The sequence below is a fragment of the Chlorocebus sabaeus genome, chromosome 17, assembly GCF_047675955.1.
Source record: "Chlorocebus sabaeus isolate Y175 chromosome 17, mChlSab1.0.hap1, whole genome shotgun sequence".
Lineage (NCBI taxonomy): Eukaryota > Metazoa > Chordata > Mammalia > Primates > Cercopithecidae > Chlorocebus > Chlorocebus sabaeus.
The window spans coordinates 10,476,021-10,597,736 of NC_132920.1; the positions used below are offsets into that span (position 1 = coordinate 10,476,021).

The following is a 121,716-nucleotide window of genomic DNA, read 5'->3' on the forward strand; positions in this document are numbered from 1 at the left end:
GGTGCATTTGAGCAGAACACACATCTAAATCTGTTAGGGTTACCCTGGGGCAGAGACTATAAGATTTCCTACCAATAACTAAACGTAAGGATGGAACCTTAAACACAGGGGTCTGTGAGGGAATCCAAAACTTCCCCTCTGGTTAAAGCAGCCTCTAAGGGGGCAAAATGGAGGGCAGTCTTAGGAAAACACCCAAATAATTATCCTGAGGTCTATCTTGGAGTGTCCTCGTGAAAAACCCAATCACACCCAGAGCAGTTACCTTTCTGAGGAGTTTCTTCTTATAACATTCCTGGAGTGGAAATTGATCAACTCAAAGCCCTCCAGGATTCTGGAGGCAGGGGATGAGCTGGTGTCAGATAGCACCTGGTATCCAGCAGTTTAAGAAATCAGACTCCAGACAGGCTCTCCGTAGTTCTGTCTCTGAGACTCTCAGGGCAGGCCTTGGGGGTGGGACTGAAAGCAAACAGACCTTCCCTCTTTCACATTCCAGCCTTTGTTATTCCACTTAAAACACTAGGGTTAAACTGCGTTTATCTTAAACAGGCTTACTGTGTTCACTGCTGGACGCCTCTGGGCAACCTTATCCTCCTGGGAACAAGAGAGGTAGGTGGAGGTCAGCGTGCAGGGAAACTGGTGGAGGGAGGAAACTGTAGGGAGCTGGTCTTCCCGGGTTACCTCTGTTAAATCGCTGACAGCAGTTTAAGGTCCAATAGACTGGTACTTACATGGGCTGCACGGATGTTTTATATTTCCAGAACCTAGCACAATGCCGGGCATAAAGTAAGTACACCAAAAAATGTTGAATGAGTCATTTGGTCATGAGATTTCTGTTTCCAAAGGTTTTTTTTCAAATAATAGCATGTTTGTATGTTGTTTCATTACGTGATGGGCCTACTGGGCACTAGGATTTTCCATCTGTCTCTTTAAATCATTAGTATCCTTCTATATCTCAGTTACAACTTTTAACTTTGTAGGAAAGGACAACGCTGACTTCAGACTTCATGGTTTATGTTTCTCCGTTCCCTTCAGGCAAGGGAAAATGTTTCCAGAATTTGACAAGGTACTTGGCACTGTCTGGCATTTAATTTTTTTTTTTTTTTTTTTTTTTTTTTTTGAGACATGGTCTCACTCTGTCACCCAGGCAAGGGTACGGTGGTGCAATCTCGGCTTACTGCAACCCCCACCTCCTGGGTCCTGCCTCAGCCTCCTGACTAGCGGGACTACAGGCAAGCGCCACCAATCCCAGCTAATTTTTGTATCTTTAGTAGAGACAGGGTTTCATCATGTTGGCCAGGCTGGTCTCAAACTCCTGACTCCATGTGATCCACCTGCCTCGGCCTCCTAAAGTGCTGGGATTACAGGCGTGAGCCACCGTACCCAGCCTGAAATGTATTTTATTTAAATCGTTCTTTTGAAACATTCCTGTGAGGTATGAACCTCATTTGATAATAGGTGAAATTGAAAATGAAGCTCTGGGCCATGTAGAAAAGTAGTAGATCCATATTGCCATTCTATGAAAACCTATCTTCTGATATTAAAGACAGGTCTACTAAGTAAATTCAGGTTTTTGCCAAACTCAAAGCTACTTGTCTGTTTTCCTTGTTTTTAAATGTAGGCCTTTGAGAGTCGTCCCTTGTAAAGAGAGTCTTTCCGCACCTGGTAGCAGATTGGCCAAATAGAGGGTAGTTACCTGTAGGCTGTGGTTTTCCAGAAGAAATGGGGAGACTGTAATCCCAGGTCCTGGGGACCCTGTAGCGTAACGGATTTGTTTCTTTGCACTCTGTTCTGATTGCACAGCATATTGCAATCACTGGAAGAAGGGAGGCTACATTCTTTCATGTAATTATTCTTAGTGATCAGAAGCTTGAGGTCTCCCTTGTGGAGGTATTCTACCTATGGCAGTGATTTTTGGTTCCTGTAACTTCAAAATCCTATCAAGGACTTTCTGAGCGATAGAGGGCGGGAGGGTAAGAGCAAAACTCCACAAAGGTGAAAACAACAAATAAAGCCCGGGGCACCGAGATGGGGCTGCTGTTCTAGCTTCTCATAATATCCAACTTAGAGAAAACACTCAGTCCTCAACTCCGGGGTAACATTCTGCAACAGTAAAATTATACACTCAATCCTCAACTCCAGGGTAACTTTCTGCAACAGTAAGATTAGACTGCTAAAATGTATGAGGTTCTCTGGCTTCTTTGGAAAGCCTGGAGTTGTCAGATATCTTTTCGTGTGCAAAGGCAGGTGGAAAGTACCTTTAAGGCCTGGACTCTGCCTAGTAACTGAGCTGCTATTTAACTGTCCTCAGCCTTGCATTGCCTCAAAGTTATTTAATTGACTGAGATTGAAAAGACCAGCTTTCGGCCAGGCGCGGTGTAGCTCCTGACTGTAATCCCAGCACTTTGGGAGGCCGAGTCAGGTGGATCACCTGAGATCAGGAGTTCGAGACCAGCCTACCAGCATGGTGAAACCCCTGTCTCTACTAAAGAGAAAATACAAAAATTAGCCAGGTGTGGTGGTGCATGCCTGCAATCCCAGCTGCTCAGGAGGCTGAGGCAGGAGAATTGCTTAAGCCCGGGAGGCGGAGGCTTCAGTGAGCCTAGATGGTATCATTACACTCCAGACTGGGAAACAAGAGCGAAATCTGTCTCAAAAGAAAAAAAAAAAAAAGGACCAGCTCTCTCTTATATTTTCCTATTACATTTTTATCCCAACTATTTTTTGTTAAACGATCATAACCCACTTCATTTCCCCCTCGTAGCCTCTTCTTCCCCACAGCTTTCCATCCAGGTGTGGAATTCGCTCTGACTTCTCTACAAGCCCCGAGCTGAGCACATTAGGTGCCCTACCTCCAGAATCCTCCCAGCATGACCTGGAGATTGCTGTTGTCTTGACTTTAGACTTGAAAAACCAAGGCTGGGCGCCTTGGCTCAGGCCTGTCATCCCAGCACTTTGGGAGGCTGAGGCGGGCGAATCACGAGGTCGGCATATCGAGACTGTCCTGGCTAACACGGTGAAACACTGTCTCTACTAAAAATACAAAAACATTAGCCGGGCGTGGTGGTGGGCGCCTGTAGTCCCAGCTTCCTCGGGAGGCTGAGGCAGGAGAATGGAGTGAACCCGGGAGGCGGAGCTTGCAGTGAGCCAAGATTGCACCACTGCACTCCAGCCTGGGTGAAAGTGCGAGACCCTGTCAGAAAGAAAGAAAGAAAGAAAAGAAAGAAAAGAAAGAAAGAAAGACAGACTAAGACTAAGAGGCGTGGTGATCTAGCTAGGAAGGAAGCCACAGTTGGGAGTTGGAGGCTCTAAGCAACTGCAGAGTCCCTTCCAGCCTGTGAGATCCACGCTGGATCTCGGTTTGTTTTTTGAACAAATGGTTGTTGTTTTCTCAAATTCACTCCAAGAGGAAGCTGTGATTATAAATAAAATGACTTATTCAAGGGTTCCAAGCCTGTCAAGAGTGGCCTTGTTCCACGGAGACTTTCTGACACATAATCCAGGGCTTTTTTTGGGAACAGAGTTTCGCTCTTGTTGCCTGGGCTGGAGTGCAAAGGCAAGATCTCGGCTCATCGCAACCTTCACCTCCCAGGTTCAAGCGATTCTCCTGCCTCAGCCTCCCGAGTAGCTGGAATTGCAGGCATGAAGCACCACGCCCGGCTCATTTTGTGTTTTTAGTAGAGACGGGGTTTCTCCATGTTAGTCACGCTGGTCTTGAACTCAATCCAGGGCTCTTTTTAACCATACTATTTAAGTCCTGTTGCTTGAAGCCTGTGGTTATAACCTGTGCTTAAAAAGAAATAGTGATGAGGATAAAACAGGGTACCGAACTTGTCAATAGAAAACACATAAATAAGAAAGAGGAGGCAGACAGGAGGACAGGAAAAGGTTGTCTTTTTGAAAAAGGACAAAATGATACAAAAATTAGACAGGCATGCTGGCGCACACCTGTAATCCCAGCTACTCAGGAGAGTGAGGCAGGAGAATGGCATGAATCCGGGAGACGGAGCTTGCAGTGAGCCGAGATCATGCCACTGCACTCCAGCCTGGGCGACAGAGTAAGACTCCATCTCAAGAAAAAAACAAAACAAAACAAAAAAAACAACCAGTTTATTCCAAGCTGTTCTTCCTCTGAGACCGCATCAGGCTTTCATAAACATTGAGAAAGTTTCCACTGGCCCCTCCGTTTCTAATTTGGGCACACAGATGATGTCATGGTAAAATGAACATGTGAAAAACGCTTTGGGCGTCATATGGTCCATGAATAATTAAGGTGAGGATGATGGGATTCTTGTCTGTGGAAAGGAACCCCTTTTTTTCTGCTTCTCTTTCTACAATCAGTTATTGAGATTAAACTCTAAATGCAGTATCTTAGTGCAATAAAAATTAGTTTATATCCTGGAGTGAGAATTTATAAGAGTATGTGTTATGGAGAAATAAGCAATTAGAGATTGAACATAATATACACCCTGCCAGTTATTGAGTAACCAAGCTACAAGTCTTTGCTGGTTCCCCATTTATTCCAAACTCTCTATCCCACCTGATCAGTGCCTCCAACGTAGAATTTGGGAGTATTAATTTTGATCTGAAGTTCAAGCTGGGATGAACAATCTCTACTCTTTTTGGTCACTCCCTGTTTACCATTTCCTCGCATTATATCACACAAATGCAAGAGTCTAGAGCCCAGGATTGAGGAGAGTGATTAGTGATAGATTGTACAAGGGCATCGGGAAAGCTGGAGGGTCAGGAAGACCAGCGTGTCCCATATGCCTACCAAAAAGAAATGCACCAGCTAGCACTGGGTTGGTGAAAAAGGAAATAGATTCATATTAATTATTTTTTAAAGGTCTAGCATTGTCAAAGATACTATTTTACATAATCATAAATGCTCCAGAGCTCAAAATCAAGGGACCCTCATAGCATTTCAGGTAAGGTACAAGTAAAGATGTATGAACTTTGCTTGTACTTGCAGCAGAGCACAAAATACAAGTGTTCGTTACCTTGCAACTAAATCAAGTGAGTTGTAAATTCGAAGAGCAGGAAAATGATTCAAGATGCTTCTATGCCTGCAATGTCTGGAGGGATAGAACTAGGCCAAGAGTGAGGTGAGAGTCAAAGAAAGAAAGACCTGATGTAATTGTCTGGATAAATTGGGAGAAAACATGGTAAAACTTACGTGACTAGTTTAGGTAAGCATCATTCAGCATTGACATTTTCATTTAATCATTCCTATAGTCAATTTCATTTGATATGGACAGGGTCTAAAGAGACATTAAAAGTCAACTAAAAATTAGAGAAATTTTAGTCATTTCAGAAAAGATTGATTTTGTATGCGTACTGTATTGAAGAAGTGATTTGTTCAAACGAATTCTGGATAGATGCATGAAAGATAGTTAAGAAAATAGATATTTGGGTTGATTAAATTCTATTTTGGGGGCCCTATGGGCACGACTGGGTGTTCCTGAGTCACGCTGTAGAATCTGATTCCAGAAGCAACTGAAAACTGACTCACTGAGTTCTAGAGAATTTTCCCTGTGTCCTTTCTTGTCATCATTTCCTGTGTTCCTGACGCTGTGAAATGGGGTTAGCCGCCGTCTCAATGTGTTCGGTGTTAGCTGGGATAGCGGAAAAACCAACAAGAATAACTCCAGATTCTAAAGTAGTGATTGTGAAGATAATACCCGAGGCACACCAGGAAGCACTATGGAAAATGTTATGGTATAATAGTACGTGCAAAATGCAGGATTTAAGCTTGCATCTTCCTGCATTCTTTTTTTAATTAGAGATGGGGCCTGGCTGTGTTGCTTAGGCTGGTCTCAAACTCCTGGCCTCAAGAGCTCCTCCTGCCTTGGCCTCCCAAAAGTGCTGAGATTACAGGTGTGAGCCACTCCACCCAACCTCTCCTGTGTTCTTGATAAAATAAAAATGTGTATGTCCTGTAGGCAAGAGGTAAATGAAAGTACAGGACATGGAAACACTGTGTTTAGAAACTATCTAAAATATCATGTTGTCTTTGTGATTAAGAAAATTAGCTGGGTGCAGTGGCTCACAGCTGTCATCCTAAAGCTTTGGGAGGCTGAGGTAGGGGGATAGCTTGAGGAGTTCAAGACCAGCCTGGGCAACACAGTAAGACCCCCACCTCTTTGAAAGAGTAAATTAATTAATTAATTAAATTTAATAAAAATCAGAAGATATATTAGAAAAATTAGGTATGTTGACTGCACCACATTCTTAGGTATAAATGTATGTCTCCGACGAATCAGTATTACCTGGAATTTCTCACTAATGTGATCAGGGAAACAGGGACATGGAAACTTGAGCATTCAATCAATAAATGGTTGATTGATGGCTGGGCAGGTGGCTCACGCCTGTAATCCCAGCACTTTGGGAGGCTGAGGCGGGTGGATCACCTGAGGTCAGGAGTTTGAGACCAGCCTGCCCAAAAATGGTGAAACCCTGTCTCTACTAAAAATACAAAAATTAGCTGGGCATGGTGGCAGGTGTCTGTAATCCCAGCTACCTGGGAGGCTGAGGCAGGAGAATCGCTTGAACCTGGGAGGCGGAGGTTGCAGTGAACCAAGATCGCGCCATTGCGCTCCAGCCTGGGCAACGAGAATGAAGCTCTGTTTCAAAAAATAAATAAATAAAATAAAATAAAATAAAAAGTTGATTGTCTACTACATACAGACAATGCTAGGAGCTAGAAACATGAGGAATACCTGAGCTCGGCGTGAATGGAACATGCTTTCACACCGGGTGCAGCTGACGACCACATCACACAAAACTCATCGCTGCTGTTTTATTTATTTATTTTTTATTTATTTTTTTTTTTTGAGACGGAGTCTCGCTCTGTCGCCCAGGCTGGAGTGCAGTGGCTGGATCTCAGCTCACTGCAAGCTCTGCCTTCCGGGTTTACGCCATTCTCCTGCCTCAGTCTCCCCAGTAGCTGGGACTACAGGCGCCGGCCACCACGCCCTAATTTTTTGTATTTTTTAGTAGAGACGGGGTTTCACCGTGTTAGCCAGGATGGTCTCGATCTCCTGACCTCGTGATCCGCCCGTCTCGGCCTCCCAAAGTGCTGGGGTTACAGGCTTGAGCCACCGCGCCCTGCCTCGCTGCTGTTTTAGATGTATAATCTGATTGGCATGGGCTCACAGAGAAGGGAGTAAGGGAAGAGTAAGAAGATTTCAAAGGAGAGGTGGTAATTGTGTCATTTACTAGAAGTATGAATGTGGGGTGAGGGGTACGTGTGTACGCATGTGTGTGTGCGTGTGTGTGTGAATGGGCTTCTTGTTTACTCTGGTACAATTTCGCTGCTTATTTACCACCCCAATCTGTTCCTGGACACGGTGATGGACTCTGTATATGTTATCTCATTTTATTCTCACAATTGATCTATGGTGGTAAAATTATTCTCATTTTTTACACCTCCTTTAAAGCATTTGTAAATCTGGACGTAAGAGCCTCTCTCCTAAAGTTCAGGAACATTCAAAACTGAGATGCTCTTCTCTCCTTCCTCTAAGCATCAGGGTTCTCTGTCTGCATCCTACGTGGACCAGGGCAAAATAAACTTGAAATTCACTGATGTTAGCCTCTATGCAATTTTGGGTGCTGATGGGCTGCTAGTTATTTTGTTGTTTTAAAAAAGAAGTTAGCCTTTATTCATCAAAGTGCCACAGTCACTTTGTGCAGTAAGTTAAGTGGTAAGGTAAGCTTGCTAATTAATGTGCCTTTTAAAGGACTTTACCCAGCAGCAGACAAAATTGAGCCCTGGAAAGAATTTAGCCCAATAGCCAGTCATATACTATGCCGTATAGCATACCCAGCCAATGGGGAGAACGAGGTGTGGCTGTGGAAAAAGACAGGGTTAAGGAATTTTTTTAAAGCACTACATATTTATTGACAGAATATAACTCCAGGCAGTATTCACATGCTTTAAACTGAAGCTCTTAACTTGGCAGCGCAGTTTAAGCAAACAAACTCAGGCTGTTGAACACAATGATTAACAGGAAGCAGGGGAGGGGACACAGTTACTAGACTCTGGCCGGGAGAAGAGGCTGAGGTTAAGGTCTTAGAGCCGATGACTTGCAGAATGGTCACCTCATCCACTTGCGATTTCACGGTGGGAACAGGTGGACTACCCGGAATCAGAACCTCTCTGAGGACATTTGTTTTTGTGTAGACACAGGTTGCAGGTTAGCGGGAGAACAGGCAAGCCAAATGCAAAGGAGCCACTTCAGAAATGTGTCAAAGAAAAGTGAAAATGCAGCCTAGTGGTAAATGAAGAGGGGAAGAAGAAAGAAAAAGGACTAGAACTGTGAACTGAAGGGACCGGGAACAGCCAGACCAGAGCTTCAGCCATCAAGAGGATGATTTCGGAACATGGAGAAAATGTAAGTTAAATAGATCTACACTCTGATCCTATCTTAAGAGAGAGATCTTTTACTCATTTCCTGGTTGTGAATGATGGGCTCTTGGAAGCACTGTCTTTTTAGCGTGTCTCTTATTTCTGCCCTCATTTTTGTATTTGTTTACAATACTGAGTTATGGGAGAATAAACGTTTTCTGAGGGCAGCGCTCTCCAATGCTTCACTGTTAGCAGAAGCCTGTCATCAGATTTTTGAGGGGAAAGTTTTTTACCCAACAGAAAATGCATTGAAAACTACCCTTGATGAAGCTACCTGCTATGAGTACATGGTTCGAAGCCACTACGTAACAGAAACACTCTCCGAAGAAGAGGCTGGGTTCCCTTTAGCTTACACAGTGACAATCCACAAAGACTTTGGCACTTTTGAGAGGCTCTTCAGGGCGATTTATATGCCCCAGAATGTGTACTGTGTGCACCTGGATCAGAAGGCGACGGATGCCTTTAAAGGTGCAGTGAAAAGGTTACTTGGCTGCTTCCCAAATGCTTTTCTGGCTTCCAAGAAGGAGTCAGTCGTCTATGGGGGGATCTCCAGGCTCCAGGCTGACCTGAATTGCCTGGAAGACCTTGTGGCCTCTGAGGTTCCCTGGAAGTATGTCATCAACACCTGCGGGCAAGACTTTCCCCTGAAAACCAACAGGGAAATAGTTCAGCATCTGAAGAGATTCAAAGGGAGAAATATCACCCCAGGGGTGCTGCCTCCTGACCACGCTGTTGGACGGACTAAATATGTCCACCAAGAACTGTTAGACCACAAAAATTCCTATGTGATTAAAACAACAAAATTAAAAACTCCTCCTCCTCATGACATGGTGATTTACTTTGGCACGGCTTACGTAGCTCTCACAAGGGACTTTGCTAACTTTGTCCTCCAAGACCAGCTCGCACTTGACTTACTCTCCTGGTCCAAGGACACCTACAGCCCCGACGAACATTTCTGGGTAACACTCAACAGGATTCCCGGTACGTACGTCTCTTAACTTTTATTTTTACGAAAAACACTGCATGGTCAATACTGAATAAATTGCTTTGAAAAGAATGGAAAAAATGGAACAAACTTCTTTACAGTTCTAAATGTCAAATTAAAAAAAAGGCTTTCATCTGTAAAATGGTAAAATGGAGATGTGTTATATCCCCACATATATTCACCCACTCTTGTGAACCGCTCTGTTCACAGGACGAAAGATTGAAGGAACACTGTCCATATAAATAAAAATGTGGCCGAGCACGGTGGCTCAAGCCTGTAATCCCAGCACTTTGGGAGGCGGAGGCAGGTGGATCACTTGAGGTCAGGAGTTTGAGAGCAGCCTGACCAACATGGTGAAACCTTGTATCTATTAAGAATACTAAAAAAATTAGCCAGGCGTGGTGGTGCATGCCTGTAATCCCAGCTACTGGAGAGGCTGAGACAGGAGAATCGCTTGAACCCAAGAGGCAGAGGTTGCAGTGAGCCAAGATTGTGCCACTGCACTTCAGCCTAGGTGACAGATCGAGACTCTGTCTCTAAATAAATAAATAAATACATAAAGAAATAAACCTTATTCTCCTTTAAGCATAATGCATTTAAAATCAGGAATAAGTATTATAAATGAAATTTGAATGACAATTTGAACATTTCAATAATATTTTTGTCTCTGTTGAAGCTCCCATCCTTTCGAAATGGGAGCAAGATACAACTTTTAATTTTTTTATTTGCAAGCTCTTTTCTGGTCTTGAATCAAAAATTTAAAGCATGGCCAGGCATAGTGACTCACGCCTGTAATCCCAGTGCTTTGGAAGGCTGAGGCAGGAGGATCTCTTGAAGCCAGGAGTTTGAGACCAGCCTGGGCAACATAGTGAGACATTGTCTCTATTTTTTTTCAAGAAGTTAAAAAAAAACAAAACCTTAATGCACCTTAAAGATTTCTAGGCTGGGCGCGGAGGCTCACACCAGTAATCCCAGCACTTTGGGAGGCTGAGGCAGGTGGATCACAAGGTCAGGAGTTAGAGACCAGATTGGCCAACATGGTGAAACTCCATATCTACTACAAATACCAAAAATTAGCCAGGCGTGGTGGTGCGTGCCTGTAATCCCAGCTTCTCAGGAGGCTGAGGCAGTAGAATCGCTTGAACCTGGGAGGTGGAGGTTTCAGTGAGCCGAGATCACGTCATTGCACTCCAGCCTGGGTGACAGAGGGATTTCTAGACCAGTGCCTCCATTTTATAGATGAAGAAACTTCAATGTGATTACACGATGTGCCCAGATCCCACAGCTAGTAAGTAAGCATATGCACCAATTATAAGCCAAGTCTCCTAAGCCTGATGTTCTTTTTAGGTTGACTTTCAATTAGGTCTCGATTGTTGCTAAATCAACTCCATCTCTCCTTTGGTCCAAGTTCCAAATGATTTTTGAACAATCTCAAGTTGTTCACAGTGAACCAATTTAGTTCTGCTAGTTCAATTCAAAATAAGAATTCATATTCGCAGTTCAAAGGAAAAAGTAACTGGAATCCATATGAAGATCACAGTCATGGTTTCTTTGGATTGCTGGTTCAACCCCGGATGCACATTATGATCAGCTGGGGCTTCTAAAAATAACTAAGCCAGGGCCTGTTTCCCTCTCTGGGGCAAGACCTAACTATTGATATTTGTATAGCTTCTGAGTGATTCTCATGGACAGCCAGGAGTGCAAGCCATTGCAGGTGCTTGTTTTAGATATTGGCATACAAAGCTTCACAGGCTTAGAATTCTCTTTAAATCTGTGATTTTCTTAGAGCCAGAAGGGGAAGTGTCGTGATCAAAAGAAATTACGGCTCAGGAAAGTCATGGGGAAAGCACAGAGCTGTTTAAATAGAATTGTAGTGTCCAGAGTAAGGGAAGTGAAAGCCCCACTTCTCTCCCACGTGCTTGGAGAAGGATGTAGACTCTTCAGGTCTGGCCACCCTACTGTACTGGGAGACATTGACACAGCAGTTCCCAAGAGAGCAGTCAGGGAGGTAAAAAGGCCAATCCCCCTGCCCCCCTTTTTTTTTTAAGAGAAGACTGAGACAAAGAAACAGGATAATTGATTTGAAAAAGACTTGAAGAGGGATCGGTGTCTTCGCTTAATTAAAAGATTTGCTCAGGAAAGAGAAATTAGGCCAACTCTGTCGTTTTGAAAGTAGAGTCTAGGGCCAGCAGGTGGGAGATGAGAACACGTGGAGCTGGGAATAGAACAGGCAGCTTCCTCAGTGGTGAGCAAAGCCAAGGGAAGCAGGGCTGGGGAAGTGCTGCCCAGGACAGCTCAACGATTGGACTGGATGGTCTCCGAGTCCCTTCCCACCCTCAGAGTCCGTGATCCTCATCAGCGAACTGAACAGAAACTTAAGGGAAACCCCCCTGACTTCTCAACTCAAGGTATCTATTGGAGCTGGATTTTTACGGACCGTGTTAGCAGTAACAGATTGGCAAAGCAATAGAAAACAAATGCACCAATTAATGTTTTTCAGAAACTTACGAAAGTTAGCCCCTGAAATCATTTCTGTGTTATGTATGTGGAGGATCACTGCCTGAGAACCCTGACCAGCCGTATCAACTCTTTCATTTTTGGAATTTTTCTTTCTTCTTCTTTTTTTTTTTTTTGCATCTCACTCTATCATCCAGGCTGGAGTGCAGTGGCACAATCACGGCTCACGGCCTCAACCTCCCAAAGTGGCGGGATTACAGGCGTGAGCCACAGCACCCAGCCCATGCTGGTCTTTACCTCCCAGGCTCAAGCCTTGCAAGAGGCTGGGACTACAGGCCCGGGCCCCCATGCCTGGCTAATTTTAACTTTTGTAGAGATGCTGTGTTGCCAGCGCTGGTCTTGAACTCCTGGGCTCAAGCGATTCTCCTGCCTCAGCCTTGTGAGCCACCATATCGGGCAAGCCTTGCCATCTCTTTCACCACCTGAGGCAGGGCTGAATGTAAGAGGTTAGGGAATTAGAAACCTAAGGGGTTGTCTTGTTTAATTATTACTCCTACTATGTGGCGATCTGAGCCATTGTCCATTGTTAGGGTCCTTCTGGTTGATGTGTATGCATTGCAGTTTCGTGGGGGTTTTTTTTGTTTTTTTTTTGGCAGGGGATGCAAGGGACATTCTGTTATTGTTCCAACTGATTATAGTGATTGAGGGATTATGATTAGGATTCTCCAAAGTAATTAGTCCAGGCCAGGCGTTGTGGCTCACCCCTGTAATCCCAGCACTTTGGGAGGCCGAGCCGGGTGGATCACCTGAAGTCAGGAGTTCAAGACCAACTTGGCCAACATGGTGAAACCCCGTCTCTACTAAAAATACAAAAATTAGCCTGGCGTGGTGGCACGTGCCTGTAATCCCAGCTACTCAGGAGGCTGAAGCAGGAGAATCGCTTCAACCTGGGAGGCGGAGGTTGCAGTGAGCCAAGATCACGCCACTGCACTCCAGCCTGGGTGACACAGTGAGACTCCATCTTAAAAACAGAAATTAAAAAAATAAAGTAACTAGTCCAGAAAAACATTTCACAGCTGAAGTGGTCTCATGGGAAGGGAGAACAGCACTGCCCAACAGGAATGCTACAATGGGAGCCATAGATCTAACATCAAATTTTAGATCTTCCAGGAGCCACATTAAAAGAAGTAAAAAGAAGCAAATGATATGAATTTAAAGAATGTATTTTATGCCGGGTGTGGTGGCTCACACCTGTAATCCCAGCACTTTGGGGAGCCGAGGCGGGCAGATCACTTGAGGTCAGAAGTTTGAGACCAGCCTGGCCGACAAGGTGAAACCCCAGTTCTACTAAAAATACAAAAAATTAGCCAGGCGTGGTAGCTTGTGCCTGTAACGTGAGCTATTCGGGAGGCTGAAGCAGGAGAATTGCTTCAGCGATTTAGGGAACCGGGAGGCAGAGGTTGTGGTGAGTCAAAATCATGCCACAGTACTTCAGCCTGGGCGACAGAGCAAGACTCTGTCTCAAAAAGAAAAAAGAGTGTATTTTATTTAACTCAATTTGAAATATCACTTCTGCATGTGGCCTGTGGCTGTGACCACAGGCAGGGGAGGTGGACCTTGCATCCTCATTGCTGGTACAGTAGTCAGGCTCTGCTGCCCTAGCGGCACTGAGATGTTGGCCATCCTCATGTCGCAGAGTCTCCACCTCTGCTGGTCTTGCTTTGCCTGCTTCTTTTACTTTATTTGAAATTCTTGCCTGTGCTTCAGCGCCTCCCCTGGTTTATGGGCTCCTCCACCCTGTGGCTTCTACTTCCTATGTCTTCCCCTGGTATCTGCCTGACTCCATGCTGCTCTTTTTTTTTTTTTTTTTTTCAAGATGGAGTCTCAAGCTTTGCTTGGGCAACACAGAGACCTTGTCTCTACAAAAAAATAAAAAAATAGCCAGGCATGGTGGCATGAACCTGCAGTCTCAGCTACTGGAGAAGCTGAAGCAGGAGGATTACTTGAGCCCATGAGGTTGAGGGTAGAGTGAGCTGCAATAACACCACTACACTCAGACTGGTCAACGGAGTGAGACTCTGTCTCAAAACATGGATAAATAAATAAGCAAGCAAAGCAAAACATGGGGCCGGGCACAGTGGCTCACGCCTGCAATTCCAGCACTTTGGGAATCTGAGGCAGGGGGATCTCCTGAGGTCAGAAGTTCGAGGCCAGTCTGGCCAACATGGTGAAACCCCGTCTCTACTAAAAATGCAAAAATTAACCAGGTGTGGTGGTGCACACTTGTAATCCCAGCTACTCAGGAGGCTGAGGCAGGAGAATAGCTTGAACCTGGGAGGCGGAGGTTGCAATAAGCCGAGATTGTGCCACTGTACTCTAGCCTGGGGGACAGAGGGAGACTCCGTCTCAGAAACACAAACAAACAAAAACATGGTCCATCTCCTGTACCTAAGAGGTCCCTTAAGAAGCAGCAGGTCCTCTGGAGGCCTCTCAGAGGATAAGACTCTCTGCATGGCCTGCTCAGGTGAAGGTGCTCATGAGTAGAACAGTGTTACAGAAAGTGAGTTCACATATGGCTTTAAAGATGTCCAAGAAGCCTCACTAGCTGTTGTGAAATTAGGGCTTCCTGCCCTCCTTTTTTTCCTCTCCCCATTTCCGTCTTTTACCCTTAATCTGGTCCACAACAAGATGGCATGCCTTTTAGTTTCTTGTCTGATTCAGCTGTGGATGATTTCCATTTATAAGCTCAAGATGCAAATTCATCCACCTCCCACTTTCCTCCCGAGTTGGATCCTCTGGGTTGGATGGCTCTGCTTGTGATAGGGACATTCAGTGAGTTTATTCCATTGGTCATGTGTGCCTTGGATTTTACACATTTCAAAACTGACCAGTGATTTCTGTTTCACTTGCTACGAAGCAATATATTGCATATAACTCCATGGGAGTTTATTTCAAACTCACATTAAAATAGGAATGAATGCAAAAACAGCCTTTCCTGGGAGCAGGCTTTGCTGGGGGTGGGAGGAAGAAGGAGTGCCAAGGTGTCCAAAGGGGAAGGAATAGAGAAAGGAAGATACCTGGCAGGTGATTGAGGGCCCGGAAGACAGACCCTCCCTGCTTCCAATTTGTTTTTCCCCTAGAGCCAGCCTGTGGACCGGCCCTGTTGATATTCCATGGCAGACATCTTCCCCTGAACCCTAAATGTGAGTGGCTCATTGTATTTCTATTTGCTGTAGAGCCCATACTGGCCTGACTCTTTGTCACTGTTTGAGGCTGGTATATCCTGTTAGCCCCTCTATATGTAAAAATGCAGTGCTGAGGTTCTAGGTGCCAAGACCTTGAGAGATGCAACTTTGGGAGCAGAGAAGGGCAGATCCGAATCAAGGTGGTCTTGGGAACTCATCCTTTATCCCCAGGGATGTGGCTGGGGTCTTAGGACTTGCGTGCAGAGGAAATTGCTATTCCCCAAACCAATCGTGCGCACAGAACTTCTGAGATGCTGGGCGAATGGATAGACTTGAAGGGGAGGAAAATGTGGGGATTTTTACTATTAGTTCTGCTTAAGCAATCTTTGTTTTTTATATCTGCCAGAAATACCGATTTTTGTCAACTTCTAGAAAAGGAAATCAGAGAGTTGGGACACCTGTGAGTTCTTTCTTTCTTTCTTTTTTTTTTTTTTTTGAGATGGAGTCTCGCTCTGTCACCCAGGCTGGAGTGCAGTGGCATGATCTCAGCTCACTGCAACCTCCACTTCCTGAGTTCAAGTGATTCTCCTGCCTCAGCCTCCCGAGTAGCTGGGACTACAACCTCTGCTTCTCGGGTTCAAGCGATTCTATTACCTCAGCCTCCTGAGTAGCTGGGACTACAGGTGCCCACCACCACACCTGGCTAATTTTTGCCTTTTTAGTAGAGATGACGGGGTTTCACCATATTGGCCAGGCTGGTCTCGAATTCCTGACCTCGTGATCCGCCCACCTCGGCCTCCCAAAGTGCTGGGATTACAGGTGTGAGCCACCATGCCTGGCCACCTGTAAGCTCTTCTCAGGGAAACACGGTTTCTTAGGAAGGTGGTAAATGGCCTGACAGACTTCATTTTTTAAATAGGTAGATGATCAAGAAAACAATGGCATTAGTTTTATCACTTCCCTAGAATAAGAAAGGAAGAGTTTAACCTGCAAGTGATCTGATCTTTGTCTACCCTCTTCACTGATCACTGAGTTTGTTCTTTGGGCATTCTGTAGCTCACACTCTTATCTTTATTTTCTTCTTCCTCCTTGCCAGCTCATTGCAAGTTGAAAATACCATAAATCAAAAATGCATTTAATGGCCACGTGGGGTGGCTCATGCCTGTAATCCCAGCACTTTGGGCGGCTGAGGCAGGCAGATCACCTGACGTCAGGAGTTCGAGACCAGCCTGGCCAACATGGTGAAACCCCGTCTCTACTAAAAAGGCAAAAATTAGCCGGGCATGGTGGCAGGCACCTGTAATCCCAGCTACTTGGGAGGCTGAGGCAGGAGAATAGCTTGAACCTCGGAGGTGGAGGTTGCAGTGAGCTGAGATCACACCATTGCATTCTAGCCTGAGCAACAAGAGCGAGACTCCATCTAAAAAAAAATATATATATATATATATATGTATGTATGTATAAGTTGAACTCATGTAAATCAGGGACTCTCTTTATTCTTTCCTGAATTCATACCCATGACACCTTAAATATAAACACTGATAGATCTGATGGTATCTATGTTTTGTTCTGGAATAACAGGTTTAGTTGCTGAAAGTCATAAAGTGACACAGCACAACTGAGAACTGCTAATGATTTTCACATTTTATTGAGTTTATAAAAAGATTGTAATTTCCCCAGATCAGAAAATGCCCCAATATGTAGTTTAATGGATTTATATGCATTTTATATATCCATCTATATTACCATCGAAAATGGCTTCCATAATAATGTTAATGTATATGAATAGTTTTGCTTTGCCAATTACACCATCTTCTGGGATCTCAGAGGAATAATCAGAGATGTGACCCTGTTTTAATATTCTGTTGCTCCTTCAGGTAGCAATTTCCTTTTTAAAACCAAAAAATAGTGTTTCTTCCTATGGGGACCTATCTTAATTTTATACTGAGGAAGCTAAAAGTAGATTGATGAGAAAGAAAAAATTAAGGGTTGGGCCCAGCTGGAGTATAGTCAGATGACATCAATTAGAATGCATTTAAGATTTAAGTGGACTGGTAAATGGGTTGGAAAAATAGTCTAAAGATTTGTTTACTCTCTATTAGAGTTAGAAGGCAGCTCACACTCACTGGTGGGGTTTAGAAACAAACAGGCCTGAATTTAAAGCGTGTCTCTACTGCTCACCACCTCTCTTTTTTTTTTTTTTTTTTGAGATGGAGTTTCGCCCTTGTTGCCTAGGCTGGAGTGCAATGGCGTGATCTCGGCTCACTGCAACCTCTGCCTTCCAAGTTCAAGTGATTCTCCTGCTTCAGCCTCCCGAGTAGCTGGGATTACAGGCATGCGCCACCACGCCTGGCTAATTTTTTGCCTTTTTAGTAAAGACGGTGTTTCTCCATGTTGGTCAGGCTGGTCTCGAATCCTAACTTCAGGTGATCTGCCCACCTCAGCCTCCCAGAATGCTGGGATTACAGGCATGAGCCACTGCGCCCTGGCCCTCATCTCTCTTTAATTTTAACTCATTTCACTGAGCCTGAGTCTTCATCTATATCCTGGGGATAAAATATCTCTTTGTAGGACTGTTGAAGGATCAGAAAGTATGCAAACTATACCTGGCACATCATAGAAACTCATTAAATTTAGAGACAACAGATGAACTTCTCAGGTGTTGATTTTTGAGGTTTTAATGTTACTATTCTAAAAATTCTATGTGCAACTAAAACAAAAAACAAAACCCACTTACATTTGGTTTTGAAAGTGTAAGGTCTAATTTTTTGTTAGAAATCAGGTATGTGAGGAGGGGCGTGATGGTTTATGCCTGTAATCCCAACACTGGGAGGCCAAGGCAGGAGGATCAGAGGATTGCTTGAGACCAGCCTGGGCAACATAGTGAAATTCCATCTCTACAAAAAATATAAAAGTTAGCTGGGTTTGGAGGCGCATGCCTGTAATCCCAGCTATTTGGGAGGCTGAGGCAGGAGGATCACTTGAGCATGGGAGGTTGAGGCTGCAGTGAGGGGTGGTTATGACATTGCACTCCAGTCTTGGTGACAGAGTGAGACCCCATCTCAAAAAAAAAGAAAAGAAAAGAAAAGAAAAAGAAGGAAGGAAGGAAGGAAGGAAAGAAAGAAAAAGAAAGAAGAAAGAAAGAAAAAAAGAAAGAAAGAAAGAAAAAGAAAGAAACAAAGAAAGAGAAAGAAAGAAAGAAAGAAAGAAAGAAAGAAAGAAAGAAAGAAAGAAAGAAAGAAAGAAAGAAAGAAAGAAAGAAAGAAAAGGAAGAAGGAAAAAGAAGGAAGGTAGGGAGGGAAAGAGGGAGGGAGGGACGGGAATAAATTAGGTATGTGGCTGCAGAGGTTCCCTTGGGTATAATTCTTCTTAGCAATATCACCTGTCTGTAGTCTTGTACCGGGAAGCAGCATTCTGTGACTAAAGCCTCCTACCTCGCCAGGCTTCTCACTTTAGACTGGTTTGAAGCCAATGGCCTCCACAACCTTGTTCATGCTGTCTTTTTGTTCTGGAATACTCATTATCTTTTTTTTTTTTTTTTTTTTTTTTTTTTGAGACAGAGTCTCCTTCTGTCGCCCAGGCTGGAGTGCAGTGGCGTGATCTTGGTTCACTGCAAGCTCTGCCTCCTGGGTTCACGCCATTCTCCTGCCTCAGCTTCCCGAGTAGCTGGGACTACAGGCGCCCGCCACCACGCCCAGATAATTTTTTGTATTTTTGGTAGAGACGGGGTTTCGCTGTGTTAGCCAGGATAGTCTCGATCTCCTGACCTCATGATCCACCCGCCTCGGCCTCCCAAAGTGCTGGAATTACAGGCCTGAGCCACCGCGCCTGGCCTTGGAATACTCTTTATCTTTGCTGCTCATTCTCATCTCATCAGTTCTCTTCAAGATCCAGTTGAAAAGTCACTGCCTCAGCTGCTTTACACTCCTGCAGAAGCAGCTCCCCTGCCCCCACTTTATCCACACTTCTCTTGCAGGGCCTCCTCCATTGCATCTTAACTATTTGTGGATCTCAGTCCCCTCTACGCCGGGGGCCCTGCCCACCCCCCACCACCAACACACCAAATGTGAGCATGCAACCGAATGATTGGCCCAGGACCTAGACTTTTATCCAGCTTCATCACTGAGTGGGCTTCCAATATCACTTTGCATGAGGGATGAAGACATGGGAGAGAAATGGTCTGCGTGTCTAATAAAATGTTCTCTACAAATGGAGAAAATTCCCCTTCAGCATTACAGGAAGTTTATTTTCTGATTTTTCAATTCTAGCTCAGCTTTTAAGCAGTCGACAGGGTGGGATTCTTAAACCTAAACCCCAGCTCCCTCATCACCTCCACCAACTTTTCCAAAGGACAAACATCCTTTGCTACCACCTATGCTAAATCCATTAGAAAACACTCTTGGGAGTGTGGGCTGCCTTTGGGAGTTGTTAGTCAACCGATTGCTAGGGTCAGTATCAGTTACCCTGCATGTATTTGAGGACTGAATTTGTATGTTGCTTTTGTTCTTTCAATTTTGATTTTAAGTTCAGGGGTACATGTGCAGGATGTGCAGGTTTGTTACATAGGTAAACATGTGCCACAGTGGTTTACCGCACAGATCATCCCATCACCTACGTATTAAGCCCAGCGTCTCTATTAGCTCTTCTTCCTGATGCTCTCCCTCCCGCCACGTCCCCCACCAGCCCCAGTGTGTGTTGTTCCCCTGCATGTGTCCATAAGTTCTCATCAATCAGCTCCCACTTATGAGAACATGTGGTGTTTGGTTTTCTGTCTCTGCGTTAGTATGCTGAGAATAATGGCTTCCAACTTCATCCATGTCCCTGCAAACGACATGATCTCGTTCCTCTTTATGGCTGCATAGTATTCTATGGTGTATATATACCACATTTTCTTTATCTAGTCTATCATTGATGGGCATTTAGATTGATTTCATGCCTTTGCTATTGTGAATAGTGCTGCAATGAACATATGTGTGCACGTATCTTTATGACAGAATGATTTATATTCCTTTGGGTCTAAGAGATTGCTGGGTCAAATTCCTGTATGTTTTAGTTCAGGTCTAAAAAAGTAAAATCATTAATCAAGGGAATTTAGCAGAGTTATTTTGGCCCTGAGAGGATTTGATTTAAAATATTCAGAAAATGTAGTTGAAGTAGTTGATTTGGCAGGTAATTGTGTAATTGCAGGGAATTCAAGGGACTCTGAATTCAATTCAGAGAATTCAAACAGACCTCTTTGCCTTTGAGTCAGTTTTCCCCCTAGGCTTTTCTTGGCCTGCAAAAATCCTGTCTTTGAGGATCCAGTTGAGTTGGTCTTGCTCCTAAATCATTGACAAGCCCCTACTCCCAGGCAGAGCAGTTTGTCCTTTGTGTCCCAAGTACTTTTTGTTGTCACTTTTGTTAGGGTTTGCGGTTTAATCATCTGTTGCTGCTGCCAGAAAGCAGAGTCTTGGAGAGTAGGGAGCTTTATATCTTTGTGAGCCTCAACCCACACAAAGCTTGGTGTCAGATTGAATTCAAATTCACCTTATGTTGCTAGTATGAAATAAATTGTGTTGTTGCTTTCATACAAATACAGCAGTTTTCTGCTAATAAGACCTGCAATGTGAAATTAAAAAAGAAAAAAAAAAAAACAAATAGGTTTCTACCGTCCAAGTCACTGACAGAATCTACAACAGATTGACAGAGTTACAGCTGTTTCCAGCCCCAGTTTTAGACACCATACAGCCTTTCTAGAAGGCTTGCCAGTCATCATCATCCCATAAGTTCTTACAATGCCAGGCACTAAACTGATGGCCTTTTCCCCTCTTAAAAGTAACAGCTTTATTGAGATATAATTTGCATAGTGTGAAATTTATGACGTATAATTTACATACCATAAAACTCACCCATTTTAAGTGTACAATGTAATGATTTTTAGTGCCTTTACAGTTATGCAACCATGATCTCAGGCTAATTTAGAATCATTTTATAACAACACAAAGAAACCTCATGACCACCTCCCATTTCCACACCCAACCCCTACTTTTCTGGCTCTATGGATTTGCCTTTTCTGGACGTTTCATATTAACTGAATCATACAATACGCTTTCTTTCATGCGTGGCTCCTTTTACTTACTGCCATGTTTTTTAGATTCATCTATGTTATAGCGTGAATCAGTATTTCACTTTTTGTACGAATGGATGCTGTTCCATTGTATGGATATACCACGTTTATTTTTTCATCCATTGATGGACATTTGGGTTGTTTCTACTTTTGGTTTGTGTGAAAAATGATGCTGTGAACATTCCTGAACAAGTCATTGTGGGGACACATGTTTTCATTTCTCCTGGGTAGACACCAAGAGTGAAACTGCTGGTCACTATGTTAATTCTTTTTTTTTTTTTTTTTTTTTAATTTTGAGACAGCGTTTCACTCTTGTTGCCCAGGCTGGAGTGTAACGCCACGATCTCAGCTCACTGCAACCTCCACCTCCCGGGTTCAAGCGATTCTCCTGCCTCAGCCTCCCAAGTAGCTGGGATTACAGGCATGTGCCACCATGCCTGGATAATTTTTGTATTTTTAGTAGAGACGGGGTTTCACCGTGTTGGCTAGGCTGGTCTCGAACTCCTGACCTCAAGTGATCCACTGGCCTCAGCCTCCCAAATTGCTGGGATTACAGGTGTGAGCCACTACGCCTGACCTTTTTTTTTTTTTTTTTTTTCAATTGAGACAGAGTTTCACTCTGTCACCCAGGCTGAAGTGTGGTTGTCATCTTGGCTCACTGCAACCTCTGCGACCAGGTTCAAGCAATTCTCCTGCCTCAACCTTCCAAGTAGCTGGGACTACAGGAACACACCACCACACCCAGCTAATTTGTTTGTATTTTTAGTAGACAGGGTTTTGTCACGTTGTTCAGGTTGATCTTGAACTCCTTACCTCAAATGATCCGCCTGCCTCAGCCTCCCAAAGTTCTGGGATTACAGGTGTGAACCACTGCGCCCAGCCTCCTATGTTAATTCTATACTTAACTTTTTAAGGAACTGCTAAACTGGTTTCCAACGGGTTGCAACATCTTGCGTGCCCACCTGCAGTGTATGAGGGTTCCAATTTTCTCACATCCTTGCCAATACTTGTTATTGTCTATCTTTTTTAGTTTAGCCCTTCTAGTGAGTGTGAAGTGGTATCCTCTTATAGTTCTGATTAGCGTGTCCCTAATTAACAATGATGTTGGACATCATGTACTTGTTGGCCTTTGATATATTTTCTTAGAAGAGGACTAAGTGCGCTTTGGACATTATTTCTTTGAATTAAGATTGTTGCAATCGCTGAGGACACTGGGATATGGAGTTTGTATTACTTGCCCAAGGACACCCAGCTAGTAAGTGTCAGTGTCAAGATGATTACATTTGAATTTTAAATGGGGTCTATTAGGAGATGAAATTGTCTGACATTGAATTAAGGACACACTAGATAGACAAAATGTTAGTTTAGGTCTGTAACTCCTAAATCCTATGACCAAGAAAATAGCTAAGACTCATTTAAAAAATAAATAAATGGGCCGGGCCTGGTGGCTCACGCCCGTAATCCCAGAACTTTAGGAGGCTGAGGTGGGCGGATCACCTGAGGTCAGGAGATCGAGACCAACCTGGCCAATATGGTGAAACCCCATCTCTAGTAAAAATACAAAAATTAGCCAGGCGTGGTGGTGTGCGCCTGTAATCCCACCTACTTGGGAGGCTGAGGCAGGAGAATTGCGGGAACCCAGGAGGCAGAGGTTGCAGTGAGCCAAGATCACGTCACTGCATTCCAGCCTGGGCGACAGCAAGACTCCGTCTCATAAAATAAAATAGGCCGGGTGTGGTGGCTCAGCCCTGTAATCCCAACACTTTGGAAGGCCAAGTCAGGTGGATCACGAGGTCAGGAGTTCAAGACCAGTCTGGCTAACTTGGTGAAACCCCATCTCTACTAAAAATGCAAAAAAATTAGCCGGGTGTGGTGGCAGGCTCCTATAATCCCAACTACTCGGGAGGCTGAGGTAGAGAATTGCTTGAACCTGGGAGGCAGAGGTTGCAGTGAACTGAGATCACCCGACTGCACTCCAGCCTGGGTGACAGAGTGAGACTCCATCTCATAAATAAATAAAATAAAACAAAATAAAATAAAATAAAACATTAAATCAATTAATTAATGGGGCCGGGCGCAGTGGCTCACGCCTGTAATCCAGCATTTTGGGAGGTGGAGGCGGGCAGATCACCTGAGGTCAGGAGTTTGAGATCAGCCTGGCCAACATGGTGAAACCCCGTCTCCACTAAAAATACAAAAAATTAGCCGGGAGTGGTGGCAGGTGCCTGTAATCCCAGCTACTTGGGAGGCTGAGGCAGGAGAATCACCGGAAACTGGGAGGCAGAGGTTGCAGTAAGCTGAGATTGCACCACTGAACCCCAGCCTGGACGACAGAGCAAAAACTCTGTCTCAAATAAATAAATAAATAGGATGGTCAGAGAGCTGCTGGGAAAACAAATAAACAAATAAACAAAGCAATTTAATTTAATCCTAATATGTAGTTACTGTCATTAGATTCCTTTTCTGCGATTTTATGTAAACCATCATCCCTCTTTTTAAGAATCAAGTGGGTACAGCTCCCTCCTTTCTAATAAAACTGTATCTTGTGTTTCTAGTCTATGTCCTTTTCCTCTCAGCTCTTGCACGATGAGCTGAAGGGTTTGTGCTGAAGTCCTAGTTGGTGCTTTTTGCTTTTACTTTTTTGGCTTTTTTCCATTTTGCAAGAGCTGTCCCTTGGCTGTGGTCTCCATTTTTGTGGGTGCTCATTGGTCTCTGCTATGTACATTTGACCACCTAGAGTTTTGTTTAAATCCACATCAAGCCGGCTCAGTCCAAACTTTCTTAGTGATTTTTGCTGCTTTAAATACTACCTTTTGTGTTCCTGAGCTTGACAAATTTAGGAGTGTCTGACAGGGTTTCATGTTCTTTTGTTTTTACCTTGAAGGATTCATAAATGTGTCTCTTTCTAGTTTTCTCCTTATTAGGAATAAAGTGAACTTCAAATTCCTATGATTGTTGCAATCCTACCCTCCTTCGTGCCTTGGTGAAAAATCATAACAGTTTTCATGAAGGATAAATCAGTCACCCTTGTAGAATTTTCCATTCAAATACTGAGCCGTGCGAAGCTGTTTTTAGCTGTTCTCATGACTTTCCTGAGTTTAGTCCTGGTCTGGGAGACTCAAGTGTCTTCAGGCAAAAGCCAGCAGTGGAGTAGGGTGTGAGGCTTCCTTGCTTTTCAGCTCCCAAGCAGTACAAGGGGTGGTTAAGATGGCAGGGGAAATGAAATTAAAGAAAAGGCAAGGTTAAGGAATGAAATCAGTTACAATGATAGGTCACTGTTGACAAGATGTGGGGCCTGAAAGTAGAAACTTGGAGTTGTTCCAAAGGTTGCAGGGTCTAGTTCCAAGGGCAGCTAGAAATGACTTGATCTTTTCCCCATGCGTAATTTTTTCCCAGTGTGCGTTTTTAGCTTCTTAAACTGATTTCTGTAAGGCAGCCTCTTTTGCTGTTCTTTACGCCTCACTGCTGAGCTTCCCTGTCATGTCTGTGCATGCTGACGTGCTGGGACTGGGTTACAGATGGGCTACACTTTGGTCTCAGCAGCATATATGGCAGGCAAAACCCAGGGCAGTTGAAACCTTTTGGCCAGATACCTCTGGCTGAGAGCAGCTGTGTCCATTCTATCCACAGGTGTCAGACAAATGCAGTTGACCAATGAACAATGTGGGGGTTAGGCCCACTGAACCCTCATGTAGCCAAAAACCAAGCTTTTGACTCCCCAAAAACTTAACTACTAAAAACCTCTTGTTGGCTGGGCACATTGGCTGATGCCTGTAATCCTAGCACTTTGGGTAGCCGAGGCGGGCGGATCACGAGGTCAGGAGTTCGAGACCAGCCCGTCCAATATGGTGAAACCTCATCTCTACTATAATATAAAAAAATTAGCCGGGCATGGTGGTGTGCATTTGTAGTCCCAGCCACTTGGGAGGCTGAGGCAGGAGAATTGCTTGAACCTGGGAGGCAGAAGTTGCAGAGAGTCGAGATCATGCCACTGCACTCCAGTCTGGGCGACAGAGTGAGATTCCATCTCAAAAAAAAAAAAAAAAAAAAAACACAAAAAAACCCTGCTGTTGACTGGAAGCTTTACAAGTAACAATTATATACTGTGTTATTACAATAAAGTAAGCAATTGTAAATAAATGTTTGCCAAGGGTCAACTTTAATTGTTTTCAATATGTGTCATCGTTGAAAAGCACTTCCTTACTGAATTACTCATCCCACGTTAAACACTAGATTTCAAAATATCAGAAAGGCAGTTTCCATTTGGTCATAAAAGGCAGGAAAGAGCCATATCTGTTAATAGAGTATCGATCTTTAGGTGGAATCACATTTTAATAAATATCCTATGTTAATTTTGTCGAGTCAGACAATTTCCATCAATCAGACAACCTAGGCAACTCTAACACTGGCACCGTTTTGTTGATGGGAATGTAAACATTTTCTAAAGAGGAAATTCTATAGGACAAATATTTTATCAAAGAGAGAGCAGAGAGACTAACACTGATGCTTTATTTGGTTAACTCATCTGAACTTCACAGAAAACCTCTGAGGAACATGGTTATTATCTCCAATTTGCAGATGAGGAAGCTGAGGCTTCAAAAGGTAAAATTACTTCATCTAAGTGTGTTTCACCCCTAATTCATGATCATTCTAATCTACATACTGCTTCTCTGAAGTTCCTGTAAGTTATGCAACTTATTTAATGAAAATATTGGCCAGGCGCGGTGGCTCACGTCTGTAATCCCAGCACTTTGGGAGGCCGAGGCGGGCGGATCACCTGAGGTCAGGAGTTTGAGACCAGCCTGGCCAATATGGTGAAACCCTGTCTATACCAAAAATACAAAAAAAAATTAGCCAGGCGTGGTGGTGGGTGCCTGTAATCCCAGCTACTCAGGAGGCTGAGGCAGGAGAATCGCTTGAATCCAGGGGGTGGAGGTTGCAGTGAACCAAGATTGCGCCATTGTACTCTAGCCTGGGTGACAGATTGAGACTCCGTCTTAAAAAAAAAGGAAAGAAAAGAAAATACTGCTCTTTGAAGATCTATAAAATGTTGAACGATCTCAGAGAGGTTTTCAACCTTTTTTTTATTATTTATATTTTAAAGCTGGTTTTTATGAAAGTAGTATATCCTTATTTTAAAAATTTAAATAGTACACAAAAGATTAAGAAAAATAAAACATGTCCATACTTCCTCATCCTTCTCTGTATACATCCTTTTTCCAGAGATAATCAACATTAATAATATGTTGGTAATCTATGACATACCCATCCACATATAAAAATATGCTTTATGGAATCATTACACTTTTTTTTTCTTTTATGGTTCATGATTTTGTGTCCTACCTTAAGAAATTTTTGCCATCCCGAGATCACAAAGATTTCCTTCAACCTTTTATTTTAAACAAGTTCAAACTTACTATACTTACAAGAATAGTGTAAGGAGCTCTCGTATACCTTTTACCCATGTTTCCCAAACCATAATATTTTGTACACTTGCCTAATCATATTCTCCCCTCTGTCTTATTCATATATTTTTCTTAAACTATTTGCCAGTTATCCCTTAATATTTCAAAGCATATTTCCTAGCAACAAAGACACCCACCCCCACGTAACCACAGTACAACTCTCAAGTGAGAGTAGCATTACTATCTAATCCACAGACCCTATTCCAGTATGCATGGTTACACTCATCATGTCCTTCACGAATCTGGGATCTGATCAAGAATCTTGAGCTAAACTTGGCCATCACATCTCTTTAGTCTCCTCCAGTTTGGAACAATTTCTCAGTCTGTCTTTGTCTTCTAAGATCTTCTCATTTTTGAAGAGTGCAGCTCTGGTGATTTCTCATGATTAGATTTAGGTTATACCTTTTAGGCAAAGATATGGCAGAAATAATGCTGTAGAGCCTTATGATGATGATGACTTTTTATCAGTTGCCTAAGATAGTACCTGACACATTTCTCCAGTGAAAAGCTAGGAAGTGTTTTTATTTATTACTAAGTAGATACCCTATTTATCAAATCATCACTCCCCAGTTTTGCCATTCATTGGATCTTACCTGACTCAATTTTTACTGTGATAGTTACCAAATCATGATTTTTAAATAAAATTCTTCCTTCTTCTATGTTTATTAGTTGACATTCAACCATAAGGTAGAGCCATCTCTTCTTCTGTGTGTTGGCTTATTTATTTATATCTCTAGGGACTTAGATTTCTATTTATTCAAAGGGTTATAATCCATTACTCTTTTTACTTACTTTACTGCTCAAATTGTCCAGACTTGGCCAGTGAAAGCCTGTTCAAGCTGGCTTGTGTGTTCTTTCAACAAGTCCCCGTGATTCTTTTTGGCACAGATGTTCCAAGCTAATCCTGCACTTAACCTGCCCCAGTCTTGCAATCAGCCATTCTCTCCAAGAAGGAAGCCCTGGTTCTATTGAATAGAGAATGGTATTTAGAGATCAAAATCTGGGAGGCTGAAACAGGAGGATCACTTGAGCCCAGGAGTTTGAGGCTGCAGTGAGTGAAGATCTTGCCACTGCACTCCATGCCCTCCAGCCTGGGCAACAGAAGGAGACCCTCTCTCTAAAAAAAAATTGAAAGTAAATAAATGAAAGCGAACACCACAGTTCTCCTTATGTCTCAGGATTTTTCCATGAAGTGGATCTGGGCCCTGACACCAAGATGTTCCTGGGCCTCCCAGAAAGGGCACTGCAAAAGGACGCACAAAAGAGCAAGAGCTTGGGAGCCAAGCCGTTCACATTCAGGTCTCAGGTCAGCCATTGCTACCTGAGTGACTGGGGGCAAACACCAGTGACCTTCTGAGTCTAGCACCTAATGCCAGTTATCAGCGTCGTCACTCATACTTTCCTGGTACACTGTTATTACCATCCACTCCACTTGCCAGGGCAGCCGCCTCCCACTCCTGGTATAATCTAGATATATAAAACCTTGTTTTTGTACTTTGTGTAAGTGGAAATATACAGCATGCGTTGTTTTTTCTATCTGGCTTGCTTTTGTTCAACATTATGTTTGTGAGATTCACCTTTTTTTGTTGCAAGCGGTTGTATTTCTTCTTCATTCATTCTCATTGCTGCATAGAGAGAAGAACCTATATTTGAAGAGGTTTTTTTGTTTGTTTGTTTGTTTTTTTCTGAGATGAAGTCTCGCTCTGTCGCCCAGACTGGAAGGCAGTGGTGTAATCTCAGTTCACTGCAACCTTCACCCCCTGGGTTCAAGCAATTCTCTGTCTCAGCCTCCTGAGTAGCTGGGATTATAGGCTCGTGCCACCACGCCCGCCTGACTTTTGTATTTTTAGTAGAGAAGGGTTTTCACCATGTTGGACAGGCTGGTCTTGAACTCCTGACCTCGTGATCCACATGCCTCAGCCTCACAAAGTGCTGGGATTGCAGGCGTGTGCGACTGCGCCTGGCACGAAGACATTTTTCGTTGTCAGAGGTCGAGGGAGGGAAGCAAAAGGTGCTACTGGCATTAGTGGGTGGAGGCCAGGGGTGCCCCTCAACATCCTGCAATGCACAGAGCAGCACATCCCACAACACACAGCCCTGACAACATGGCATTTTCAAGCCCAACATGCCAATAGTGCCAAGGCTGAGAAACCCTGCTGTTGGTGGAATGCCCACCACAGTCTCCAGTTTGGCTCTATTATGAATATGGCCACAGTGAATCTTGACTTAGGTGGCTTTTGATGAATATACTGCATTTCTGTTGAGTAAATACTGGAGAATGGAATTTTGAGTCACAGGATATAGATATGCTCAACTTTAGTAGACATTGTTGGTTTTTCAACGTTGTCATACCAATTCACACTCCTCCATCAGGGCACGAGGATTCCCGTTGCTCCATATCTTCATGAATTAAGTTGGTATTTTCTGCCTTACTTCCTTTCTCTCTCTCTCTCTCTCTCTTTTGTTGAGAAAGGGTCTTGCTCTGTCACCCAGGCTGGAGTGCAGTGGCACAATCTGGGCTCACTGCAACATTCACTTCCAAGGCTCAAGCGATTCTCCTGCCTCAGTCTCCTGAGTAGCTCTCTGTCTCTTTTTAAAAATCCTTTTCTTACACCCTTTTCGAATTCAGCTTATGTCCACTACTCAATGCGGCAGTGTTTATTGTTAAATAATTCTGTTCTGTATTTTGTAAAATATGGATTGTGCCCAGATGTGGTTGCTGTGTATAGTAATTAGAGATGGCATTTGGGAGATGACTCGTAACCAGAGTTTCTCTCGTTTAAAGATAAGCACCAGGTGTTTGTGTATTCATTTTCTCCCACTACTACCACCAATTAGTTTTCCATAGTAGATTTTGCTGTAGTGGTTAGATTATCCATCATTTAAGTTCATGTTTATAAAGTATTTCCAAATTGTACAATACTGTTTACTCCATTTTTTTGTTTGTTTGCTTGAGATGGAGTTTTGCGCTTGTTGCCTAGGCTGGGGTGCAGTGGCACAATCTGGGCTCTGCCTCCCGGGTTTGAGCGATTCTCCTGTCTCAGCCTCCCAAGTATCTGGGATTACAGGTGCCCACCACCATGCCTGGCTAATTTTTGTATTTTTAGTAGACATGGGGTTTCGCCGTGTAAGCCAGGCTGGTCTTGAACTCCTGACCTCAGGTAATCCACCCGCCTTGGCCTCCCAAAATGCTGGGATTACAGGCATGAGCCACCACATCCGGCCTACCCTTTTTTTTTGCTTAGAATATATTAGTTATAGGGAAAGTAGAGATGGGGTCATTGAGGAAAAGAAAAATCAAATAATTTTGGTCTCTGGTCCCTTGACTCCCAAACTTTGGTCCTAGGATGAGTACTTTCAGCTTTATCTGGGACCAAAATGCAAATTATTATTATTATTATTGAGACAGGATCTTGCTTTGTCACCCAGGCTACAGTGCGGTGGCACCATCGTGCCTTACTGCAGCCTTGACCTGCCAAATTCAAGTGATCTTCCCACCTCAGCCTCCCAGGTAGGTGGCATGCACCACTGTGCCTGGCTTTTTAATGGTTTTGTAAAGACAAGGTCTCACTATGTTGCTCAGGCTGGTCCCAAACTCCTGAGCTCAAGTAATCCTCTCTCTCGGCCTCCCGAAAGTGCTGGGATTATAGGTGTGAGCCACCACACTTCTCAGAAATGTAAATTATTAAACTCACCTGGGACCTACTGAACTCTTAGGGCCCTGTAACTTGTATTTCTACAGCTCCTCCAGGTGATGAGATGTAAAAGTAAAGTTTGCAATCCACTGATCAGTACTATCCTTATCCTCAAGCTACAGACACACCCAATATGGCTGACAGTTGTGGAGACCAATGTTTTGGTAACACAATTAATGAGTCAGTCACCCTCCCAGTGTTAAACAATTTCCACAAGTAAATTCAGTGGTAAGTCTTGTCTTGAGATGTTCATTGGCCATGACCTATTTTTGGCAACTTATTTTTCATTTTCCAAGGCCCCAAATGTCAGGATTTTCATATTTCCAATTGCTAGATGTATGCTAATAGAAGACTGCCCCTAGCCACGTGTGCCTTAACATTTGCCTATTTAAATACTTTACATACAGTCTTTTGCAAGTATTTGCTTGGCATCATTCAGCATCCAGGAAGTGTTTCCATCGTAACTTTGCTGCATCAAAATCAGGTGCAGATTACACCAGCTCACACAGATGGCAAGATCACCTCTGGACTTGCCGCCTGGGTCTTTAATTCTGCATGTTAAACTTCTTTCCCGCCTCTGAGATGATAATTTATCTTTTTATTTTTAAATTTTTATTATTATTATTTATTATTATTATTTTTTGAGATGGAGTCTTGCTCTGTTGCCCAGGCTGTAGTGCAATGGTGCGATCTCGGCTCACAGAAAACTTCGCCTCCCAGGTTCAAGAAATTCTCTGCCTCAGCCCCCCGAGTCGCTGGGGCTACTGGTGCTTGCCACCATGCCTGACTAACTTTTGTATTTTTAGTAGAGACGGGGTTTCATCATCTTGGCCAGGCTGGTCTTGAACTCCTGACCTCATGATCCACCCGCCTTGGCCTCCCAAAGTGCTGGGATTACAGGCATGAGCCACTGCGCCTGGCTATTTTTTATTTTTATTTTTTATTTATTCATCTTTTGAGATGCAGTTTCTCTCCTGTCACCCAGGCTGGAGTGCAGTGGCGCCATCTTGGCTCACTGCAACCTCTGTCTCCCAGGTTCAAGCAATTCTCCTGCCTCAGCCTCCCGAGTAGCTGGGATTACAGGTGCCTGCCACCAAGCCCGGCTAATTTTTGTTTTTTTAGTAGAGATGGGGGTTCCACCATGTCAGCCAGGCTGGTCTCGAACTCCTGACCTCAGGTGATCCACCCGTCTCAAGTGCTGGGATTACAGGCGTGAGCTACTGCACCCGGCCTGAGATGAGAATTTAAAATAAAGCTTTGGGTTCTGTGATCTAGACAACAACTTCTTTTGTTGCTAATTAGATGAATGGTATAGAAAGTAAAATGATTGGGCCCCCGGAGAAGCAGGATTTTCCTCAGGGAATCCAGTTGGAGAATGTCTTTGTTACGGGAGGATTGTTGTTTTAGTTAAAGATGCGCTTTGGAAATGTCTTCTTTCTTCACGTTAGTATCATGATCATTATCGTGTAAAAAAAAAAAAATTTACGGCCGGGCACGGTGGCTCACCCCTGTAATCCCAACACTTTGGGAGGCTGAGGCGGGCGGATCACAAGGTCAAGAGACCGAGACCATCCTGGCCAACATGGTGAAACCCTGTCTCTACTAACAATACAAAAATTAGCTGGGCGTGGTGGCATGTACCTGTAGTTCTAGCTACTAGGGAGGCTGAGGCAGGAGAATTGCTTGAATCCGGGAGGCAGAGGTTACAGTGAGCCGAGATCATGCCACTGCACTCCAGGCTGCCAATAAAGCAAGACTCCATCTCAAAAAAAAAAAAAATTTATAAACCACCTGGCCACCCAGAACAGAATTGCAGTCAGCACTCTGTTTCCTCAGGTCCTGAATCCTTAGATTCAACCATCCTCAGCACTGTTTCCCCAGGTCCTAAATCCTTGGATTCACCCAACCTCAGCATTGTTTCCCTAGGTCTTGAATCCTCGGATTCAACCTTGGGTGGGGAAAAGAATGGTTGCTTCTGTACTGAACATGTACAGGCTTTTTTTTTTTTCTTGGCATTATTCCCTAAGGAATACAGCATAACAACTGTTTACACAGCATTTACAATGTATTCGGTATTATAAGTAATTTAGAGACGATTTAAAGTACAAGAAAGGCTGTGCATAGGTTATATACAAATGCTACATCATTTTATATCAGGGACTTATGCATCTGTGGACTTTCGTATCCTCAGAGGTCCTCCAAGGGATGACTGTACTTAACAGGTTGTCGAAAATGAATTAGACTGCCAGCATTCTCTACTTTTCCATGTCTTACTCTTAGGTTGGGGAAAAAACAAATCCCTGTATTTTATAATTAAGAACGAATCCCTGAGTCATTTGACTTTCTTCAATAACAAAGCAAACCACATAAGAATACCCTTCCAAGGAAAGCCATCAGAATGGATACAATCTCAGCCCATTTACCTAACCTTTCTGCCAGTGCAGCTGCGCCTCTCGACACTTTAACAAACTCTCTCGGAGCCAGTCTTCTCGGTGCCATCTTTGCTTTCATTTAACTGTACATGTCTAGTGTTGCTGCTCAAACCTGTGTCCCCTCAAGTCCTCTCCCAACTAAAGGATGGTGGTTATTTGACAATAGACAAACAAGTCTCAGAACAATTATGAGGGTGTAATGAAGTTTGCATTCGTACATGTAATTAAATAGAGGAAAGATGCATGAGGGAATGTGGACACAATCCTCCTCCAGCTGGCACGCCTTGCCTGGAGGTGCTCCTCTGGCAAGGAGATGAAGTCCCAGATTTTTAGTGCATTATGCAAGGTGTTTTCCACCTCCCTCACTGGTTGACTTAGCCTGGCAGGCAGCAAACTCTCAGTTTTGTCTGCCTCCAACTCAGCTTTCCCCAGGTCTTTCGCACCTTGGCCTTCAGATGGGAAGCCAAGAGGTGCTGAGCACATGGAGGAGGCAATCTTTTCCCCCTTTGATTACGATTATTTTAATTCATTGAGATTCTAAGTCCTCTGTCGTTTCAAAGAAAGGACACTGTCTTCACTTTGGAGCTATGTTCTACATATCATCCTAAGTGGAAAAACAATCATTAAATAGGCCGGGCGCGGTGGCTCACGTCTGTAATCCCAGCACTTTGGGAGGCCAAGGTGGGTGGATCGCTTGAGCCCAAGGGTTCAAGACCAGCTTGGCCAACATGGCGAAATCCCATCTCTTCTAAAAATACAAAAATTAGCTGGGCGTGGTGTCACATGCCTGTAATCCCAGCTACTTGTGAGGCTGAGGCAGGAGGATTGCTTGAGCCCAGGAGGTCAAGGCTGCAGTGAGACGTGATGGCTCCACTGCACTGCAGCCTGGGTGACAGAGTCAGACACTGCCTCAAAGGAAGAAAAAGCAAACGTACCTCAAATTATGTCTGCAAAATAAAAGACTTCTGAATGGAACACAGAGAAAGCCTCTAAGATGGCCCCAGGGGAGTGTTAACATGTCTAGCCTGATTAATTGGCTAGTTTGGAAATAACTGTATCCAAAGTGAGTGACAAGGCATGGCTGGCTAGTGTCAACTTTGTCCTCAGCTATAGTTAAAGGCAGGCTGGGAGGACTGACTTGTTCAGTCTCAGTAGCAAAAAAGTGCATGGTGTCTGGATAAGCAGGTTGTACAGCCTATTAGAAAAGAAAGGTAACAGGTAACAGTCTTCCTCTAATATGATAAGTGATTTTTTTTAAAGTTCTCCTGACAAGATTTTTTAATACCGGAATCTGAGAGTGGAGAAAATTGGGCCAAGGACAGACAAAAGAGCTGGGAGGAAAATCGACTGTATTTTTCAACACACAAACAATGCCATGTGAAGTACTGGATTGAGTACAGAAATATCATGAACATTCCTAATTTGGTTAGTGTCTATATTTCTTAATATAGTAATACTATTAATATCTGTCTCCTAAGTTTGTATAAATCCAAACCCCCATGTTATTGGCCAGTTGGAAACAATAATGTAAACAGACTCTGTTGCCCAAATTAAGTTATGTGCACTGAATGCTTTGTCAAACTGTAACTATTTTAATATTCATTCTAGCCACAAGTCTTTGCCAAACAAGATCCCTCTTTTGTTTAGGAGTAGAATACACAATAACCTAATATTTAAAAGTATTATTCAGAAGAAGAACAGCTTGGGATTGAATTTTTCTTTATCATAAATTTTAGATCATTCTCTTTGCTCTACTCCGTAGAAGACACTAAGAATTAGATTGATCTGCTTTCTCATTTTATTGTTTTCTACTTGATCTAAACATCCAGAGGTGGGTTATATAGAGAGTTTATTTAGCAGACTTTGGTAAGGGAGGGAGAAAAATAATGTACAAGCTGGAAACTCATGAAAAATGTAAACAATGAGAGCTAGAAGAATGGAAGCGACAGCGTGCTCAGGAAATGATGTGTCATTCTGTCGGAGTTCAGGGTGCCCTGAATCCCATGAGGGCAGCACTGGCTTTCCTGCCTATTGTGAAGGCAAGGAATCCGTGTGTTGTCCTATCGATTCCATTCATGGCAGGGTAGAGACTTTTCAAATGGAAGAAAATGTGCATTAAAGGACATTCTTTCTTCATGGGGTGGGGTAGTGAATGTGTTGGGGTTGAAGCACTGAGTTGTTTAGGTCAGGTAAACAGTGAGGGGAAATGGGCAGGCAGTCAATGGTGAAGTTGGTGTTTTGCAAGCCATTTTAAGAGGATACCACATAAAATGCACTCATCTACATTTCATTAAAAATTAGTTGGTGGGGCCGGGCGCGGTGGCTCAAGCCTGTAATCCCAGCACTTTGGGAGGCCAGGACGGGCGGATCACGAGGTCAGGAGATCGAGACCATCCCGGCTAACACGGTGAAACCCCGTCTCTACTAAAAAATACAAAAAAAAAAAAAAAAAAAAAAAAACTAGCTGGGCGAGGTGGCGGGCGCCTGTAGTCCCAGCTACTCGGGAGGCTGAGGCAGGAAAATGGCGTAAACCCGGGAGGCGGAGCTTGCAGTGAGCTGAGATCCAGCCACTGCACTCCAGCCTGGGCGACAGAGCGAGACTCCGTCTCAAAAAAAAAAAAAAAAAAAAAAAAATTAGTTGGTGGGAAAGTAGAAAGCTGAAGACAAGAACCTTCCAAGTAAAACAGCCTGATACTCCTTGGCCAGAACACCACTATATTTACAAATAGGGGATAACAACATTCACTTCCTAGGTGGTCCATAAGCTTAACTGGGCAGGCATATGACACTTCTGAGCATTCAATGTCATGATGGATTCTTAGGTCAAGTAGAAAACAAGAAAATGAGAAAGCAGATCAATCTAATTCTTAGCGTCTTCTATGGAGTAGAGCAAAGAGAATGATCTAAAATTTATGATAAAGAAAAATCCAGTCCCAAGCTGTTCTTCCGAATAATGCTTTTAAATATTAGGTTGTTGCGTATTCTACTCCTAAAGAAAAATGATGCTCCCCTGTCTGAGCATCATTTGTGACCAAGATTCAAATGATTTCCCATGAAGTTCTAAGGTCTCATGTAACTCAGTGGATGTAGCTCACGACTTGTTTGTTTGACCCCAATATTCTAATACAAACACCACAGCCGATGCTGGAAGTGAGAGGAGAGGGGTTCGTTTCAGTCAGGAGCCCAAGGTGCCCCAGCAATTTCAGACCCCCTGGGACAGACAGGAACTCCTCCTCCAGTAAGCTCTTGTTTTGAAAAACAGTGGGGTGGGGCCAAAAAAGCATTACAATGGAGCTGGGGTGGATGAGGCTTTCTTTTATTTGAGATGTCACTTGTGTCAGGTTTCATGAAACAGCGCATTGGAAAACAGAAGCTATTTTCTATCCCGTGGGTTGCACTGGAAGAGCCGAGAGGCCAGGCTGTGGATCCTTGCCACGAACAACAAGAGAGGGCAAGTCCAGCCGCCTGCTAGGGGACTAGCAGGAAGCAGCACGCCTGCCAGAGCTCATCACTTCAACTCTGGCTTTCACTGCGCTCATTCCCTGAATGGCAATAACCAGGGGGCGGGGGTGGCATGGGAAACGAAAGACAAGAGATCTGGGAAACTAAATCTGCCGGGGGAAAGACAGCTACCGGAGTTTTAGCCAAACAGCTAGCAGATGCAAACGGGGAGGCAGAGGGAGGAGGGAAGGCTGGGTTTCAGCAACCTGCCACGGGGATTTAAACAAAGGAGGTTTGAGAGAGAGGCGGGATCTGGCTGTAATATCGGCACGGGGACAGAGACAGCAGCTGGACTCTCGGGATGAAGCGGAATCAATTCCCAACGTCTGCAACAGGGCAGGAGTGACTGGAGTATGTCCCAAAATAAGAACTCAGAGAAACGAGTGAGTTTGGAACAAAGACTTACAGATTGTGACGGTCTCTGACATTTCACCCTTCTTTGAGGCATGCCTTTATCAATGCGTTACCTCTTTGTAATTTCTGTCTCTAGTGTAATTATTTTTATCGTCTTCTCTGTGTTCAATTTTGGGGGAGATCAAAGCTTCCAGAGGCTAAATATCTCAGACCCTTTGATGCTGACTCAAGTTTGCACATCTTTTATCAATGGAAAAACACGTTTCCTGTGGAAAAACAAACTAATGATCCATGAGAAGTCTTCTTGCAAGGAATACTTGACCCAGAGCCACTACATCACAGCCCCTTTATCTAAGGAAGAAGATGACTTTCCCTTGGCATATATAATGGTCATCCATCATCACTTTGACACCTTTGCAAGGCTCTTCAGGGCTATTTACATGCCCCAAAATATCTACTGTATTCATGTGGATGAAAAAGCAACAACCGAATTTAAAGATGCGGTGGAGCAACTATTGAGCTGCTTCCCAAACGCTTTTCTGGCTTCCAAGATGGAACCAGTTGTCTATGGTGGGATCTCCAGGCTCCAGGCTGACCTGAACTGCATCAAAGATCTTTCCGCCTTGGAGGTCTCATGGAAGTACGTTATCAACACCTGTGGGCAAGACTTCCCCCTGAAAACCAACAAGGAAATAGTTCAGTATCTGAAAGGATTTAAAGGTAAAAATATCACCCCAGGGGTGCTGCCCCCAGCTCATGCAATTGGACGGACTAAATATGTCCACCAAGAGCACCTGGGCAAAGAGCTTTCATATGTGATAAGAACAACAGCATTGAAACCACCTCCCCCCCATAATCTCACGATTTACTTTGGCTCTGCCTATGTGGCTCTATCAAGAGAGTTTGCCAACTTTGTTCTGCATGACCCACGGGCTGTTGATTTGCTCCAGTGGTCCAAGGACACGTTCAGTCCTGATGAGCATTTCTGGGTGACACTCAATAGGATTCCAGGTACGTACAACTCCATATTTCACGCAAAAGAAATGTGTCATATTTGAAAGGTCTTTAGAATAACCAGCCACTTTTTATTAGGAAGTAGAAGATGAAAACTGGAATGAATATATGTAGTTCTCACTCTAGTCCTTTCTAAATGCAGAAGGATGTTCTTTTTTTTTCTTCTTCTTCTTTTTTTGAGACAGGGTCTCGCTCTGTGGCCCAGGCTGGAGTGCAGGTGCGCCATCACGGCTCACTGAAGCCTGGACCTCCTAGTTTCAAGTAATCCTCCCACCTCAGCCTCCTGAGTAGCTGGGACTACAAGTGCACACCACCATGCTAGACTAATTTTTTAAGAAATTTTTGTGGAGACAGAGTCTCGTTATGTTGCCCAGGCTGGTCTCCAACTCCACAGCTCAAGCTATCCTCCCCACCTTGGCCTCCCAAAGTGCTGGGATTATAGGCAGGAGCCACCATGCCTGGCCCAGAATGATGTTCTTTATGTGATAATTCACATGTTCTAGCACTATTAAGTAATACCTTTCCATGGTATCACTCTGTGGTCCGTTAAGTTCTTTTGCACACATCATCTTATTACATCTTTACCACAATAGCTATTAGTCCACACTGCTATTCTTTCTTTCCTCTAAATTTGTCAAGCTTGCTCTTACCCCAGGATCTTTGCCTTGGCCACCCTCCTGCCTACTCCAGGCTTCCACAGCCTTCTTTCCCTTAGCCAGATCTCAGCTTTCAGGTGTCAGCAGTGCTGATTGGCCACTACACCACCCTGCTTTTCCTTTAAAGAGTTTTTCCGCCATGCGGAATTAGGATATTTACCTATTTGCATGGGTTTGTTCTAGGTCTTCTCTGCATTTGTTCCATGAAGCCAGGGTTATTTTCTATCTCATTAACTGCTCCTTAGTGCTTAGAACAGAGAATAAATGCTCAATAAGTATATATGAGATGAATAAATGAGTGAGTGAGTGAATGAATGGTAAAGCATGAGGCTTTACTATGGCACCAGAGCTGTCTCCCTAAGACACTGTTCAGCCGAGAAATATTTGGACTCATGCATGTGCCATTTTATATGTGTAGCATTTTAAAAAATACATTTTATTTCAGATAAAATAATGAGATTCTAGGAGAAACGCCTTGCTTTCTCATCCGAATTTTCCTATCTTTACTAATTTACCAGACCGATTGTTTTTTAAAGTGTATAAAACATGATAGGATTTCTTCTGAAGGAAACAACGTGCTTTGGACTCAATGAAAAATACAAAATGGATCTCTGATGAACTAGACAGCATTATTATAGCAAGAGAAAAGCAATCATTGTTCTGGCTGTTGGGGGGTTGCCAACTTGGAAAGGCTCGTAGGTGCTCTCAGGCTGCAGGGCAGGGCCTGCTGGGCAATAAACACGCCAGCATTCTCTGGAAAATACCATGGCTGGTGTCTGAATCCCAGAGTGGCTTGTCTGGTGAATCGGGCTCACTCGTACGCTGCGCACACTCTTTCCGCACCTGCCCCTCCCTGGGTTCATCCTCTCTTCGCTCTTGATCTGTTGTTTCTACAATTTGCATATCATTGAGGAGTAGTATTAGGTACTTAGGAGCTGATTTTCATATTTAAATATTCCCTTTCTATTTTCATTCTTCCTTTAAAATTCATAAAAATTGGGTCCCAGTCAAGTGGTTCCTTAAGTATTGTGCTGAGATGAGGGCATTTCATAAGTTAACAAAAGTCTGAACTGTTGCTTTTTTTTTTTTTTAAAGAAAAACATGGGTTTTGGTTTCTAATAAATGTAAATATTTGTGGTTACTTTGCCAGAAGCCTGGTCAGTTTTATCAATGTCAAATAATACAAGAAAATCAAGGGAAAAAGAATTCCCCTTTTTTCCTTACCCCTTTCTGATCTCTTGGGAGACCAAAAGAGTGATATCCGGATAGGTATAGGAGAGAATGCTATCTAGATGGGTAGAGGCGAGAATGACATCTAGATAGGTAGAGGAGAGAATGGTATCTAGATGGGTAGAGGCGAGCATGACATCTAGATAGGTAGAGGAGAGAATGGTGTCTAGATGGGTATAGGAGAGAACACCTTGTTTGCTGTAGGTTTATGCCATGGCATGCTGGCTTCTGCCTTCTCACTGCAACAGTATGACCCCATGTAAATCACAGAACCTCATGGGACCTCAAATCTCTCCAGCTACAAAATGGGGAACCCAGGTAGAAAGACCCCTTTCATTCCTACACATACCTTTCTTTGCAGAAGACACAATGTCTAGAACAATGTAAAGACCTCGCACGCTGCTACTAGGAATCTATAGAGAAAGGCGGGAGTGCTGGTGAGTCTGGATCATGTACTGCCCATCAGCTTTGGGAAGTGCATCCCATTTCCCTTGCAGAAATCGGAGGCGAGAGCTCCTCCAGAGAGTAACTGCCTGGAGAGAAAGGCCAGTGCAGCCCATGTCAGTGGTCTGTCGTGTCTGATTCTGCAAGGGATGCCTTTCAGGATAACGTGCCATGTCCTGGGGCTTTGTCTCTTTCCTTTCTTAGACTCTGGGCAACATCCTGGTTCAGGGAGAAAGGATATCCTGCTTCTAGGTAGGGCCTTCACAAATTACAAGTGAATTACAGCAAACAAATCTTCAAACGCTCTAGCCGGAGCGGTGCCTCTCTCTACCTTCAAAGGCAATGGAAAATCTAATCCCACACTCGAGTACCTCATGGTTTTACACTTGAGCATTCTTTGTGATTTAAGATTTGGCATGTGAATCTGGTTCTTATACAACCACACAGCCTTTAATCAGTATCAACTCTTCTGTTTTCTCTTTTTTGAGACAGAGTCTCACTCTGTAGCCCAGGCTAGAGTGCAGTGGTGCGATCTCGGCTCACTGCAAACTCCGCCTCCCGGACTCAAGTGATTGTCGTGCCTCAGCCTCCTGAGTAGCTGGGATTATAGGCCTCCACCACCATACCTGTTTAATTTTTTTGTATTTTAATAGAAACGGGGTTTCACCATGTTGCCCAGGGTAGTCTTGAATTCCTGAGCTCAGGCGATCTGCCCACCTCGGCCTCCCAAAGTGCTGGGATTACAGGCGGGAGCCACCGCGCCAGGCCGAGCTCTTCTATTTTCAATGTCATGGTTTAAGGGGAAACATTCTTCTGTACGTACAGCGTAAACATATTTTTGCCAACGTACACGCGCAGGTGGTGCTGTTCATTTCTTCCCTCAAAGCGACCGCCTCCCTTTCTCCTAAACACCTTAAATTAAAATGTGTTAGCAAGACCCTGTGCAGGTATTTCAGGTTTCCCGAAACACCCCCAAGAGCAACGTGACCAAGAAAATGATTAGTACCCTAGAATTAGATAGTTTCAGAAAACAAAGTGAAAATCGGTTCGAACTGGCGAGACTGAATAGAAGGGATAGTCATAGAAGTAGCACTAAATCACAGAGCTTCACACTGCCTTCTTTTTTTTCTTGGTGTCTTTCAACTGAGAGTGAGTACTCTTTTGGTTTTCAACCATTAGGCTCCCTCCACACTGTTAGAAATGGTGATAGAACAGGCCAGAAAGAGGTCCTTAGGGGCCCCAGTCTCACACTCCTCTTCAGGGGAACCCGGTAGAGTGGCTGTCCTTCTGTTCTGTGTGGCTGGTGCACAGATGGGGTGTCTAGCTGCCTCCCTTCTGGCCACATTCGCAAAGGAAATTCTCCAGGATCACAGATTTCTCCGACCCACCCTACAGAGCGTCAGGCTGTGCCAGCAGTAACTCCCCCTGACTTCCGGTGCGCCCTTATGTTTTGTAATATCTCTGATCTTTGTAATGATTGCTCTAAGTCACTTTAAGAAGAGCCCATGTGCTCTAGCTCTTCTGGCTATTCTTTCAGCATTTTCTTTTCTTTCCTTTTTTCTTTTTTTTGAGACGGAGTTTCACACTTGCTGCCCAGGCTGGAGTTCAGTGGCGAGATCTCGGGTCACTGCAACCTCCACCTCCCTGGTTCAAGTGATTCTCCTGCCTCCCGGGTAGCTGGGATTACAGGCGTAAGCCACCACGCCTGGCTAATTTTGTATTTTTAGTAGAGACAGGGTTTCTCCATTTTGGTCAGGCTGGTCTCGAATTCCCGACCTGAGGTGATCTGCCCGCCTCGGCCTCCCAAAGTGTTGGGATTATAGATGTGAGCCACTGCACCCGGCTCTTCCAGTGTTTTCATCTGTCTACCTTCCCCAAGGCAGAGCACCTGAAGCCATTTAGATTTTTGCTTTACGCTTTGTGAAATTGTTCAGCATGTACCCAAGTGGCAGCTGGTTGATCTTCTTCCCAGTCTGTTCCCGTGGCTAGATTGTCTTCTTACACTTCGGCGTGGTTTCGTCTCTAAGGAACAGAGCTACCCCACTCTTTGGCTTCAGTTCCCTTGTTTCCCTCGCTGCAGTAAGTGTGTTTTTGGAGTCTTTGCTCATTCATTACTCTGACCTTTCTCATGCCATGATATTTTTCCTCCATAAGAATGTTTTCATTTGTCTCGTTTCCTTTTTCCATTTTGTATACGTTTTCTTTTTTTTTTTCAGAGCCCCTTTGTCAAATTCTCTCGACCTCAGAAGGGACCACATGATCCCATTTCCTTATTTTTTAATTCTAAAAATACCGCATTTCCTACTTTGATTTATTTTGCTTTTTTAACTGTGACTTTTATTTATATGCGCACATTCTTCGGGAGGGCGTTAGGACTCTTTCAGTTGCAAGTGTCAGAAACTCAAGTCAAAGGAACTTAAATAAGCACCAGAAGTTACTGGGTCACATATCTGAGATGCCCAAGGGAGCTCCCAATCAAGCTGGATCAGTGAGTGAAACTGGGTGCTCAGGACCCTTTCTTGCTAGGTCGTCTCCTTGTGGGGTTACCAACTGTCCCTGTTTGCCCAGGTCTGAGGGGCAGTCCTGGGCATGGGTCCTTGATGGGTACAGCCAGGTCGAGATGGTCCGCCTATCTCTCTGCATCTCTGTGCTGGCTTCCATCAGGCAAGTTCTCCCCGGAAAGCCAGAAGTATCTCCAAGGGTACTTGCTTTTCACAGTGGTTACTCCTGGAGTACAAGAAACCCTTTTTCCCGAGAGTTCCAGCAGCAGCTTAAGGGAGACCTCAGATTGGCCCTGCTTGGTCCAAATTCCCATCCCTGGTTGGGCACGGTGGCTCACACCGGTAGTCCCAGCACTTTTTGAGGCCCAGGCGGAAGGATCCCTTGAGCCCAAGAGTTTGAGACCAGCCTGGGCAACAAAGTGAGACCCTGTCTCTACAAAAAATAAATTATTCAACAGGCATGATGGTGTGCGCCTGTACTTCCAGCCACTCAGGAGGCCAAGGCAGAAGGATCGCTTGACAGAGTCAGACCTTCTCTGAAAAAAAAAAAGAAGAAAAACCCACAAAAACAAATTCCTATCCCTAAACAAATCACAGGGGTGAAGAATGCTCACCAGCGTTTCTTGGATCCCTTTCCTACCCTGAAGCCAAGGGCTAGGGGCAGGCTTTGGTGGAGGAGGCTGCTCAGGGCGACGCTGGGCAGAGCGAAGCACAGGCCCACTGCTGGATACCCCTTGTCCTACACTGGGTGGCGGGTGGGTTGGGGGTTGTTAGCAGCACTTTGGGAGGCCGAGGTGGGTGGACTGCCAGATGTTGGGAGTTCGAGATCAGCCTGGCTAACATGGTGAAACCCTGCCTCTACTAAATATACAAAATTAGCTGGGTGTGGTGGCGCACACCTGTAATCCCAGCTTCTCCGGAGGCTGAGGCAGGAGAATCACTTGAACCCGGGAGGTGGAGGTTGCAGTGACCCAAAATCACGCCACTGAACTCCAGCCTGGGCGACAGAGTGAGACTTGGTCTCCAAACAAACAAATAAGCACATCCCTCCTGTGATATTAGAGGGGCAAGATTTAGTGATATGCATATGGGTGTGTGGGTGGATACGACTTTAACCACTTGAACAATTTTAACTGACCTAACCGTACCCTTTTCTCTCATAAAAACATGCTTAATAATAATGTCACTCTATTATATTTGGACAGTACTTAATTTTTGCAAGGGAAATTTCTTACACATTATCTCCTTTAATTCTTATGAAACCCCTTAAGAAGGGGACTGTTCCCATTTTACAGATGAGAAAGCTTAAGATGAAAATATGTGACATGGCTGGGCTTGGTGGCTCACGCCTCTAATCCCAGTAGTTTGGGAGGCTGAGGCCTGTGGATCACCTGAGGTCGGGAGTTCGAGACCAGCCTGGCCAACGTGGTGAAATGCTTTCTCTACTAAAAATACAAAAATTAGCTGGGCATGGTGGCAGGACCCTGTAATCCCAGCTACTCGGGAGGCTTAAGCAGGAGAATCGCTTGAACCCAGTAGGCGGAGGTTGCAGTAAGCCGAGATCGCACCACTGCACTCCAGCCTGGGTGACAGCGTGAGACTCCATCTCGGGAAAAAAAATAATAATAATAATCTATCTATCTATCTATCTATCTATCTATCTATCTATCTGACTTGTCCAAAGACAAATAATGCATATGCCTAACAAGAAATCAGAATAAAAAGAAATACCCAAGGGAAGGAGGTAGCACATGTTATCCGCTTATTTTAAATTGAACCCAGTTTAATGAATTATTCTTTGGATGATTGCAATTACTGCGAGTGTTTCGAAGATGAAACTTAGCTAATTCTAAATCTTATTCAGCTTGCAGAATAGTCAAAAACTCTCTTTCATCCTGATATTCAGCCCATTTTCCTGGAGATTTTGGCTTTTTCATGTGAGCAGAGGTCCAAGAAAGATGAAGGCAATTAATATTTACTGAACATGTGCCTATGGGTTTAGAGTATCTCAGTTGAATCTCCACAAGAATCCTGCCCAGTGGGTACTTAAATCCACATTTTGCAAATGTGAAGACGGGATCAGAGGGGCTGAGTAATGTGCCCTGTTCCAAAAGCAGGAAACAGAGTACAGAATGTGTGCGGCAGGCCCCTCGAATTACACATGCTTTGAACTAAACTCAGACTCTCCTCTTTGCAAGTCCCTGAATTTGACACCATTCTCTGTTAGCCCAGAACTGCGGGCTGGATTCTATCTCTCCCTCAGCTCTCCCTACCCTCATCCCTGCTGATCTGGCTCTTCCTGGAGTGTAGGAGTCAAGGGCTCAGACTCCAGAGTCAGAGAGAACCAGGTCGGACTCCTGGCTCCTCCATCACCAGCCGTGTGTCCCCTGACATCTGTCAACCTTAGTCTCAGCACCGCAATACAGCACAGATGGCAGAAGCCTGGACCCTGCCTCCAGACGGCCTGAATGTGAATCCCGGTCAGTCACTTAGAAGTTGTGTGACCTCAAAGTACCTAACTTTTGTGTCCCAGTGACTTCATCTGTAAAACGGGACAATAATAATAGATAGCAAATGTGTAAGGTCTAAACGAGTTAGTTATTGTTATTGCATTTTCATCTATAAGATGGATATTCATTTAGTAAATATTTATGGAGCACCCAGACACTTTGCTGGGTACTTAGAAATAGTAGTGAATGAGATATACAAGGCCCCTACCTCATGGAGGATACATTTTAGAAGGGAGAGACAGCCAATAAATAGTAGAGAGAGAGAAGGCGGATCATTAGAGATGATGAGAAGTGCCATGAGGGAAATATACAGGGAGCAACCTACTGTAGATGAAATGGGACAGGAAAGCTTCTTGGTAACAGTAGCACATGAACTGCCTCCCAAAATGAGAGTGAGCCAGCCATGCACTTGTGAAAGAGGTCCCAGGCAGAGGGATTAGGGATTGCAAGGGTCCTGGGTGAGCCTGGTGTCTGCAGAGGCAGAAAAGCAGCCCATGTGGCCATGGCAAAGTGAACGAGGATGACAGCTGGACTGGGCATGAGGCAGGCAGTGCGTGAACCACACAGGCCCTTGCAGGAGGCCAGAGAAAAACAGATCTGGCAGTGCTCTGCTCGTGGGCAAGTGCTGAGCACAGAGTAAACACTCAGCAAACTGGATCTTGCCACGGACCTGTTTTCTGTGTATTCCTAGTGAGGGAAAAGGACTCAAGCTGGTGGAATCAAGGAAAAGCGAAGAGGGAAAGCAGAGAAGCTGCAAGTCCGCCTTTCTTCATGGTCCAGGACACAGCCTCCTGAGCAAATAATTCACGATTTCCCCATGACCAGCTATCACCAGACACCTGCACATTAGCTCCCTGCAACCTTGGTGTTGTCAGTACTGCACAAAGCTTTCTTCAGCATGAACACTATCCTGTAAAATCTCCAGCAAGCCTTTGTTCCTTTGCAGTCAGCTTCTGCTGGCCTGCCCATTGCCTTCTTGCAATGTATCTTCCTACTTTCTTGCATAAATCTACCTTTCTCGGCCGGGCGCAGTGGCTCACGCCTGCTATCCCAGCACTCTGGGAGGCCGAGGCGGGCAGATCACGAGGTCAGGAGATCGAGACCATCCTGGCTAACACAGTGAAACCCCGTCTCTATTAAAAAATACAAACAAAAAATTAGCCGGGTGTGGTGGCGTGCACCTGTAGTCCCAGCTACTCGGGAGGCTGAGGCAGGAGAATGGCATGAAATCAGGAGGGGGAGCTTGCAGTGAGCCAAGATCGTGCCACTGCATCCCAGCCTGGGCGACAGAGCAAGACTCCGTCTCAAAAAAAAAAAAAAAAAAATCTACCTTTCTCTACCTACAGCTGTCTTGGTGAATTCTTTTACCCCCATACCACTGGCCAAGATAGTATCACTCCTCCATGACACTTGCCACTTCTGGCACTGTCGTCTACCCCTCTTCTTTCTCTTAAAGTAGTATTTCTTCCTAACTAGTTTCCCTGACCCGTGCTTTAATCCATCCGCCACAGTGACAGGATGACCTTTGTAACATGCACTCATGATCATCCAATTGCCTCCCTCTCCTCCTTAGAAACTGTCTATGGATTCCCTTCCCCTACGGTGTGTGGGTAGCATCCCAGCGCCTTTGCCAAACACAGAGAGCTCCTCGAGATCTGGCCCCCTTGGCCTTTCCAGTGACTTCTGTAGCTGCGCCCTTCCCCAGATAACTTGCAGGTCCCTGTTCTGCCACTCCCAGCCTTCCTGCCCTGACACACACAGTCTGTCTCCCGGGAGCCTCCCGGACGCGCTTCCTCCCTCTCCTGCATCTGACTGACGAGTGCTTTCTTTTTTTTTTTTTAAGATTCAGCTTAGAGTCACACTCTGTAAAATTCTTTTCCTAATTCTCACTCCTCTGGACTCCTATACCACGTTGTACTATTATTGGTCTTTTTATTTTTATGTTTAAAAAAAATTTTAGGAGACAAGGCCTGGCACTGTGGCCCAGGCTGGAGTGCAGTGGTACCACCATGGCTCACTGAAGCCTCGACCTCCCAGGCTCAGGCAGTTCTCCTGCCTCTGCCTCCCGGGCAGTTGGGACTATAGGTGCCACCATGCCCAGCTAATTTTAAAAATCTTTATAGAGATAGAATTTCACTGTGTTGTCTAGGCTGATCTTGAACTCCTGGCCTCAAGTGATCCTCCTGCCTTGGCCTCCCAAAGCATTGGGATTATAGGCATGAGCCACTGCGCCCAGCCATATCAGTTTTGCCGTGCTGTGTTGTGTATTCCTAGCGACCTTTTAGACTAGGTTTCAAGGGCAGCCACTGCACAGGCCTATTTCTGTTTACACCTAGCATACCCCAGGCACATGAGCAGTACTCAAGATGGTGGAGTCCCAACTTATATTCGTTTAACCTACTCACACTTAATTATATGCATGCACACATGTACACACGTGCGTGCACACGTTTTATATGGGTTTAAATGGTGTTGGCCATGCTACCCTGCCCTTCATTTCACCCAATGAGTGGGGTCCAGAGTAAGCCAAGGATTCTGCTTATTCTCTTGATGGGGTTTTCTTCCCAGGGCTCACTAATGTTAAAGGACTGTATATGTCTATCTCATAACATAGCTCCTCTGCTCAAACTAACTTCTTCACCTAGTGCTCATTAGAAGAAATAACCATCTGGACTAAGATTAAAGAGAAGGCTAGACTTATGCCTATAATCCCAGCACTTTGGGAGGCCAAGGCAGGAGGATCACTTGAGCCCAAGAGTTCAAGATAAGCCTGGGCAACATAGTAAGATCACATTTCAACAAAAAATAAAATAGTAAAATGAAATTGGCCAAGTCTGGTGATACACACCTGTATTCCCAGCTACTCAGGAGGCTAAGGTGGGAGGATCACTTGGTCCCAGGAGCTGGAGACCAGCCTGGGCAACACAGTGACTCATCTCTACAAAATATACGAAAATCAGCTGGGCATGGTGGCACGTGTCTGGGGTCCCAGCTACTTAGGAGGCTGAGGTGGGAGGGTCACTTGAGCCCCAGAGGTGAAGGTTGCAATGAGCTATGATGGCGCCACTGCATTCCAGCCTTGGCAACAGAGAAAGATGCTATCTCAAAGGAAAAGAAAAAAGATTAAAGGGAAGACTGACCATGTTGGAATGTGGTGCATTCCTAAGGGATGTCTCTAGAGGAATTTTCACTATTAGGCTTTTTTCCCATTACTCATTGACTCTGCAACCTCACCTCTGTGTAAGATATATAGCTACTGTACATATTTCTTGGATGTATTAAACAGCTAATAATTGCCAGAGCCAGGGCACAAATTGATCTCTTCTTACTTCTAATCCAGTGCTCTGTCTCCTGTCCACAATGCAATGTATAGAATCGATCTTTTCTGGAAGTTGTTATTGAGAAAGGCAGATAGGGTTAAAAGTGCTAGCAAGAGAATTATCAAAGATGGAAGCCAGTAAAATTTATCATGGAATTTTGACTTTGCCCTCGAACTCTCAGCCGAAACCTCAGGATGATGAAAAGGCGGTCACGCTGCCAGTTATAAAGGGGTTTTATAATCCCTCGCTGAGAAACTTGAGTGTAAATGAAGAGCTCTGTTCTTTTCATCATCTTACTTACTGACTATTGAAATGAGACTTAGCTATCGGTTGAGTTTTGGAGCCACTATTCTCAGTGAAATTCAGAATTCGAGAAATGTTTTCAGGAAACATCCTCCTCAGTTCTTTCCTCAGTTTACTTCGTGGCTCTTGCAGTTCTTTTCCCTTTGGTGATCTCATTACATCTACAGTTTCTCACCACCATCTCATTACTGACCATTCATTTCCCTATGGTGAGCCGCCAGGCCTTCCGCCACATCTCCTTATCTTTTGGATATCTCTTCTCGAAGCTTCCACGAGTGCCTACTGACACCTCCCTACTCCCCGCACACCCAGCTTTCCACTCACAGTCTCTACAGTATGGCCATCCTTCAAGTCAGTCAACTTCCCCCCTTCTGGTACCCCCAGATCCAGCCAGCACATTCTGTACGTTTTGTCGGTGAGAGTTTTCTAGCAAGTTCTACCCTTCCTGTTTTCATCATTACTGTTCTTAACTCTGGCCCATCACACCTGTCAAGCAGATTATTGTCAGACCCATTCCAAGTTGTCTCTCTGGCCCGAGTTTCCCTCTTCAAACCATTCTAACACTCTTAACATATTTTGCTTCTTAAGACATAGCCCTAAGAAAAACCCCAGAGGTGAAGGTTGCAATGAGCTATGACGGCGCCACTGCATTCCAGCCTTGGCAACAGAGCAAGATGCTATCTCAAAGAAAAAGAAGTCCAAAAGCTTCAGTGAGTGTCAACAACTTATTGAATTATTCAGTATAGACATCTCAACATGGCAGGTTGGATGTCAAAATCTCCCTGTTGGAGATCCCCTCAGTATTACCTGTGTTACCCCACCATCAACTCCCATTGCTGCCTTCCCTGAAAGGGACCCTTCAGAAAAGCCACCATGCCTGTAATCCTGCCATAGGTCCTTTTCTTCATGTCACCCTCTCTGTTTGGGCCATTGTCTTCCATCTCTCCATTTAAATAATGGCCTTATTTAATAGTATGTCATTCAATGGTAACACATCATGTCATTGGTGTGTCATTTAGGAAGCTTTTTCTGATCTCATTTTTTCCCAATTTTATACCTTTATAAACCTCTGTTGTAATGCTTTTACATCATTCTAGAATCTTTGCATTATCATTATTAATGTGAATATCATATTACCCTGACTAGACTATAATGTCTTTGAGGTCTTTTGTAGTTTTGGCAGCCTAGCATAGTGAGCATTCAGTGGGTTGACAGAAAACATTTATTGAGTTGAGTCAAATGGAAATAATTTTAGGATGTTGGTGCCCCACAGCGCTGCTGCCCAGTCAACTTCAAATCATCGCCACCTGCATCACCCCTTGCCACCTGCTTCCCCCACCACACACACACACACACACCCTGGGTAATTTTGCCAAATCCTGAAGGGTCAACTTCCAACACTATCTTTCAGCCATGTTTTCTAAGACAGGGTCTCACTCTGTCTCCCAGGCTGGATTGCAGTGCGTGATCTTGGCTCATTGCAGCCTCAAACTCCTGGGCTCAGGCAATTCTCCCACCTCAGCCTCCCAAGTAGCTGGTATTATAAGCATGAGCCACTGCACCTGGCCCATGTTCAATTTCTCTTTGACGTTTCCTAAATGCTCCTCTGCTCTTGGGCATCAGCAATGACAGTTCTCTCCCACTCAGTTTTTCCAAAGCATCCTGCTTATTTTGGGAATGCTTCTCATTCTGAGCCCAGCCTGGGGGCAGCATCTGCTCCAGACAGGCTGTTCTTCAACCCAAGGTCCAGCCACCATCATAGTGGACCATTTGCTGTGTCAGCTATGCCCTAAGCAAAAATATGTTAATTGGTTTTCTAACCATTTCTCAATATAGTTTTTCGATGCTAGGACTGCTCATGAACCTATCTTTCTCTTACCCTCTGACCTCATATGGATTTCTTTCTCTTTCTTTCTTTCTTTCTTTCTTTCTTTCTTTCTTTCTTTCTTTCTTTCTTTCTTTCTTTCTTTCTTTCTCTTTCTATTTCTTTCTCCTTCCTTCCTTCCTTCCTTCCTTCCTTCCTTCCTTCCTTCCTTCCTTCCTTCCTCTCTTGCTCTTTCTCTTTTCTTTTCTTTCTTTCAACAGGGTTGCACTGTGTCACCCAGGCTGGAGTACGTGGCGTGATCACGGCTCACAGCACCCTCAACTTACCAGGCTCATGAGATCCTCCCATGCACCACCATGCCCAACTAATTTTTGTAATTTTTATAGATACGGGGTTTTGCCATGTTACTCAGGCTAGTCTTGAACTACTGGACTTGTGATCCACCTGTCTCAGCCTCCCAAAGTGTCAGGATTACAGGCATTAGTCACGGCACCCAGCATGTGGCATTCTTTCTTAAGTGCTTCTGGACAAAGCCATGAGTGGCAGAAGGCTTTTCCTGAATCCACTTACCTTGTGTCTCCTTTTGACATCACATTTCTGGAGAATGGATGGATGGGAGTTGCGCTTTTGAAGCTTTGCCCTTCAGCACTGTACTTTTGTGAAATGTATTCTACCATAACCTTCCTCCTCAGCCAGGTTTAAAAGATCAGAACTTAACTGTGAAAATATTGGAGGATACAACTTCAGTCTTTCCTGAGTAAGCTGGAGATACTCATGTCATCCCGATAAATTTAACTTTGTGCTGCCATCGGCCCTCTCTTCTGGACATTTCCTGGTTCATTTTCTTTCTAGCCATCTCCTTCCTTAGACCCAATCTTCACATAATTCTTCCTTCACTGAAAATCTAATTCTGCTCTTGGTCCAAGTCTGAGCTCCTTCTTCAAGTTCTTTGGGGGGCCTACTGAAAAAGGCCCTCCTGCCTTAGAGTCCAAATCCCCTCTTGTGTCCTATGTGAAAACTACTGTCCCCAAGACCCTGAAGTCCTTGCTAAGTTTTGGGCCATGTCCTAGAGAGGCTGAACACATCCCTGTCTGGTTTCTTCTCTCCCAGGATTTTGGTCTGTTGCAGTTAACCAGCTTCCTCCCCACTTCTAAGCCTTCTAGATTTATCTCTGGTCCATTATCCTACCACTTTATGGACTTTGTTTGTCAGGTACTCAATCTAAACCAAGCCTCTCAAGTACAGTCTTCCCATTAAAAACAGCCTCCTCTTTATTCTATGCTGAATCTAAAATAATGACAGCATTGAAAACCACAAGGGGCCTTAGAGAGCATCCTCTAATCCGAGTTACACAAATTTGGAGATTGTGAGCCAGAGAGATCAAGTGGCTGGCTGATTGTCCTGCTCCTTAAAATGAGTTTACATTTTCTAGCCTCACTGCCTATTTCTTATAAAGCTTAGAATGAGCATTCCATTCCTACAATCCCGTGTGTTTCTATTAATCTCACCCCATATTGAAAGAAGATCTCTCAATTTACACGTGGTATAGAGGGAGGGGTGTTTAGAAACTGTAATGCTATAGTAGAAATTATTATTACTATTATTATTATTTGAGACAGAGTCTTGCTCTTGTTACCCAGGCTGGAGTGCAATGGTGCAATCTCAGCTCACTGTGACCTCCGCCTCCCAGGTTCAAGCAATTCTCCCTGCCTCAGCCTCCCGAGTAGCTGGGATTACAGGAGCCTACCACTACACCTGGCTAATTTTTGTATTTTTAATAGCAACGGGGTTTCACCATGTTGGCCGAGCTGGTCTTGAACTCTCGACCTCAGGTGACCCACCCACCTCGGCCTCCCAAAGTGCTGGGATTACAGGTGTGTGCCACCACGGCAAGCCCTATAGTAGAAATTATTATCTCTTTATGTTCTCCCATTATTGTTTGTTACCAAAACCTTCCTATATCCACTGTGTAGTTGGTATAATTTAAATGCATTCTTTTGGGTTCACTGTAAAGCCATCCCATGAATATTAATCATTTGTCCCCATGCCTCAGTGGTTCACGGAAATGTGAAGAAGGATCACGCAGAGATTTTCCGCACTATAGACTTAGTGATGATTTGTATGCCTCCCCCCTCCACACCCCCTGAAATAATGATTTGAATGTTTCTTTTCCTTTCACACTGAGCAGTTATTGTATATCCCTAATCAGTAATACCTTCAGTAGTAATTGTCTATCTGGGAGTGGTTAGGACTGATGCTATCTAGAGTGAACAATTCTCCCTGGTCTGTCAAAGCTTCTCTAGTTCTAGTACTGAAATCCCGTGTTCTGGGAAATCCCTCAGCTCTGGGCAAACTGGGACAGTTGATCACCCTAAGCACCTCCCACCCCATTCCTGCTCACCTTTCCATGTCAGGAATTCAGTGCCCAATATGTTTATGCTCCACAGAACAGCACTGATCAATAACCTGGAAAGAAAAAGATACTTGAAACCACTCATTTATGTAGGTTACAACACATTGAAGGGTAGTAATCAAAGCTACAATACCAGTCGTGAAGACCCCATCCAAAGTGGACCCGGACTGGACCTATTCCATTGATAACGATTTTCCCGTTGTTTTTTAGGAGAGATGATAGAGTTTAAGGATGTCATCTAAAAGGATAGATGGCAGGCCGGGCACAGTGGCTCACACCTGTAATCCCAGCACTTTGGGAGGCTGAGGCAGGCAGATCACGAGGTCAGGAGATCGAGACCATCGGCTAACACGGTGAAACCCCATCTCTACTAAAAATACAAAAAAAGTTAGCTGGGCGTAGTGGCGGGTGCCTATAGTCCCACCTACTCGGGAGGCTGAGGCAGGAGTATGGCGTGAACCCGGGAGGCGGAGCTTGCAGTGAGCTGAGATTGTGCCACTGCACTCCAGCCTGGGCGACAGAGCAAGACTCCATCTCAAAAATAAATAAATAAATAAGTAAATAAAATAAAATAAAATAAAAACATAGATGGCTAAATATAAAATGTGAACTTAAAACTATATTACCCAGTGAGAGCGTCAAATGTAAAAATTGTCTCCAGTTAGGTACAAATACAGGATGTATCTTGGAGGCAAATTTGTTCCTGATTTAATTTCTGGGAAAGCAGAAGAAACATCTGGTTTTTGGGATCTATCCAAGCCCTCTGCCCTAACAAACTGTCTAAACTCAGGCAAATGGCTGGCTCTGTAGGAAAGGAGCTAGTGTAAGAGTGGACTGAGTAAACTGAAAATGAGTCCAGAATTTAATAGGGCTATTAACATTAGAAGTTGGAAGAAATCACTGCCTATCTCTATTTTAAGACTTTTGTTTCCATTTATTTGAAAGTGTTCGGAAGATATAAAGGACGGGATGTTCTAGATATAGATCTCTGGCAGCAACTAGATTGTCAAATAGTGTCTCTTGGAATTTCTAATCTTTTTTTTTCTCGGATGAGACATTCGGTGCAGAAAAACAAATAGTTACCTATACTGTTCCTTCAAATTTAACAGAATCTAGTCAAAGATAAAGTTTTCATTTGTGGGTTTTGTTGTTGTTGTTGTTGTTGTTATCTTTGCTTGGGTATTTAGTGTTAACAGCTGGGCAGTTAACACCAGAAGGGAAAGAAACTTTTTCTCCCAGTGGGGTTGCTAGGGAAGTAGAGAAAAACAGTGTGACCCTGGAAGAGCAAGGTAAGTTGGGGTGGGGGCAGGTGGTGTAACAGACAGAGAAGCCATGGAAAGCTTCTTAGATTTACTTTCCACCACTTGGATAGGCTTTCTACTACTGCCTTTTAAAAATTGGAAAGCTAAGGCACAGTAATTTTTAGAAGCTTTCTCAGGGCCCCTTAGCAAACCGCAGGGCCAGATTTAAATGTGGTCTTCCACTGAAACGCAGTGGTCTTCACCACCATGCCACATATGGACCCCGTCATTAGTTTTTTGCAGGTGCACCAGCAGGCCAGCTCACTGGAGTACCCAAGTCAGATGCAGTGTCAAAGACCAGGCTGCAATTGGGAATGAAATGCAGTTCCCCCACAGTGGGCTGAGACTGCCCATGACAACAGTGGCCTTGAGGGCTTCTGCCTGTGCTTAGGGATATTTCAGGTGACGGAACCACCCCTGCACACCAGCCGTTCTGCTTCACTAAACCTACCCTGGAAGGTGGTCAGGGTGCTCAGGGGCCTAGATGAGCTGGGTTTGGCAACAGAGAGAGATGTCTTGAGATTTGTCACGTACTAATTACGTGCAAGGCATTGTTCTAAACTCTTTTTATATACTGGCCTATTTCAATCTCTTAAGAACCCTATGAGGTCAGCATTCTTAATGTCTCCATTCTATAGAAGACGAAAGGAAACGGAGGCATGCAAAGTGGCTCTGCAGCCTGCCTTAAACGGTGGCATCTGACTCTGCCCTGGCATATCTAGGACTGGCCAAGAGAAGCTTGTCCACTCATGGGTTCCTTGTCACCTCCAGCAGAAACCAGGTTTGGTGGGCACCAGGGCATGTGCCCACATTTATATGCATGTCTTTATATACCTACCATCCCCTTGAACTCTCACTGCCTTGTGAGGCAGTTTCTATTACCTGCATTTTACAGAAAAGAAAACTGAGGCTATGAGTGTAAATTACTTGCCTACATTCTCTATAAATCCGCCCCTTTGCACTGCAACTCAGATGGTACGTGTAAAGGGGGCGTGGGGAGAGGGATGTTCAACACTGTTATTTTCCCTCATTTCACACTTCCTCATCTGGAAAAACACAGAAATTAGAGGTGGTGGTAAAGATCCCCAAATTGCAAAATTTAGGATGGGGGGAGCATGATTATAATCTAGAGCAGAGACCAGGGAACTCTAGACCATGGGCCAAATCTGCCTATTTTGGTACTGCCCTTGAGCCAACAATGTTTTTTGTCTGTTTGTTTTACGGTCCAGAGGTCTTTTATTTTTTTAACACCTATGATGCCATGAATTCATAGGGAAGAGGTTCCAGCAGCTCAGGCTCCTTCCCACCGGCTCTCATAAAGTGTGCTTCTCTGGGTGGAGGAGGCTGGCGCTTCAGTAGAACCCGGGCATCTTTCTCTTTGGCTTCTTTCTTTTTCTGTCATTTTCCTTCACGCGTTTCAGGAAGCTAGCTCGGCTCTTAGAGTGTTTAATGTGCTCAATACGCGCATTATTTCTTTTGGCAAGAATCTTGCCCTTAACTTGTTTGTTTACAATGATGGCAACGGCATGCTGGGGAACAGACTCTTCCAGCTTAGCCATGGTAACATTTGGGGGCATTCCTTTTTGAACAGTACCCATTCCCTTGATGCCTACAATGTCACCTTTCTTATAGATTCGCATATACGTGGCCAAAGGAACAACTCCATGTTTTCTAAAAGGCCTAGAGAACATACACTGGGTGCCTCTCCTCTTTCCCTTTTGTTCATCATCTTGGCAAATTAATTTTTATGTGGTAAATTAAATCCTCTTTCTTGTCAACCAAATTTTCCGTCATAGTGTATCTCATATAGCATCTATTTAACTGGAAGATGGCAGTTCTGGCCAAAAGGCTGGGTTGACATTTTCTTTCTTTCTTTTTTATTTTTTGGAGATGGAGTTTCACTCTTGTCATCCAGGCTGGAGTGCAATGGCGCGTTCTCAGTTCACTGCATCCTCTGACTCTCGGGTTCACACGATTTTCCTGCTTCAGCCTCCCAAGTAGCTGGGATTACAGGCACCTGCCACCACGCCTGGTTAAATTTTTTTGTATTTTTAGTGGAGAGGGAGTTTCACCATGTTGTCCAGGCTGGTCTCGAACTCCTGACCTCAGGTGATCTGCCCGCCTTGGCCTCCCAAAGTGCTGGGATTACAGGCGTGAGCCACCATGCCCGGCCACATTTTCAAATGATTGAAAAAATATCAAAAGAAGCAACTTCGTGACATGAAGAGTTGTAGGAAATTCAGATTTCGGGATCCGTAAAGAAAGTTTTATTAGGACACAGCCATGCATTGTTACGGCTATTTTCACACCTCAATAGCAGGGTTGAGTTGTTGCAACAGAGACCTAGTGAATGGCCCACAGCTTTAAATACCTACTACACGGTCCTGTGCAGAAGAAACACTGAAGACTGAAGTAGAATCACATGGCAAATATATTTGCCTCACGTTACCTGAGGTAACAGTTTGGTCATAATTGTGAGTTTCCTAGATAACTGAAGCCTGCCCTTTTGTGCACAGAATAGTTAATTTAAAAAATGAAAACCTATTCCAGGAGGCTGGAATTCAGGATCCAGAGGAAGAAGCATTTGAGAGTGGAATGGAAAGACTTAGGGGGAGGTAGGAGGAGCTCCAAAATGAGAGAGGGCCTTCGAATAGGACAGAGACAGAAAGAGATTTGGGGAGCGATAGAGAGACGCACATAGAAAGAAGAACCGGGATTCAGAGAGATCATTGCAATCAGAAAAGAGGGTAAAGTGTTGTAAGCAGGAGCTCAGAAGCACTCAGGAAGCTGGATACAGTGGCTTAAGCCTGTAATCGCATCACTTTGGGAGGCCAAGGCTGGAGGATCACTTGAGGCCAAGAGTTCAAGACCAGTCTGGGCAAAATAGCTAGATCCCATGTCTAAAAATAATAATAATAATAATAAAATTAGCCAAGTGCCTATAGTCTCAGCTATAGGAGGAGGCTGAAGTGGGAGAATCTCTTGAGCTCAGGAGTTCGAGGCTGCAGTGAGTTATCCTCTCACCATTGCACTCCAGCCTGGGTGACAGAGTGAGATCTCATCTTTAAAAAATTACATGAAAATGAAAAATAGAAAAGAAGCACTCAGGAGGCTGGTGAGAATTGGGCGCGTGTGACTATGGCCTAGCAACTTTACCTCCCTGAGGCTTTCTTGCACATCAGATGGAGAGAAATTACACTTCGGCTCCAGGGGGCTGCTGTGCAGTGTGAGGGAGGTGACAGCCATGTAGGGCAGGGGCTGGGCTCTGCACTCAGACGCCCCCTGCGGCTCCTGGAGTTGCCTCCTCTCTTCCCAGGCAAGTGACTCCACTCCCTGATGCCAGGGAGCTCAGCTACAAAGTGGGCAAAGTGGGCTCTGTCACCCTGGGAATTGGCGAGATGCTAGGGAAACCTCCTTCCTGGTAGGTCACCGAGCAGTCTGCCCAGAGCCCCAGGAGCAGAAGTGCTCACGGGCCAAGTTAAGGGGCTCGAATTCCTTGGTTTGTTGAATGCATTTATTTTTATTTTATTTTATTTTTTTGAGACGGAATTTCACTCTTTTCGCCCAGGCTGGAGTACAATGGATCTCGGCTCCCTGCAACCTTCCCCTCCCAGGTTCGAGTGATTCTCCTGCCACAGCCTCCCGCGTAGCTGGGATTACAGGTGCCTGCCACCTGCCCAGTTAATTTTTGCATTTTTAGTAGAGACGGAATTTCACCATGTTGGCCAGGCTGGTCTTGAACTCCTGTCCTCAGGTGATCCACCTGCCTCAGCCTCCCAAAGTGCTGGGATTACAGGTGCGCGCTGCTGCACCCGGCCTATGGAATCCATTTAAAGCAAACGCCAGGTCGTTTGCTTTAACGCGTGGTGGTAGGAGGTGCGCCTTAAAATTAGTGCTTTGCAAACACTTATTCCTTGATTTAACCCACCACCAGTATGGCCACACCTCACTGATTCATCCAAAAGTGGGTTTATTTGTAGTCTTTTTTCTAACTTCTGTAGTTGATTGACCTCATTCAAGAAATATCTGTTGGGTACCTCTGCTCTGCACTGCCATTTTCAGTGGTAAAGAGTAGATAGATGAAGGGCCGTGTGCGGTGGCTCACACCTATAATCCCAGCACTTTGGGAGGCCGAGGCGGGTGGATTACCTGAGGTCGGGAGTTTCAGACCAGCCTGACCAACATGGAGAAACCCCGTCTCTACTAAAAACACAAAATTATCCAGGTGTGGTGGCACATGCCTGTAATCCCAGCTACTAGGGAGGCTGAGGCAGGAGAATCGCTTGAACCTGGGAGGCAGAGGTTGCAGTGAGCCGAGATCATGCCATTGCACTCCAGCCTGGGCGAAACTCTGTCTCAAAAAAAAAAAAAAAGAGAGTAGATGAAGCCGGCCGGGTGCAGTGGCTCACACCTGTAATCCCAGCACTTTGGGAGGCCAAGGTAGGTGGATCATTTGAGGTCAGGAGTTCGAGACCAGCCTAGCCAACGTGGTGACACCCCATCTCTACTAAAAACACAAAAATTAGCTGGACGTGGTGGCGCGCATCTATATATAATCCCAGCTACTCTGGAGTCTGAGGCAGGAGAATCGCTTGAATCCAGGAGGCGAAGTTTGCAGTGAGCTGAGATTGAGCCACTGCACTCCAGCCCCTGGGCAACAGAGTGAGTGAGACTCTGTCTAAAAGTTAAAAAGAAAAAAGAAAAAAGAGTAGATTTGAAGCCCCTGTCTTCATGGAGCTTACATTCTTGTGGAGGAGAGAACACTGAAAAGGATAAGCATACAAAAATGAAGTTAACTTAGATCCATTTTGTTGTTGTTGTTAAGATCATCACTTTTGAGCACTTGTTTAAGGCAGATACTGGATTAACCACATTGAGGAACTGGGAGGAGGCGGAGAACTGGAAACTGTCTTAAGTAAGGGTTGACTAAGTCCTGCTTCTGGTTTGAGAAAGTCCAGCTTATCTTCAGAATGGATGCTGAAGCAACATCAAACTATAGGAATTTACTGCATTGCATAATTTTGTTTTAATATGAATTTCTCTGACCTCTAGTGTGAAAAGGGTGTGTTTCTATATGTTCATTGGCCATTAGTTTTTTCTGCTTTGTGATTGTCATGTACTTTGTGATTGTCATGTGATGTCATGCATTGTGATTGTCATGTACCTGCTTTTCTCTTTGGTTATTTACCTTTTCTTATTGATTTATAGGCTACCTCTTCACAAGAGGAATATTAACCTCTAGTCTTATAAAACTGTTATCCCAATCTCTTATCTCTGTATACTGTGCTATTAAAAACAGTGCCTCAATGAAAAAACCCATTATATTAAATAAACATTTCAGAAATGCCTTTTTAAATAGAATGTGCAGAATACATGTATAACATGTCTATTAATCCATTTCTATCTGTTTCACTAAATGTTTGTATTCTGCTTATATTCAAAGAAAGCTAGGTCGGCCTATTCGCAGTTTTCAAGTCCTTTCATAGACATTAACTTGTTTGATCTCTACAAGTACTAGAGATATTGATCTAGTAAAGTAATAAAATGGGGCTGGGCACGGTAGCTTATGCCTGTAATCCCAGCACTTTGTAAGACCCGAAGCTGGTGGATCACTTGAGGTCAGGAGTTTGAGACCAGCCTGGCCTACAGGGTGAAATCCCGTCTCTACTAAAAATACAAAAATCAGCTGGCTGTGGGGCTAGCACCTATAATCCCAGCTACTCAGGAGGTTGAGGCAGGAGAATCGCTTGAACCCGGGAGGTGGAGGTTGCAGTGAGCTGAGATCACACCACTGCACTCCAGCCTGGGCCACAGAGCAAGACTCTGTCTCAAAAAAAAAAAAAAAAAAAAAAAAAAACCAAAACCAAAAACAAGTAATAAAATGGGCATGGAGCTGTATAAATGCTGTTATCCTTACTCCAAATGATCTCATGCAGCTCTGCATTTGTAGTTGAACTTACTTCACCTACTGCTGTCAGCAGGGGACCTGAACTTGCCAGTTTTGTTTGCCTGTTCTAATTTGTGACTTTGTATCTGTGTAGCTATAAGAACATTTGTTATGATGGTGACTAAACTAAGAGTTAATAGGCTAAGCCTCAGAGGGATTTAAAGGATGTAAGCTTTGATGCTTAAACCAAAGAAGACAAAACTGGCATCCTGAGGGCCAAATGCAGTCCTTAGGGGTAAGTTTGAGAGTTTTTCTGTTAACATTCAGGTTTCTCACTTCTCTGAAAACACTGGAAGAGCTGGCAGCCCTGGGCTCATGATCCCATGTGGCATTCATTGCGGGGGGGTAGGGGAGTGGGGAGGGATGCAAGCTCTCTCATTCCCTGTGGCCCCCACCCAACCCTCCTCAATGTCCGCTGCCCTCTGTGAACTCATCGGCTCTGCTCGTCTGACCCTTCACCAGCTTTCCGCACTGTGCCTTACCTGCCTGTAGGCATTTGAGTGCCTGAATCCGTCCTACAATGTGTGATGATTATTGTGGTTGCTTGGAGATCTGTTTTTGCTTACTTCCTGCTTCTCGCTTGTGGCCAAAGAGTTTGAGGTTGTCAATCGGACACAACTAAAACCTTAGACACAGATCAAGATGGAGTGGTCTTGGTGGAGATGAGAGGACTCATCAAAAAGCATTGCCTTAAAAAAAAAAAAAAAAAAAAAAAGCACTGCCTTGATTCAATAGCCACTCATTCTGCAGAGGGTGATGAAGAACAGTAAGGTTTGAGAGCAGGTCAGACTCGGGTTCCAGTCCTGCCCCTCCCCTGACCGGCATCTGCCTCAGCCTTTATAAACTCACCTGCAACGGAAGCAGAGCTCGTGGAAGATTAATGAGAACTAACTCATTGTGAGGGAAGAGAAATCCCAGCATTGCTCAGAATGACCCCCCAGGCAGCCCAGCCCTTGGTTTTCATGTTGAGTTGAGATGATGACGGGTTGTTAGCCATAGTCCTCATGCTGTCTTCTTGTTTGTGACTGTAAAGTTTATCCTGGGATAGAGAGAGGTGGGATTGATACAGAATGATCACTTAATGCCAATTTTCAGTCTGTTGAGCCAACTAGAGTGGGCAGAGCAGAAATAATGCCCTGGTTGGAAGTTAATAGCTTAGCCTGCCCAATTATTTACTGGAAGGAAATGCCTGTTCAATTGCCACAGATACCAAAGAAAACAAACCTACTGCTAGGGCCAGCCACTCGGAAGGCATTACATGCTAGGCTGGGTCTGTTCATCTAAACCACTGTAAATAAGTCAGGACAAATGATGGACATGGTTTTGGGGTTTTGTTTTCTTTATGTATTTATTTATCATTTTTTATTTTTTGAGACGGGGTTTTGCTCTTGTTGCCCAGGCTGGAGTGCAATGGCGCGATCTGGGCTCACTGCAACCTCCGCCTCCTGGGTTCAAGCCATTCTCCTGTGTTCAAGCCATTCTCCTGCCTCATTCTCCCTAGTAGATGGGATTACAGGCATGCACCACCACACCTGGCTAATTTTGTATTTTTAGTAGAGACAGGGTTTCTCCATGATGGTCAGGCTGGTCTCGAACTCCCAACCTCAGGTGATCCGTCCGCCTTGGCCTCCCAAAGTGCTGTGATCACAGGCATGAGCCACTGTGCCTGGCCTCATTTATTTATTTTTGGATGCTGCTGTTTTGAACTATAAATCACGCTGCCACTCCCATCTGCAATCTGCTTTGGTTAACTCATGATGAATGATTTCTTGAGTTTGTTTTGCACTGGCGCTTATCAGAGCTCCTTATTGTAGGATCAGGGCTTGAGGCAAAGAGAAGAGAAAAAACGGACTGAACCTGCAATGAAAGCCCTTTGCCTCCCTTTTCCGACTCCAACTTTCCCCTTGTGTTCTCCACAAGACCTTGTTCTCCACAAGACCTGCCAAGGACAAATTTTACAGAAAAGGGTGTGGTTCTAGTAAGAATGAAGAGACGGGAAGGCATCAAAATGGTTATTGGATTGTTCCCTTCATACGGTCACATTTCTAGAGTGTGTATGAGAATATATATAATAAAATAGTAATATATATAGACACACACTTATATGCATATATAAATACATTTATGTGTATATATGTATATATCATATGTATTATATGTAAATATATTTTTAAATATATATTTTTAAATACATATGTAATATATACTTTAAATATGCATACAAAAATATATTAAAGTACATATATAAAATATATATTTATAAATGCATTTTTATATATGCATATATATGTGTTAAAATATTTTTATACTTATATAAAATATTTATATGTTTTTATATAAATATATAAACATATTTTCCCATGGGCTAAAAGGGAGGCAGTGATGGGGAAGGAGAATGGAATTTAACCTCCGGGAATAAAGCATTTGAAAGCCTTAAGGTAAATGTGGTTTTTTTTTCCATTACTAAGAACAGAAATCAAAATATCAGTTCATTAGCAGGGTCAGAAGTGTTGGATATTTTCCAAGAGAGAAACAGCAACAGCAATCATAGCTAATGCTTATGGAACATGTACCAGGTGCCCAGATTCTTGCCAAACCCTCAGCAAGAGGGATCTCATTTAGTCTTCCTAACAACTATTTGAAATAAGAGCCACTGTTCTTTATCTTTTCACAGTGGGAGGGCCTGGTTGTGTAAAGCGGTTAAGTAACTTTACCCTGGCACTGCAAGCAGCTGGGATTTACCCAAACAGACTGGCTTCAGCACCTGGACCAGGGAGCTGTAGAATTAAGGCTCTAGTTTCTATCCAGCTGAATGACGTTGGGGAGAATATTTTTAAAGGCCCCAATTTGCTCATCTGTGAAAATAACGGGGTTGTGATGGGTGATCTCAAAGATCCACCCGCCAACTCTCTAGCAGCTCACCACATTAATATCCAAATCAATATCCATCGCATCCATGCCACTGTGGCCATTCATTCCTACAGTTCACTGTAGGAAATGAAGGGGTGGAGTGGAACAGAGAGGGGGCAGGGAAATGGCTGCATTGCTCATCAAATGTTTTCCTAACAGGAGCAGCTGTCGCAGTTGGCACAAGCCCCGGCAGGTAGGATTGCTAGGTGACTACGGGAGTGAGATGGGAGCAGGGCCCACTCTTAACACACCGTGTGTGGCTGCCACAGTTGATCTTTTAGTTGGACCAGTTAATTTCTCCCTTGGAAGTGTCCTTACTGTCCACATCAATCCCCAATACACTTCACATTGGCTGCGAGATCGCTTGCAGCACTGCAAGCTGGTGAACTCTGAGAACCCTCTGTAATGCGACCAGACCTGTGCTTTTCCTGGTTCCCCTGAATTACACTGACTGATACGTCCAGGAATTTTGCAGCAGCTCTGGTGGTTTTGTTCTTTCTTCAGAAAAGGAAGTTGGAGAGAGGGTTGGGTGGGAAGGAGAATGAGAATCCTTTAAGTTCTTTGAATGACCTCAGAACTGAGGTTGTCAGGCTTTGAAAGAGAGCCGGTAGGTAGTCACTCCACATATTGTAGATAATACTGTGTCAACAGCTCAAGTTATCTGAAACTCTCTTTGTGAAATGGGATCCAACTTTTGCTCTCTGGGAACACTATCACATTTCTCAGGCATGCAAACCTGGGTGTGTTTGATGAAGGGAGCCTGCCTCTCCACTCCTGTGGGTATTTCTTGCAAGGTGGAGACGAGAGACTGAGAAAAGAAATAAGACACAGAGACAAAGTACATTGGGAGAAAAGTGGGGCCCCGGGGACTGGCGCTTAGTAAGTGAGGACCTGCACTGGCGCTGGTCTCTGAGTTCTGTCAGTATTTATTGATCACTATTTTTACTATCTTGGCGAGGGGAATGCGGTGGGGCTATAAGGTGAAGGTGGGGAGAGGGTCAGCAGAAAAGCATGTGAGAAAAGGAATCTGTGTCATAAACAAGTTGAAGGAAAGGTGCTGTGCCTGGATGTACGCGCAGGCTAGATTTATGTTTAACTTTACAGAAACATCTCCGTGCAGCAAAGAGTAGTATTGACACCATGATGTCTCGCCTCTAGCCATAAGGCGGTTTTCTCTTAGAATAGAATGTATGGTTGGTTTTACACCGAGTCATTCCACTCCCAGAGACGTGCGGGAGACAGATAGCTTCCTCTCATCTCAACCGCATTGAGGCCTTCTTCTGTCACTAATCTCCTCAGCACAGACCCTTTACGGGTGTCGGGCTGAGGGGCTGTAAGGGCCATATCTCAGGCTGTCTCAGTGGGGGGAACCTCGACAATACCCAGGCTTTCTTGGGCAGGGGTCCCTGCGGCCTTTCACAGTGCATTGTGTCTCTGGTTAATAGAGAATGGAGAATGGCAATGACTTTTACAAAGCATACTGCCTGCAAACACATTTTTAGCAAGGCACATCCTGCGCAGCCCTAGATCCATTAAACCTTGATTCAATATAGCACGTGTTTTTGTGAGCACAAGGTTGGGACAAAAGTTATAGATTAACAGCATCTCAAAGCAGAAAGATTTTTCATAGTACAGATCAAAATGGCATTTCTTATGTCTTCCTTTTTCTACATAGACACAGTAACAATCTGATCTCTTTCTTTTCCCCACATTTATTTCATTCTATGATATCAGCACTGACTCTTTCATGTAAAATGTCACTCCTAGGTTCCTTCTGCCCTGTGTGTGCCTGTGCTCCCAAGGGTGTAATTCATTGTTCCTTCTTGTCAGTGTGTGTGTGTGTGTACACGCGTGTGTGTGTGTGTATATACTATATTCTGACACATTATTAGAATCTAAATCTACCTTGTTATATTTTTCTGCCACTGATAATCTTCTACTTAGACACGTTACAAATGTATTTTTTAAAATAAGTTTTTGAAGAGACAGGGTCTCACTGTCACCCAGGTGGGAGGGCAGTGCTGCGATCATAGCTCACTGCAGCCTTGACCTCCTTGGCTCAAGCAGTCCTCCCGCCTCAACCTCCTGAGTAGCTGAAACTACAAGTGCGTGCCACCATGCCTGGCACACATTCATTTTTCATTATTTGTGTCTGTATGTGCCCAGAGGTAGAGATAACACTAAAATGAAAAGAAGTGGCAGAGAACAGGAAGAGAAATAAACCAGAGAAGCTGATATCCTTAAATGCTGTGGCTTCCAAGGACTGCCAGCAGATTGTGGGGCTAGCCAGAAAAAATAGAGCCTCTGATTCTAGAAGGCTTGGAAAAAGCGTGAGAAGGGAGATCAGATCGAAAGAGATTGATGGAAGGGGAAGGCAGTGAGGGTGAAGCAAGGGAAACAGCTCCAGTGAAAAGGACCCGTCATTCCATTCCGGAACGTAATTTGCATTTCATATGTAAATGAGGAGGATTCCTGGAGGCTGGGCTGGGCTGGGCTTAGCTGAGCCTCTACAAACAGCAGGGATTCAGCCCTGAGGAACTGCAGACCAAAGTGCAAGAGGGATGCACGGCATCTCCAGGCACATCCAAAAAGGATGGACGAGACACTGAAGCAGAGGATACAGGAGGATTAAAGGATTCAGGAAAGCAAGCAGCCCTCTGGAGAAGCTGTCGAAATTCAAGACTGGCAAGAGAAGTCAATTCAGCCTGTCACACCAATCATTTCTCATCCCCTGAAAAGAAGAGATTGCTTTCCCAGGGAAGTGAAAACAATGAACTTTTGGAGGTACTGCTTTTTTGCTTTCACTCTGCTCAGTGTGGCCATTTTTGTGAGATTTTACAGTAGCCAGTTGAGCCCGTCAAAAAGTTACGAGAAGCTGAACAGTTCCAGTGAAAGATATTTTAGGAAAACTGCCTGTAATCACGCCTTAGAGAAAAAGCCAGTCTTTTTGTGGGAAAATATATTACCATCACCTTTGCGAAGTGTCCCTTGCAAGGATTACCTGACCCAGAATCACTACATCACAAGTCCCCTTTCGGAAGAAGAGGTTGCATTCCCTTTGGCCTATGTCACGGTCATCCATAAAGACTTTGATACCTTTGAAAGGCTCTTTAGGGCTATCTATATGCCCCAAAATGCCTACTGTGTTCACGTGGATGAGAAAGCCCCAGCTGAGTTTAAGGAATCTGTGAGGCAGTTACTGAGTTGCTTCCAAAATGCTTTCATTGCTTCAAAGACAGAGTCTGTGGTTTATGCAGGAATTTCCAGACTCCAGGCTGATCTGAACTGTCTGAAAGACCTTGTTGCCTCTGAGGTTCCCTGGAAGTATGTCATTAACACCTGTGGACAAGACTTCCCCCTGAAAACCAACCGGGAGATAGTTCAGCATCTGAAAGGATTTAAAGGGAAAAATATCACCCCAGGGGTGCTGCCTCCTGATCATGCAATTAAGCGAACTAAATATGTCCACCAAGAGCATACAGATAAAGGTGGCTCTTTTGTGAAAACTACTAATATTTTGAAAACTTCACCTCCACATCAGCTGACCATCTACTTTGGCACTGCCTATGTAGCGCTTACCAGAGAGTTTGTCAACTTTGTTCTCCATGACAAAAGGGCCATTGATCTGCTACAATGGTCAAAAGATACCTATAGTCCTGATGAGCATTTCTGGGTGACACTCAATAGGGTTTCAGGTAGGTGCTAATTTCCATTCTGATTGATAGATTGAGTTTGCTAACATTCTGCTCACCTAGAGAACTGACTCATTTGAAATTATTATGAAATAAATATAAATACTTAGAAAACTATTAGTTTGGTTGCTTGTAGCAACGGTTTATTGTTGACTCCGTTGTCTTATCAATATGTGTGATATAGTGATCTAAGAAATGCTGGCTGCAGTCGCCCCAGTAAAACTAACTTAGATTACATAGTTGCTGAATTTTAACTGTTTTTTGAATTAATGCTTTTCATAATCCTTGATAAACACAACTGTAACATAACAAAATTAACTTTTAAAATAAGCATTCTAGAATTTATGAGTTGAAATAGGTGATGTTTCTTTCAGACGGATGTTAGACATCGTTTTCATTGATGCAGTCCCATTGCTCAAAGTTCGTGGAGCTGTTACAGGGGTACTTACTGATTTTAGAATCTTGGAAGCTGCTTCGGATGTTCACAAATCATCATTCTGGCTGAAATATCTCTAGTTTAAGATCTGAACAAGTAGCCAGGTTTCAGCTCTTCTCGGTTATACAAATCTAACCTGATATTTTAGCCTGGAGGAGGAGGTAACAATGAGTTGAAACATACAGAGAGGGAATCTAGCTACAGATGATCCAAAGAGAGTTCTCAATTTTTAAGTCATAGGTTTTTATTGGAAATTCCAATTTGCAGCTTATTGTTTTTATATACTGTGCAGTCTTCAGTTGTTAATTTGGGAAAGCGACCAAGGTATGCCAGGCAGCTGAGGTAGAAGATAACACCAAGCTCCCTCTTTGGTTCAGGACTGGGTTTCTTTTCTAAACTCTGTTTCCCATAGGTGGTCTGTGACCTGCATTACATCTTTCCCGTGTGTCCCCATGTGCTTGTTTTCAACAGTGACCCAGCATGCTTGTGGGTGACTGGTGACGCTCATGAGCACAGTGACCCTGACAAGTCTCACATACTTAATGTCTACACACACACACACACACACACACACTACACAACCATACCACACATACACACACACCTGCCTGCCATTCTTGAAATAACTCCCAGCTCTTATGTCTAGTGTCATTATCACTGGCATACTTTCGAGTGCTGTTTGAAGCCACCTAATGCCTGAAAGTAGACTCAATGCAGAAAGGTCCCCAAAAACACGGCATTCGTAAGAGCTAAACTAGAGTGGTGGTCACAAAAATTTACTTAGAGAGGGACAGAAAGAGGATGGGCAAGGTGGCTGGAGACGAGAGAATTATGCTATCTCATGAGCAGTTTATTTTCAGAGATGCTAAACTGTCAGGTCACAAAGACTTGTAGGAGGGGCGGTGAACCAACATTTATCATGGTGTGAGTGTTAACCCTTTCTTTACAATCACCAATTTTAAACACATGTAAATATTGCATACATGGCATTTAATCTTATTTTTGCTGGTATAGTTGGTGATAGCCTACATCATTCCTTTTAATGATAGGAAGTCATCGTGTTAACCTCAAGTACAGATGAAAAACATGAGGCTTAGAGAGACTGAAGCAATAGTATGTTCACATTGTTCACATAGCTTTCCCTAGGCAAAGCTGGAATCTGACCCCACATTTGTGTGGTCTGAAGTGTGAGCCGTTTCTCTTGCACTAGGAAAGAAAGGAATGACTATTTCTTTTTTCCTATATATCTAAAGCAAATTTCCTACAGAATTCCAAAAAAGAGAAAGGATTGAGGGTGTTCAGAAAAAATGAGGGGGGCTGTGGAAGTTTCACCTGATCACTTAGAGCTGGAGATGAGGTTAGCAGGGATATGGTTTGTGTGTGTGTGGTGTCCCAATATGCTTGTGTGGTGTGTGTGTGGTATGTTTGTACTATGTGTGTGTGTGGTGTGTGTGTGGTTGTGTGTGTAGGGGGTGTGTGTGGTGTGTTTGTAGTGTGTGTGTGGAGTGTGTGGGTGTGTGTGGTGTGTGTGTATGTATGTGGTGTGTTTATAGTGTGTGTGTTGTGTGTGTATGTGTGGTGTGGTTATGTGGTGTGGGTGTGTGTGGTGTGTATGTATGGTGTATGTGCGTGGTATGTGTATGGTGTGTGTGTAGTGTGTGGTGTGTTTGTAGTGTGGTTTGTGTTTGTAGTGTGTTTGTGGTGTATGTGAGGTGTGGTGTGGGTGTGTGTGGTGTGTGTGGTGTATGTGCATGGTGTGTGTATGTGTGTGGTGTGTGTGTTTGCAGTGTGTCTGGTGCGTGTGTGTGTGTGTGTGCATGGGGTGTGTGTGTAGTGTGTGTGGTGTGTAGTGTGTGGTGTGTTTGTAGTGTGGTGTGTGGTGTGTAGTGTGTGGTGTGTGGTGTGTTTGTAGTGTGTTGTGTGTTTGTAGTGTGTGTGTAGTGTGCGGTGTGTTTGTAGTGTGTGTGTGTGTTCGTAGTGTGGTGCGTGTTTGTAGTGTGTGTGTGGTGTGTGTGTATGTGTGGTGTGGTTGTGTGGTGTGGGTGTGTGCGTGTCTGTGTAGACAGCAAGTATGTGAGGCTTGTCTGGGTCACTGTGCTCATGAGAGTCACCAGGCGTCCTTTCTGGAAGGAACCACCATCCCTCACAGGCTTCTGTACTGTGTGCTGGGTCCGTCTGGAGCAGGCTTTGGTCTGGGCCAGTGCCAATGGGAAGTGGCCCTTGGTTGATGTTCTCAGAAGCTGGGGAGTAAGAAGCAGCCAGGCAGATTTGAATGGTTGAGTGTTAAGTTTTAGTGACTGTTTCATAAGAGTGTATTGGATTAAGTTTCCCTCACTTCAACCACTTGCAAAAAATTTTTTCATGAATATCTGTCACTATTTTAAAAAATATTTTTTTGGCCGGACAGGGTGGCTCATGCCTGTAATCCCAGCACTTTGGAGGCTGAGGCGGGTGGATCACCTAAGGTCAGGAGTTTGAGACCAGCCTGGCCAACATGGTGAAACCCCGTCTCCACTAAAAATACAAAAAATTAGCCGGGCGAGGTGGCGGGCGCCTGTAGTCCCTGCTACTCGGGAGGCTGAGACGGGAGAATGGCGTGAACCCGGGAGGCAGAGCTTGCAGTGAGCCGAGATCATGCCACTGCACTCCAGCCTGGGCGACAGAGCGAGACTCTGTCTCAAAAAAAAAAAAAAAAAATTAGCCATGCGTGGTAGCGGGTGTCTGTACAATCCCAGCTACTCGGGAGGCTGAGGCAGGAGAATCGCTTGAACCCGGCAGGCAGGGATTGAGTGAGCCGAGATCGCACCACTGCACTACAGCCTGGGTGACAGAGTGAAACTCTGTCTCAAAAAAAAAAAATTAAAAATTAAAAAATTTTTTTTTTTGCAGGGCGTGGTGGCTCACACCTGTAATCTCAGCACTTTGGGAGGCCAAGGTGGGCGTATCACGAGGTCAGGAGTTCGAGATCAGCCTGACCAACATGATGAAACCCCATCTCTACTAAAAATACAAAACTTAGCCGGGCGTGGTGACGCGCACCTGTAGTCCCAGCTACTCAGGAGACTGAGGCAGGAGAATCCCTTGAACCAGGGAAGCGGAAGTTGCAGTAAGCAGAGATTGTGCCATTGCACTCCAGCCTGGGCGACAGAGTGAGACTCCATCTCAACCAAAATAAATAAATAAATAAATTTTTAAATTAGCTTTTTAAAAACAATAGGAAATATATTTTAAAGGTACCAAATTTTTAAAGTTTTCACTCCATCAGCTACCAATGTTAATACTTCCTTGTACATCTTTCCTGAGGTACTTTATTATGTTTATAGACAATACAACTGATTAAACATGTGGAGAACATTATATGCGGACTTTAAGTTCACTACGGATATACTCGGAAAAGGAAAAATGGTCCTCATTTTAGGTGCCATATTGTCTGTGAGAAACAAAATACAGCAAAATGTGTCCTTTATTTAAATACATCATATGCAGACCTTTAAGAAGCTCTTTTTTCATTACTTTGAAGCATTTTTAAAGCTAGCTACAAGGAACTTTCTGGATGAAAGTTACCAGGGACCTTCGCCCCACAGCATCCAACCGCCATGAAGTGCAGAACTCTTGCTGTGGGACACCTGCTATTCCCTTGCTCCAGGCTTTATAATGGCTTCTCCTGATCTAAAAGGACCCTTAAGTCTTGGCCAGGCAAGGTAGCTCACACCCATAATTCCAATATTGTGGGAGGCCAAGGCAGGAGGATTGCTCAAGGTCAGGATTTTGAGTCCAGCCTGGGCAACATAGTGAGATCCCTGTCTACAAAAAATTAAAAAATTAGCTGGGCATAGTGGTGCATGCCTGTAGTCCCAGCTGCTCAGGAGGCTGAGGAAGGAGGATTGCTTGAGCCTGAAAAGTCAAGGCTGCAGTGAGCATGATTGCACCACTGCACTCCAGCCTGAGTGACAGAGTGAGACTCTGTCTCAAAAAAAAAAAAAAAAAGAAAAAAGGCCAGGCTTAAGCTCTTCATGTGGCATGACTTCCAGGACCTGGTCCCCCACCACCTGTGTCTCTACCCGCATTTCTTTTTATCTGATGCCTCATACTTTCTGTTCCAGCAACTACTTAGCCCTACACACACTTCTGCAATTTTCACCTTTGTTTTTTTTTTTTTTTTTTTTTTGAGACGGCATCTTGCTCTGTTGCCAGGCTGGAATGCAGTGGCGCGATCTCAGCTCACTGCAACTTCCACCTCTCAGGTTCAAGCGATTCTCATGCCTCAGCCTCCCAAGTAGGTGGGATTACAGGCACCCACCACCACGCCCGGCCAATTTTTGTATTTTTAGTAGAGACAGGTTTCACCATGTTGTCCAGGATGGTCTCGATCTCCTGACCTCATGATCTGCCTGCCTCGGGCTCCCAAAGTGCTGGGATTACAGGCATGAGCCACGGCGCCCGGTCTAATTTTCACCTACTTTTTTATGGCTTTTTATGACATCCTCTCATAAAGAATGCCCTTCCTGTCCAATGCCCTTCCTGTCTAACTCTTCATCCTTTATGTCTAACTCTGTCTAACTCTTCATCCTTTGTGGCCCGTCTTGGAAGTCACTTCCTCTGGAAGCCATGTCTGATCACCTCCCTCCCAGATCGTTGTGTTTCAACTCTGGGTTCTCCTGGACCTAATGCCACTGCTGCCAGCATTGAATTGTAGTCACCTATTAACTGAATAGCTCTTCTACCAGACCTCCTCAGTATTTGAGCTCCTTAAGCGTAAGAAAAGTGACATCTTTTGTTCTTTGTGTTCTCCACCACTACTTCTACGCTGCATGCATCACTATGCACCTGCCTGATCTGACAACATGCAGGGTGCTGGATGGGTGTGGAAGGGTCTGGGGAGGGGCAGGAATGTGCTGGAACGTTCTGAGAAGATGGGCGGAACATATGAAAGTGTACCCTGTACCTAGGGTGGGGATAATTTTTGGTAGTAAGGATTAGAGAAACAGTAGGTAAAAGTCCACAATGGCCAGGCCAAGAAATAATGTCAGTAAATAGGAGAGAGTCCTGAACGAATTAGCAAGCCCCACTTTATTCCAGATAAAATGTTAATGGGATAGAGTCTGTCCTTAGAAAATCTGGCTCCCACACAACCAACCTGGGCCCATGATGAATTCGGATTCTGATGCCAAGAGAAAGTCGCTGCAGGCGGCGTATGCAGACGCCTCCACTTAGTTTCTGCCTTCCTTGCACCTGGTGTGAGTTCCTTCCACACCTGCCACCCACTCCCTCCTCCTGCTGGTACCACTCCCGGGCTACTCACATTCGTGCACTGGGCTTCTTCTGACTTAATTTGATGTAGACTTCTCCTGAATTGCTGGCTTAGGAAAAAAAACCAAGGCTGTAAGAATATGAGAGGCTAAGAAGAGACAACAATAGAAAGAAACTCACAACATCTCTCCAGCTCTCAACAACTGTAAACACTGAGCTATTTAGAAGGTATATGTTCTCTGCAGGAAGGTCACTGGGGCCTTACATCTGGGTGTGGCTGGATCAGTCCCAGTCTTTTTCAAAGTATGCATTGTGTTCTCTCTACATCAGCCCAGACTTTGAATTCAGTTTCTAGGACCACAAAGGATGCATTCACTCGTGCTGATTGGACCAGTGACTGAGAATTATAAACGTTGAATGATGGGGTAGAATCATGTCTTAACAAACGTCACCAGGACATTCGGGTCTGTAATAACGCTATTTGGGGGGCCGGAGGACAATCCACACTGTTGTTTGTCTTGTCAATATGGAGATAAATTCTGGCTGAAGGAGAAATTCCACAAAAACAAATACTTCCATAGGTTTGTATCCATTGAACAGACTCTTAAAATAATATTTTTGGACAGCTAGATAATATTAAGTAAGTATAATAAATGTGAACATGATTTTCAAAATATTGTGTTAGTGATATGGGCCTGTTTGGCTTATTTAACCTCTGCAGTAAAGGGCTCTTGGCTCTTCCCAGGTCAGTAATTCAGGTAGGCTCACAGGGGAAGAGTTTGATTTACAATGTATCCCAGCTCTTGAGCACCTAGATTGATGGGTCTACATCGTAAGATGCTGAGCTCCTGGTAGAGGAACTTTCGGCAGGTTATAAAGTATTGACAGAATAAACAAACGGCTATAGCCATTTGTAGAATCATTTATGATGTTTCCAGCCACTGGCTCCACTGTACTACTGGGGAAGGATCATCTCCTTCATTGGAGAATCTGTACCCTAAAATTTCTGCTTGCCACCCCTAAAAAGGAAATAATTGGGAAACGCTACTCTTAATTAGCTCTTTTTTTTTTTTTTTTTTTTTTTTTTTTGAGACAGAGTCTCACTCTGTCACCAGGCTGGAGTGCAGTGGTGTGGTCTCGGCTCACACAACCTCTGCCTTCCGAGTTCAAGCAATTCTCCTGCCTCAGCCTCCCAAGTAGCTGGGACTACAGGTGCCCGCCACCACGCCCAGCTACTTTTTTTCTATTTTTACTAGAGACGGGATTTCACTATGTTGGCCAGGATGGTCTCAATCTCTTGACCTCGTGATCTGCCCACCTCAGGCTCCCAAAGTGTTGGGATTACAGGCATAAGCCACCACACCCAGCCTTAATTCGCTCTTATTTCCTAATCTCTAGAACAACATTTTATAAAACAAGACAAATTGGATTAAAGTATATATTAGCATAAAATATATATAAAGTGAATATTGAATTAAGTATAAGTACAATCATGGCTGGTAAACATCTAGTAAGCTGAACTGATCATGAATTCAATTCTAGCAGAAAGGATGAACATCCTTTCTACTGCTTTAAACCAGCAAGATCATTTCTCCAGCTCATTCATCTTCCTGTCATTCCTTACCAATTGTATAAGAGTTTTTTTTTTTTTTTGAGACGGAGTCTCGCTCTGTCACCCAGGCTGGAGTGCAGTGGCACAATCTCGGCTCACTGCAACCTCTACCTCATGGGTTCACGCCATTCTCCTGCCTCAGCCTCCTGAGCTGGGACTACAGGCGCCTGCCACCACGCCTGGCTAATTTTTTGTATTTTTAGTAGAGATGGGGTTTCACCGTGTTCACCAGGATGGTCTCGATCTCCTGACCTTGTGATCTGCCCGCCTCGGCCTCCCAAAGTGCTGGGATCACAGGTGTAAAAGCAGCAGTTGTTTTTGTCTTTGTTTTGTTCTGAGATAGGGTCTCCCTCTGTCACCCAAGCTGGAGTACAGTGCCACTAATTTGGCTCACTGCAGCCTCAGCCTTCTGGGCTCAAGTGATCCTCCTGCCTCAGGCTGCCAAGTAGCAAGGACTACAGGCATGCACCACTACACCTGGCTCATTTTCAAATTTTGTGTAGAGATGGGATCTCGATATGTTGCTCAGGCTGGTCTCAAACTCCAGGGCTCAACTGATTCTCTCCTTAGCCTCCCACAGTGCTGAGATTACAGGTGTGAGCCATCGCACCTAGACAGCTGTCTTTGTTTTCGATGAAGTATTGCATTTCGATGGCTTTTAAAAACAATAAAATATTAGTTGTATATCAAGGCTATATATAATTGATATATGTATATATTAATGTACATAGTACAATGATCAATATATACTCGACGTCTAAATTATCTCTTGAAAATATATATCTCTACCCTATTTCTCTCTACACAGTACAAAAGCATCTCCTTCCATCCTTCTTTGTTTGAGCCCACATGCTATTAGGTAAACGACTTTGGAGACAGACATAGTGTAAGTCTGTCCTCCCAATATTTGCTAACTGTGTGACACTGGTGTTAGTTTATGCTGAGCCTTAGTTTCCTCATCTGTGATGATGGAGATAATAAATAGTACTTAGTTCCCAGAGAAGTTATGAGTATTAAGCTAATGCATATAGTACAGGGGTTCTTAGGCTTGACTATGCCTCAGAATCTTTGGCAGGTCCTGTTAAAGCACAGATTTCTGGGCCTTACCCTGAAGTTTCTGATTCAGCAGGTCTGGAGCAGTCCCCAGAATTTGCATTTCTTATTTATTTATTTATTTTAAATTTTATTTATTTATTTATTTTATTATACTTTAAGTTCTAGGGTACATGTGTACAACGTGCAGGTTTGTTACATGTGTACACATGTGCCATGTTGGTGTGCTGTACCCATTAACTCGTCATTTACATTAGGTATATCTCCTAATGCTATCCCTCTCCCCCCGCTCCCCCCACCCCACAATAGTCCCTGGTGTGTGATATTCCCCTTCCTGTGTTCAAGTGATCTCATTGTTCAGTTCCCACCTATGAGTGAGAACAAGCAGCGTTTGGTTTTCTGTTCTTGCGATAGTTTGCTGAGAATAATGGTTTCCGGCTGCATCCAGGTCCCGTTACAGAATTTGCATTTCTAACAGCTTCCTGGGTTATCCTGAGGCTTCTCCTCTGGGGGCCACACTTTGAGAACTGCTGACTCGGACCATCTTTTACCGAGACTGGCACATGTATGTGGATTTGCAGCAAATGCTGATTCTGTTCATTTCCAACCACCAGTAAAAATAAAAACTAGTCGATATAAGGAAAGGCTTTTGGTGTTGACTGCATATAGCAGATTTCATGAAAGTGGTATGCAAATGACTGATGTTTGGGAAGTACTCTATTAAGGAAATATTATGGACTCTGGAGTGACACAAACCCAATATTGAATTTTAGCTTTATCTCCATTAGTTTGATGACCTTGTGTACCCTGAACCTAAAACTCTTCATTTTGTAGTCACCATAATGACGGCTACTTAGTAAGGATGTTTTGAGAGTTAAATTTTAAAAATGGGGTAAAATGACAGGTTAAGTGTTTATCCACTTATTAATGTGAACATTTATTAAGAAAAACCTAAATGTGGTCTTGTATTCCTATACTAATGAGTTCCTCAAGGCGTTGAATAAAAGCAATTTAAATTTCACTATGGAAGGATGTCCATGCCATGGCTCACCAACCATGTAAAACTAGATATAGATGTTACCCAAAGATGGATAGGAGGAAATGTGTGAAACTTTAAGTAAATTGACATGTTCAGATGGATATCAGTTCTTTTTTTTTTTTTTGAGACAAGGTCCCTGCTCTGTTCCCCAGGCTGGAGTGCAGTGGTGTGATCACGGCTCACTGTAGCCTCAACTTCCTGGGCTCAAGCAATCCTCCCTCCTCAGCCTCCCCAGTAGCTAGAACTATAAGCCTGCCTCACCATGCCCTGCTCATTTTTAATTTCTTGTGGAGATGGGGTTTCACTATGTTGCCCAGACTGGAATACTGTTCTTGATCATTTTGATTTCCATTAGTTTTATTGATGTAATTTTTATGACCACCAAAAATTGTCACTTACCCCTTACATAACACTATGAAGTGTGTATTATCCATTAGAAGAGTGTTTCCTTAAAAACATGAAGGATGTCAATAGTATCTGTTTTTGAAATCAGTCATATCACAGGAAAGGAGCAGGAACTGGGTTGCTTTAGTTTCTTCTTTGTTTGTTTGTTTGCTTGTTTGTTTTGAGACGGAGTCTCACTCTTTTGCCCAGGCTGGAGTGCAGTGGCATAATCTCGACTCACTGCAAGCTCCACCTCCTGGGTTCACGTCATTCTTCTGCCTCAGCCTCCCAAGTAGCTGGGACTACAGGCGCCCACCACCACGCCCGGCTAATTTTTTGTATTGTTAGTAGAGAAACTGTTTCACCATGTTGGCCAGAATGGTCTTGATCTCCTGACCTCGTGATCTGCCCATCTTGGCCTCCCAAAGTGCTGGGATTACAGGCATGAGCCACCGTGCCCAGCCGGTTGATTGGGTTGCTTTATTTTGTTAAGCTGTATCATGTTCCAGAAACGACTTAAGATGTCATAATATAATTCCTTGGGAAAGGAAATCAACATAGCCAAGATCTGAAAAAAATGAGAGCCTTTTCACAATTATTCTGTATAGGTTTTGACTGGCCTGGCCACATCCTTCCCATTTTGAGTGTTCAGCCTCCTCAGTGTTAAAACAAATTTTGCCCATCCTCTTTGCACAGGAGTAATTTTTAAACTCTTGTAGAAAAACTTATAAACACACACAACAATAGAGAGAACAGTACCGTAATCCTCATGTGCCCATCAGCCAGTTTCAACGATCATCAACTTGTTATGCAAACTCAAAGCAAAAAAACCTAAAATGTATGACAAATCTTTGAGTCGACTCTATGATTCTCATAAATGAGTAGCTTCCTCTTTTCAAGGAAAATGCAAAATTCTGATATTCCAGACTAAGGCTTTCTCCACATCCCATAATAACAGTTCACTGAAAAGTAAAAATATTTTCATCCAACTTCAACTTTTAGGATATACTACATGAACCAGACTGAGTTTTCTTTTTCTTTGTTTTTCAGTGACAAAGCTGAATCTACAAGCACAAGCTCTTTAGGCATTCGAAGTAACAGGCAGAATGTGGTTTGTTAAGATTTCCATTCAGCCGGGTGCTGTGACTCACCCCTGTAATCCCAGCACTTTGTGGGGCCTAGGCGGGTGGATCACGAGGTCAGGCATTCGAGACCAGCCTGGCCAACGTGGTGAAACCCCGTCTCTACTAAGATACAGAAAGTAGCCAGGCATGGTGGTGCATGCTTGTAATCCCAGACACTCAGGAGGCTGAGGCAGGAGAATCACTTGAACCTGGGAGGCAGAGGTTGCAGTGAGCTGAGATCGCGCCACTGTACTCCAGCCTGGGTGACAGAGAGACTCTGTCTCAAAAAAAAAAAGATTTCCGTTCTCTTGGCCTCCTTTTTCCTGGAGGAAAAATGGGAAGGAGTATGGTACTAAGAGTAGTAAATTGGTTAGTGGGGTACACTGGTATCCCACTGTATGGTTAGTGGGGTACACTGTTTCTTGTATATGCCTCTAACTGTTAAAGTTCCCTTGTTTTCATCTCTTCTCCAGACTGAATATTCTGCTTCCTCTATTAAAAAAAAAAAAAAAAGGGCCGTGAGTCCAACGTATGTTTGAATATAGAATTGACACGATGATATTTTGCCTTCAGCCAAATCTGAATGTATTTTCCATTACTGCGTATTCTCACAGAGGCTTCTCTGTGAGATTCAATGTTCTTGTTAATTTTTCACATCTGTAATTTAATTTGAGATGCCTCAGTTATTAAACCTGGTTACTGTGCATGAGGTCTTTAGTCTTGCAGTGTGATGTGGATGAAAGAAAACAAACTTTGGAATAGGACAGACCTTTTGAATCCTAGGCCTCACTACTTCACAGCTTGTCAGTCACTGAACAAATTATTTAACCAAACTGAGCCTCAGTTAATTTTGGCTTTAGGACATTTAAGAAAGTTTTCAAGGTGTTTGAGAATTTATTAGAAAGTAGGAATTGCCTTTTTTTTTTTTTCAAGACACGGTCTTACTCTATCACCCAGGCTGAAGTGCAGTGGCATGATCTCGGCTCACTGCAACCTCTGCCTCCTGGGCTCAAGCAATTCTCGTGCCTCAGCCTTCCAAGTAGCTGGGACTACAGGTGTGTCCTACCATGCCTCGCTAATTCTTTGTATTTTTAGTAGAGACAGGGTTTTGCCATGTTGCCCAGGCTGGTCTCAAACTCCCAAGCTCAAGCAATCCGCTTGCCTTAGCCTCCCAAAGTGCTGGGATTATAGGTGTGAGCCACCACGCCAGCCAGGAATTGTCTCAATTCAACTTCCACCCCATAAAATAGATCTGGAATTGGTCTGGAGACAGTCTTATAGCAGTGACTATGACTGGCTAACATTTCTTTTCAAAGATATTTGTAAAAGGGCCAGAAGACTCTCTGGGTGGCTCCAAGGCTGTGAGGGGTTTTTTGCTGTTGTTGTTTTGCTTTTTTACTAGAGGTGGGGTCTCACTGTGTTACCCAGGCTGGTCTTGGACTCCTGGGCTCAAGTGATCCTCCCACCTTGGCCTCCCGAAGTGCGGAGATTACAGGTGTGAGCCACCACACCCAGCCAGGATATGAGTGTTGATGACCCCAGAAGACACTAAGGATTGGAACAGTAGCTCATGAACTTTGACTTTTTAAACACTTCACACTGCACAGTTAAGAACAGTAGAATACTAAGCAAACGGAAAGTAAGGATTATGAGCCATGTGTGAATGTTTAATTTCCTTTTTTTTTTGAAGTGCTTTCAAGTACTGTGTAAGAGAGGCTTGTGACTTAGATACCCACACTACACAATTCTGTTCTAAGTTCTAGCCTTTGTCTGTAAATAACTGTTTGACCTTGGACATGTCACTTAACCTCTCTGGGCCTCAGTTTCCTCATCTGTAAAATGAAGAAATTGGGCTAGGTCATTTCAGAAGAGATTCCTGTATTATTTTGCTTTAACTCCGGAGCATGCAGTGAAAAAGCAAAAGTATTTGAGGCACGCAGACTTAGGCTTTATTTACCTGCTGTCAGATCTTGAGCAATTAACCTATCTTAACATGGACTTCCGGTGACTCATCTGTAAATTGAGGGCAATTCCAATTTCATAAGATCGTTGTGAGAGTTACAGCAATGAGGATATATCTCCCAGCTCAGACATTGTTAATTCTGTTATCACCTCCATCTCTCCGCCTTCTCCCTCTCTACAGTATATTAATGTCATGACATTCCTATTTATATTACACTGTGGACAGTAGGATTAATGAAACAATGGCTTCTGTGCCCTGGATTTCTCTCTTTGTCACGGTCACCGTGTCCACATCTGGATGCCAACCACCACTACTGTCACAATTTAGAACTCAGGCCAGCCACCATAGGCAGTGCGTGGGAGTGATTTTTGTGCTGTAAAATTCTGACCAAAGGAGGAAACTGAGTACCAAGTACTTACACAATAGCTTCACCTCTCTGATTGTTCTTAATATAGTACATTTCCCCTTGTTTCCAAGGGTATTTTCTCAATATGCCCAGGGACACTGAGCTGGACGGGGCTAGTGTGGTGTATTCAGTGTTGGGGAGGGAAGGGACCCTCTGGAGCCAGACCATTTGGCTTCCAATCCAGCTTTGCAGATTCCTAGTGTGTGTGACGTGAGGCTAATTATGTTATCTCTCCGATTCTCAGTTTCTGTGTATGTAAAATGGAGATACTAACATTACTTACCATTGTGCAAATGAAATGTATGAATACATATCAAGTGTCTGGAATGGTGCATGGTGCCTAGTAAGTGTAAATAACTTTTGTATTTATTGCACCCAATTGCCCTTGTTTTTCTTGTTGTTGTTGTTTGGTTGGGGTTTTTTTTTTTTTTTTTTGAGACAGAGTCTCACTCTGTCGCCCAGGCTGGAGTGCAGTGGCACCATCTCGACTTACTGCAACCTCCGCCTCCTGGGTTCACACCATTCTCCTGCCTCAGCCTCCTGAGTAGCTGGGACTACAGGCGCCCGCCACCACGCCTGGCTAATTTTTTGTATTTTTAGTAGAGACGGGGTTTCACCATGTTGGCCAGGATGGTGTTGATCTCCTGACCTCGTGATCTGCCTGCCTTGGCCTCCCAAAGTGCTGGGATTACAGGCGTGAGCCACCACGCCCGGCCTCCAGTTGCCCTTGTTAAGGGGAAAATTAACAATGAACAATTTCCCCTTGTTAAGGGACTGGAAAAAATGCAATACCCCAAAGTGCTACTCCAAAGGATCTGGAAGATTTTCTGAAACTCAGACAAAAGCAGCTTGAATTCCCTCCATCCCTCAGCTTCCCATACTACCAGAGCTCATCCTGCACGAGGAATGAGAGGAGCAGAGTAACTGCTCTGGGTGGTGAATGGGATTGATTGTACCATGTGCGCTGTTCATAGGCACGTCAGTTCATGCACTGCAACGCTAGGAAACACAGGTAGCCAACAACAATCCTAGGCCAATGTTAATTGACTCTTGAAAAGAGAACACCTACAATTCCCAAATAACCTGAATCTTCTCTCTTTCTGCCTCGGTAAAATATGTGGTGTTGTTTCCACCAGAATGAGGGAGCACCTGAACCAGACTGAAACAGGGTGTTTCACTGAGAGGCATCTTGCCCATCTCCCTATCAGCTTCCATCCATTGTATCCCAGCGGAGGTAAGAGCAGGAGACAGTGTGCCATATGAATTAGACATGAGGCCATGTACCTTCAGAGTCCGCCAGTGGTCCCCAGAGAATTGAGAGCTATGGTAGAATGAAGACGGTAGCTTCCCCTCTCTCCAGGGGTACGGGGCTCACATCATGGCTTCTTGTAGCTTACGATCTTGGACAGATCTTTTCAATTCTCCACACTTGGTTTTCTCAGTCAAGGAATGATAATGACCGCTAATCTCATGGTGGCAAGGGAGGAGAAGGCACATGCTGTGAGCCATGAATGATGAACTCTTTAATAACTTATACGTCATTAATTCTAAAGCCAAGAGCGTCACTCCTGGCACATAGAAAGGGGAAGCTTGTGGCGATGAAGTTTTTTTAGTAGAAGATACGAAAGAAGCAGAAACTCAGGCTCCTTCATGAATAACAGAATGATTTTGTGAAGTGGAATGGGTAATTCTGTGCTAGGGTTGGAAGGAATACTCTCATCGTTTAAAATTAGAGAAACCAAGCACAGGGAGATGAAATGATTTGTTTGTGTTGTGTGATTTAGCAGCTGAACTTGGTCATAAAGATGGGATTTTAAGTCCTTCAAGACAATAGTCTTTTTATAGTTACTGCTTCTTATAATTTCTTTCTGAAACGTAATAGATATCGGAGCAAAGGGGCAGTATGAATATTTTGGTATCTATACTAATACTGAAATATGGGTTTGAATGACAGGATTCTTAAGAAGTGTTCAGAATTTATGGAAAAAGAGTACATATTAGTATTACTCACACCAAAGTCTTATAGGTATACTATATAATACAGTTTTTAAAATGTATACATTTACCATGAAGGAGATCTACTCTGTTTTACATTGTTGTTGATTTTGAAGCAGCTTCTTTGTATTTTTTGATTTATATACATACAGTTCACTCTCTTTAGTGTGTAGTTCCACGTGTTTTGACAGTGGCATAGAGTCACACATCCATCACCACCACCATCAAGAGCAATTCCCTCAGTCCCCAAAATTCCCTTTTCCAGAACGTCATATTTTTATCATAGAGTATGGAGCCATTGGGAGCTGGAAAAGCGCTGCTTATTCTTTCTTTTCTATTAAATGAATGTCCTTTGCATGTTACAAGGTGATTATGAGTGTCTCTCATAGATCCTCTGGCAGTTTTATTTGTATTTATTTATTTATTTATGAGACAGCATCTCACTCTGTTGCCCAGGCTGGAGTGCAGTGGTGCAGTCTTGGCTTATTGCAGCCTCCACCTCCCAGGCTTAAGCAATCCTCCCACCTCAGCCTCTTGAGTACCCGGGACTACAGGTGCATGCCAACACACCCAGCTAATTTTTTGTATTTTTTTTGTAGAGATGGGGTTTTGCCATGTTGCCTGGGCTGGTCTAGAACTCCTGGACCCAAGCGATTTACATAACCACCTTGGCCTCCCTAAGTGCCTGGGATTACAGGTGTGAGCCACCGTGCCCAGCCCTCTGGTAGTTTTAATATCTATTGGGTACTGGATCCTTTTGCCCTGCTTTTCTTTTTCCATGTTATTTGTTTTTCCTATAAATAACAGAAGCAGTTGGGCCGGGTTTTTTTTGTTTTTGTTTTTGTTTTTGTTTGGAAAAAGTAGGGCTGTTTTTAGCAATATTATTCATTTGGGGTAATAAACTAAAGTAAGTACAGCATTTAATTATGTAGTTAAACTTGTACTTTTTTTACCTTTGATTTTGCAATATCAGGGATTCAGAATAAATAGTAGAAACACCATGAACTTAATTGGAAGAACAAGAACAACCAAAAGTGTGTTCCACTTTTATTCTGAAAACACATGTGACAGACTCGCAAAACTTGCCACCAATGAATCAGATTATACAAGAGTGTCGTGGTGAGCATGCCACAACACCCCAATATGATTTCTTTTTTTTTTTTTTTTTAGACGCTGGAGTGCAGTGGCGCGATCTCAGCTCACTGCAAGCTCCGCCTCCCAGGTTCACGCCGTTCTCCTGCCTCAGCCTCCTGAGTAGCTGGGACTACAGGCGCCCACCACTACGCCCGGCTAATTTTTTGTATTTTTAGTAGAGACGGGGTTTCATTGTGTTAGCCGGGATGGTCTCGATCTCCTGACCTCGTGATCTGCCGGTGTCGGCCTCCCAAAGTGTTGGGATTACAGGCGTGAGCCACCACGCCCAGCCCCCAATATGGTTTCTTATCAGAATTCATACAGGAAAAGCTCTGCTTAGGTTTACAGATGGCTCAATGGTTTATTTTTTCCCATAAATTGAATATATTAGTCATTGGTATCGATTTAAAGATGTCCATAATTCTGTTTCTAAAATATTCAAGTATTTAAAAGTAAAGCCCTTGGCCAGGTGCAGTGGCTCATACCTGTAATCCCAGCACTTTGGAAGGCCGACGCAGGTGGATCATGAGGTCAGGGGTTCAAGACCAGCCTGGCCAAGATGGTGAAACCCTGTCTCTACTAAAAATACAAAAATTAGCCAGGCGTGGTAGTGGGCACCTGTAATCCCAGCTACTCAGGAGGCTGAGGCAGAGAACTCCTTGAACCTGGGAGACAGAGGTTGCAGTGAGCCGAGATCACACCACTGCACCCCAGCCTGGGCGACAGAGCGAGACTCTGTCTTAAAAAAAAAAAAAAGTAAAGCTCTTGATGCCGGAAAACTGGATACTGGAAACTGCTACTGCAGTCCCTAAATTGGCCCTGGGCAGAGGAGAGGGTACGAGGGCAAACCACTGAGGAGGCCAACATTTCTTTGAAGTCTCATGCTTTATTTTACAAAGTTATTTAAATATTACATTTTTGTCTACTCTGTAACTTTTGTAAACTTTTTATTGAAATATAATCCTATGTACAGAAAACTGCACATATCAGAATTGAACAGATCACTGAATTTTTACATTACTGTTACCTGTATAAGCAGCCCAAGAAACCATGTTCCTGGTACTCCTAGAACCCACTACCCGCCAAGGGCTCCTTCCCAGACACGTTCAAGATTAACAGTTGTCCCGACTCCATTAATTAGATGTGTGTGTTTTTGTGTCGCTGTGTAACTTCTAACTGAAGCCCAGGGCTTTTCATCCAAATGTCCAGGTTAAATGGGTATTTCAGGAAGAAGTGCCAGGCCTAGGTTCTCTGTATTTCTGCATATTCTCTGTGGCCAGGGGACGGGGAGAGCTTCCCCTGCACATCAAAAGACTCAGTCTCCCATGTCTTCCCTCTTTCTAAAAGTTTATTTAGGTGTTTTTTCGTATTTGTAGAATAAGACTGTAAACAGAACTGCCCTGCTGTTCTTTATAAAACATTAGGCTTGCAATAGATAAGGACTTAGTTCCCAGACTGCGCAGTCTATATATACTCCAGTACATGCAGCGACAAATGGAATTTACCACTGACCTTCAACAACTTTTGACCTGTCTTGGTTTGTAAATAGGGATTAAAATTAAACAAGAGTCCTAAGTGAGCATAATTTCTTATTTGGCTGCTCTTACATGGAATTGGAGGGAAGGTTTTACAAGTTGCGAATGAATTCTTGATTTATATACAGCTGGTGCGGCCTGGTGCCTTGTTTTGAAGGTGAAGAAAGCACTGTGTCCAGGGCAAGATGTAAATTTGTCTAGTGGAGTCATTAAGAACTATGGAAGTATTTATTTGTGCAGGAAGATGTTTTAGGAAATGGTATTTTCTTCCCTTTGTTTTCTGCCATTGGAAGAAAACTTTAATGTTATTCGCAGTTGCCCTAGAAACAAGAGGCACAGCACACCACACAGCGCCACAGCGAGAAGCACCCATGTCAGTTCCAGATGCAGACGGGGGAGGGAAAGGCATAAGCCATAGTCTTTTTTTAGTTTTTGAGATAGAGTCTCTGTCTGTTGCCCGGGCTGGAGTGCAGTGGTGCAATCTCAGTTCACTGCAACCTCCGCCTCTTGGGTTCAAGTCATTGTTGTGCCTCAGCCTCCCGAGTAGCTGGGACTGCAGGCGCTGGCCACCACACCTAGCTAATTTTTGTATTTTTAGTAGAGATGGGGTTTCGTCATGTTGGCCAGGCTGGTCTTGAACTCTTGGTGTCAAGTGATCCACCCACCTCAGCTTCCCAAAGTGCTGGGATTACAGATGTGAGCCACTGTGCCTGGCTAACAGTCTTTCTTTTTTTCTTTTTTCTTTTTTTTTAATAATGCTATCTTAATGTGTTGTGTTTGTTTGTTTGTTTTGAGATGGAGTCTCGCTCTATCACCAGGTTGGAGTGCAGTGGTGCGATCTTGGCTCACTGCAACCTCCACCATCCCGGTTCAAGCAATTCTCCTGCCTCAGCCTCCTGCTGGGATTACAGGCGCGCACCACCACGCCTGGCTAATTTTTTTGTATTTTAGTAGAGACAAGGTTTCACAATGTTGGCCAGCATGGCCTCGATCTCCTGAACTCACGTGATCTGCCCGCTTCGGCCTCCCAAAGTGCTGGGATTACGGACGTGAGCCACTGTGCACAGCCTATGCTTTCTTAATGATTGTTACTTGTAGGTATTAGATTTCATACTGTGTTTTTTTAAATTTGATCTTTGTTTTTTGTACTTTTATGTATTATTTGAAATTATTCTAATAACCACTGTTCTATTTGGCACAAGTTACAGAATAATAGTTTTAAGAGAAAATAAGTAAAGACTCACAAGGTAAACATGCCAAAATGCTAACACTAGCTAATTTGAGGGAGTTGGAAAATAAACAATTGGCTACTTCTTTGAACTTTTCTGCACTTTGAAAATCTCCAAGACTTAAAGAAAGATGCTGTATTTGGTGAAAATTAAACTCTCTCCTTACTGAGACACAATACTTGGTGCTTTAGTACTATAGATAATACTATGAAGTATTATCTCTGGACCAGGTGTGCTGGCTCACGCTTGTAATTCCAGCACTTTGAGAGGCCAAGGCAGGTGGCTGTCTCAAACCCAGGAATTTGAGACCAGACTGGGCAATATGGTGAAACCCCGTCTCTACTAAAAATACAAAAATTAGCCAGGTATGGTGGCACACCCAGCTAGTCCCAGCTACTTGGGAGGCTGAGGTGGGATCACTTGAGTCTGGGGAGGTCCAGGCTGTGGTGACCTGTGATTGAGCCACTGTAGTTCAACCTGGGTGACAGAGTGAGACCTTGTCTCAAAAAAAAAAAAAAGAAAAGAAAAAAGAAAAAAATGTATTATCTTTATAAAAAGATGTTCAATAAAAGACTTCTATGAAGAACAGGTATTCCTAGCCCAGGCAATACAGCAAGACCCTGGCTCTACAAAAAAGTTTAAAAATTAGCTGGACATGGTGGTGCACACCTGTGGTCCCAGCTACCTGGGATGCGGAGGTGGGAGGATCACTTGAGCTTAGGAGGTAAAGGCTGCAGTGAGCCATGATCACGCCATGTGCTCCAGCCTGGGAGACAGAGTGAGATCCTATCTCTTTAAAACAAAAAACAAAAAAAAAGCAAAAAACAGGTGTTCTCAACCTTGGCCACATATTGCTTTCATGTAGGAATTTTTTTTTTTTTTTTTTTTGGAGACATAGTCTCATTCTGCCACCCAGGCTGGAGTGCAGTGGTAAATTCTTGGCTCACTGCAACCTCTGCCTCCCAGGTTCAAGCCATCCCTCTACCTCAGCCTCTCAAGTAGCTGGGATGCACGGTACCATGCCTGGTTTTTTTTTTTCTTCTTCTTTGTAGAGATGGAATTTCATCATGTTGCCCAGGCTGGTCTTGAATTCCTGGGCTCAGGCGATTCATCTGCCTTGGTCTCCCAAAGTGCTGGGATTACAAGCGTGAGCCACTGCACCTGACCATCTAGGACATTTTAAAAAAATACCGATGTCTGGGCCCCACCTCCACCCAGGTATTCAGAATGCCTGGGAGATAGGACCCTGTCATTGGTACTTTTAAAAAGTTCCATAGATGATTCTAACATGCAGCCAGAGTGAGGAAATGCCTGGTACACATGAAAGCTAAAGTCAGGGATAAAAACCGAAGAATGGAATTTATTCACTTGTTGACTTGGACCTCACTTATTCCCTATCATTTGCACCTGCTATCTACTTTCTAAAAAAAAAAAAAAAAAAAAAAAATTTAAAAAAAATCAGTTAAGATTTTCCCGAGAGAAAAAGAACTTAGTGGCTTGAAAAAAAGTTTTTTTGTGATTCTTTGAGTTCTTCTGATCAAGGCCAGCTCCACTAGGGCTAGATGGTCTCGGATGGTATCACGCACCTGACCTGGCTTCTCCCCAGTGATCTCTCCTTTTCTGGTGGGCTTGCCTCGGCTGCTTCATTTGATGGCCTCAAAGAGAGGACAAGCCCTGGTCAACAAACGTTAATTTTAAGTCTTTGGCTGGGCGCAGTGGCTCATGCCTGTAATCCCAGCACTTTAGGAGGCCGAGGCGAGTAGATCTCCTGAGGTCAGGAGTTTGAGACCAGCCTGGTCAATTTGGTGAAACCCCATTGCTACTAAAAATACAAAAATTAGCTGGGTGTGGTGGTGCACGCCTGTAATCCCGACTACTTGGGAGGCTGAGGCAGGAGAATCGCTTGAACCTAGGAGGCAGAGGTTGCAGTGAGCCAAGATCATGCTATTGCACTCCAGCCTGGGTGACAGAGTGAGACTCCTTCGTGTCACGTTTGTTAATGTCCCATTGGCCAAAGCAAGTCACATGGCCAAGACTAGATCCAAGAGGTAGAGAAACATTTTCCCCCTCTTAATGGAAAAGCTGCAGTCATACTGAACAATAACTGCATATAGCAGTGGGACACATTTGTGGCCATTTTTTTGCAGTCTGCCGCAACAAATCAAAATATATCCTTGTTTAGCGGAAACATATGATAAAGATATTTATTGGGATATCTTTTAAAAATAATTTTTTTCTAGTTAATTTTGGGAATGTATCTTTAACTTCCATTATAAGAAATTTAATAGTGGTTAAGAAATTTTTAAATTTTAAAATCACTACCTGCCCAATAACATTTTAAAAATAAAGAAAATGCAGAAAACTGTAAAGACTAAAATAAAAATCGTCACTAAACTCAATACTCAGAGATAATAGTTCAGTTTATGTTTTTTATATTAAAGCATAGTTTTACATGTCTTCACTGGTTTTTATGACCAGTTCTCCTCATGTATTAGTCCATTCTCATATTGCAATAAAGAAATACCTGAGACTAGGTAATTTATTTACTTATTTATTTATTTTTATTATTTATTTTTCTGAGACAGAGTCTTGCTCTGTTGCCCAGGCTGGAGTGCAATGGCATGATCTCAGCTCACTGCAACCTCTACCTTCTGGGTTTAAGCGATTCTCCTGCTTCAGCCTCCCAAGTAGCTGGAATTACAGGGGCATACCACCACACACAGCTAATTTTTTGTATTTTTAGTAGAGACGGGGTTTCACCACATTGGCCAGGCTGGTTTCAAACTCCTGACCTCAGGTGATCTGCCGAGACTGGGTATTTTATAAAGAGAAGAGGCTTAATTGGTTCACAGTTCTACAGGCTGTACAGGAAGCAAAATGCTGGCATCTGCTCAGCACTGGGGAGGCCTCAAGAGACTTTCAAACATGGTGGAAGGCAAAGAGGGAGGAAGCATCTCACACAGCTGAAGCAGGAAGAAGAGCAGAACGGGGAGATACCACACACTTTTAATCAACCAGATCTCATGAGAATTTGACAGCACTAGGGGGATGGTGCTAAACCGTTAGAAACCACCCCCATGATCCAATCACCTCCCACCCAGGCCCCAACTCCAATGCTGAGGATTACAATTCAACATGAGATTTGCGCAGGGACACAGATCCAAACCATTTCACCTCACCTAACAGGATGTCATGGCTTTCCATGTCATGAAGAATTTGTCACCATAATTTTTAATAGCTCTGTAGTATGCCATCATTTGAATGCAATGTAATTTATTTAGAAAAGCCCTAACTTATGGACATTTGGGAGGTCTTATTGGTAATCAATTGTTTTGTTAATAAAGTTGATAATTAATGATGATAGATACTTTAATAGCACTTACTATGTACCAAGCACCATTCAGAGTGTTTTAGGTATATTATGTATTTCACAATAAGTTCACGTGGTAAACGTGCTGTTTTCACTCTAATTTACAGATAGGGAAACTGAGGAACAGAGAGATTAGATAACCTGTCAATGGTCTCACAGTAATTGACAGAGCAGGCACTTGAATACTGCTTAGGTTCGAGAACTTGCTTAGGTTTCAGAATCTCTCCTCTGCCTCAAATAATAATTTATAATAACTTCCTTATAATTATAATAATTATTATAAATAACTTCCTTAAGACAGATTCCAAAGATTAAAATGCTGAGTCAAATATATGCACCCTTTTTTTTTTTTTTTTTTGAGATGGAGTTTCATTCTTGTTGCCCAGGCTGCAGTGCAGTGGCACAATCTCGGCTAACCACAACCTCCGCCTCCCGGGTTCAAGTGATTCTCCTGCCTCAGTCTCCTGAGTAGCTAGGATTATAGGCATGTGCCACCACGCCGGGCTAATTTTGTATTTTTAGTAGAGACAGGGTTTCTCTATGTTGGTCAGGTTGGTCTCAAACTACTGACCTCAGGTGATCCACCCGCCTCGGCCTCCCAAAGTGCTGGGATGACAGGCGTGAGCCACCACGCCTGGTGATATGCACATTTTTAAGGCTTTTAATCCAGAATGTCATATTGCTTTTCCAAAAATTGTACCAATTTATATTCCCACTTGCAGGTTTGAGAGTTCCATTTCACTCTACCTTTTCCAGCATGGAGCATTATTATTTTCTAAATGTTTGCCAGCTTGATACATATAAAAAGAGGAATTACCAGGGGCAGTGGCACATGTCTATAATCCTAGCCACTCAGGAGGGTGACATGGGATGATCCCTTGAACCCAGGAGTTCAAATCCAGTCTGGGCAATATAGCAGAGACATCATCTCTAATAAACAAAACAAACACAAAAAGAGAGGTTCTCTTAGGATTTTAACTTTCATAACTTTGGTTCCTAATGAGGTTGAGCATGTTTTCTTGTGTTAGACATTTGCGTAAGCCAAGGTGCAAAGAGCTATGTGAAAACGGAAGGCCAGTTCAGGAATTCCCACATGTGTGGCAGGACAGTTGGATGTGTGCGGACAGTGTTGAAAGATGAGGCCTGGAACCCAGTTTTGCAAACTACATGTCAACAGGGCCAGACAATGTAGGTGAATGAAACACATTGGGGCCCGGGTAGGCACAGAGCTCCTGGATGCCCCAGTGAATTGTTGTCAAGGGACAATAGGAATTCAGACTTCCATAGAAAGTCTGGTTTTCCCATGTTGGCTCAATTCCACCCTACTGCGGGGGTCAAACCAAACAGGCCTACCAATCAAATGTGGTTTATGGGCTCCCAGTCTGCTGTTTGTAGTCTGGAGGTGTCTTAGTCTGTTTTCTGCTGTGTAACAGAATCCCTGAGACTGGGTAATTTATAAAGAAAAGAAATGTATTTGGCTCCTGATTCTGGAGGGTGGGAAGCTCAAGAGCACAGCAGTGGCTTCTGGTGAAGACATTTGTGCTGCATCATCCCATGGCATAGGGTAGAAGGGCAAGAGAGCACGTAAGAGTGAGAACCAAGAGAGAGTCAAGCTTGCTTTTACAATAAATCCATTCCTGTGATAATGATCCCAATCCTGCAATAATCAACTCATACTCAAAATAATGACATTAGTCCATTCATGACGTCAGAGCCCTCATGACCTGATCACTTCTTAAGGTCCCACCTCTCAAAACTGTTGCACTGGGGATCAAGTTTCCAACATAAGAATTTTGGGGGACACATTCAAACCATAGCAGAGGGCAAGATTGTAAAAGCTCTGATGTGTTGTGGTCAGCATTTTGAGATCTTCCTGGCCAGGATGTGATCTATAGAACTGAAGTGATGGGTCCGGCCAGGGTTATAATTCTGAGGAGCTGGCTGGGGCAGTCTGCTTGGTTAGTGACAGTTTGAAGCAAAGGAAAGAAATGACAGTTGAGAATCTAGCTCTTGAGGGAGGAGATAAGCATGAAGCTGGGTCCAGGGGGAACAAATGTAGAAATGTAAAATAAAGAATGAGGTGAGGAGTTGGAATTCTGGTAAGAGGTGGTTAAGAGGTGGCAGAAGAGGTCTAGGATGAGGGCAAGTCTGAGTTTGCTTTTGTTTGTTGGAGGGTGAGTGGTTGTAGGGCATCTCAAGCTAGCTTGAAAAATCAGATACAGGGTCAACCACTCAAAGTAACCTGCCCCCACCCTCCGAAATAGAAGGGTGACAGGATCAGTGCTGATTATAGGAAGAGCCATCTGGTGGTATTGACAGCATCTAGTGGAAATACTGCAGACAGAGAGATTCATTGGCAGGCAGTTACAATAGTTTTGATGAGAGATGTTGAGCACCTGAGTGAGGACTGTGGCATCAAAGGAAAGCAAAAGGTATGTGTTTGAGCAACACTATTATCAACCAGTTTGGAGAACTGCTGGTAGATTGGAAATCCATTGGGGACTCCTGTACTATGCGAAATTTCAACAGTCGTAGCTGGAAGGGAATAACTAGTGGATCAGGTTAATCACGAAGGTGAAAGATTTTGAAGTATGTCAGGGTTTAGCGGAGCAAAGAAGGGAAAATTCTCAGGCTTCATGTCTGGGAGTATGGAAGCTGAAGGCCTTCACCACCTTAGGAAAATCTGCTATAATTAGAAGAGTGTTTGACAAGAGCTACAAATTATAAAGAGCAGAGATGTGTAGGCAGGCGGCCAATGGACCATGTCAGCATTGTAATGAAATCTGAACTGCTCTGAGCCAAGGATTGCCTGTGTTTCTCGACGTTCTACTGACGTTGCCTAGTCTTCACCAGAAAACTGTCAAAGAACGACTCTGGCTTGAAGGCATTTAGGCTGCTACTGAAGATATTGATAAATATAAATTCTCTAGATACATTAAGATGAAAAGCCCAAGATTATCCCATTCATGGCTTTACCCCCACCATCTACTCTGGATGTTGGAGGCATGCAAGAAAGTATTTGAATAAGTGAGTAAATTATCTGGAAACAAAATCAACAAGTTCTTTAGCGCATCTGCTCTCCTGAACTAGAGCCTAGAAAATTCACTTAAATTTTCTAGGCTCTAGTTTACATAGCTTGGTAACAAGGAGGAAACATTAGAAAAATTTTAAAATCCATTCAGTTCTAAAATTCAGGGGTTTTCCTCCTTCATTTCATCTTCTCCTTTTAAACTAAGAAGGAGTGAATTTGTTGGGTAGTTATGAGAGATGAACGCAGAGATGTCATATTAAGAATGCTATACCACTATCTCAGGGACTACAAAACTAGAAACATCCACATCAAGCAAAACAGGGTATATTTTAGTAAGTTTCTTGTGTTAAAAATCCTAAATAGGCCAAACGTGGTGGCTCATGCCTGTAATCCCAGCACTTTGGGAGGCCAAGGTGGGAGGATTGCTTGAGTCCAGGAGTTTGACAGCCTGGGAAACATAGTGAGAGCCATATCTATTGGGGGGGGGGGGGGAAATCCTATCACTTGATCAATGAACCAGTACTGGGTGGAAACAAATATATACTTTCAATTTCTAAAAATGACCCAAATTAGCACTCAGAATAAGAGGCGACAAGTTATTTAACACTACAACTCCCTGCCATTGGGTAATTTTCCATTTTTTTGTTGTTAATCAATTTCATTATTAGAATTAGTCACAATTACTAAATCAATGAAGCAAATAAAACTCAGATGTATATCAATAAACTTTTATAAAAAATATAAAAGCAATACAACATTAAAGAAAGTTTTATAAGTAAGGAAAACACTGGTATTGCCTCCACTTACATTTCACATGCAAATATTTGTGCATGGTTTATTAATAGTATACAATTTCATATTCTGGTGTTTTTGTGGGGTTTTGTTGTTGTTGTTTGCTTGTTTTTTTGAGACAGAGCCTCACTCTGTTGCCCAGGCTGAAGTGCAGTGGTGACATCTTGGCTCACTGCAACCTCTGCCTCCTTGGTTGGAGCAATTTTCCTGCCTCAGCCTCCCAAAGAGCTGGGATTACAGGTGTGCGCCACCATGTCTGGCTAATTTTTGTATTTTTAGTAGAAACAGAGTTTCGCCATGTTGGCCAGGCTGGTCTTGAACTCCTGACCTCAGGTAATCCACCCCTTTCAGCCTCCCAGAGTGCTGGGATTACAGGCGTGAGCCACTGCACCTGGCCTTTGTTTTTGTTATAACTTTAGATCAGTAATTCTCAACCAGGGGCGATTTTGCACCTGAGGGGACATTTGGCAATGTCTGGAGAGATTTTGGTCTGTCACATCTGTGGCTGGGGGCCTGCTACTGGCATCTTGTGGAAAGAGACTGGGAATGCTGCTAAACATCCTAAACGGCATAGGTCTGACCCCACAACAAAAATTACCTGGCCCAAATGTCAACAGTGCTGAGGTTGAGAAAACTGCTTTAGATTATAGTAAAAAAGCAGTCTTTTCCACAGACACGTTATCGCCGTGATTTTATTAAAGGGATTATATTTTCACTATGTATTTAGTGTTTATGTATGCCAGGCACTGCAAAGCACTGCACCTAGATTTTTCTCACTTAACCCTCCCAAATCCCTGTGAAGTTTTAAAGACGAGTATACCATGTCTTAAAGAGATTCAGTAGTTGTTCAGAGTTGTACAGTGAGTAGTAGCAATGCTTCTCTATCCGACTTCAAAGCCAGTGCTGTCAGCTATTGTATGTAATGTCATAATGCACACCTTCATATACAGATTTCTGCATTTTAAAAGTGACTTCCTTAGCTTATTTTGAAGATATTAGTTTAAAGAGTCAAAGGGAATTGGCAGTTATGGTGGCTTTTCCTACATGTTTCTAAATTGATTTTCTATGGCTGAACCAATGTCAGCACCACCTTGAATTGTGAGAAAGCCCTTTCAATATATTGTCATCAGCACTGGCTATTTAACATTTAAAAACAAAATTCCTTGTTTACTTAAGAAATTAAAAAGTATATATAGATGAGCTTAAATCATAAGCAATTTCTGGAACTTGTTACCACAGATAGTTCTCCCAAAATGAGGACCAAGCTGTGTAAGAATAATAAGGAGATGTCAAGTCAATAGAAATAAAGCTTGCATTTCAAAGACTATTTAACAAACGCAGTTATTTGACTAAGAAAGGCTGAGCCCCAAGAAAAACATTCCTGTTACTCTGTAAACTTTGCCTCAAATGCTCTGTTTATATAAGCCTATGAAGAGCAAATGAGATAATTGGATTTTATAGTTTAAAATGTTTTCTCAGATAATATTGACATTTGTTTTGCCCCGTCCTAGAAATAATGAAAAATAGGCCTTTGCTAGGATTCTTGTGAATGAAGGGTACACTCCTACCCACACTCCCTGTAACTACCCTCCCAGAATCCTGACAAAGAATAGTAATAGTGATCCTAACAGCAAATACAATAATAGTAGAATCAAGTCCAGTATTTTTCCAATACTGGTTGTATCCCATTAGAGGATACGGAAATCACTTTAGTAGTTTTTTATCAGAATTTTAAAGATGAAACGAGACTAGAAAACAACGTAAAATTAACAAGTGCATCGCATGTAATAAGCACAGGTATTGTTTCATGAAACTTGTTTGCTTTATATACATGTGTGTATATGATGGTATACAGTGCTTTTTCTATGGGTTGCAGTCTAAAAGGTTGAAAAATCACTGATCAAATCTACCTACTTCATTTGAGAGGCGAGGTTTGGAGATGTTAGATGATGTCCAGGGATACCCAGCTGGTTAATGGCAAAGCTGGAATGAGAATGGAAGTTCCCCAATCCCTAGGCCAGTGTCTACTCCATCATGGTCCTCAGCCTGGGATCAGTCTCTGGCGGGGGAAGACAGGAAACAGGCTTAATAGAGAGGCTTTTGGGGAGTAGAGAAGGAGCAACTGGATATTGGCAAGAGTGATGGGACTGGTAGCTTTGGGATCTCTGTGTATCTTTCAGCCGAAGCCAAATTAAATTACTTACTGAATAGTGGGCACATTGTACATTCAGGGTCTTCAATCTTAAGCTTGCCATTATCTCCTCAAAGTTATAACCAAGTGATGCTTACTAAGTATTCAAACTGAGCTGTCACCAGAAGTCTTGTTGAATATTTTCTCACTTCCCTAAGCAAGTTGAACCAAGCAGGACAGATTCGGAGAAGAGATGATTGCTGGTCACCCAGGTCATTATTGAAGGGCAAACTGAAATGGGTTGGTGCTTGCTAAGAAGGTAGAAGAGGCTGGGCATGGTGGCTCACGACTGTAATCCCAGCATTTTGGGAGGCCAAGGCGAGTGGAGCACTTGAGGTCAGGAGTTCAAGACCGGCATGGCCAACATGGTGAAACCCTGCCTCTACTAAAAATTCAAAAAATTAGCCAGACATTAGTGGCACGCACCTCTAGTCCCAGCTACTCGGAAGGCTGAGGCAGGAGAATCACTTGACACTGGGAAGCAGAGGTTGCAGTGAGCTGAGATTATGCCACTGGACTCCAGCCTAGGCAACAGAGCAAGACTCTGTCTCAGAAAAACAAAAAAGAAAGAAAGAAAGAGAGAGAGAGAGAGAGAGAGGGAAGGAAGGAAGGAAGGAAGGAAGGAAGGAAGGAAGGAAGGAAGGAAGGAAGGAAGGAAGGAAGGAAGGAAGGAAGGAAGGAAGGAAGGAAAAAAAGGAAAAGAGGTAGAAGAAATGCTTTTTGGTACTGAGAAGTAGAGATTATTACACCTTAAGTTGCCATGTTCTGTTGGGAAATCAAGACAGGATCCAGGCCTGTCTGATCCTCACACAAGCTAAACCGTCCTCCCCATCAGCACTAAAGACTGACTGAGTCAATGGGGCCACCCTTGCATTGGGAATGGATGCTCATTCATTCCTTTAACATTGGCTGAGAGTCTCCTGGTGGCCAAGTGCTATGAAGTCAAAGGCACTGTGAGAACTGGCCCTCTGTTCAGTGTAGCTTTCTCCTATAACAGGTGGGCCGATGCCTTCAAGGAGGTGATGTGAGAGGTCTGTTAAAATGCATATATTCCTAGCAGTGGGAACAAGTTAGTTGCAATTAACCCAAGGATATAGGGACCAGATTCGTTCATAAGAGCAGATTTTGAGTGAGAATAGAGTCAGTAAGAGACTAACCTAAAAACCTGATGAAGACTGAGGGAGGGAGGTCAAGGAGGGGAGGAAAAAAGGACAGTGCTGTTGCTCCCTAGGAAAAGCTGCATCCTCCTCCAGTGTTGCTTACAGCTCAGAGCTACTCACACTTGAGCATGCACAAGAATCTTCTGGGGATCTTGTGAAGATGCTGACGTTGGATGTTGGTACAAGAGGCCTGGCATGGATCTCAATTTCTGCCTTCCTTCCTTCCTTCCTTCCTTCCTTCCTTCCTTCCTTCCTTCCTTCCTTCCTTCCTTCCTTCCTTCCTCTCTCTCTTTCTCTTTCTCTCTCTTTCTCTCTTTTCTTTCTTTTCTTTCTCTTTTTCAGGCTCTCACTGTGACCTGATTTTGGCTCACTGCACCCTTGACCTCTCAGGCTCAGATGATCCTTCCACCTCAGTCTCCCGAGTACCTGGGGCCACAGGCACACATCACAATGTGCAGCTAATGTTTGTATTTTTCATAGAGACGAGATTTCTATATGTTTCCCAGGCTGGTCTCGAACTCCTGGACTCAAGAGATCCACCTGCCTCTGTTACAGGAAAGGGATCCCGATCCAGACCCCAAGAGAGGGTTCTTGGATCTTGCGAAAGAAAGAATTCAGGGCGAGTCTGCAGTGCAAAGTGGAAGCAAGTTTATTAAGAAAGTAAACGAATAAAAGGATGGCTACTCCATAGACAGAGCAACCCCAAGGGCTGCTGGTTGCCCATTTTTATGGTTATTTCTTGAAGATACGCTAAACAAGGGGTAGATTATTACTCCTTTTTAGACCATAGAGGGCAACTTCCTGACATTGCCATGGCATTTGTAAACTGTCACGGCACTGGTGGGAGTGTAGCAGTGAGGACGACCAAAGATCACTCTTATTGCTATTTTGGTTTTGGTGGGTTTTGGCCGGCTCCTTTACTGCAAACTGTTTTTATCGGCAAGGTCTTTATGACCTGTATTTTGTGCTGACCTCCTATCTCATCCTGTGACTTACAATGCCGTAACCGTCTGGGAATGCGGCCCGGTAGGTTTCAGTCTCTTTTTACCTAGCTCCCATTTAAGATGGAGTTGCTCTGGTTCACATGCCTCTGACACCTCAGCCTTCCAAAGTGCTGGGATCACAGGCATGAGCCACCACGCCTGGCCAGATTCTCCATTTCTTTCTTCTTCTTTTTTTTTTTTTTTTTTTTTTTTTTGAGACAAGGTCTCACTCTGTTGCCCAGGCTGGAATGCAGTGGTGCAATCTTGGCTCACTGCAACTGCCACCTCCCACATTCAAACAATTCTCCTGCCTCAGCCTACCATGTAGCAGGGACTATAGGCGTGTGCCACCACACCTGGCTAATTTTTTATTTTAGTGGAGACTGGGTTTCACCATGTTGGCCAGGCTGGTCTTGAACTCCTGACCTCAGGTGATCCGCCCGCCTCGGCCTCCCAAAGTTCTGGGATTACAGGCGTGAGCCACCACGTCCAGCCAGATTCTGCATTTTTAACAAGTTCCCAGGTGCTGCTGATGCCCCTACTCTTAAGAACCACACTCGAATAGCAAGGCTTTGTGCCTACTTCTGCCAGATATTTCTGTGCCCCAGGACTCTTTGCAAAAAGAGTAGAATTCAACTTGTTCTGTTTGCCCTTCTCCCCCCTTCTGCTTTTAAAAATCTAATGTTTTAATGCACAAACATGAATAAGAGCTAAGCACAGATGTGTTTGACACTTGTCATCAAACAGAAAGTATGGAAGTTGAGGTTTGGAATTTCAGTAACAGGAGGTTAGTAGGTGTTGTGTGTTCATTTTATAAAGACAGCAGGTCATTAATTATAAATGTCACGATCTTATCTCTGCAATAATGGAATCTGTTTCTGAGTAAGAGTCAGTTTGGGATTATCAATATTAAAGAGAATGAAAAAGGAAGAAAAATGTCTTGTGCTTTCAAAACTACAGTCATTTCAACATTAAATGACTTTTTGTCATCGGAATGTACTCTTCATACTTTTATGATGTAGTTATTTAATAGACATTGGCTCATAATAACACATCAGCTAATCACACAGATGTAGGTAAATAAGCTAGATTCTCTCTGCTTTCCAGACTCTCCTTCCCCATCCCACAGCTTAACCAGACAAGTTTTACTTCAATTCTTTTAAAATGTGTGTTAAGAACAAAACAAGGTAGCTTCTTTTTAGATAGGCAAGCACCAAAATAATTGTAAAGTATTAAAATGCAAGTTAAAGAAATAGAAATATTGCTTAATAAATAGTGTTTTTCTTGAATACTTGAATACTTTTATTAAATACATGCAAGTTTAGGTAAGAAGAAGAAAAGATCCCTGCCTTATAGAGAGCCCTTAGGGTTTAAGACTCATGATGTTTACAGGAAAGGCTGTAACAAAATTTAATTTTAGTTAGGAAACCTGGTTACAAATCAGATCATCATATAATCATGTGACATCAGGGCAAAAGAACAGACCTTTTTTCTTCTGAAAATGCACATTTTTATTAATATTTTTTAAAGCCTAATATAATTAAATGTCTTTAAAATATTAGTCTTGTCCAATTTTTTCTTTATTAAAAATTATTAAAAATACTCATTGTCTTGGCCAGGCACGGTGGCTCAAGCCTGTAATCCCAGCACTTCGGGAGGCCGAGACGGGTGGATCACGAGGTCAGGAGATCGAGACCATCCTGGCTAACACGGTGAAACCCCGTCTCTACTAAAAAATACAAAAATCTAGCCGGGCGAGGTGGCGGGCGCCTATAGTCCCAGCTACTCGGGAGGCTGAGGCAGGAGAATGGCGTGAACCTGGGAGGCAGAGCTTGCAGTGAGCTAAGATCCAGCCACTGCACTCCAGCCCGGGTGACAGAGCAAGACTCCATCTCAAAAAAAAAAAAAAAAAAATACTCATCGTCTTAAGTAGCTTTTTTCTTCTTTTATTTTAGGAATGATCTCTCTCTTGTCACCCAGGCTGGAATACAGTGGCACTCAAACTCACTGCAGCCTTGAGCTCCTAGGCTCAAGCAATCCTCCCACTTCAGCTTCCCCAGTAGCTGGGACTACAGGAGTGCACCACCATGCTTGGCTAATTTAAAAAAAAAAAAAAAAAAAAAAATTGTGGTGATGGTGTCTCTCTGTGTTGCCCAGGCTGGAGTGCAGAGGTACAATCATTGTTCACTGCAGTGTTGAACTCCTGGGCTCAAGTGATCCTCCTGCCTCAGCCTGCTGAGTAGCTGGGACCACAGGCATTAACCACCATGCCTGGCTAATTAAAAAAAAAAATTTTTAGTAGAGAGAGGGTCTCACTATGTTGCCCAGGCTGGTCTCAGACTCCAGGCCTCAAGCAGTCCTCCCACCTTGGCCTCCCAAAGCACTAGGATTACAGGTATGAGCCACTGCACACAGCCCTTGAGTTGTTTTTTTCTCATTAGCATGTGTATTAGCTTTTTACCTGGCACTGCAACAAATTACCACAAATTTAGCAGCTTCAACAACATAAATATATTGTCTTACAATTCTGTAGGACAAAAGCCTGACTAGGCTGAAATCCAGGCATTGGCTGGGTCAGGTTCCTTTCTGTAGGCTCTGAATACAATCCAGTTCCTCGCCTTTTCTAGCTTCTAGAGGCCACTCACATTCCTGGCTGGTGGCTTCTTTCCCCATCTTCAAACAGCAAAGGCAGAGTCAGAGGAGAGCCTTCTCACATCACGTCACTCTGTCCAGCTCTCCTGTTTCCCTCTTCCAACGCTGAGGACCTCTGTGATTGATTACATTTGGCTCAGCCAGATCATTCAGGACAACCTCCCTATGTTAAGGCCGGCTGATCAGCAACTTTAATCCCCCTTTGCCATGTAAAATAACATATTCTTGGGTTCCAGGGATTAGGATGTGGGCATCTTTGTCTGTTCTGTATGTGTGTGTTTGAGGGGGTGGGTGGAAGCCATTATTCTGCCTACCACAATATATCTTATCAATAATTAAAAAGAATCTTCTAAGAGAGGACTATTGTAATTTGGGTACAGAGAGCATTTGCATAGTGCCATTGCATCAAAATTGCATTCAGATTGCACTACTCACTGGTGGAAAATGCTGTAACTCTAAAGCAAAGTATTTCTCTTTAGTAGCATTTATGTTGATTCCCATGTTTTCCTTTTCTTTCTAATTTATTTTTATTTTTTATTTTTTTTTTTTGAGACAGGGTCCTGCTCTGTGGCCCAGGCTAGAGTACAGTGGCACAATCATGGCTCACTGCAGCCTTGACCTTCCTAGGCTCACATGATCCTCCCACCTCAGCCTCCTAAGTGGATGGGGCTACAAGCGCGTGTCACCACACTCAGCTAATTTTTTATTTTTTGTAGAGACAGGGTTTCATTCTGTTGCCCAGGGATCTTCTTACCTCGGCCTCCTAAAATGCTGGGATTACAGGCATGAGCCACTGTGTCTGGCAACTTCTTCTCTAGTAATGATTTATATATTATAATCTTGGAGTCTAACTATGATTAAACAGGCCCTTCAATCTCTATGGCCGACCCAAATTTATTTCATAGACAGGGTTATTGAGAAGCACTTGGCACAGTGTTTCTCAAATGGGGTGATTTTGCTCACCCACAGGACATTTGGCAATACCTGCAGATGTTTTTGGTTGTCACAATTGAGAAGACGGTGCTATTGGCATCTATTGGGTAGAGGCCAAGGATGCTGCTAAGCATCTTACAAAACACAGGACAGCCCCCACAACAAAGAATCATCCAGCCCAAAGTGTCAGTCGCGCTGAGGTGGAGAAACCCTAGCTTAGCAAGACGCCAAGCTACAGCACCCCACCCCCCAACTGAATTAGGTATTAGTAAATGGATCAGAATTGTATTAGTATATTGATTTGTGTATTGATTGAATTAGATGTTATACTAATTAGATGATGAGTCAACAACTAAAATTCTGGTCAAAAGATCAACTGGAGGAAACAGAAGATGCGTAGATCAGTACATACCAATCTGTGTGAAATGTGAAAGGTAATAAACTGAAAGAAAGTAAGCCTGATTTAGAGGCTTAATTGATGTAATTGATGCCCTTCTCTCATGGTTCTCATCTCTACGTTTTTTCTTTATCAACATTGCAGGTGTTCCTGGCTCTATGCCGAATGCATCCTGGACTGGAAACCTCAGAGCTATAAAGTGGAGTGACATGGAAGACAGTCACGGAGGCTGTCACGGTGAGGCTCTCGTTCCATGCTTCTAGGCCACTGCCTGTTGCTGTTAGCAGGAAGGTAGCTGTGGAATCCAGGGTTCTCACGGAGATAGAATTGCTGCTAATATTTAGACCAATCTGTTAGTTATTGGAGAAGCCAAAGGCTTCAAGACACAGTCCTTCAAAAATAAGTTTAAATATCTCACTGATGTTCTCCAACTTATAATTATCTAGGGAGATGGAAAGGTGGGTTCAAATCATGGCGACATTTTTTTCTCCTTGCTAGTTTTCAGCTTTCTTTCTTTCTTTAGAGGCAGCGTCTCACTTGTCATTCAAGTTGGAGTGCAGTGGCATGAATACAGCTCACTGCAGCCTCAACATTCTGGGTTCCGGCTTCACACCTCAGCCTCCCAAGTAGCTCGGACCACAGGCATGCACCACCACACCTGGCTAATTTTTTTTTTTTCTTATAGAGTCAGCCTTCTTCTTGTTTATTCCTCTTGCTGTGCCTTCTGAGAGTCCAGCTATTCAGAGGGGAAAGTCATAAGGAGGAGAAGTGATGTCATGTTCTCACCACAGAGAAAGCTGGGCCCCCAACCCTCAGGCCAGTCCCTGCTCCCCCTACAGGCAGCCTTCCCAGTGGCTTGGAGAGCTGTTGGGGTTTGCACAGCTCTGGCATGATGGATAGCAGGTGACACTAGCAAGAAGAGTTCCCCTCTAAATGGAAAAGAACTAGAAATCCTAAGTCATTTCCATTTCTGTAGAACTTTATGAAGAAGAGTTTGTATCAGTCCTGGCACACACTGCATTCAGAATATTGCCCAGCACATACCGGGCATGAGTAGTAGTTTGCTAGAGCTGCCATAAGAAAGTGACACAGATTGGGTGCTTAACAGAAATTTATTTAGTTCTAGAGGCTGGAAGTCCAAGATCCAGGTGTCAGCAGGGCTGGTTTATTGAGGCCTCTCCACTTGGCTTGTAGGTGGCATTTTCTCCCTGTGTTCTCACATGGTCTTCCCTCTGTGTCTGTCTGTGTCCTAATCGCCTCTTCTTCTAAGGAGACCAGTCATACTGGATTAGGGCTCACCCTAAAGGTCTCATTTTAACTTAATTACCTCTTTAAAGACCCTGTCTCTACTCTGAGGCACTCAGCGTTAGGATTCAACATATGAATTTAAAGAGACAATTCAGCCCATAATATGTAATAAATATTTATTTAGTAAGTGATTGTTTGAACGAATGAATCAGTGAATGAATGACAATATGGCGGTTTGGACTTTTCTCCCTATGGTAACAAGGCTTTGCCTCTACTCATTAGTCCATCTTTTTTTTTTTTTTTTTTTTTTTTTTGGAGATGGATTCTTGCTCTATCACCAGGCTGGAGTGCAGTGGCAAGATCTCAGTTCACTGCTGCAATCAGCCCATAATATGTAATAAATATTTATTTAGTAAGTGATTGTTTGAACGAATGAATCAGTGAATGAATGACAATATGGCGGTTTGGACTTTTCTCCCTATGGTAACAAGGCTTTGCCTCTACTCATTAGTCCATCTTTTTTTTTTTTTTTTTTTTTTTTTTTTTTGAGATGGATTCTTGCTCTATCACCAGGCTGGAGTGCAGTGGCAAGATCTCAGTTCACTGCTGCAACCTTCACCACCCGGGTTCAAGTGATTCTTGTGCCTCAGCCTCCAGAGTAGCTGGGACAACAGGCGCATGTCACCACACTCAGCTAATTTTTGTATTTTTAGTAGAGACGGGGTTTCACCTTGTTGGCCAGGATGGTCTCAATCTCTTGACCTCGTGATTTGCCCCCCTTGGTCTCCCAAAGTGCTGGGATTACAGGTGTGAGCCACCGTGCCTGGCCCCATCTTACCTGCACCTAAATGTTAAATGTTTCAGGTGAAAATTTCCAAGTTGCTCCATCTCTACAACTCTCCATTACACCAACTTCTTTCTCATGTGTCTCTTGATGGTCTCATCCCACTGTGGACAGCAATGTTCTCATGCCACTATAAAGAAATTTCGGTCCATTCGGAAGCATGTTGATATATTTACTTTAATCAGCCCATATTTTCTCCAGGGGATAGTGCATGCCACCTGCCTACGTTCTTTTTTTTTTTTTTTTTTTTTAAGATGGAGTTTCGCTCTCGCCACCCAGGTTGGAGTGCAGTGGCACGATCTCGGCTCACTGGAACCTCCGTCTCCCAGGTTCAAGTGATTCTCCTGCCTCAGCCTCCTGAGTAGCTGAGATTACAGGCACCCACCACCACGCCCAGCTAATTCTTGTATTTTTAGTAGAGACGGGGTTTCACCATGTTGGCCAGACTGGTCTCGATCTCCTGACCTCGTGATCCACCTGCCTTGGCCTCCCAAAGTACTGGGATTACAGGCATGAGCCACCACATCCGGCCTGTACTACCTTCATCAGCCCTCTTAGCACTTAGAATGATCTTCAACTTGGAGTGCCCATCTCTGATTACAATGTCTTTGTCACCTCTACTAGTTTCCTTACTTACATTCTACTTGTTTTACTGTCTTTCTTCCCAGAGCAGAAGCTCCAAGACAGCTAGGGCAGTTTGTTCACTGTTTTATGTCCACACCTAAACCATGTTGGTTTTGGTTTGAATTGGGATTTCCAGAGGTTCGACATTTCGAGCTTTTTCCTTCTGTGAGCTTCCTTCTGAGGACTCCCTGTCTGACCCGGGTATTGTAATCAGCCACTACAAGAAGTCCTCACCAACATTTTCAGTCCCTTTGCCATTTTGACCCTACAAGGCTGATTCTGAACCCTAATCATTACCACCATCTGCCTTTTTTTGCCATTTGTACTTCCCTAGGCAGAGTATTGGTGGAGGGTGTTGCGGAACTCTCTTAAGACACACCCATCATGGGGTCCTGTCACCTAACTTCAGCTAGGCCTCCTGGCTACCTACTTATCCTTTTGTTTACCTCATTATTTTCCTAGTGCCCTTCCTAAGGGACACTTTTTCAGCTTTCCTGCTCACCTTTAAGTTCCCAGGGTGTATTAGTCTGTTTTCACACTGCTGATGAAGACATACCCAAGACTGGGTAATTTATAAAGAAAAAGAAGTTTAATGGACTCATAGTTCCACATGGCTGGGGAGGCCTCACAATCCTGGCAGAAGGCAAAAGGCACATCTTACTGGTGGCAGGAAAAAGGGAATGACAGACAAGCAAAAGGGGAAGCCCCTTATAAAACCATCAGATCTCATGAGACTTATTCACTACCACAAGAACAGTATGGGGAAACCGCCCCCTATGATTCATTTATCTCCCACTGCATCCCTCCCACAACACGTGGGAATTATGGGAGCTACAATTCAAGATGAGATTTGGGTGGGTACACAGCCAAACCATATCACAAGGTTATGCTAAAACAGTCTTTCCTATTCTCAAAAGCGACCATTTCAACTTGAAAAAGAACTTTCAAGATATGTGATCAAAATTCATCATCTAGTCCCTTGTCATGTCATCCTGTCCCACCGTCTTAGAGTGGTTTGGACACATTCTCTCATTGTTCCCTCCTGTTTCAAGAGGAAAAGTCACCCATCCTCCCAACAAAAGCCGCCAGCTATGGTCTCAGCTATCTGTGGGCCCCCTCTCTCGGACCCTTACCCTTTTGCATTCTCAGCCTCTCCCTTTCTGCTGCCTCTTTTCCTTCTCTCCAAAAGTGTGTACTCATTTCCCCTATATTGACGACGTCGAGTTGTCTATGAACCCTCTGCTTTCTCCAGGCCGAAAGAGTCTTTCCTTGTTCACTTCCATTTCCTTAAGCATGTGCTTAAGACCTGTGTTTTCAGTTCTCGCCGCCTGGTCATTCTTTCACTTCCTACAATTCTGGCTTCTTTCCCCAGTGACTTCCACTCTCTATTATGCCTCTTCCCAGCCCACTGAATTAATCACCACATTCTGTCTGTCCTTCTGTACTAGAGTCTTCAATATCCTCCCTTTCTCACTCATCACAGACATTAACTTTGAACGAGCTCTCCAGTTTATGTTACTACTGCAGCCTCTTGGTTTCTAATGTACCCTGCAAAACACTTCAAAATTAATCTTGCTAAAATCAGTTTCATCATTTGATTCTTCTATTCAAAAATCTTTAAGGACTGTCCATACTTATGAGATACAAGGCCCAACCCTTCAGTCTGTGAAGTCGGTCAACCAGCAATTGTCCTACTATGTGAGAGGAATCTCTGGAAAATGATTGCAACTTCCTACTATTCTTGTTTCTAACCTATTCCCAACAAAATCGCCTCTCCCAGAAAGTCCCCACCCCAAAAGCTATTGAGGTTAAAAAAAAAAATTCAATATTGACATGTTACGTCACTGAGGTTTATTACACATCTAGGCAGAGATATAAAGTAGGCACTTGGATAGCCTAGAACTCAGAAAAAAGATTTACCCTATGCAATCCATAAAGACCTCTTCCACCTGTACCGCTGTAGGACTTCTCCTCTGTAACTCTCATTTAGTAATACAGTAGGCCGCCCTTATCCACGGGGAATACATTTCAAGACCCTCAGTGGATGCCTGAAACCACAGACAGTACAGAACCCTAAATGTACTTTGTTTTTCCCTGTACATGCATATCTATGATAAAGTTTAATTTTTGAAACAGGCATAGTAAGAGGTTAACAATAATAACTAATTATAACAATATGCTGTAATAAAAGTTATGTGAATAAAAGTAAGTTGTGTGGAATAAAAGTTATATGCTCTCTTTCTTTCTCAAAATATCTTAATATTTTTGGATCATGGTTGACCTGGGGTAACTGAAACCTCAGAAAGCAAAACTGCAGATAAGGGGGGACTACTGTACATGAATGGCCTTGTAACACCTATTATGTTACTAACACAATTTTAATATTAATATTGACACAATAAACACAGTAATTAACATCATAATTAAAATATTAATATCTGTTATTTTATGCCTTCTATGATTTAACTCTCGTTTTTTTCAAATAACGTATTTGTACCTCTTATTCTTCTAAATAGAATTCCAGTTCTTTGTGGGCTGAGACTGCACAATCATATTTCATTTGAATCCTGTAGCATTGGCACAGTTGTAGTTAGAGAGTACCTCTAGTATTCTGTAAGTTCATCACCTTTTTGAAAGCAAGCATGTTTTGACTCTGTTTCTTGTTCTTTCTTTTGCAGGCCACTATGTACATGGTATTTGTATCTATGGAAACGGAGACTTAAAGTGGCTGGTTAATTCACCAAGCCTGTTTGCTAACAAGTTTGAGCTTAATACCTACCCCCTTACCGTGGAATGCCTAGAACTGAGGCATCGCGAAAGAACCCTCAATCAGAGCGAAACTGCGATACAACCCAGCTGGTATTTTTGAGCTATTCATGAGCTACTCATGACTGAAGGGAAATGGCAGTTGGGAAGAGGAGCCTGTTTTTGTGAGAGACTTTTGCCTTCGTAATGTTAATGGTTTCAGGACGTTTATAGCTTCAGGACCTGGCTACATAATTATACTTAAAATGTCCACTGGACACTGTGAAATACACTAACAGGATGGCTGGGTAGAGCAATCTGGGCACTTTGGCCAGTTTTAGTCTTGCTGTTTCTTGATGCTCACCTCCATATTAGCTTATTATTAGGATCAACAATAATTTTAAATGACCTCAGATCTTTGAACCAGATACTCATCATATTCAAATGTTCTAATAAAAAAAAGAATTGTAGATAATACTATCTAGGAAACTAAGAATCAGGTTTCTTTGAAGAAGGAATCTTTTATAACACATTAACTGTCACCACTGTGCTCAACCAGACAGATACTGAAACAGCTTTCTGGGTAATTCACCAATTTCCTTTAAAACATAAGCTACCTGAATGGAGAATAGATCTTGTTTCTGAGTTTCAACACTAGCATTCTTGGTTTACTCATGGCCAAAGCTCTGTATATAGTATAAAGTCATTAACGAGAAACAGGATGTGCTTTAAGACAGAATTCACTGACTGTTGCTTCAGTAAAAGGACCTCGGGGAAATAGAACATTTGTCTCTTATATGCCAGAATGTAGGCTGGTCCCTATGTCATGTCTTCCATTGAGAACACTAAAAAGTCCTTGCAAGAATGGAGATATGCATTCAAGAGAGGTGCTATCACATAGATCTAGTCTGAAGTCTGGAACACTTTCCTCTTCTGTGATCCCCCCTCTCCCTGATATTATCTTATTTGCAAAATAGAGACCAAATTCTATCCTGTGAGGCTTTTAATTGAACCATAGTATGCTCTGAGTAGCTTTACAATGCCTGGTACTGATATTAGTGGCTCGATTTTTAAAAGCCTTCAATTGTAGATGAGCATCACTGTTATTTATCCCTCATTCATCCATCTATTCGTTCATTCAGCCTACATTCAATAAACATTTCTTGAGTGTCTCTTAGGCACAGGACATGTACTGAAACAGAAAGGAAACACAAGAGCTTTTTCACTCTAAAAATCTTGGCAATAATGTCAAGAAAAATCTTGGCAATAATGTCCAGAAAGCCTCCTCTGGAGAATCTTGCAGAGTGATTGTAGTTTAATACAGGAATGCACAGGGCTGTGTAGCATGATACCAGACCCAGGAGATCAGTAATTACAAATTAAGGGTTAAATCAGAGATTATTCAACAGAGAGGGAGAAAGGAGGAGACGGAGAGAGGGCCTGTTGTGTTCCAGCCATTCTGGTATTCCTTTATGTATCTAATTTCATTCAAACCTCACAACAGTCTTCTGAGGACCTTATATAATTACTCCCATTTTGCAGATGAAGTAACTGAGGCTTAGAAAGGTAATAGCACCAGGGAACAATTTCTCTGTGTGAGAATTAGGACTCTGTTACTGGTCTTCTCGGTTCATTTCCTGAGGTGGATTTACTGAGAGAAGGTGAAATAAAGCCATATTTAGTATACCAGAGAGGGTAGATTTTAAGAATGGTCTCAGTGTTAATATTGAGAAGAACTCCTGTCAGCTCAGAAAAAATGTGAAGTCTACTTTACTACTCCTGTAATACTAAACCGTTGAGTTTCTAAATATTTATTTATTCTAACAAAAAGCAGTTACTACAATGGATGACACATTTAATGAACAATTTTTTTTTTTTTCTATAACTGTGCCTGTTGAATGTCAATCATATTTAAAGGGAATGACTTTGAAGTAAAACCTTTTTTCTTGCTACTGAAAAAAATGGAATTGTTTTGGGTGGTAAAGAGTTAAGGAATGGGGAAGGCTGGTCACACAAGCAACCCTCGAAGGCCACATATAGAGAGGCCAGCCCCGCTAAGGTGACCAGAGTGGGCTCCAAGCACAAATTACCATTGCTATAGATGGGACTGTGTCCCCCCAAAATTCATGTGTTGGAGCCCTAACCCTCAATGTGATGGTATTTGAGATGGGGTCTTTGGTAAGGGAAGTTTAGATGAGGTCACGAGTGTGGGATCCTCATGATGGGATGAGTCCCCTTATAGGAGCTCTGGCTTGGGCCAGGTGCGGTGGCTTACGCCTGTAATCCCAACAGTTTGGGAGGCCGAGGCAGGTGGATCACTTGATGCCAGGAGTTCCAGACCAGCCTGGCCAATATGGTGAAACCCCATCTCTACTAAAAAATATAAAAACTAGCTGGGCTTAGTGGCATGTGCCTATTTGGCAGGCTGAGGCATGAGAATTGCTTGAACCCAGGAGGTGGAGGTTGCAGTGAACGGAGAGCGCCCCACTGCACTCCAGCCTGGGTGACAGAGCAAGACTTTGTCTCAAAACAAAATAGGTGGGGGGATAGGGAGTGTACTCAGGGTCAGCAGTGAAATTTAAAAATTGTCTCTTTTCAACTTACTTCAATGACGGCACCTGAGAAGAAGAAACGTTTTTTACACTGGATGTTTCTCATATAGAACGAGAAATCTTTCTGGAATTGATGTTTACATGCATGTTGTTGGTCATCTCTCTTATGTCTTAAACACTTTAATGTTGGAAGAGCATGGTGTTTGGGCTAGTGGATTTCCGACAGCCATGGGAATACCCTGAAACTACTGTATCTGATGTTTGTTTTCGATGAGGTTCCGTGTTTTGTTTTCTTGGGAATAAATTAATATATTATTTTCCACTTTGGGGATACTGTGTATTTTTATATGACAATTGGTTAAAAATCCACTAAAGGGTATGTCTAACAAGGCAATTCTCCCGGTATTAAACAAAATTTACATTCATACATACATGCATACCTGTCTAAGAAACATCCAGCCACTGAAAAATCATGACACTTTCCCATTGTGGGGTGTTGGGGAGAGTAACTGGGAGTGAGAGAGAGAAAAGGACGCAATAGAAGATCAGTGTCATTTGAATTGGGTATAACTTTTTTTGGGGGGGGCGTAAGGGTACAACTGTTTTTAAAATTTGAGACAGGAATAGATTAACTTATTATTTACCTGCCTTTATTATTCATTTGAAAAAATCAAGATATACATTAGGAAAAAGTTTTATGTTAATATTACCATAATTACTGATCAAGTGCCAACGTTTTTGAGCAGTATTTCAGTTGTAAGTTTGCCAAATATTGCCTCTAACAGACACATGGAAAATGATCAATACTAAAAATTTTTTAAAAATCATTTAAAGGACATGTTATCCATCATATTTTTTTCAAATAAAAATATTTTAAAACTAAAGTGAAAAACATTTTAAACTATAATAGTAAATACATACATGCTCATAAACATGGAAATAATGAAGAATATAGAATAGAAAGTGCACTACTTTCTCCAGACGTAATCACTTATTTGCTTTTTTGGTTTTTGCTTTTCTGAGACAGAGTCTCACTCTGTCAAGCAGGCTAGAGTGCAGTGGCACAGTCATGGCTCACTGCAGCCTCAACCTCCTGTGCTCAGGTGATCCTCCCACCTCAGCCTCCCAAGTAGCTGGGACCACAAGCATGCACCATCGCACCTGGCTAATTTTTGTATTTTTTGTAGAGACAGGGTTTTGCCGTGTTATCCTGCCTCATCTCAAACTCGCGGGCTCAAGTGGTCCACCTGCCTCAGCCTCCCAAAGTGCTGGACTACAGGCTTGAGCTACCATACCTGGTCATATCTGGTATATCTTCTTAAGTACTTTCTCAGTGTACTGATGTAATCTATAGCAGTGTTGTCCAGTAGAATTTCTGCAATGATAAAAATGTTCTACATCTGCACTGCCCAATATAATTGCCACTCACACAAGCTATTGAGCTCTTGAAATGCAGCTAGTATGACTGGGAAATATTCTTTTACATTTTATTTAGCTTTAATTTTAATTTTTTTTTTCTTTGAGATGGAGTCTCACTCTGTCACCCAGGCTGGAGTGCAATGGAGTGATCTCAGCTCACTGCAACCTCCACCTCCCAGTTCAAGCAATTCTCCTGCCTCAGTCTCCTGAGTAGTTGGGACTACAAGTGCATGCCACCACACCCGGCTAACTTCTGTGTTTTTAGTAGAGAAGGGATTTTGCCATGTTGGCCAGGCTGGTCTCGAACTCCTGATCTCAGGTGATCCACCTGCCTCAGCCTCCCAAAGTGCTGGGATTACAGGTGTGAGCCACTGCACCTGGCCAGCTTTAATTAATTTAGAAAACCACATGTGACTAGTGGCTACCATTGGACAGCACAGTTATAGAGGCAAACATCAGTTATATGGATGTGCTTGTATATACAGTGGGAATACCATAAACACATAGATTTGCTGGCATATTTTTTCAAAATGAATTGATTATATAAATAAGAGAAATAATATATCTTTGCAACTTGCTGTTTTAGACTTTTTTTTTTAAGAGAGACTAAGTCTTGCTCTGTCACCCAGGATGGAGTGCAGTGGCATGATCGTGGCTCACTTCAGCCTCAAACTCCTGGGCTCAAATGATCCTCCCATATCAGCCTCCCAAGTAGCTAGGACTATAGGTGTGTACCACCATGCCCGGCTAATTTTTTTATTAATTTTTGTAGAGATGGGAGTCTCACGATATTTTCCAGGCTGGTCTCAAACTCCTGGTCTCTAGAGATCCTCCCACCTTGGACTCCTAAAGTGCTGGGATTATAGTCGTGAGCTACTGCACCTGCCCATAATGCAATTTTAAATAGTAGCAGCGGTAGCAACTTTCCTTGTGTTGTTTCCAACGTTAAAAATCACATTGAATTACTGTTGCTGGAGATTTGATATAGCTTTTTAGTAGATACCTTTTATTGAGTTAAGAATTACAATAGCAGAAAATAAATATAAATGTTATCATTTTAATTTTTTAAATCCCAGTTGCTATTTCTTTTTTGTTGGCTGATATAATTATGGGTGACAATGTGTTGTTGTTTTTAATTTTTTCCCCACTTATTAATTCCAAAAGTAAGGAAAAGGTTACTGCCCCTGCCTTTTTTTTTTTTTTTTTTTTTTTTTTGAACAGCTAGAATTGAGTACAGTGGCGTATGCCAAGCAAGAGATTGGAGCAGGATCCATTTAAACAGAGAGCCACACAGTTGGAGCTTGGGAGCACAAATGCCTGAGCTGGAAGGTGTCTATTGTAACTTCTCCCTCTACTGGATGGGATGGTTTAGGGATTCAGGGGTCAAGTCAATTGGAAAACACATAAGTGGACAACCTCCAAGGGCTGACTTCTGACTTTGGAACTAGGATGTCTTTGAGAGGAGGAGGACATGGGTGAAGCTGACTCTGCTCACCTTTCCATGAGGAACACCTACAAACTCTGAAAGTGGTGGGAATCCACAGTGGCCGAATGGAAGGTCAACCTCGACAATCCTGTTTGAGCCCAGGAAGCCCAACCTGCATCTTGGGAAGGATCTGGGGGGCTATAGGAGACGGGCTGGCAGAACAATCCAAAAGGGTTCCTGAGAAAGAAAGACAGGACTCAAAAACTGACATTCAACATCAAGTATTAGACTGCAGAAATGAGCCCAGGGCATAATGTGATGGAGAACTCAGGATATTAGGAGAAGTCACTGAAAAAGTTAACGCCAGGTTAGTTAAAGTGAATGGTTTCAAGTTCAGGCCATTGACTGTAAGCCAGGCAAAAATGAAGGCTTTAGAGGGCTTTTTTTTTTTTTTTTAAGTTTAATTTTGAAATAATTTTAGACTTAGAGAAAAGTTATAAAAACATTACAGAGTTCTCGATCTTTGACTCAGCTTCTCCTTATGTTAGCATCTTACAGAAACAAAGTTCTGTCATCAAAATCAGTTTTGCTGTGTTTTTAATTCTATGTTTGCTGTGTGTCGAGAGTTGGTAACAGCTGCCATTTACCTTTGCACAGGACAGACGAGATGGGTAAGGTGAGTCCCAATAATATGTAGAGACATCGGAGTAACCAAATGACAGCAAGGAATTGGTCTCAAGTGATATTTCCTGGTGAAAATTATATTATGGTGGTACAGACTGAATATTCGTGCCCCGCCTCCAAATTAATATTCTGAAACCTTATCACCAAGGTGACAGTATTAGCAAGTGGGGCCTTTGGGGTGTTTGGATTACTGGCCTTATAAAGGAGTCCCCAGAGAGCCGCCTCCTTCCATCATGTGACAACAGAGCATGAAGGTGTAATCTAAGAACTAAGAAGTTGGATTCACCAGACACTATATCTGCTGGCATCTTGAACTGTAAGAGATAAATTTCTGTTGTTTCTACACCACCCAGCTTATGCTATTTTGTTACAGCAGCTAAACAGGCTGACATATGGACAAGAAAATTCTCTATTCCAGACTATGAAAATGAGATGAAAGAAAAGGATGGGAGAGAGAGAGAGCAAGTCCATAGTCGCATCCCTCAGAAGACAGTGGAGAAGAAAGCAGATGTGTGGTGATGATGTAACAAGCTGCAGACAAAACCCCTCAGACACCGAGTTAAAGAAGGAAGCGGTTTATTCAGCCGGGAGCATCAGCAAGACTACTGTCTCAAGAGCTGAGCTCCCCAAGTGAGCAATTCCTGTCCCTTTTAAGGGCTCACAGCTCTAAGGCAGTCCACTTGAGGGGGTCATGATCAATTGAGCAAGCAGCAGGTACTTGACTGGGGCCTGCATGCACTAGTAATTAGATCAGAACAGAACAGGACAAGGATTTTCACAGTGCTTATCTATACAAGGTCTGTAATCTATAGATAACATAACCAATTAGGTCAGGGGTCGATCTTTAACTCCCAGGCCCAGGGTGTGGTGCCTGGCTGTCTGCTTGAGGATTTCATTTCTGCCTTTTAGTTTTTACTTCTTCTTTCTTTGGAGGCAGAAATTGGGCATAAGACAGTATGAGGGTGGACTCCTCCCTTAATGACAATAGGACTTGTATCTTACAAATCACTGGCCAGAAAACCAAGATTCAGATTCATTTTCTCAGGATTTTCCTAAGTAGGTTTAATGAGTCTTAAACAGGAGGAAAACCACTGATTCCTGCCATGTCTGCGCTTTTAACCTCTGGTGCTTAACACTTTTGGTGAGCTCCTTCCATACACCCTGAGCCAGTGAGCTGAGGTAATGGTGTAATTAGCATTCACACAGTGGCTTTCAAAGAGAACCCAGCAGAAAGTATTCAAGTTAGACTTTCCAGTAGCTGGGCTGCTTATCAGGGATGACTCAGTGGAAAAGGAATGGTTTAAAGAGCAACCACGGTCAACAGCATGAGATTCTTTTGAAAGCACAGTGACTTGAGTATAATATAGGCTGCTAGAGACAGACTTGAAAAGGGAGGAAACTTACTAAAACACTGGTGTCCTGGTGGTTAGCATGCATGGAAGCTTTTCTATCTGGATATGTGACTGAGAAACTTTGCTAAGGAATGGTGGGAATTGGAGGAAAGGTTATTTGAAAAACTTCCGCAAATATAAAATGGAGGTAAAAACCTAGCATTGTGTTTTCACAGGATTTTTGAGCAGGAATATTCCATTTGTTCTTTTATGTCTTTAACAAACTGCCAGGTTCACATTCTTGGTATATAGCTATGTGTTAAGACTGACAGGTCCTCATAAGGAACAGCTGATTCTGGTTAAGCACATTACAAAGGGGTCGGTTTTTTACTTGGCATCATTTTATCCTTCTTTTTTTTTTTTTTTTTTTTTTTTGGAGATAGAGTCTTGCTTTGTCACCCAGGTTGGAGTGCAGTGGCGCAATCTCAGCTCACTGCAACCTCTGCCTCCCGGGTTCAAGCCATTCTCCTGCCTCAGGCTCCTGAGTAGCTGGGATTACAGGTGCCCGCCACCACGCCTGGCTAATTTTTTGTATTTTTAGTAGAGACGGGGTTTCACTATGTTGGCCAGGCTGGTCTCGAACTCCTGACCCCGTGATCCGCCTGCCTCAGCCTCCCAAAGTGCTGGGATTATAGGCGTGAGCCACCGCGCCCAGCCCATTTTATCCTTTTAAAGCTTTGTTTGGAATATTTGACTCACATATGTGTAAAGCCATGCATTTGTTTTTGTTTACTTGCAAATACTTAAGCACCTCCTCCTACCTGCCAGGCACTTGGCTGACTGTTGAAGATTAACAGAGACAAAATCTTGCCCTGGTAGAACTCATTACAAAACTATCTTTGTAAATTTCAAAGACCACTTCGTATTTTGTTTTCTTGCAAAAGGATGTAAAGGATTCTGAATGATCTATTGTTAGTATTTGTCACTCGTTCTATTACCTGAAGTAAATTAAACATGATCTCTCCTGATTAGTCACTATTGATTAAGAAGGAAAAAAGATCCTTTATATTCGAATTGGAGATTGATAGGGAAATTACAAAATATACCAACCAACAAGGTAATTTTAGATAGTCATTAAGTGCCGTGAAGAAAATAAAACAGGGTGCGGTAACATAGGTCACCAGAAGTGGGGGTGAGGGCTTTAGATTAGCCTGTCAGGGAAGGCCTCTCGACTGAGGAGACATTTTTAGACTGCAGTTTTGCCATCTGCAAGTGATCACAAAAGCTGTGACTGGACATTAGGACTTGCCTTCACCATTGTGTTCCCTGGTTTTAGCAAAAGTTCAGCCAATCCTTAAGGGTTCCTTTGGGTAAAAGCTGGTTCCAGCACTTGTGCAGGGAAAGGTTAAGAAGAGCCTGGAACATATTATTGCTCCCGAAAGTAGAGTAGTGCTCAAAGATTAAGGAGAACGTGTCAAAAGGCACAGGAATCCCCTTGAAGGGACTCCTATAAGCAAAATCTGGAACACTTTTAGCATCAAAACGAACGATGACAGTAATAGACTGTAATTCAGTAAATAAAATAAGAATTCATGAATATATACATGCGTGTGTATGTTATATATGTATATGTGTGCATATATATTAAATAAAATGTGTAAGAGACCACTAACATGGATTGAGTTTTTGCACCAAGTCCAACGACCTCTTGAGCCCCAGAGGTCAAGGCTGCGATGAGCTGTGATAGCTCTACTGTACTCCAGCCTGGGCGCACAGCAAGACCCTGTCTCAAAAAATATATAAATAAATAAAAATAAATAAAAATAAATAAAACCCAAGAAAGTAAAAGAGCAGAAAGTACAAAGAAAGCAGAAATTAATGAAATAGAAAACAACCACACAATGAAGACTACTCACAAAGCCAAGGGTTAGTTCTTTGTTACTCAGAGATCTCATGAATTATAAGTTTCTTCAGCAATGGAATGTGAAATCGTTCATATCCATCCCCTCCTCTCTCCCACTGAAACTTCGATATAAATACTTTGATTAATATTATTGAAATAAGTGACTTCAATCTATGAACCAAAGAACAAACTATCAAGCAAAGAGACAAACTTCAAATGTGTGTGTGTGTGTGTGTGAAAATGTGTCTAAGCCATTGTTATAGCATATTGAAATTAATGACAACAGCTAGAACTGAGGTCAAAGAAAAGTTAAGTTCCACATAAATGGAGTTGGACATCCCCACTAGGGATTACTGAGAGATAGCAAAACCAACCTTATTAAATCAACCATAATTCTGTAACCCAGAGACAAGCAAACTTTTTCTGTAAAGGGAAAAAGTAAATATTTTAGGCTTTGTGGATCACACAGTTTCTGTTGCATAGAGAACTGCAATTACAGCAGTTTCTGTTGTAATTGTTCTAATGCCATTAGGGTCATAGACAAACTGTGAACGTGGCTGTGTTCCAATAAAACTATCTACAGCCTGGGGCTGTCGTCTGTTGACCCCTGCTCTAAACATTTCTTCTTCCTCAATATAAGTCTCAGTCCGAAGAGGATGAAAGATCATCATCCTAAATGTGAATTATCAGCCTAACGAGAAGGCTAGCCCTGTCCCCCAACCTACGACCTCCAGCCAAGTTAAGGAATCAGGAGAATAACTTGAAAAAAAAGAGTGTGCAGAAAGGGAAGACCGGCATCTGCTACTCTAGCTAGATCTTCACCCAAGGAATGAAATTACAGTACTGCACTTCATGTAGGTGAGCAAGGAAGATGAGCTAGATAAAGTTGGCAGGGCAGAAAGATGGCAAAATGGAGACAGAAAAACAGCAACTGTTTGGTATGACAAAGTCATGTGAGGTTCCCCTGGGGGGAACACAATGGAAGGAAACTGGACTTGATCAGTTCTGACCTAATTATACAGAGAGGAGCTTGCAGCCTGCCCAGAAGACTACCCAGTAGTCAGTTGTGGGAGAGTTTGAGCCAGGTCCTGATATCCCATGTCAGAGAACTTAGACAGTATAGAAGCTGCTGGGCTCTGCCAAGGATACACACCCAAGAGAGAGCATGCTGCTGACCTGCCATGCACTGGTTATCCATAGCCAGTTGTGGTGGGAAAGACAAGTAGTCACAACCAACAAAGTGCCTTGTGAGCAGCCAGATTACTCAAATATTCATTTGTTCCTGAGAAGAGAGAAGTTGGGAACATCTCTGAGGGAGACCACATATCCCTAATCCCCCAATGCCACCCACTCAGGGTGAGGGAGGGTAAATGGGAGTCAAGTAGCAGACTTTGCCTCTACTACATGCAGCTTTCCTCCATGCAGGAGGAGAAGCAGCACTGAATTGAAATGAGACTGGAACTGAAAAGAGGGTGGATTTTTCATCACTGAAGAAGGTAACTTGAAAGTTATGGAATCTGCTCAACGTGCTGTTGGGAAATCTGCTATAGAGAAAGAGAGGAAGATTAAGAAAACACATCTGGGACCATGATTGTTGGGGGGAAACGTTTAGTGTTTATATCTCCTGGGTTGAGACTGTTTGAAACCAAATACCCATATATAGAAACAGCTCGCCATTATACTTTCTTAGCATTTTTGGCCACATAGGCCAGAGTCAAGAAACATCACCCACACATTCACACACCCCTCTGTGGAGAGAAACATGCCTCCTTATATATGTGAAGTTCTCAATCTTTACTCAGAGTGATTCAACTTAAAAAAAAAAGAAAAAAGAAAACTTGAACAGTGAAAGTTATGCTTGGTTGTCTCATCCCACAGGAGGTAAAACAAAAGCATGTCCTGTGGTATCAGAAAGACTCTGGCTTGATTTCTGCTATCGCTTGGTAGTTGTGTGATTTGGACATGAAAGTTACTCTTATAGCTCTTCATCTCCTTGTATAATGGAAGATGATAATACCTCATAGAGGGGCTGTGAAGATTAAACTTTGTAATATAAGTGTACTAGTCCATTCTCACACTGCTATAAAGAAATACTTGAGACTGGGTAATTTATAAAGAAAAGAGGTTTAATTGACTCCTGCTTCTGCAGGCTGTATGAGAAGCACAGTGGCTTCTGTTTCTGGGGAGGCCTCAGGAAGCTTCCAATCATGGTGGAAGGCAAAGAGGGAGTGAGGCACTTCATGTGACCAGAGTAGGAGGAAGAGAGAGAGCAGGGAGGTGCCACACACTTTTAAACAACCAGATTTCATGATAACTCACTCACTATCATTAAAGCAGCACCAAAGGGATGGTGTAAATAATTCATGAGAACTCTGCCCCCATGATCCAATCACCTCCCACCAGGCCCCCACCTCCAACACTGGGGATTACAATTCAACATGAGATTTGGTGGGAACACAAATCCAAACCATATCATTCTACCTCTGGCCCCCCAAATTTCATGTCCTCACATTGCAAAATACAATTATCCCTTCTCAACAGTTACCTCAAAGTCTTAATTCATGCCAGTATTAACTCAAAAGTTCAAAATCCGAAGTCTCATCTGAGACAAGGCAAGTCCCTTCCACCTATGAGCCTGTAAAATAAAAAACAAATTAGTTACTTCCCAAATTACAATGGCATTGGGCAAATACCCCTGTTCCAAAAGGGAGAAATCAACCAAAAGAAAAGGGCTATAGGCCCCGCACAAGTCTGAAACCCAGCAGGGCAGTCATTAAATCTTGATTCCATGTCTCACATCCCTTGATTCCATGTTTCACATCCAGGGCACACTGGTACAAGGTGTGGGCTCCCAAAGCCTTGGGCAGCTCTGCCTCTATGACTTAAAAGGGTTTGGGCCCTGCAACTGCTCCCATGGGCTGGCATTGAGTGCCTGCAGATTTTTCAGGTGCAGGGTGCAAGCTCCTGGTAGATCTACTATTCTGGAATCTGAAGGATGGTGGCCCTCTTCTCATAGCTTCACTAGTCAGTGCTTCAGTGGGGACTTTGTGTGGGGGCTCCAACCCCACATTTCTCTTCTGCACTCCCCTATTAGAGGTTCTCCATGAGGGCTTCACCCCTGCAGCAGGCTTCTGCTTGAACATCTGGACTTTTCCATACATCCTCTGAAATCTAGGCAGAGGCTTCCAAGCCTCATCTCTTGTACTCTGGACAACCACAGGCTTAACATCACGTGGAATCTGCTAAGACTTACAGTTTTCTCTCTCTGAAGCAATGGACTGAGCTGTATCTTGGTCCCTTTGAGCCAAGGCTGGAGCTGGAGCAGCTGGGATGCAGGGAGCAGTGTCCCAAGACTGCACAGGGGAGTAAGGCCCTGGGCCTGGCCCCTTAAAACCATTCAGTCCTCCTAGGCCTCTGGGCCTGTGATGAGAGGGGCTGCGGCAAAGGTCTCTGAAATACCTTTGAGGCCTTTTCCTCATTGTCTTGGATATTAGTACTTGGCTCCTTTTTATTATGCAAACTTTTGCAGCCTGCTTGAATTCCTCCCCTGAAAATGGGCTTATCTTTTCTACAACATCACCAGCCTGCAAATTTTCCAAACTTTTACACTCTGCTTCCTTATTGAATGTAAGTTCTAGTTTCAGGTCATTTGTTTGTTTACACATATAAGCATAGGTTGTTACAAGCAGCCAGGCCACAACTTGAACTCTTTGCTGCTTAGCAATTTCTTCTGCCAGATACCCTAAATCATCACTTTCAAGTTCAAAGTTCCACAGAATTCCTAGGGCAGGGGTACAATGCAGCCACATTCTTTCCCAAGGTGTAACAAAAGAGACCTTTGCTCCAGTTCCTAATAAGACTTTGATTTCCATCTGAGACCTCATCAGTCTGGCCATCTCTGTCCATATCACTATCACCATTTTGGTCACAAGTCTCTAGGAAGTTCCAAACTTTCCATCATCTTCCTACCTTCTTCTGAGCCTTCCACACTCTTCCAACCTCTACTCATTACCCAATTTCCAAAGCTGCTTCCATATTTTCAGTATCTTCATAGCAATGCCCCACTTCTCAGTACCAATTTTCTGTATTAGTCCATTCTTGCATTGCTACAAAGAAATACCTGAGACTGGGTAATGTATAAAGAAAAGAAGTTTAATTGGCTTATGGTTCTGCAGGCTATACAGAAAGTATAGTGGCTTCTGCTTCTGGGGAGGCCTCAGGAAGCTTCCAATCTTGGCGGAAGGCAATGGGGAAGTGAGGCATTGCATGTGGCCAGAGTAGGAGGAAGAGGGAGAGAGGCAGAGAGGTGCCACATACTTTTAAACAACCAGAAGTCACAATAATTCACTCACTCACTATCACAAAAGCAGCACCAAGGCGATGGTGCTGACCTGTTCACGAGAACTCCGTCCCCATGATCCAATCACCTCCCACCAGGCCCCTCTTCTAACACTGGGGGTTACAGTTTGACATGAAATTTAGTACAGTGGCTGGCTCCTAGAAATAACTCAATGAATTTGTTGTTGTTTTGCTTCATTGTCATCATCAATATCATCGAAAAAGCAGGAGGGAGAAAAAAGAGATAAAAGGGGCTACAAATGCAAAGGATATCTAGAGGGCATTAAAGGATAGAATTTATAATAATTAGAAAATAGTAGGCCTGGCACCACAGCTCACACCTGTAATCCCAGCACTTTGGGAGGCTGTGGTAGGAGGATTTCTTGAGCTCAGGAGTTTGAGACAGCCTGGGAAACATGGCAATACCCTGTCTCTAACAAGAAAAAAACAAAAAATTAGCTGGACAAGGTGGCATATGCCCATCGTCCCAGCTACTCAGAAGCCTGAGGCAGGAGGCTTCCTTGAGCCCAGAAGGTTGAGGTTGCAGTGAGCTGTGATCACAACACTGTATCCCAGCCTGGGTGACAGAGTGAGACCCTGTCTCAAAATAATAATAATATTTATTATGTGATTTGGGGAGTCATCAAGAAGCACTTATCTTCATATAGCTTATTAAAGAAGGCAGAGAAAACATATTAACTTTTAGAAAAACTAATAACAATTAAAAGAGAGTTGGGCTGGCTGGGCATGGTAGCTCAGCTACCGTGGATTACATATAATCCCAGCACTTTGGGAGGCTGAGGCAGGTGGATCACCTGAGGTCAGGAGTTTGAGACCAGCCTGACTAATATGATGAAACCCCATCTCCACTAAAAATACAAAAATTAGCTGGGCATGGTGGTGTGAACCTGTAATCCCAGCTATTCAAGAGGATGAGACAGGAGAATTGCTTGAACCCAGGAGGCAGATGTTGCAGTGAGCCAAGATCACACCACTGCACTCCAGTCTGGGCAACAGAGTAAGACTCCATTTCAAAAAAAAAGAGAGAGAGAGAGTTGGCCCATAAAGAAATGCACTCTAGTTATCTGGAAAATTCACATGAGGATATATGAGTCTACCTGTAAAAGCAATAGTTTGAAATTGTATGAATAATGAAAATTATTAATATATATGAGTAATGGGTCATGTTAAAACTTAGTCCCTAATCCTCCACGATCTACAGCAGTTTATATGGAAACTGTCTCCTCTAAAATCCACAGCCAGTTGTGGGGAGATTTTGCCAT

At 43.4% G+C, this 121,716-nt stretch overlaps 1 protein-coding gene across 3 annotated transcripts; it reads left to right on the forward strand.

Annotated features, from left to right (window-relative positions):
- Positions 1-7,861: 7,861 nt before the first annotated feature.
- Positions 7,862-109,654, forward strand: GCNT2 (glucosaminyl (N-acetyl) transferase 2 (I blood group)). 3 transcript variants are annotated; one of them, XM_038005726.2, is made up of 3 exons: positions 7,862-9,385; positions 101,464-101,556; positions 106,714-109,654. In XM_038005726.2, exons 1-3 carry the CDS (start codon positions 8,461-8,463, stop codon positions 106,902-106,904), a joined length of 1,209 nt encoding a protein of 402 aa, XP_037861654.1. In that variant the 5' UTR covers positions 7,862-8,460; the 3' UTR covers positions 106,905-109,654. The 3 variants fall into 3 exon arrangements, with proteins under 3 accessions (XP_037861654.1, XP_007971912.2, XP_007971911.1); XM_007973721.3 differs by lacking the exon at positions 7,862-9,385 and adding an exon at positions 35,675-37,595; XM_007973720.3 differs by lacking the exon at positions 7,862-9,385 and adding an exon at positions 65,036-66,653.
- The last annotated feature ends 12,062 nt before the right edge of the window (positions 109,655-121,716 follow it).

Excerpts from the sequence above, each read along its gene's own strand:
- GCNT2 (XM_038005726.2), top strand. The coding sequence starts at position 8,461 with ATGATGGGCTCTTGGAAGCACTGTCTTTTTAGCGTGTCTCTTATTTCT. Across the intron at positions 9,386-101,463 it reads AACACTCAACAGGATTCCCG|GTGTTCCTGGCTCTATGCCG; the intron begins GTACGTACGTCT and ends TCAACATTGCAG. Across the intron at positions 101,557-106,713 it reads CAGTCACGGAGGCTGTCACG|GCCACTATGTACATGGTATT; the intron begins GTGAGGCTCTCG and ends TTTCTTTTGCAG.